Genomic DNA, 144,179 nt, shown 5'->3' with positions numbered 1-144,179 from the left:
AAACCTGTAATAGAGGTTGCCTCGGAAGTGAAGGTCAGGGGTCTGGGGGCAGGTGACTTACTTTTTACTGTAAGCCCTTTGATATTATTCTAATTTCTGTCATGCACTATATGACTTTTTTTTTTTTTAAGGCTGGAAACAAAATAAGACAAAATAGTAATGGCTACTAATTCTGGGTGGTAGGAATATGGGTTTTGTTGTAGCGGTTGTAATTTTCTGTAGTTTTTAAAAATTAAAATTTCTAACACCAAAACTCATCTGTTTAAAGTGATTTCTTCTTGTGGATCTAGAGACCATCCTACTTACTGAAACATTTCATTTATTTGAATGTGTTCGGTGAATGAATGAGAGTTCATCAATTATTACACAAAGAGGGAAATACCCTATCATCGGATACAGGGCCACTGAAATTGGGCCCCCTGCCAGTGACACAAATGTGAAATGTCATGAAGTGCTTGTTAAAGCTGGCTGGATCCTCTCCCTTCTGCTTCCTGTTTGCCGAGCGTGCAGAAGGCAGGGCTTGATGAACTCCTCCACTGATGAGAAGGCCGGACATCAAACCACAGAAGGGGAAGAGCTAGCACAGCTTTGCACTCAGTAGATACTCAGCACACGTTTTTGACTCACTGGTGACTATGTGGACACTATCAATGTATTTGAGTCTCCGGGAAGGGCCTGATGGTTTGCCTCCTGGGACGCATCATGAATTAGTTAAGGTCACAGTGGTGCTGCTTTGCTTGCAGCAGCTCCTGAGGACTAATACATTCCTGAAAACTGGAAAAAGGCCAACTTCATGTCTTTCTGAATGAGGGATGAAAGGGATGACCTTGAAAACTATTAAGCTTGCGGCAATACCCTGAAAAGTAGTGCAATAAATCAGCCAAATATCAATTTAGAAATGCTGAGAAGAGAACAAAGCATAAGGTATGGTTTTATAATAAATGATCCTTGTCTGACTTGTTTAATTTCCTTCTAGGCAGAGGGATAAGCCTGGATGAAGGAAAAGAAACAATAAATTAAACAATTTTTAACCTATCAAAAAATTTCATTTTGTCTTGTATAACAAATTAAAATGAGAAAACTATATTCTAGGCAGATATACTGGTAAGAGGATTAAACTCTAAGAAGAATCATTGTCAACCTTACAACAAATGTGTTCCAAAGGGATTTCAAAGGGATCATGTAGATACTGGCTCTACATTCATTTTAAGGAAGACATATTTTTTGAACACTTACTACTTTCCAGCCTCTGTTCTAGATGCTGGGGACACAATATTGAACAAAGCAGACTAAAATTCTTGCCCCCGTGGAGCTTATATCCTAGGGGGAAATAAAATATATACAGACGCTATGTTAGATAAAATTAAGAGTTAAAAAGTAAAAAAAAAAAAGCAGGGATAGGGGATAGGAAGTGTGGGGTAAAGCCTTACAATTTTAGATAGAATAGCTATTGGAAGGCCTTATGGGAAAATGATGTTTGTATAAAGATTTGAATAAGGTGAGAGAGAGTCATGCAGACATTTGAGAAAGAGCACTTTAGATGTGAAAATAGCATGTACAAATGCCCTGAGGCAGGAGCATACTTGGTGTTTTGCATTGAGGCTACAGCAGAGTGAATAGGGGTTGAGGTCAGATCAGGACAATTTATTGACCCTCAGCCCCAACCTCTGAAGTGGAAAGGACCCTCTCCCCACTTCCTGGTCAATGAGGGAGCAAATAGACTGGGCAACTGATTGTTCTTAGGACTTGGAGCCATAAGAGAAAGAATCAAAGCCTTTGGCACAGACATGGTGGCAGTAAGAGCCCCATGGCAGCCGTGTCCACTGTGCAGTGTGTGCAGTGCCAGCAGCAGTGCCCTGCCCGGAGTGTCATAGTGGAGTCACTGTGGATATGCCTTCCACCCAGTCTTCCTTAGGTTCTGTCCATGTTCTGAGTCTAGTTCGCCAACCTTCCTATCTTCTATGAACTAACTGGTAAACCAACAAAAATTCCCTTCTGCTAAAGCTAGCCAGAATCACTTCCTGTGACCTTGGAACTGAAAATACTGATGAACACTCATGAAACTCAGGATTATAGTTCAAAACCTCCTTTAGAGCTGAGGTACTGATTAGTAAAAAGCAGACAGACACAGAGAGAAAACAAATAAACTAATACTAGATTCATTACTACTGCCCACAACTATGGTTTATAGTGGATTAACAACTAACATAAAACAGGTCTGTACAGTAGTTCATGGTTCCAGAGATTGCTGCAATGATATCACCCCTCCCACATGCTCTTCTACATCGTGGCCTTGCCATTCCCCCAACAAGAAGTGGTGTATGTTTCCTCTGTCTTTGAATCTGTGCTGGCTCTGTGAGCTATTTTGACCAATGAAATGTGACAGAAGTGATATGTAATTCCCAAGGCTGGTCTTCCATCTTGGAAGTCAGCTGCCACGTAAGAAGTTTCCTTGCTCTGCTGGAGACCAGTGGAGAGGGGCCTGAAGACACCTTGAACACTCCAGCACCAACCAAACTCCCAGCTGAACACAGTCCCATGAGTGAGCCCAGCCAAAGTTATATGAAGCAGGACCACCAGCTGAGTCCAGCCCAAATTCCTGATCCACAGACACCTGAGCAAATAAAATGGCTGTTATGTTAAGCCTCTTCATCATGGGGCTGTTTGTTACACAGCAATAGATAACTGAAACATACAAATATGGTCACAGTACAAAATTTTAATTAATCAATTGCATGAGGGTTCAGTCAGGAAGTTTACAAAGACAGGTGTGTGTGTGTGTATTTGTGTGTGTGTGTGTGTGTATGTGTGTGTGTGTGTTGGGGGAAGGTCAAAGAGATGTCTAGGAAAATTGAAGGAGGAGGAAGAAGAAAAGGGAAAGCAGTTAACAGAAGGGCTCACCTTTCAGGACCATATTTTAACTTGAGAAGCACTGGAAACCAGTTTATTAAACTGACTTGCGTTCAACTATTGATCATAAAAAACCATTTATCTACCACCCCACCCTTCCGTGGAGAAATTGGTAGAGACATGATTTCACTGGTTTTGCTCACTGATGCATCCCCAGGTGACTGGAAGGGGAACTCATAAGTGCTCACTGAGGACTTGTGGCAGGAAATAAACACACATGGAAACCATAATATAATTAAAAATTCTTACCTAATAAATATCAGAAATGGAATAGAGTAGTTCATCCAATTTAGGGTTTCCAACCTGATGACTGGTGAGATGGGAAGAGGCGGAATGAGTTACTTGGAGAGAGTTCCAGAAACCTATAAAAGAGATATAATACCATTACCAGAGGCTCAAAAGAGTTAGGAAGGCTCACAGTCAAAATAAAGCCAAGGTTTGTGAAAACTATTCATAAAAAGGCTTTAAATCTATATTTTTCAGCAGTCGTTCTCTCTAATTTAGACCTCTGATTTTACTTTCATCTTTTTCTTTTGTTTCATTTTCTTAAATCAGAAAAAGGCCTTCACTTTGGGAAGTATAAAATATACACGTACAGAGATAAAGGAGGTGGAGCACGTCACTGCTTTAGATGAGCTTAGGTCTCTAGGCCCCAAAGCAAGGTTTGGCAGAGGGTGGTGTGGCCCCACTGAGTGTCCTCAGTTGCTTCTGTCTCAGAGGGCCTGGAGGTCCAGCCTTCTTGAAGGGAGATGCATCTCGTATTGAGGCTGGGTCTAAAGCTCAGACATTGTTTAGGCTGAGTAGCTTCATAAGACCCACTGTCCTTCTCTTTGAGGAAATGAGCTCCTACAAGCCTTTGGTAAGTTCTAGTAATACTCAATTGGCCCTTTCCAGCCCATCACTGCCCTCTAGCAGATGTAGCATGTGCCATGCCTGAGGGCTCGCCTCATTAATCAACCCTGCCAACCAGCCACATAGGAGGGAGCCACTGGATGGAATGCCCTGTGGCCAAGTGGGACACCAGTCTGTACAGGAGCAGGTATGTACAGGATAAACATACAGAATCCCACACATGTCTGTTCTGTACTGGGCAGTAGACAGGGAACCCACAACTGACCTCAGCCTTTGGAATGAGCATGGTTTGACACTCATGCATTATGCCTTCCTACAAAGACTTATGGTGCTCTGGATGGACACACTGAGTCCTTCCTCTTTTTGTAACTTCTGCTGAATACAACACATTAGCATCCCAAGTAATATTAAAATATTACTGATCATCAAAAGTATAAGAATGATTAAGATTTTTCCCAAGGGGAATCCCAGAATGCTCCTTTGTCCAAATGACCTTTGCAGAAACTGCAAAGCTTACACATGCGCTGCCTGCTCCATTAAAATGAACTCATACTCTGCTATGTCGTCCAACATTCTTATGGAGAAATGCCCAGAAATGAACTCATAAAGTTAAATAACTTTTTCAGGTCATTGATTTGTGGTTTAACCTTAATGTATTCTTTAGCAAATGTCATGTATTGATGGGCCCACAGATGGAAAGTTTCTTGAAATAAAGTATAAAGTCAAAATGTTAAAAGAAATATATTGAATAGTATAGCATCATGTCTAGATTAAATGTGCATTGTTATCGTAGAAAACAAACTCATGTTTACCAAAGGGAAAGCAGGGGAGGGATAAATTGGGAGTATGGGATTAACAGGTGCATACGACTATAAATAAAATAGATAAACAAGGATTTACTGTATAGCACAGGGAACTATATTCATTATCTTATAATAAACTATAATGGAAAAAAATGAAAAAGTGTATATATATAGAGAGAGAGAGATATATAGATATATGTGTAACCGAATCACTTTGCTGTACACCTGAAACAAATACAGGATTGTAAATCAACTATACTTCAATACAAAAAAATTAGAAAAAAAAATCCCTAAAAGTGTGTAACAGCAAAACTTGTGTAACTCAGGTCCTACTCAGGGAATCTGCGGTGAGTTGAACATGTTAAAGGCAGGGGTGGTGAGTTTTGTCTTCATTCCATGGGGAGGAGGGAAGTGCAGAGATGCTGGAAGAGAAACAGACGTTTCTCCCAAGACTCCAGCTCTTGTAGCGGATGAGTGGGGAGAGAAGAGGAACATGCCTGTATCTTGGTCCTAGCTTTATCCAGGTCTTCTGCAGGAAGTCCAGTTCACATGCAAGTTTTTAACAAAAGCCTAAAACCATTGGAGACATGCATTCAACAAACATGAAGTACCTACTATGGGCATATAGACATTAATAACAGTCAACTCTAGTCCTTAAAAGAATCATGATCCAGGAGTCAGGGGGCAGGAAAGTAAAGTGGTGTGAGACAGCATGAGAGGCGTATCCTCCAGCCTAGGAAGACATGCACGTGTGCGGATGGGGAGAGGTGTGGGTGTAGGTGTCAGGATTGCCCCAGCAGGAGAGAGGTGAGCTGAGTTCTAAAAGACTACCAGGAGTTAAGTGAAGAGGAAGATGGGAGGGGATTCAGAGAGAGAGCTTGTGAGGTGCAGAATCACAGAGGAACGATTCTCCCAGCTCATGGTATGGGGGCAGGGGGTGAGAGGGAAGGAAATGGCGATGATAATGCTGGAGAGGAGACAGAGACCAGATTTTGAAGGGCTTTGAATGCTGGGCTAAGGTTCAGATTCTGGAGTAAAGGCTAAGGGGACTGACATATTAGGTTTGGGTTGTGGAGAGAGTTCCGCTGCCACTAAAGACGGAGATGGAATACTTTGCCTGGGAATTACTGCTTGTGATGGTTGTTGTCCTAAAAGGTACAATTGCCTTACTAGGTTCTGGTAATATGTACAGTATTTGCTCCTATCATTTTTTGTGGTACACGGGCCTCTCACTGTTGTGGCCTCTCCCGTTGCGGAGCACAGGCTCCGGACGCGCAGGCTCAGCGGCCATGGCTCACGGGCCCAGCCGTTCCGCGGCACGTGGGATCCTCCCGGACCGGGGCACGAACCTGTGTCCCCTGCATCAGCAGGCGAGCTCTCAACCACTGCGCCACCAGGGAAGCCCATGCTACTATCATTTTTGAGAGTTAAAACAAAGCAATATGGTCTCAGTCAGAGTGCTAACAGGAAACAGATGGCACATTCAAAGGATGATTCTAGGAGGGTTTATTTACAGAGGGACAACACACAGGTGTGGGTGTAGGCTAGGTGTGGGCAAGGGATGCCATGCTGACCTGGGTCTCATAGCAGTGTGGCTGACAACACATGCCTAGGCCTGTTATGGACTAAATGTTTGTGACCTCCCTACCCCTCTGCAGCCCTTAACCTCCCAGTGTGATGGCATCAAAGAGGTAATTAGGCCTTTGGGAGGTAATTAGGTTTAGATGAGGTTATGCAGGTGGGGTCCCCATGATGGGATTACTGGTTTTATGAGAAGGGACCAGAGAGTTTCTCTCTCTCTCTCTCTCTCTCTCTCTTTCCTCACCATGTGAGGAGGATAAGGCAAGTAGGCAGGTGTCTGCAAGCCAGGAAGTTGGCTTTCACCAGAAGCTCACCATGCTGGCACCCTGATCTCAGACTTCCCAGCTTCTAGACTATGAGAAATAAATGTCTGTTGTTGAAGCCACCCAGTCTATGGTACTTTGTTGCGGCAGCCGAAGCTGACTAAGCTGGGATGACCAATGCAAAGCCCACGTGGACGCGGGCAGGGAACTGCTACTTGAATCCGGAAGCAGTGAGACAGTCATGTGAAACAGCCAGATTGAGAGGAGTAATGAACTTCGGATAGGACCTCACAGGGAGCAAACCAGGGCCAGAAATATCCTGACCTCCCTACCCTCGCTCCCACTCATCTCCCAGGCACTCAGAGGGCCGAGAGGCCCAGAGATGGAAGTCAGTCTTCAGGGACTGAAAGCAGGGTACGGAAGGATGGAGCATGGGTTTAAAGGGGCAAATGACAGAGGCTCCGCACAAACATTATAATTAAATTTCCCTTAACTTGTCCCTTCTTGTGTGTCTCCTCCCTCCCCCAAAAAAGTAAGAGGGAAGAATTTTGCTAGGCAAGTGTATGACTTAGAAAAGGCTAACTACTGCAACAGACTGACCCTAAAATATATCATGTCTGAAATACCATAGAGTTATTTCTTGTTCACAGAACAGGACTGGGTAAACTGCGTGGGTCAGTGGGGCTCCTCCTTGTGTATCATTTGGGCAGCCGAGCTGATAGAGGCTCTGCTGTCTTTAACGGGTGGCTTCCAAGGTGGTCCTGGGGTCATCTGCCTTCCAGACAGCTGCAAGGGGCAAAGAGCAAGAAGGGTCAGCACGGGTTTTTCGCGGATCAGGCCTGGCAGTGGCACACACCAGTTTAACTCCTCCCACTGACTGGGACTCAGTCACAGGGCTACTCCTGTCGGCAAGAGGGGAGCTGGGCCATGTGGTCTAGCCACGTACCCAAGAAGAAGAGGAGAAGCAGTTAGCTTCTCTGCCATAGAATGGAAATGATGTCCTTTTGCAGAACTGGTTTGTACTAAAATATTTTTTAATTGAAAAAAATTAAAAAAAATTTTCTAATTCTAAAATCAAGACTAAACTTTTGATAGAACCACACTATTCAAAACAGTTTTATAAAGTTTCTGTCTAGCTCCTAACAGTGAGAATTGTAAAGTGTAGTGCAGTGCATGGACCAAATCACTACAGTTCTGAATTAGCCAACAATGTCAAATTTTAATTGCAAAATGTATAGCTCCTTCATTTTATTTTCCTTACAGAGAATTCTCTCTCTGCTTCCAATTTATACCTCTTGTTTGATGGTCATCATCCTCCCATGACGTATGTGATTGAGCCCAGTGAAGTTCTTGAAATTTGCTAAGAGCACATCAGGAATATACACTGCCAAGAATCACAGACATTCAGTGCTCACTTCGGCAGCACATACACCAGAATTGGAACGACACAGAGAAGATTAGCGTGGCCCCTGCGCAAGGATGACACAAAAATTCGTGAAGCGTTTAAAAAAAAAAAAAAAAAAAGAATCACAGACATTCATAATATAAGACAAATAAACAATTCTGTTCAGATGGCCTGGTATTACAATTATAGTAGAGTAATATAGTCCATCCTGGAGCCATTAACAAAATTAATCATCTCTATGACTTTTACTGTCTGAGGTCTCCTCTTTAAGCTCCTCGCGGGTCCCTGGCATGGCAATTCACTCCTTTCATGTGGGCTGCTGTGTGCTATTACTGTACCCATCGTAGTGAATCATGCATACTCAGCTACAAGTCTGTCACCATCTTGAGAGCAGATTCCCTGCCTCATTGCTTTTGTCCTTAGCCTCTAACACATTACAAGGCACATGCAGGCAATACATTTGAATGAAAGAAAGAAGAAATGAATATCAATGACTGCAGTTTTATTTTGGATCTCCCAAAATGCTTACTTATGGACAGACACAATGATCACTATCCTTAAATTTAACGCATAAGCCTGTCTCAGCTCTCTGTATGGAAAAAAAAACCACCCAAAACAAAAAATGGCTGGGGTTACTTTTTTTCTTTTAAGAGAATCCAGTGGTAACAATCATCCAGCGTGCCCTCACTTTTATCTAACCGTATTGTGGAAGGTGTAAACATACCCGAACAGTCCAAAGCTACAACAAAGAAATTAAATAAGTGGAGGAAGACAAATTTGACTTGCCAACAGATTTCAGGCAGCGGCAATGTAACAAAGCACCAAAATCTCACAACTGGTATTAGTAACATCAGTGTCCTTTTAAACAATATTTTTAAATTCAGTATGCTTGATATACAAAGAAAGCTGTACATATTTACCTGGATGAGTTTGAAAGTAAGTATACGGCCATGAATACATGAATACCACAATAAACATTGCCATAAACATAACTATCACCTCTAAACATCTCCTCCTCCCCTCTTTTTTGTGATAAGAACATTTAATACAAGATCTACATTCTTAACAAGTTTTGGAATATGCAGAACAGTATTATTAACTATATGTACTATAGTGTAGAGTGGATTTTCTAGAACTTACTCATCTTGCGTAACTGAAACTATGTACCCTTCGGCCAACACCTCCCGATTCTCCCTCCTCTCCACCGCCCCCCATAACCACCCTGATTCTATCGCTGTTTTTTTTTGTTTGTTTTTTTTTGCGGTACGCGGGCCTCTCGCCGTTGTGGCCTCTCCCGTTGCGGAGCACAGGCTCCGGACGCGCAGGCTCAGCGGCCATGGCTCATGGGCCCAGCCGCTCCGCGGCATGCAGAATCCTCCCGGACTGGGACACGAACCCGCGTCCCCTGCACCGGCAAGCCGACTGTCAACCACTGAGCCACCAGGGAAGCCCTCGATCGCTGTTTTTTATGTAAACAAATGAATAGTTTGATAGTTGTTTGTTTTTGATTAAGCAATTGTTGGCTAAAAGGTACTCTTACATAACTCTGTGAAAACTACATCCTAGTTTATAGAAGCAATAGGAATACTATGCTATTTTTTTCTTAACGGTGCGTTTGTATGTTAGGGAAAGGAAGGTGCAAGATAAAACCTCAAGTAGCACAAAAGGGTATATACTTCAAAATGTCTCCTTCAGTAGAGGCAACAAATGATACCATTTCTTATATATCCCGAAGTTAGAATTCTAAGCATATATAATAAGCGAGTTGTTTTTAAAAAGTTATATATGTAGTTGGCAATATGATTTTAAAGGGTTTTTATTTGGCATGTAAGTTATGAAAAATGATCTGAGTCATACATTTTTATGTAAGTCTTGGAGATGATTCTTCTTAATCACTTATAATCAGAGGCCCAAGGAAGAGGGTCTCAGAGAAGTGCTTAAATCCTGTATTAGTTTCCTAGGGCTGCCCTAACAAATGACCACAAACTGGGTGGCATTAACCAATAGAAATGTATTCTCCCATGGTTGTGGAGGCTCGAGAAGTCTGCAATGAAGGTGTTGGCAGGGCTGCGCTCCCTCTGAAGGACCAAAGGGAAAATCCTGCCTTTCTCCTTCTGGCTTCTGGTGGCTTCGGGCGTTCCTTGGCTTACGGCAGCATAAATACAGTCTCTGCCTCTGTCTTCACTTGGCCTTCTTCTCCCTGTGTCTTTGTGCTTCAGATCTCCCTTTCCTCTTATAAGGACACCAGCCGTTGAATTTAGGGCCCACCCTAACTCCAGGATGATCTCATCTTGAGATCTTTAATGTAATTGCATCTGGAGAGACCTTATTGTCAAATAAGGTCACATTCACAGGTAGTAGGGATTAGTACTCGGACATATCTTTTTTTGTGACATAATTTAACCTATTACAAATTCCCATGGGTAGATAAGCCACTGGTTCCTTTCTGACCTGCCATCCGGCACCTGGGATTCCTCTAGACCCAAGGGGCTGGGTTGGATGGATAGTTGACTCAAGACATGAACCAGGTCTCCATCTGGAAGACATTAAAGACAGGGAACCCTTTTCTGGGATTCCCTTCTCCCCTTTCTCCTCTCTCCCTACAAGTATTTACTGAATGCTTACTATATGCCAGTCATAATTCTAGAGTACTGGGGATTTAACAGCAAGCAAAGCAAAGTTCCTACACTTATCAAGCTAATATTCTAGTGGGAAGACAAATTATAAACAAATAAAACCTAACGTGTCAGATGATGAGGGCTATGAAAAATAAACAGAAGAAGGGAACAGGGAATTATGCTGTTTTAGACAGGAAGGTCATAGGAAGCCTCTATGATGAGCAGAGACCTGAATGAGAGAAGGAGTCAGCATTTCAGTGACACCCCCCCACCCCCCCAGCCACAGCAGATGTAATGGGTGCAAAGTTCTTGTGATGGTTACAAAAAATATGTCCATGAATGCTTGGTGCTCTTTAAGAGGTAGAGCTTGACTCCCCTCTCCTGGAGTGTATGCTGAATTTGAAATAAACAGAATATGGTAAAACTGATGATACGTTACTTCTGAGATTAGGTTTTAAAAAGATTACAGCTTCCACTCTGGGTGCTCATTTTCTCTCAGATCACTCTCCCTGGGGAAGCAAGCTGCCAGGAGAGCTGCCCTCTGCTCTACAGAGAGGCTCACGCAGCAAGAAATTGAGGGCTGTGTCTGGCCAGCAGTCAGGGAGGAAAGGAAGCCCTCAGTCCCCAAATCCACGAGGACCTGAGGCTTGCCAACAACCTCGTGAATGAGCTTAGAAGTAGCCCCTCCCCCAGTTGAGCTTTCAGATGACACTGGAGCCACAGACAAAAGCTTGACAGCAACCTTATCAGAGACCTTGATTCAGAACCCCCCCCCCCACTGGCTTTCTGACCCTCAAAAACTGAGAAATAATAAAGCTTTGTTATTTCAAGATGCTAAGCGTTGGGATAATTTGTTATGCAGAAAAGTATAATTCATTAAGGCCCCAAGGCTGCAGCTTGCTTGCCGAGTTGGAACGTGGCTGGAACAAAGTGAACAGGAGGGAGCATGGTAGGTGATGAGGTCAGAGAGCAAACAGGGAGCCAGCTCCCATGGAGAGCAACAGTAACACTCTGGCTTCTAAGCTGAATGAGGTAAGGATCCAGAGTGCAGAGTTTTGAGTAGCTGAGTGACATGATGAAAGGACAGGCTTGACGGGACAGACTGTACAGGGGAGTGTAGAATGTGGGAGACCAACTGGAAGCCTACTGTCATAGGTGACTGCTTGGATTAGAGGAGAGGACCTGGGATATAGAGGTAGTGGTGACAGTGCTGAGAGGGGACTGGACTCCAGATAGATTCTGATGGTGGAACCAGTCATGGAGGAAAGAATGGCAGAAACATTTCTGAAGAGGCTGCCCTCTTTGCTAGAATTAGGATAATTTTATGAAAGTTTAGGGAAAAAGATGAAGTAATAAAATTGGTTTCCAAAGCATCTGGCAGCCTGTCCTTTTGGCTTCTTGCAGAGCCTCTTGTCCTCACATGTATCTTCATGTTCTTTTTCCTTTCCCCTTTTACCTACTAAAATCTCTCCCAGGGAAAAATCTATGGAACCTGTCCCAAGTAAGGTATAAATAATTGATGAGACAAAAATCAATAGCATTTCTTTACACTAGCAATAATAAACTAGAAAATACATAATAGAAAAATAAGACGTATTTCACAGCAGCAACAGACTATTAGAATATCTAGGAATTAACAAAGAATACACTAGAGCTCTGTAAGAAAAAATTTTAAACTCTATTAAAGGACATAAAAGATCCGAATAAATGAAGAGGTATTCCACACTCATGCACAGAATGGCATAATATGAAAATGCAGATTCTCTCCAAATTAATCTATAAATTAAATTCAATCTCTGTCAAAATGGCAGGGTTGGCTTGTTTTTTGAGAAACACTGAAAATTTATCCTAAAATTTATTTGGAAACACAAGTCCATGATTTAGCTAAGTCTACCTTGAGAAAGAAAGGCAAAGAGTATTTAAGAATACTACTAAGCTATATGATTCAAACGTTATGGTACTGGTTCAAGAACAGACAAAATGGACAACTGGAACAGAATGACAGAACTCAGAGATAGAACTGTGTTTAGATTGGAACTTGGTCCCCACATATAAGTCTGGGAAAGGATGGACTGTTTACTAGATAGGAAAACTGGCTCACTATATTGAGAAAAATTAAACCAAATCCCTATCAATTACATAAACAAATGTTGGCTCCAAAAGGGTTAAAGACATATGTTCAAAGCTATCATGAAGCTAATAGAAAAACATATATATATACTTGTGACCTATGCGTGGGAAAGGACTTCTTAAAATGCACAAACCATGAGTGGAAACAAGATTTTCTTGACATTGTTGAGGTTGCCCTTTCTGCTCACCGTGGCAGCTGTTGAGTGCTGGGCCTCCAGGGTCACCCATTAAGACAATTTTATCTGAGCCAACCTGATAGCTCTTCAGAGTTGTCCACTCTGCTGATGGGTAAACTCACTCCCAGAGACACAGGCAATTTCCTCAATCCCTTACCTGAGACACTGTGCAAATGGAGTCCCATTCCTCTCACTTCCTGGAAACCTGTAAAAGCTACCCTTTCCCAGCTACCCAAGTTTGGGGAAATGCCTAGTTCTTTTTTTTTATAAACTTATCTATTTTTGGCTGCGCTGGGTCTTCTTTGCTGTGCACGGGCTTTCTCTAGTCGCAGTGAGCGGGGGCTACTCTTCGTTGCGGTGCGTGGGCTTCTCATTGCGGTGGCTTCTCTTGTTGTGGAGCACGGGCTCTAGGTGTGCGGGCTTCAGTAGTTGTGGCTCGCGGGCCCAGTAGTTGTGCATGGGCTCAGTAGTTGTGGCTTGCGGGCTCAGTAGTTGTGGCTCGTGGGCCCAGTAGTTGTGCATGGGCTCAGTAGTTGTGGCTCACAGGCTCTAGAGCTCAGGCTCAGTAGTTGTGGTGCCAAGGCTCAGTTGCTCCACAGCACGTGGGATCTTCCTGGACCAGGGCTCAAACCCGTGTCCCCTGCATTGGCAGGTGGATTCTTAACCACTGTGCCACCAGGGAAGCCCCGAAATGCCTAGTTCTAAGCTCAGCCTTATCCCATCCTCCCCCACACTCACTTAGATCAATCCTCCGTGCTGGGCTTGAAGTACAAAAACTCTCTCCTTTTCTCTGGGAGAAGAAGAGTAGTAAGGACCACTCAGACACAATATACAACAAATTTAGCACAAACAACACAATGAGTAATTGAGGAAGAAAAACCCTGATGTAACATTTCCTCCTGCACTCCACCATAGTTACAGGTTCTGAAAATTCAGAGAAGTCTTTACTTATTCAGCACCTCCCCTTATATACTCAGAGTGCTATTCTGATTTCAGTTTTTATACCTGGGGCATCCTACGGGGCTTTTGGAATTACTCTGAGATTTGGAAATGAACATTGGAGTTTTTGTGCCTGGCACTCATTCTTAAGTTGCAGGTCCTATACAAAGACATGGACAAGGAGAACCCAATCTCTGCCTCAAGCACCCCACACCCCCCAGTGCGGGTGACTGGCATATAGAGAGAAAAATACAGTGGGAAGTGGGAAGTCTAAGGAGGCCTGTACACGTGTAATGCTGTGGGATGCCCCCTGCTTCCTTGAGTATGACAATTACTGCAAAGCTGAGCTTCCTTTGCTGCTCTGTGTTTTGAAGCTGATCATACATTTCGATAGTTTAAAATTCTGATTGAACTAGTACAGCTCATGAAGGTAATTGAACTCCAGTTAGTTTTGAACATCCTCAAAAATAAGTGAAAAGGCTAAAACAATAAAAATACAAGATATATGTTTGACCAAACTAGGCAACTTCTTTAATTCTGTACTAATTAGGAAGCTTTTGACTGCAAGTAGCAGAAAGTCTGACTCAGACTGGCTTAAAAAATAGGGAAATTTATTAAGTCATATAACAGGAACTCCAAAGATATGTCAGGCTGGACAATATCATCAGTCACCCAGATTTTTTCTGACTCTTTTTGCTGTTGTCCATAGGATTCATCTGAAGGCTGGTTCCCCTTGTGTTCCTCTTGTGGCTGCCCATAGCAATTTGGGCTACCTGATCTCTTGTTCACATCCTCTAGGTGAGAAAGTCATAAAAGTCCTGATGGGCCAACTTAGTTCACATGCCTGCCTCTGGATCAATAACTGTCACCAAAGGGATTGCCACGTGCTATTTGGCTCAAACCTCGGCCACTGAACCAAACACAGGTGAAGAAGGGGGAAGAATTACTGAAATCGGTTTAGGTCAACCACAGCCCATTTCTTGACTGAGAATCGAGGGATGGAGCCATCTTCACCCCAATCTCCTGGGCTGTGTGTGGGCATGTTGGATGCTTGAAAAAAGTTGGGGTTTTATTAGAAGGAGAGAAAAGGGGAATGGTACTGAATGGGCAACCAAAGTGAAACTACAAGCCCTGATCAAAGAAGAAGTGATGCCAGATGCAGTGAGGATCAGTGAGGGCTGGTGCAGGTGCCAGGCAGAGGCCCTTTAGTGTGGATCCCAGACAGATTCCTCCGTGTGGCGTGCCTACGCCACGAGGGAGAATTCCACACTCCCTTGTCAGAGAGGGATGCAAACAGGCTGGCTTAGGCAGCTGCAGGAGTGCCCAGGTGGCACTGAGGAGTGGCAGGGTTGGGAGGGGTAAAAGAAGAAACACATACCCTTGCTGTATTTGCTGGAAACAGCCTGTCAGTGAAATAAGGTAGGAAAAAAATACCTATAAATTGTGAATAGTCCCGCAGCTGTTGATCGGTACTGACTGGGGATCAGAAAGGGCTAAAGCATCACACACACGCACACACACATGCGCGCACACGTACAACTTTGTGTTACAAGGAACAGGGAAGAATTTTTGCCAGCTGGCAACACCGGTTCAGTTCCTCCTTCACTCAAACCTCCTATAAATTATTCTTCCAGGAATACTCATCTTATGTCTGACTCTGCCACTTACTACCTGCACGCTCTCGGAAAGTTATTTAACCTCTCGGTACTTCATTCTGCTCTTAGGTAAAATAAGGGTAACAATAGTACTCACCCTCATCGGGCTGTTAAATAAGGGTTAAATAAGTTAATATGTGTAAAGCACTTAGAAAAGTACTTGGAATTAGTAAGCACGATGTAAGTGATAATGATGAAGGCGGTGACTAAAAGAGGAGTAATAAAAAATAAACGATATGTATTTATAAAGAAAAGAGCAGGAAAAAACAAATGCACGAAATAGAATATTGCTGTTGAGCTATGGAAATTTTGAACAAACCCAAACCTGTGAGTTGCTATGGACAGTGACTCCTTTGCACACCCCAGTTTTCTCCCTTTCTGAATGGGAGTGGCTCTGGCTGTCATCCTTTGCCATCCCACCTCTGTATGTCGGGTATTTGGGCAGATGACTTGTCTCATTAGTCTCACAGGTTCACAGGCAGAGGAATTGTGCTCTGGGGGCTGGACTTAATGAACCACACCTGAGGTGCTTCAGCCCCACCTGGGACTGATTTAGATGTTGAGATTCTGGACCTCAAAGTGATGCTGTAATGCGATGAGACTTCTAGAGAACTTTAAAAGGTGGGTGCATTTTGCATGTGGGAGGGACACCAATCACTGGGGCCCAGAAGCAGACAGACTCTAGGTTGGCACCCAATGAATCCCTTGTGTAATCCTCTCCCCTTGCATGTGAGTGGGGCCTGTGGCTTTCTTCTAACCAACAGGTTACGGCATGGCTGATGGAATGTGGCTTCTGTATATTGTACGTCCACCTTGCTAGTGGACTCTGCTGACATTGCCCCTTGCTGGCACTGATGAAGATTCCTGCCATAGGAGAGGCCCACGTGGCAAGAAACTTAGAGTGGCCTCCTCCAGCCAGCCAGCAAGAAGCTGAGGCCCTCAATGTGACATCCCCTCAATGAACTGAATCCTGCCAACAGCCACGTGAGCTTGGAAGCAAATCCTTCCTCAGGCCAGCCTCAGATGAGACCCCAGCCCTGGCTGACACTTTGCAGCTTTGTGAGAGACCCTGAAGCAGAAGACCCAGGTAAATGTGTGCCTGGATTTCTGACCCACAGAAACTGTGTGGTAATAAATGTGTGTTATTTTGTTCCTAAATTTCTCGTGATTTTTTATGTAGCAATAAAAACTGCACAAATTTATATGGAAACTTAGTTTCTGATAAAGGTAGCATGGGTGAGGATTGGATTATTCAGTAAATGGTGTTGGAACAACTGGATAGGCACCTGAGGAAGTTATAGATGGAGGCCTACTTATCCTGCCACTACAATAAATCCCAGCTGGATCAGATTAAAATGCTAAATATAGAATAACAAATCTTCAAGGAAATGATATGGGGGGAAATTTTGTCATTTCAGGGGACATACAATCTAAATGCTAAACTTTCTGGATGCCAAGAATAAAAAGATAACTTCAACAACATAAAACTAAAGAGAGTTCAGTATGAAATAAACAATGTAAGTACAAAGGGAAGAGAAAAATCAAGTGGAAAAAAATTGTCCTGTATATACATTGACAAAGGACTATTTTCCTTAACATACAGAGTCCAGTGAATCAGAACAAATGATGCCATAGAGAATGGGCAGAGAACATAGTTCACAGAACAGAAAATGCCAGCAGCTTTCAAACATAGGTAAAGATGCTCAGCCTCATTTGTTAAAGAAGAAACTAAATTAAAATTACAACGAGATACCATTTTTTAACTTATCAATTGGCAAACGTAAAAAAGTTGAATAGGGGAAACTCTCATGGATGTGCATATACATTTGTATAATCTCTATGGAGGGAAATTTGACAAAATATCTATCAAAATGTCAAAATGCGACATCCCACCTCTAGAAATCTGACCTACATGTATACCTGCACATGATATATGTTCAAAGATATTCAATGAAGCACAGTTTGGAATAGGGAAAGATTGAAAATAACCAACATGCGTATTAACAGGCTATTGTTTAAATATCTAGTTAAAAATCAACAAATGAACAGGGGAGTTCTATTTGTACTGATATGAAACAGTTTTCTAAGTTTATTAAAAACAAAGAATGGAACATTGTGTAACATATACTCTTTGTACAAAAACGTACATATACCAGACATGCTTGTACATGCAAAAAACACTTCTCGAAAAATATGCAAAAAACAAATAACAGTGCTTGCTTCCAGGATGGAGAACTAGGTGACTGGGGTGAACACAAGTGAGAGGGGCATTTACTTCTTATTTTACAGTTTTTCAAATATTTTGCATGGATATTACGAATGTATTCTCTATTCATAATTATCAATAAAAACACTTAAAAGAGGGTAGTGTTTTGACACCAAAGGCTCTCTCCAGGACTTAAAAGGGAGGAGTGCTTTCAGGCAGGAAGAAAGAGCCAGTGAATGCCCCCTCTGTTGGCATTAAAGGAGAGCACGCCTACTGCATTTTTAAAGAGCTTCTTAAAATAGAGTACTGCAAAGCTCAGTGGGCTCAGCCCTTTCTGGTTGCTGGTTAGAGAACTGTCAGGATCATTTTCCTCCAGCTAACTTGCAATCCTCTATATTCCAGGTTGTTTTTCCTGTGAAAATGTTTGGGGCTTAGAGGATGTGTCTGTTAAGAGCCCACAGCTCCATGCAGAGCAGGCGAGGAGGCTTCAGAGGAGTGGTCCCTACACAGCTTTTCCCTGGTTGTTTTCTTTCTTCATTTCAGCCAGTGCTGCCGCTCCTCTTTCCCGGTCTAGCCTTTGACACAAGCTCTGCAGTTGCTGCCACCGACCCCTCCTCCCTCGTTCCCTCTCTCAGTCTGGAACAACCCTTGCTGGCACCTCTGCAGCTGTGACTCATTGCAAATGCTTTGCATTCCGGGAGGTTCTGCAGGATTTTGGGTCTCCCCTGCTGCTCGAAGCATTAGGCAAGTTGAAAGGGAGGAGCAAAAGAGGTCCCGCAGCTGCCAAAACATTGCAAGGATGAGGGGAAAAATTGTTAGGGAAACTGCAAACGTTTTGTGAGAGCAGGACCCTGGCCAGCCGCTCCCTGGCGTGGGCCTGCTGGTAATTTGATCAGGGCTGGGGGAAGCCATAGAGGCCGAGTTGTAGGGAGTGGTTGTCGAAGACCCGGTGAGGCCCAATCACACATGCAAAAGCACCACAGGCCATCTGGAGACCACCTCCATCTGCCCAGGAAGGACCTGGGTTGAAGCCACTCTGGAAAGCGGAAGTGTGTGTCTCATCCAGAAATGTTTGCTTCAAATATGTTTACCTTTAATTCACTGGAGTTACTATGTTAGCTTATTTCTCCTACCCACCACCTACAACTGTACACAACTTATGTTTATATTCAGGTTAACTGATAGCTACTTTTAAAACAGTTGTGTTCCTTTGTTTTTCTTCCTTAAAGCTATGGAACCCTGTGTTGAAGTCTTTGTGTAAAAGAAAGAAATTCTAAACTGCCCAGATTAATTAAAAAGACATGGGTGGGGGCTTCCCTGGTGGCGCAGTGGTTGAAAGTCCGCCTGCCGATGCAGGGGACCCGGGTTCGTGCCCCCGTCCGGGAAGATCCCACATGCCGCGGAGTGGCTGGGCCCGTGAGCCATGGCCGCTGAGCCTGTGCGTCCGGAATCTGTGCTCCACAACGGGAGAGGCCACAACAGTGAGAGGCCCACATACCGCAAAAAAAAAAAAAAAAAGACATGGGTGGGAGCTGGGGGAGGGGAAAGCCTTCCCCAGTGACCTTTACCTTCATTTCTTCCCTGCTCCTCTATGCAGGCTCCAATAGGGCATAATTTAAACAAATCTTTTAAATAAACTTCATCAAGGTAAATTTGCATACAATAAAATACACCCATTTTAAGTGTACAGTTTGATAAGTTTTGGCAAATTGTATATACCAGTGTAAGGTATAATTTGAAACCATTGGCTTAGTAGATATGAACACAGTGAAATAAATGTACATTTTTTAAAGGGGAGATAAACTGTATTTAATATTCACCTGTATCGTCCTAACCCCACGGGTGTAACATCATCTCATGTTAAGTCTCCTTTACTATCAAACAAATAATAGTATTTGATTTAGTTTTACTTGTATTTCATAGATGAAAACAACTTGGATTTCTTAGAAAACAAAATTTAAGTGCAAAGAATTGTTGAATTTCCAATAACTTTTTCTTCTTTATAAGAAATATTAGCTCCTAAAAGATCTCTTTAAGATTAAGAAGAGAGGGACTTCCCCGGCAGTCCAGTGGTTGAGACTCCACCTTCCAATGCAGGAGGCATGGGTTCAATCCCTGGTCGGGGAACTAAGATCCCACATGCCACGGGGTGCAGCCAAAAAAAACTTAAAAAAAAAAAAAGATTAAGAAGAGATTTTGGAAGTCACTAAGCGTGTTTGAGTCACGTGTTTCAAATTCATACATTAGTCGACCCCTTCTATGAAAGATGGGGATAACATGGTCCCCCATCTTCACACCCTCTCTCCCCAACTTTTATAGTACTATCTTTATATGTTTGCAACAGTAATGTTCTCTTCAGTGGCAGTGCAACAGTTTGTACTGGTCTATATTTAAATAGATTTGGTGTTCACTGAAAGCCCTTTATATGGTTTCTCTGTTCCTTTTTTTCTTAAATTTGTCTCTTAAATCCTAGGATATCACCAAGTAGTTTTTTTGAGAGGCTCATGGGTGCTGTGTTTCCTGATTTTTTGCATGTTTAGGAAAGTCCATTTTGCCTATGTACTGGAATGACAATTTATTTGGATAAGACACTCTTGGTTAACGTTAATTTAGTCATTGTTCCTGTTTTCTGACATTAAATTCTGAGGTCAGTTCGTCCCCTGCAGATAATTTGATATTGTTTGTCTGAATGCCCAAAGAATTCTTTCTTACTTTTGAGTTTCAGTAGGTAAGTCATGATATGTCTCGGTATTGAATGTTCCATGTTGAAGTTTTCTGAAACACAATGTATTTTTTAATTCTGCAGATTCACTTTCCTTTGTTTCAGGGGTATTCTCTTGAATATTTTTGTTTAATTTGATGGGTTTACTATATGAGGGCCATCATTTGTGATTATATTAGATAATCTTTAGTCTCCATTACCTTCCTTCTTTCTACTTACTTTAGTCTTGGGTTTTTTTAATCTGTATTTACTGTGATTACTTCGAACTTTTGCTCTATGTTAGTAAATCAAGTTTTAGCTATTTCTACTCTGTTCCTTGTTGTTTTACTTTTATTAGTTTTATAATTATGTTGTTTTGTCCTTATTTTCTTTCACCTCATCCTGCTTTTTACTTTTTTCATCACAGGGTATGTGAGCTCTTGTTTTATTTAATGCATGTTCTTAAAATGGTTTGTGGTGGAAAGCATTTGTAGGCAATTCCCTTGTTCCTAGGGCTCTTCTAAATTGTGTCCTTTAGCTACCATGTTTATGTTCTTTTCTTTCTGTGAATTGTTGGAAAAGCAAGTATGTTTATAAAATTGTTTTGCAATTTTTGTTTTCATTTTGTTCACATTCCATCTAGATTTTATACTTTCTATTTGCTTTGAATGAGGATTCTTTTCCCTCTGTAAACTTCTGAAACCAGTTTGCTACACTTTGTTTCCCTCTCTATACCTCTCTATATGGTTTGAGGGCTGGAAAGTTTGTGTCTTCACACTGTGTTGTCTGTGACTTGAGGTGATGGTAGTGGATAGAGGAGATAGACATCAACTGAGGCAATTCTCAGTCTTAGAATATTTGAGCTCTGCTTTTCTGAAATGTTGTTAAGTATCCTGTACCAGCTTTCTTTCACCCAGCTGGAGGTTGCATTCTCTTCTTGGGGGTGTGGGGAGGAATACTTTTGAGTTTAGGTTTGGACAACTATTTCCTGAAGATATACGTGTGGTCCTCAAACCAGAGGGAAGCCTGGTCTCAATGCTTACTTTTGACCCTATCCTGTGCAATCCTTTGACTGAGTCTGGAGAAACACAAAGGATTAGCTTAGAAAATGTGTAGCAGCAGAAACCTGGTAATGAAAACTAATTAACTGCATGATAGCACCATTACTTGAAAGATATTAACTTTAAGTTTGAACCCAAATTAACAAAATGAAAATTTATACCCAGCAAGGCTCTCATTCAGATTTGGGGAAATCAAAAGCTTTACAGAGAAGCAAAAGCTAAAAGAATTCAGCACCACAAGACCAGCATTGCAACAAATGCTAAAGGAACTTCTCTAGGTGGATAAGAAAAGGCCACAACTAGAAACAAGAAAATTACTAATGGAAAAGCTCACTGGTAAAGGCAAACATAGAGTAAAGGTAGGAAATCATCCACACACAAATATGGTATCAAAACCAGCAGTCATGCGAAGAGGAGAGTACAAATGCAGGATATTGGAAATGCATTTGAAATTAAAAGGCCAGCACTTAAAACAATCTTGTTTATATATAGACTGCTATATCAAAACCTCATGGTAACTACAAACCAAAAATCTACAATAGATACACACACACAAAAGAAAAAGGAATCCAAACACAACACTAAAGTGAGTTATCAAATCACAAGAGAAGAGAACAAAACAGGAAGGGGAGAAAAAACACCTACAAAAACAAATCTAAAATGATTAGCAAAATGGCAATACGAACATACATATCAATAATTATATTAAATATAAACAAAATTAAATGTTTCAACCAAAAGACATAGACTGGCTGAATGGATAACAAAAACTCTTAGAGGAAAACATAGGCAAAACACTCTTTGACATAAATTGTATCAGTATCTTTTTCAATCCATAGGGTAATGGAAATAAAACAAAAATAAACAAATGGGACCTAATTAAACTCAAAAGCTCTTGCACTTCAAAGGAAACCATAAACAGAACGAAAAGACAACCCACAGAATGGGAGAAAATATTTGGAAATGATGTGACCAACAAGGGATTAATCTCCAAAATTTACAAACAGCTCATGTAGCTCAATATCAAAAAACAAACAACCCAATCCAAAAATGGGCAGAAGATCTAAATAGACATTTCTCCAAGAAGACATATTGATGCCAAGATGCTCAACATCGCTAATTACTAGAGAAATGTAAATCAAAACTACAATGAGATATCACCTCACACCGGTCAGAATGGCCATCATCAAAAAGTCTACAAACGATAAATGCTGGAGATGGTGTGGAGTAAGGGAACCCTCCTACACTGCTGGTGGGAATGTAAATTGGTACAGGCACTATGGAGAACAGTATGGAAGTTCCTTAAAAAACTAAATATGATCCAGCAATCCCACTCCTGGGCATATATCCAGAGAAAACCATGGTTCAAAAGGATACCTGCACCCCAATGTTCATTGCAGTGCTGTTTACAATAGCCAAGACATGGAAGCAACCTAAATGTCCATCAACAGATGAATGGATAAAGAAGATGTGGTACATATATACAATGGAATATTACTCAGTCATTAAAAAGAATGAAACAATGCCATTTGCAGCAACATGGCTGGACCTGGAGATTATCATACTAAGTGAAGTAAGTCAGACAGAGACAAATATCATATGATATTGCTTATATGTGGACTCTAACAAAAATGATACAAATGAACTTATTTCCAAAACAGAAACAGATTCACAGACCTAGAAAACAAACTTATAGTTACCAAAGGGGAAAGGTGGGGGAAAGGGATAAATTGGGAGTTTGGGACTGACATATACATACTACTATATTTATTTGTTTGTTTATTTATTATTATATTTTTTTTGGTTTGGTATTTTTTTGGTATTATTTTTTTGGTTGTGTCATGTGGCTTTTTTTAGTTCCCCAACCAGGGATTGAACCTGGGCCCACGGCAGTGAAAGCCCATGTCCTAACCACTGGACCGCCAGGGATTCCCCGCACTGCCATATATAAAATAGATAACCAACAAGGATCTACTGCATAGCACAGGAAACTCTACTCAATATTCTGTAATAACCTAAATGGGAAAAGAATTTGATAAAGAATAGTTACATGTATATATATCACTGAATCACTTTGCTATACACCTGAAACTAACACAACATTGTAAATCAACTATACTCCAATATGAAATAAAAATTAAAGAAAAAATGATCATGTATATATAGTAGATATTTACAATATTGGTTGCCCAGTGTCCAAAAGCTTTACCTATCTGGGAGGAACCCTAAGATAATAATAGAGAAGCAGCCCCCCTCCCCTATGGAGGCCAAAAGGGCTCCTATCCCCCTGGGAGTATGAGCAAGGACAAGACCTAAGCACAGCCAATCAAATGCTGCCACCTGGACTTTATATCCTGAGGGGGTGACAACACAGTTCAGGCCAATTAGGGATGCTTCCTGGTGGCTGTGCAGGGAGGAGTGTCTGTAAGGGCAAAGTGCATGTCCAATGACAGTAGAACCCAGCACAAGGATGGTAGGTGTCCAGTGGTGCAGATACCAGTCTTGGGGTACTGAGTGCCCTGTCGGTGAGCGGCACGTCCTGAGCAGCCTGCCACTGTGGCGAGTATCTGATCCATTTCTACTTTTCTATGCTTCTAGGAGCCACCAGATACCCATCCAATACATTCCATTTCTACTTAAGGAACTGTAGTTGGTTTCTGTTATTTACAATCAAGAACCCTGACAAGTATAATATATCTGGGTTCAGGATTCAAAAATCAACTGAGAAGACCTGGATACTTGGCAGTTCATGTGAAACAGACTTCGGAATTTTTGTGCACCATGATATAATGGGTCAATAAAGTGGCGTGGCTGCCAGAGGCTACAGCGGGTAGGACAAAGAAGGTCAGAGGCCTGCTTCCTCATCCTTCTGCTCTTGTTAACTACAACTAGAGTGTATTTTCCTGTTTAAAGCATTTTATTTTAATGCAGACAGGGACAAATTAAAATTTGTCCAGTGGGAGAGTGATTAGGAAGGTGATGAGTCTTTATATGAAGAACCGGAGAAATTTAACTTAGAAAAGCCATACGGAGGACATTCTATGATTCTTTTAAATTATGTTACCACTGAGATAATTTTATAAAAATGTAATGGTACAAAGGCAGATGAAAAATGGCCTTAAAAAACAGCACCCACTCTCTGCACCAAATATCGGATCTGGGTAGATATCACAAAAAGTGAGAGAAAATGAGAGATGAAACTTTCCAGATGGGACTAGGATGAGAAACGAGTGTTGTTTGAACAACTAACTTCCATCACTAGTAGAATGAGCCTGGAGGGACCATTTCCTGGTTCCACCCACTTTCCTCTTGGAGGCCCTTACTCATGGGATGCAGATATCTTCCTCCCATAAAATGTTCATAAAATAACTAAATAACTGGAGTCCAGAGGCTCCAGATGATTCACCTTTTCCATCATAGAAGAAATACAAGATCTAAATTTACTGAAATATTCCAAAGGTATACTATTGTATACTCTCATATTCTCACTTTGCTTTCTGGTTTCTAATGTATTAAAGTGAGTGATAAGCCCCAAATCCTGTTATTTCCTTGCAACTTCATAATAAATCTAAGGCCACTTCCATCATCAGTGTGTCCCTGAGGATAATGGTGATTATTTTGAATTAACTATTTCAAGTAAGAAATGATAAATATATCTCGGAAGTGCATTTATTACTTGCATATCTCTTCTAACTTCTATGTGGAATGTAAGAATTGAAATAATTAAGGTTATTTTGCATTTGCAAGAAATAAAAATCTCTGAAGGTCACTAAACTCTTTTGCTAGCTTGTATGTAAACTGGTTCTACCAGTCTCAGGATCCAATGGCATCAGGAATTGAGAAAAGTTGTGGGGAAACGAAGGCCTCCCCCACCTTCAACTCTCCTTGGCAGAGCACGGAGGACCAAGGCTTCTCCAGGGGAAATACAATCTGGCGATTCAATACCAGCAGGATTTAGAGAGTCAAATAAGAGCTTCATTCAGGCTCATGAGGGCTGCTAAAAGCAATATTGCTGTGAGGATCCTTCTGACTACTGAGCATGCATATTAACCTGCCTAACTTTTGTTCCATGTTTTTACAGTTATGGCAAATGATCTGGGTTAAGCCATCTCTTCTTCTCCCTGTCCTGTCTTGTGACACATATTTCAGTAAAGTCGGAGTGAGGCTTAAAGAACAATCTGCACCAACAGAACAGGCTGTAAGCTCCTTAGGGTGGGGTTGAGAAGGTGTGGAGAGAGGGAGGCTTGGCTTACTGAGTTTTCTCTCTCTTGCACTTAAGAACACTTACAAGCAGGTAGTAAAGGACTGCTGGATTGAATTGAACTAAAAGGACTGGAACTAACCGGCCTATAATATCAAAACCATACACAAACAAGGAATATTTGTTAGGTAGCTAAACAATTAAATTAATAGATAAAGCAACGTTTTGGCAGGGAGAGAAGCTGGGGAAGTAGTTTTCCTTGATCTTCATATTATAGCTTGACCCATTGTAGAATAATTTATTAAGAAATAAGAAAAGAGAGGAAGGCCATTTTAAAGAACGTCAATAAGCATAGCATTTTTTTTTTTTTTACTCCTATTGTCATATTAGATTTGTTACTTAGGAGAAATTGTCAACAATTCCAAAATTAAAAAATTACATGACAGTTAAATTTATAATTATATTTATCTAAAACAAAGGAAAAAATTATAATTATATTTACCTAAAACAAAGGAAAAAATTAAGGACTTTATTCCATTTCTCTTCACTAAAATTTAATTCTCTCTCTTTAAAAAATTCTTCATATGGAGGGCAACAGAAATGACATACTAATTTTTATTTATTTAAACAATTTCCAAAATGCTACATTAGGCATGAACTGGCATTATTGCACCTAGTACAGCAAAAGGAAGGAATGCATAAAGATAAAAGTAGATTTTAAAGAATTAAAAAACAGAAAAATAGTAATACTAATAAATAAATCCAAAACCCAACAAAATTAATAATTAACCCTACTTTCACCAATGGACAGATCATCCAAAATGAAAATAAATAAGGAAACACAAGCTTTAAATGATACATTAAAAAAGATGGACTTAATTGATATTTATAGGACATTCCAACCAAAAACAACAGAATACACATTCTTCTCAAGTGCTCATGGAACATTCTCCAGGATGGATCATATCTTGGGTCACAAATCAAGCCTTGGTAAAATTAAGAAAATTGAAACCATATCAAGTATCTTTTCCGACCACAAAGCTATGAGACTAGATAACAACTACAGGAAAAAATCTGTAAAAAATACAAACACATGAAGGCTAAACAATACACTACTTAATAACCAAGTGATCACTGAAGAAATCAAAGAGGAAATCAAAAAAAACCTAGAAACAAATGACAATGGAGACACGACAACCCAAAACCTACGGGATGCAGCAAAAGCAGTTCTAATAAGGAAGTTCATAGCAATGAAATCCTACCTTAAGAAACAGGAAACATCTCAAATAAACAACCTAACCTTGCACCTAAAGCGATTAGAGAAAGAAGAACAAAAAACCCCCAAAGTTAGCAGAAGGAAATAAATCATAAAGATCAGATCAGAAATAAATAAAAAAGAAATAAAGGAAATGATAGCAAAGATCAATAAAACTAAAAGCTGGTTCTCTGATAAGATAAAATTGATAAACCATTAGCCAGACTCATCAAGAAAAAAAGGGAGAAGACTCAAATCAATAAAATTAGAAATGAAAAAGGAGAAGTAACAACTGACACTGCAGAAATACAAAGGATCATGAGAGATTACTACAAGCAACTCTATGCCAATAAAATGGACAACCTGGAAGAAATGGACAAATTCTTAGAAATGCACAACCTGCCGAGACTGAATCAGGAAGAAATAGAAAATATAAACACACCAATCACAAGCACTGAAATTGAAACTGTGATTAAAAATCTTCCAACAAACAAAAGCCCAGGACTAGATGGCTTCACAGGCGAATTCTATCAAACATTTAGAGAACAGCTAACACCTATCCTTCTCAAACTCTTCCAAAATATAGCAGAGGGAGGAACACTCCCAAACTCACTCTACGAGGTCACCATCACCCTGATACCAAAGCCAGACAAAAATGTCACAAAGAAAGAAAACTACAGGCCAATATCACTGATGAACATAGATACAAAAATCCTCAACAAAATACTAGCAAACAGAATCCAACAGCACATTAAGAGGATCATACACCATGATCAAGTGGGGTTTATTCCAGGAATGCAAGGATTCTTCAATATACGCAAATCATTCAATGCGATACACCATATTAACAAATTGAAGGAGAAAAATCATATGATCATCTCAATAGATGCAGAGAAAGCTTCTGACAAAATTCAACGCCCATTTATGATAAAAACCCTGCAGAAAGTAGGCATAGAGGGAACGTTCCTCAACATAATAAAGGTCATATATGACAAACCCACGGCCAACATTGTCCTCAATGGTGAAAAACTGAAAGGGTTTCCACTAAGATCAGGAACAAGACAAGGTTGCCCAAAGGTTGCCCACTCTCACCACTATTATTCAACATAGCTTTGGAAGTTTTAGCCACAGCAATCAGAGAAGAAAAAGAAATAAAAAGAATCTAAATTGGAAAAGAAGAAGTAAAGCTGTCACTGTGTGCAGATAACATGATACTATACATAGAGAATCATAAAGACGCTACCAGAAAACTACTAGAGCTAATCAATGAATTTGGTAACGTAGCAGGATACAAAATTAATGCACAGAAATCTCTGGCATTCCTATACACTAATGATGAAAAATCTGAAAGTGAAATTAAGAAAACACTCCCATTTACCATTGCAACAAAAAGAATAACATATCTAGGAATAAACCTACCTAAGGAGACAAAAGACCTTTATACAGAAAATTATAAGACAGTGATGAAAGAAATTAAAGATGATACAAATAGATGGAGAGATATACCATGTTCTTGGATTGGAAGAATCAACATTGTGAAAATGACTCTACTACCCAAAGCAATCTACAGATTCAATACAATCCCTATCAAACTACCACTGGCATTTTTCACAGAACTAGAACAAAAAATTTCACAATTTGTATGGGAACACAAAAGACCCCAAATAGCCAAAGCAATCTTGAGAACGAAAAGCAGAGCTTTAGAAATCAGGCTCCGTGACTTCAGACTATACTACAAAGCTACAGTAATCAAGACAGTGTGGTACTGGCACAAAAACAGAAAGATAGATCAATGGAACAGTATAGAAAGCCCAGAGATAAACCCACGCACATGTGGTCACTTTATCTTTGATAAAGGAGGCAAGAATATACAGTGGAGAAAAGACAGCCTCTTCAATAAGTGGTGTTGGGAAAACTGGACAGCTACATGTAAAAGTATGAAATTAGAACACTCCCTAACACCACAGCATACACAAAAATAAACTCAAAATGGATTAAAGACCTAAATGTAAGGCCAGACACTATCAAACTCTTAGAGGAAAACATAGACAGAACACTCTATGACATAAATCACAGCAAGATCCCTTTTGACCCACCTCCTAGAGAAATGGAAATAAAAACAAAAATAAACAAATGGGACCTCACGAAACGTAAAAGCTTTTGCACAGCAAAGGAAACCATAAACAAGACCAAAAGACAACGCTCACAATGGGAGAAAATATTTGCAAATGAAGCAACTGACAAAGGATTAATCTCCAAAATTTACAAGCAGCTCATTCATGCAGCTCAATATCAAAAAAACACACAACCCAATCCAAAAATGGGCAGAAGACCTAAATAGACATTTCTCCAAAGAAGATATACACAAATCATGCCAACAAACACATGAAAGAATGCTCAACATCATTAATCAGTAGAGAAATGCAAATCAAAACTACAATGAGATATCATCTCACACCAGTCAGAATGGCCATCATCAAAAAATCTAGAAAAAATAAATGTTGGAGAGGGTGTGCAGAAAAGGGAACACTCTTGCACTGCTGGTGGGAATGTGAATTGGAACAGCCGCTATGGAGAACAGTATGGAGGTTCCTTAAAAAACTACAAATAGAACTACCATATGACCCAGCAATCCCACTACTGGGCATATACCCTGAGAAAACCATAATTCAAAAAGACTCATATATACGATGGAATATTACTCAGCCATAAAAAGAAACGAAATTGAGTTATTTGTAGTGAGGTGGATGGACCTACAGTCTGTCATACCGAGTGAAGTAAGTCAGAAAGAGAAAAACAAATACTGTATGCTAACATATATATGGAATCTAAAAAAAAAAAAAAAGGTTATGAAGAACCGAGGGCCAGGACAGGAATAAAGACACAGACATAGAGAATGGACTTGAGGACACGGGGAGGGGGAAGGGTAAACTGGAACAAAGTGAGAGAGTGGCATGGACATATATACACTACCACATGTAAAATAGATAGCTCGTGGGAAGCAGCCGCATAACACAGGGAGATCAGCTCGGTGCTTTGTGACCACCTAAAGGGGTGGGATAGGGAGGGTGGGAGGGAGGGAGATGCAAGAGGGAAGCGATATGGGAACATATGTATATGTATAACTGATACACTTTGTTATAAAGCAGAAACTAACACACTATTGTAAAGCAATTATACTCCAATAAAGACGTTAAAAAAATTAATTACTTAAATAAATAAATACATTTATTTATTTCTTTTTATTTATTTCTTTTTGGCTGCATTGCGTCTTTGTTGCTGCACGTGGACTTTCTCTAATTGCAGTGAGTGGGGGCTACTCTCCGTTGCAGTGTGCGGGCTTCTCATTGTGGTGGCTTCTCTTGTCGCGGAGCATGGGCTTTAGGCGCACGGGCTTCAGTAGTTGTGGTATGCCGACTCAGTAGTTGTGGCTTGCAGGCTCTAGAGCACAGGCTCATTAGTTGTGGTGCACGGGCCTATTTGCTCCACGGCATGTAGGATCATCCTGGACCAGGGCTTGAACCCATGTCCCCTGCATTGGCAGGTGGACTCTCAACCACTGTGCCACCAGGGAAGTCCCAATAATTAACCCTACTTTTAAAATGGAGAATGCACACAAACTAAAAATAGGAAATGGAAATAAATTAATAACCACAGACATAATGGAAATGAAAAAGCCTTATAGGGCTTCCTTGCTGGCGCAGTGGTTGAGAGTCTGCCTGCTGATGCAGGGGACACGGGTTCGTGCCCCGGTCCGGGAAGATCCCACATGCTGCAGAGCGGCTGGGCCTGTGAGCCATGGCCGCCGAGCCTGTGGGTCCAGAGTCTGTGTTCCGCAACGGGAGAGGCCACAACAGTGAGAGGCCCGCGTATCGCAAAAAAAATAAATAAATAAAAATAAAAAGGCTTATAAAAGCTGATTTTGCTCAGCTCTATGTAAATAAGTTTTTTAAATGCACAAAATAGATTATTTTCTAGTAAAATATTAATTGCCAATGTTGTCCTCAGAAGAGACAATCAAAACATAGCAATTACTATGAGAGAAGTGTGAAAAGTTGTCAAATTTCCTACCAAAAATAAATAACACCCCAGTCAGAAATGATTTTACTAGTAAATTTTACCAACTTTTAACTAAAAGATGACACCAAATGTTCTAGAGTATGTAGAAAAGACAAAAAACCTCCAGATCCTCCTGACAAAGCCAACCTAAAACTGATAGCAAAACATGACAAAGGAACACAAAACAGAAATCACAGACCAAAAGCACTTATGAGTGTCAATGCAAAGACTCCAAATAGATTCAACATCACATAAAAAGAATAGCATACCGGGCTTCCTTGGTGGTGCAGTGGCTGAGAGTCCGCCTGCCAATGCAGGGGACACGGGTTCGTGCCCCGGTCCGGGAAGATCCCACATGCCGCGGAGTGGATAGGCCCGTGAGCCATGGCCGCTGAGCCTGCGCATCCGGAGCCTGTGCTCCGCAACAGGAGAGGCCACAGCAGTGAGAGGCCCGCGTACCGCGAAACAAAAAAACAAATAAAAAGAATAGCATACCTTCTCCAAAGAAGGCATACATATGGCTAAGAAGCACGTGAAAAGATGGTCAACATCACTAATTATTAGAGAAATGAAAACCAAAACTATAATGAGGTATCACCTCACTCCGGTCAGAATGGCCATCATCAAAAAATCTACAAACAATAAATGCTGGAGAGCGTGTGGAGAAAAGGGAACCCTCCTGCACTGTTGGTGGGAATGTAAATTGATACAGCCACTATGGAGAACAGTATGGGGGTTCCTTAAAAAACTAAAAATAGAGCTACCATATGACCCAGCAATCCCACTCCTAGGCCTATATCCAGAGAAAACCATAATTTGATACAGATGATACATGCACCCCAGTGTTCACTGCAGTACTATTTACAATAGCCAGGACATGGACAAAAACTAAATGTCCATCAATGGAGGAATGGATAAAAAAAATGTGGTACATATATACAATGGGAATGTTACTCAGCCATAAAAAAGAATGAAATAATGCCATTTGCAGCAACATGGATGGACCTAGAGATTATCATACTAGGTGAAGTAAGTCAGACAGAGAAAGACAATTATCATATGATATAGCTTATATGTGGAATCTAAAAAAATGGTACAAATGAACTTATTTACAAAACAGAAATAGGGTCACAGATGTAGAAAACAAACTTATGGTTACCAAGGGGGGGAAGGGGGAGGAGGGATAAACTGGGAGATTGGTATTGATATATACACACTACTATATATAAATAGATAACTAATAAGAACCTACTGTATAGCACAGGGAACTCTACTCAATACTCTGTAATGACCTATATGGAAAAAGAATCTAAAAAAGAGTGGGTATATGTATATGTATAACTGATTCACTTTGCTGTACAGCAGAAACTAACACAACATTGTAAATCAACTATACTCCAATAAAAAATAATAAAAAAAAGAATAGCATACCTTGATGAAATATGATTCGTATAAGAAATGCAAAGATGGTTCCATTTGAGGAAATATGTATCTATATAATTCACCCTATTAGTGTTAAAAAGAGAAAAATCGGGCTTCCCTGGTGGCACAGTGGTTGAGAGTCTGCCTGCCAATGCAGGGGACGTGGGTTCGTGCCCCTTTCTGGGAAGATCCCACATGCCGCAGAGCGGCAAGGCCCGTGAGCCATGGCCGCTGAGCCTGCGAGTCCGGAGCCTGTGCTCCGCAATGGGAGAGGCCACAACAGTGAAAGGCCCGTGTACTGCAAAAAAAAAAAAGAGAGAAATCATATGATCATCTTCATACGTCCTTTTAGAAAGCATTTAAAAAATTTCAACAATTGTTGATTAAAATGCTTAAAACATGATATAATCACATTATATCATTCATATATATATCCCAACCGGAAAGCCTATGCTCTTATGCTCCATAGGGAAATAGAAGGATGTCTACCCTCACAATTATAACCCAACATCATCATTCTGGAGATAATAGCGTACCTAATTAGACAACAGAAATAAATAAGAGGTACAAATATTGGACTGTAAAGATAGAATTAAGATTAACCATTATTAATAGATAATATGATTACACACTCGAAAAACTCAAGAAAGAAAATCATATGAAAAAATATGATAAACAACATGAGTATTCACTAAGGTAATTAGGAACAAAGTAAATGTAAAAAATCATTAGCCTTTCTTTTAGGAAAGCTATATGAAATTGCCAATATTTAACTTTTTTAGACTCACAGAAATGGCAGTCCCATATAGCTTAACCTAATGTATACAAATAACAACCACTGAGAAAACATAACAGGTAAAAGAGGCCATTTATAACAGTCACAAAAAAGACAAAATATTCAATAGTTCAGTACAGGATAAAACTAAGAAATGTTCACAATCCATACAAAGAAAACTAAAAAAAAAGCTCTAAGAGACACAAAATAAAACTTGAGTGGAAAAACACATCCTTTTCTGAGACAGGACGTTTCAACGTCAAGAAGATGCCTGCTTCATCCCAATTAATCTAGAAATATAACGCAATCTCAATGAAAACATCAAAAGAAATTTTTTTTTAGTAGAAAAACTGATTTTAAAGTTCTTACTGGAAAAAAAAAAAAAAGTAATAGCCAAGAACTTTATGTAAAAACAGGAGAACAGTGAAGGAAGACCAGCCTTACAAGATAACATAGCATTATAAAACTGCAGTAGTCTAGTGTGTGTGCTTTGTGAATGAAGTCAACGGAATATATTCCAGAATACAGAAATACACTTATATATGAAGAATTTTAGCATGATAAAAGTGGTATTTTAATTAAGTAGGGAAAGGATTGATTATTAAATTAAAAACTGTTGGACAGTTAGTTAATTGAGGGATGATGTGAAAAGCAATACTTCACCTAAAGACCAAGATAAATTTTGAGATAGATCAACAGATTTAAAAGTAAACAAACTAATAGAAAAAAACACGGAAAGATTTTGTGAGATTCTAAATTCTTAGGAAGTTCTTTGGAGAAAGAATTTTTGGAAGCTCTTTGGAGGAGCAAGTATTTTAAAAATCTCAGGAGAAATTAGAAGTTTTAAGAAGTCTGATCTTCTGACCATCAGTTGAAGAATGGGTTGGTTTAAACTTCTGAAAGTTTCCTCTTAGAGATAGGAGCAGGGAATTCCAAGCACTTCCTTTGTGCCTGTTTAAACTGTTGATAAATAAATGTATTGCCTCTTTCACAATCTCATTGTGCAGGTCTTTAGTGGAGGGAGGTATAACACAGAAGTCAGGTGAATTACCTTCTGCTTTGAAATTCGAAGGGAATTAGTTTGAGCTCTCGAGTGCCTCCTCAGGGAAATCTGGGTAGTCTGTGCATTTTCCAATCACCTCAGTATTTGAAGAATTAATTTCATTTATCCATTGTTCTGCATTGCTTTGTCCCAATGAGGAGCATCAGCCCTTTCCCCCTCATCTCCCCTTAAATTATCATTCACACAAGGCATTTATGTATGGAGTGAGCTTTATAGAAGGTTGCTTGGTTTCCCTTTTCCTTTGAGACCCTTTTCATACCTTCTTACCTTAAACTTACCTGGGCTCTCGGGTTCTCTACTCATCAGCTCAATTCTCTTTATGTGCAGAACTATTTTGATCTTTTCCAGGCCTGCCTTTGCATATCTCCAAACTCATCAGTGTGTTTTGCAAAAACAATGGCTCATCTAAGGGAAGGTGAACCTTGAGCCACAAGGAGAAATACTGGCAAAGACTTTTCTTTTTGGCCTCTATGTGAAGTGGGGAGCAGATATTTTGCCACAGGTAGGAATCACTATTCCACTGTCCTTAGAAGGTAGAAGTGGCTACAGTCAGTTTTGGTCTTACATAATTTGCTTCTTCTCCATCATAAAAAGGACCAGATTTCATAGCCTCTGTGATAGAATTTTCCTCCTTGCCTAACATTATTCACTACATAAAAGAAACATGAAACAATATAAAGGTAAAACAAAACAATAAACTCATTATGGAGCTCCTAGGTCCTGTGAGAAAGTGTTAGATCTAAATCCTGTTATGCATATTTGAATACTATTCCTAAAATGTTTGGACCACTCAGAGGCTAGTATTCATGGGCAAGTGTTATGATTTTAAAAGTTACTTAGGTTATTAGGTTTGACTTGAAGTCATGTCCCTGCCAACACTTCAGTTAGTTCTTTCAGAATACTGGGACAGATCACTCTACTTTTAAAGATTCTGATCCTCTATTCCTTTAAATGTTTGGGTAAGACATTTCTTTCCTGTTTCCAACTTTCTACAATTTCCCAGTATCTTCCTCTGGGATAATAATAATATTTCTATTGCTCAGTACTCTCAAAAAAGAAGAGACATTTGCATTCCATAGTATTTAGACTGTGGTACGTAAATGTATCCCAGATTATTCTTCATATTATTTTATTTCTGCTATCAGTGGTTGTATTGTTGTTGTTGTTTTTTAAACACATACTTTCCAATAGGTAACTCACACATACAGTTAAAAATTCAAAAGGCATAAAAGACTATATACCTAAAAGTGAGTTTCCCTCCCACTCCTATCCCTCATCTATCTAATCCTCTTTTGCAGAGGAAACCACTGGGACTAGTTTCTTACCTTTCCAAGGTATTTTATACCCCCCAACCCCCTTCACAATAGATTACATTCTATACATTCTACATTCTATACACGCTGTTCTGCGTTTTGGTTTTTACTTAACCATATAGCTTGGGGATTGTTTTATATCTGTACATCCAGAACTGCCTTATCTTTAATTTCTTAAATCTTTAAAGTGCACATCATTCCACTTTATGGAGGTACCATCATTTATTTAACCAATCCCAATCAATGGACATTTACATTAGTTCTAATCTTTTGCTGTCACTAACAGTTCTGCAATGAATTACTTTATATGTAGGTCATTTTGCACACGTGAGAACATTTGAAGGATACATTTGTAGAAACAGAATTGCTGAATTGAAGGGTATGGGCATTTACAATTTTGATAGCTATCGCCAAATTGCCTACCAAAGGGCAAACACCTATTCGTGTTTCCGCTGGCAAACAATTGAGAGTATCTGTTTCCTAGACCCTGACCAACAGAGTACATTATCAAGCTTTTTGAACTTTGTCAGCCTTACAGGGGAAAAGGGGTATCTCATACTTTTAATTTAGATTCTTCTCACTGAGTGATTTAAAATATCAACTTTATCACAGACTAAATTTATCTATTTGATGCCTTTCTTGGCTTTCTAGTTTATTCCATTGGTCTCTCTTGTCTCTTCATACACTATAGTGTTTTCATCACAGTAGCTTTACACTACGTTTTACTTGATAGTAGGTCTAATTACCCTTATTACTCTCCTTTCCCCTAAGAAATTTCCTTGCTATTCTTGTTTATTTTTCCAATATAAATTTGAGAAATAGTTTGTCTTCAAATAAAATCCTGCTGTATTTTTATTGAGATTGCATGATATCAATAGATTACTTAGGGATATCACTACTCACTTGTTATTTAAGGCTTACCATTTCTTGTCCATATCTTTTGAATAATGTCTTCCTTGTGCTTATAACACTGTCTTAAATAAAATGTTTTCTTATTCATTCTCCACAGCATCTTTGGAAACAAGCAGGGAAGATAGGAGATACAGGATTAGTCCCAGATTATATCTGATAGAAGATCTTAACCCACTTTTATATCTACTATTTGGTAATGCCTCACCAGTAAGTAGATTTTAAGAAAATTCAAAAACAAAACAAACTTTTCCACCCACAATTAAATTTTCCTATTGCAAAAGCAAGCAATATGGAAGCACAATTCTGCAGTGTATTTTCTGTGTGGTGATCTGTGGCCAAGCAGTGTGGAATGCATTCCAATCATGGAGTAACAATCTCAAGAGAATTTTGAAACCAGAGTTGGCTTGAATGCTGTACAATGACACCCAGGATCTTGGCTTACTTCCCAGATTTTCCCTTTTTGGTTTTCTAGCAAGTTTGGTCATGCCTGGGAATTTGCTGAATATGGTACTTGGATCAGTGACTTCCTGAATGTTACGCTGGGATCAATGGCATTTGTCTGCCCAAGGGGTTTTGGACTATAATTTTTAGATAAACCTCTGTTGTAAATAAGTTCTCAGGAAGCCCTGGCACGAGGGTGCAGACAGGAAGGGCAGTTTGTGAATTGTTAATGGAAGGCAAAGATCTTGTGAGAGTATGTTCTATTGTGAATAGTACTGAGTTGTATACCTGGGCACACTGGTGTTCCAGCTGGAGGATCGTCAAGTTTTTAAGTAAATATCTAATGTATTTATAAGCTATCTTTAATGCCACCCTTGACACTCATTAAAGGTCAGCCAAGACTTGATAAACTTGCTAATCTGCAGTAACCTGGCCACTGCCTACCATCACCCTAGTTCAATTAACGTGGAGAGAGCCGAGAAAGCGCCTACATTAGTTACTGAATTACTTAGGACACAAATATGTGTTGACATATATCTGAGTATATTTTTGGATTACATTTCCAAAACAAGTGCTGTGTGCATCATTTATTTTTAGTCAACACTTTTCTCCTCAATGTCATGTGTAATTAAGACCTGACTTAGGTAAAATATTTTAAAAATGTACAGCAGTGTGACACACATACTTAGGTAACATCTGAGGCTTTTTGGCACCGCATAAATGAGAACTTTCTTTAGCTCGTCCCTCTGCAACAAAAAGACTACTGTGTTCTAAACTAGAATGTTATGCAAGAATCTGAATAGGGTACAGTTTACTGAATGCTCAGCCTGTTCAGTGACATACCAAAAAGTAGGACAAAGGCTAAAAGCAAAAATGTGGGGCAAGTTTTAAGCAGTGAAGTTAAAGGCATATGGATGCTGAAATGTTTAATTATCAAGGCAGACACCAGGTTGTAAAATCTAGCTAATAAAAGTATAAAGATGAGCTGGGAATGGGATAGTTGTTTGATTCAATGATCTCACTTGTTTGTTGAGCATTAAGTGTTGCCAAAATTCTGAAATTAGACCACTGTGAACAAAGAATGGTGATGGTGAGATGGTGTTTTATATCACTTGCCTTTTATTTCCACTATCACGGCAACTCCTTAGATTATAAATATTAACCATTTATACATGAGAAATTAATGAAAGGTGAGGCAAAATGGGGAGCAAAAGTAAAGTGTTACAGTAAATTAGGTAAAGGGTGCATAAAGTTAGGACAGCATTTTCAAGTCTAAGAAAATGACATAAACACAAATTTCATGATTCTACTAAACACAAATTTCATGATTCTCCTCATATTAATAGAATTTGTGTCAAAAAAGTCACACGAGAGTCTGACGAACCTCTTAGAGAAATGTAAAATGTGATTTAAACTAAAGAGGGGACTTCTCTGGCAGTCCAGAGGTTAAGATTCTGTGGTTCTAATGCAGGGGATGCAGGTTGGATCCCTGGTCGGGGAGCTAAGATCCCACATGCTGCGTGGCGAGGCCCAAAGATAAAAAGAAAAACAGAAAACAAAAAAAAACTAAAGGGAATTCTAGTTCCTTTTGATGACAATTTTTCATTTATGGACTCCTTAGGGAGCTCTATATAGCTCAGAACCTGAGTGTCTTCATATATATATATATATATATATATATATATATATATATATATATGTCATTGTAGAGAACTGTCTGAAAGATTTCAGAGTCTGAATTCTGCAATAGACTTCACACCATTAAAAATGTGGTTCCAGGATGATTATGACAGATTACAATACAGGATATTTTTCAGCCTTCCAAAACCTAGGGAATGCGAGTTAACCATTCCCAGGACTGTTTTATTCCTGGGTGATAATATTCAGGTGCTGTATGTACTTAAAGGAGTACGGGTAAGATCATACTCATTGGGCAACTCACTTGTCAAGACATCGGCCATTTCTGCTCCTAGCCCTGAAGGGGGAAAAGCAGGATGTGATCACCTTGGTTTATTCCTCTCGTGAAATATGCTCATTTCTATCCTGCTTGCAAGCACTGTGGCTATTTTTACCAGCATCTGAGACCACAAGCAGGGGAGTAAGCTAGAATTTTGACTGAGTTACAATTCTCAGGCTTTTACCTACAGATAGTGCGGTAGAGTCTGGTCCTGAGGCCCATCTGGACTGTTTTCCCACACATTGCACTGGGAGAGGCAGCACAGTACAGGCTTGAGCGTCACACACCGTGCCTCCATCTTCTTGTAGCTGTGTGACCGGGGTCTGGTTACCTCAATCTTTCTATGTCTTGGTTTCCTTGTTGAAAAATAAGGCCTGACAACAGTGTTTACCTCAGGAGGGCACTGTAAACATTAAATGAAGGAATTCATCTAAAGCATCTAGAACAGTGCCAGGTAGAGAGCAAACAGGTAGATGTTAATAATTTTAACAAAAGCCACATGATTGAGGGTTTAATAAATTTGGCAAGCTAGTAAGCTCTCCCCCGATGCATACAGGTATATCCTTAAATCTTCTTATAGTAGAGAGAGGGAAAAATGAGCAGGGAATCCTTGAGACAGGTGATGTCAGCAAATCTTTACAACCATAGATCTAGTTGAGAAAAATTCCCAGGCTTCAATGTCTCAAGTTGGTTACTATGAGGAGACAGTCAGCCCCGAATAAGATGCCCCAGTTGTTCCCACTTGCTAGGTCACTTTCCACTGTCACCGCCTGCGGGAGCAGTCCTTCCCCTCTGCAGTGCTGCGGTATCCTTTCCCCACACAGGTCCTCTTTAGTACAGCACTATCAGAGGCATCTGATATCAGTCAACCATCAGAGGCAAAAGTTTTGTGTAAGTACTGACACAAAACTTTGTACATTTACGTACAGGTACAAACTGGTGATCCTCACCCTCCACAAAAGTTGTGCTCCCAAAGTTGACAGCTATTCATATGAAACCTGGAAAACATTCCCTTCTTTATAAACAAAACACAACAGAACATTATAACGTCTCTCACAGAAGCAAATTAATTGACCAACTACCATTTCCCATGAACTCCATCTTCTCCTCCTTTGCTTGTTTTCTCTTCCTTTATGTTTCAGTTGCAGAGAGGATAAATCATAAATTACTGTCTGGTATAGACAGAAAATAGTCTGCAGCTGGAAGGAATTGGGAAAGCACTGAGAATTTTCTTTTCCTAATCATGAATGCAGTGATTACTGACTTCAAAATAAGTAAAAGCTCCGTAAATGGGAAATAAGCAGAACACATTCTAGGGTGAGGGGACAGCAAGCGCAAAGGCAGAGATATGTGAACATGCACTGCTACGTTTCGAGAACAGCATATGGCAAGAAGGAAATACTTCTTGGTCACTGTAGGAAACACCACTGAGTTACTATGGGGCACAAGTTGGGGAGTAATTATGAATACCTAATTAGGCATTTTTCTTCCGCACAGGTAAATACAACAGTCAGTATTTTAAATAGTACACCCAAGATCTATTTTCAAGTTCACCCTGGCATATAATACTTCCTACTTCTTTTCTGCCACATCCTAGGAGCTATTAATTTTGCTCTTTGGTTGTGGAAAAAGCAAGATCCCTTCAGTCTGAGCCTCTTGGTTCCATGTAGGGTTTGCCTATTCTCAAGGCTTCTCCCAATTCAGCAATTCCCACGAATTTCGGTCACATAATTTTCATGGTTATTCCTAGCACTTACGCAGTACCAGTCTAGATATAATTCAATAAATTTGAGCCCCTACGATGTAGTGACCTATGGAGAGTCCGACGATGCTCCCTTTTTTTTTTTTTTTTTTTTTTGGTGGAGGTACGCGGGCCTCTCACTGCTGTGGCGTCTCCCGTTGCGGAGCACAGGCTCCGGACGCGCAGGCTCAATGGCCATGGCTCACGGGCACAGCCGCTCCGCGGCATGTGGGATCTTCCCAGACAGGGGCACGAACCCGTGTCCCCTGCATCGGCAGGCGGACTCAACCACTGCGCCACCAGGGAAGCCCAATGCTCCCTACCTTTAAAGAGTCTGTCAGTAAGTGAAAAAGCGACAGGTAATCAAACACCAAATCAAGGCAAAATGAAACCAGTGCAACAAACACATTGTTAATGGGGGGTGCTAAGGACTGAATGTCCCCCCTAAAGTCGTATGTTGGGACCTAGTCCCCAGTGTGATAGTGTTTAGATGTGGGGCCTTTGGGAGGTGATTAGGTCATGAGGGTAGAGCCCTCATGAACGGGATTAGTGTTCTTATAAAGAGGTTGCAGTAGAAGATGCGGTCATTGAGGAAGTGCTCTCTCACCAGACACTGAATCTGCCATTGCCATGAATCTTGGACTTCCCAGTCTCCAGAGCTGAGAGAAATGTTTGCTGTTTATAAGCCACCCAGTTGATGGTATTTTTGCTCCAGCAGCCCAAATGGACTATGATGAGAGCTCACGAGCTGTTATTAATTTCAACCAGAGGATTGAGGAAAGTCTTCAAAAGACATTGTCCTTAAACACAGAAGTTCCATTAGGGATGTGGAGGTTAGTTTTGGTCAAATGATTATTAACTTGAATTCTTCTGGACCCAAGGGACAGAAACCCATCTCAAAATAGCTTAAGCAAATAACAGGAAAGTGGAATTGGGAACGCTGGGGGTGGCATTTGCTTCAGTTCTCCAGGAACTCTTGGCCCTGTTCATCTGTGTGTGCTTCCCTCTCTCCCATAGCAGAGGGACATAACCCATGTTGCAGGAGGAAGGGGTGGAGTTTGACTACAGGTGGCTCCATGTTCACATCACACCATGTGCCACCAGAGTGTTTTGAATAGCCACGGAAGGCTATCTGCACATACGGGCCAGCAACTCAGTCCTATGGAAGTCCTCTTCTTGGTCTAGTTTGGGGCATGTGCCCATCTCTGGGATAATCACTGTGGCTTATGAGATGGGAAATATGGTCTGATCTGAGACATGTACCCATCACCTGGCCACGGTACAGACAGTGCTTTGATCATACTGTTTTAATAATAGGGACTCATGCGAAACAAAATAATTTTAACCAAGGGTGGGAAAGGTTGCAAGAAGACTTTTATGGGATTAGCAACTTAGAACCACACAGAGTGGTCAGAGCAAGGGCAGTACTTCATAAGGAGATGGGAGGAGAGGACCCTAAAGGAGGAGAAACAGGATGTTGGGTAGACAAACACAACAGGTAACCACTACAGTAACTAAAATGCATGCATTCTTAGGCGAATGGTGTGCAGCCTGTGACAGAAATGCTGCTGAAGATAGGCATTGAGAACTCAGGCAGGAGGTGCAGGTTGGGCTAGGGTGTAGGGCCTCCAATGATAAATGGAGCCATCCAAGGGCTTCAGTTCAAGAGATGTTGTGATCAGACCCATGCCGCCCTTTTACCCCCCCTTCTCTGAAAATGAAATGTCTAAGCTGTCAGACTATCATGACCAGGTGCCAAGCTTCTTTCCTTCCCCATGTTTGCCTTTTCTTTCTCCAGTTCATACACTGTCCCGTCTCAATTCTATATGTAGTCCCTACATCCTGGCCATTTATTTCCCAATCTAAAGTCAATACCACTTGAGGGAATTGCTTTTGTCTAGCACTGATATGCCTGGATTCTTACAAAATACACCTAAAACCCTACTTTTCAGTCAGTCTGGCACCAACCAAAGGGTGAGAGAACTGGGAAGTTAAGTGGAACTGTCGTAGTGATTGGTCCCAATCTGTATGGGTTCTTGGACTTAATTTTCTATCAGTGATCACATATTCAGATTAGCCTGAAAGCCTGAGGACTATGGTCATCTTCTGACCCATTCACAATTGAGAAGCTGTGAATGGGTTTTATTCTTCAAGATCAGAATGGGCCAACCTTTTCCTCTCACGTTTGAGGGAGCCAGTGTGCCACAGTGGCCACCGACCCTCCTAGTAGGAGGCAGTGTGGTGGCCATTGCTCGTGAAGAGGTAGATTTTAATATTTTCACTCTTCATGAACTTTCTGGATTATCTAATCAAAGATTAGGAGGACTATGTTCCCAAGAATGCTTAGAACAGCCTACTCTTTGAGGCTGTTTACTAGAGGGCACAATTACTTGCACTTGGTGAATGAGATAATGAATGGATCATTCAGCTAGAGAAACAGTGTAATCCAGGAGAGAACTACATTTATCTCTCACTTCCTTGAAATTATTAAAGGTGCATGCACTAGTTCCAAATGAGAAAAATCAAAGCCGGACAATTCTAAAATGAAAGTTATATATTTTTTGCCCTCTGAACTGATCACTACACAGATCCAACGGGAATAATGCTTCAGTAAAACTGAACATTCTGAGAAAGCTAACCTGCTTTGCTAACTGGAAATGAAAGGCAGCAAAGGAAAGGGAAGGAAAAAGGCCACCTTATGTGAATTGTTACTGCAGTCACTGACAGCACTTAGGGAGGGTAAACGCAAGAAGAGGTCACAGAAGCTGAAAGAAAGGCAACAACATAAGGGTCGCAAGAGAGTCATAGTGTTAGCTGCCTCTGAGAATTGCACCTAAGAGCAAAAAACAAAAAACTTCCCAGACTCTTACTGGCGGAGTTTGGATTTATTATGACAGCCTTAGACCCACAAAATGGTTGTATTTTCCATCACAAAGCTCATGGGGAATCAAATATTTTCAGAGATCAAGCAGAGATGGTAGTGAGTGTGGGTGTCGTCAAGGGAAGGTATGAAGGAGCTCATAGACATTCGATGTCTTCCAGGAGAAAGTACTAAAGGTCAAGTATTAACATACTTGTTTTTCATCTTACTCTCCAACAGAAGACCAGATGTAACCTCCCTAAAGAACAGCTTCCCAACACAGCCTGGCAACTGTACAGTGGGAAGGAAGCGAGATGCACTCTGTGACACATAAATGAAAAGCCAGAAGGTAACAGACAATACTAAGTGCACTCCCACCCCTATTCAAACACAAAGGCCGAGGAAAAGTTCATGCTAACTACCTGCCAAGAGACTGTTTTTGGGGAAAACACGCACACACACCAGAAACTCGTCTCATATTCTCCACATAGTACTTGAATTTTAAAATTTCTATTAGTTAACCTATGTTGGAACAGTTTTAGAAGGGCTCTACTTGTCATGAATTGATAAAAGGTCAACATATAAACAGTATAGAAAGGAAACAAAAGGAATATTAAACATTATTTAACACTGTGCAACTTGTTTCCCTACCAAGTTTGTATTGTCACTAGAATGGAAAACTAATACAATGTATCCTGGGCATTTTGGCTCTTATTTTTTTCATTCTTTTGCTTATTATTATTTTCTTTGATTGTGCCACCCAGCCCTCGGCAGTGAAAGCACAGAGTCCTAACCACTGGACTGCCAGGAAATTTCCTCTTTTGCTTTTCTTTTTTTTTGGGTATTTTGAATCTAAGACACGAAAGGAAGTCTATCCAGACCCGGTAGGGCACTCTTTCAGGAGAGCCTGGGAACAAAGGAGACCAACTGGGGAACTCAAGCCTAGAGCCATTCTTTGAGAGCTCACAGCTCCTAAAGCATCAGGTTACAGCTAGAGGGCTGGGGGAGGGGATGGGGAAGAGACACACACACACACACACACACACACCCCTCCCCCACCCCACCCCCTGCCCCGAGGTAGTTTCTGCCATTTAGGAGCTTGATATGTATTACGGGAAGGAAAAAGGCACTGTGGTGTAAGACAAAGCTGGGAATCAGGGGACTAGGTTCTAATTCTGACTCTGTCATTGGCTGGCCATGTGACCTTATGGGGTGGGAGTGGTCACTTGTCAAACAAAACGATACATCTCTGTAAAATACAGGAATTAAATGTGATGGCATTTCTCTAAGTATATTCATATAAAGTTATGGTTAAATACGTTTGGAAAAACTCCCCCTCCTGCACCCCACAGCACCAGGTAGATTCATACTGCATTTAATGCATCAGAGGCTCCTGAAAGTCCTGCTGTAAAGGAATCTTCTAAATTTGGTATTTCTCATACTTATTTTCTGAACCAACATCTATTGAAGTTCCCAGAACATGCTTTGGAAAACGAGGATTTCTACAGCCCTTCCAGCTTTAGAATTCTACTGTGGTCAGCGACATTTTCCCTTAGAGACACCATCAAATTGCCTCCTCTACTGCTGAGTATTTAGTCTCTCAATGTCTTTGGGCTGAACCTAACATGCCACCCCTCACTTCACTTTTCATGACCTTTATGCTATTTAAGTGCTTACATGAAACTAAAACAGGGTTGGACTAGATGACCTCTAAAATCTGAACAAACCCTGAAATTTTAGGATCCTTTGAATCATTGCAAACATCCAATGAAGACTAAAATAGGACGCATACGACCCAGGCTGTTATCATGCCAGCAGTAACATTTACTAAATGAGACCTTTGAGATGAAATTTTATATCCTGCCATTCTGTACACTGCTCCAAGCTCAATACTACACATATTTCCTTGGCAACTTCCTTTCCCTCTGACTACTGCGAAAGGAGACAGTGTGGTCTGCAGGCTTCCTAGACCATCCTAGAAGTAACAGAGTTCAGAGTTCAGTCGAGGCACTTCCTGCCAAATCTGCTGTAGATACAGCAAAAGTTTTTCTATGTAGGTAAGTTATTATAAAATGTCAGGAAACTATATGCATTGCCCATACCTAACCATAAAAGGATTTAATGTGTGTGTTTCAAATTCAGCCAGAGGACCATCTGACTCCTGGCAGAGGCCTGAGGTGCAGGGATGACAGCAGAATCTGGGTAAAAGACACTTGAGAATAACCACAGAAGTTACCTACCGAACACTCAAGACTGTCTGGTCAAGTTCTAGTTCTTTCTCCAGTCAATGACTGCTACATCCTCTTTTTAGCTCTGCCTTGACTCTTCTTTAATATCGCGTATCTTTTTTAGCCCCATTTCCATGCTAACAAAAGATTATTGAAACAATTGTTAAGACATAACACTCAAATTAGTTTTCTCAATTGTCCAAATGCCTTACTCACTACAGCTGAAAGACAGAAATATTAACTAACCTAATCAGAAAGCAATTCAGCTTTTTTCCCTCTACTGTCGGCCTTACAGTGAACTTTCTAGGTTTGGTCCGATTCCACCTTAAAGGGCTCAAGTGTCATCACTGGAAGGAGTTGTGGAGTTGGCCGTGACACTCCACTGATGGTTTCCTTTCCTCTGTTTACTCTTTGGGGGAAGGATATGACCCGAATGCTTCAGCCCCCAACGAGGAAACAACAGAGAGAAAATGAGAATGAGATGAATGTTTACATGTCACTGTCTGAGGGCTTCTACAGAACGTTCAATGTGAGAATTTCCAAAGGCTGACAGATGCTATTTAATAGAAGTCAAACATAAGATTCCTAAGGCTTGCTATGAGAAACTGAGTACATTTTATAATATGTTCTAATATACTGTAACACTGGATTATAACACAAGCATAATTACTGTTGAAAATAAAGTTATGAACTAACAAAACATTCTCCTTATTCTAAGTTTAAATAATTCTTGGGGACCTAACTGGATTAAAATTGTTTGAACAATCTGACCAGTACTCAGAAGAATCATCATAGCAGGTACACAAAATAGAGAATAAAATTTTAATGGTATCAAAAATTTAGTACTTGTTGGAATCAAGTTGCAAAATATTACTCAGTAACTGACTCAGTTTCTAAGTCAAGCTAGAATTACACATACTCTGTATATTACTTGAGTACATACAAGTACATTCCATGATAACATGCAGAGACATGGAAACAAGAGTACTGTGAAATCAAAATCACCATCTCTATTGATGAAATAATGAATTGAAAACAAAACCCCTATCCAATAATCCAGAATACCTCATTTTGAAAAGGAGGTTTTGAATGTTGTTTTCAAGAACTCAAATAACTTCCATGTGGTTAAATTGGATTTTTTTTCCTCAATATGAATAAAGGGAAGCAGATATATTCCTATAGCTATGGGAATATACTTTTCTTTTTACTCTATATCAAATGAAAAGGTTTGCTAGGTTTTCACTCCTCTCAGGTAAAAGGGGCTCTTCACATTCTAATGGTTAAGAATGAATCCCTTGGGACTTCCCTAGTGGTCCAGTGGTTGAGACTCCATGCTTCCAATGCAGGGTGTCCAGGTCTAATCCATGGTTGGGGAACTAAAATCCCACATACCTCAACTAAGCCTGCAACTAGAGAAGCTGCAAGCCGCACGAAGACCCAGAGCAGCCAAAAAAAAAAAAAAGAGAATGAATCCCTTAAAGCTCTTAGGCATTTGAGTGTCATACCACCCAAATGCTCACATACCTTTAATGATAGAGTCATATGGGATACGAGTTTAATTCTCCTGAGAACTAAACAGACCTACGAAATAAACAGGGTATGAGAATGACCTGAGTTCACAGGAATCTCTAAATTCGAAAGACATTGCTTCAGCTTTGCTAAGATTGCATCAAAAGCCTTTTATAGCAAGAGTTTCTTAGTGAGTCACGTATCTGGGCATGGAGCCTTGGGATCTTTTTAAGCACTAAAAAGAAGTGCTTTATGTTGTGCAAATTCAATGAAAGGCCAAAACAGATAGAGGACTGACAGTGCTGAGTAAAACCTTCAAGTAATCCAAAGATTCTATCATCTTAAAAAGAAAGGAGAAGGTGAGATGTACGACCGACCAACTTTGCTCCCAGTTTGATGATTCCTGGGGAGCTTAAGATAAGCAAAGACAGCACCTTAAGTGGAACCCAGTGGAAGCCTCTCAGAAGTATGGGTTGGTTGTTGCAGAGATGGCTACTGATCCCCTCTAAGTAACTCCTCCTTTGAGTGTGAGAACCCAAGAATGTATATGACAAGTAGGGTAAAGTACTGGCTTCACAGTCATTTCTCCAAATTATGAATTGCAACTTCTGTTATTATTACTGTTTGCAAAACAAGAGGTCACATGTGAATTATCAATGAACAGCACATAAAAGAATATGGTCTGTCTTCAGTCTGAGCTCTGATTTGCTCTGTAATCAAGGCACTTTAAATGTTTTGGTGCCTCAGTGTACTAACATGTAACATGAGAATAACACTCATTTACTTACCTCAAGAAGCTACTACATAGGTTATTAAATCGCAAAGCACTTTGAGCTCCTCAGATGAAAAACACTGTGGAAAAAATTACAGCTGAGGAAACTCTTTCAATGCCTCAGAATCCTGAACTATTGTGTCTATGTCTCAATTACGATTCCTTAAACACTTTAAAAATAAAATTTGTTAGTGGCACTCCATCCCCTTTTTATATGTTAATTGTTTGGCACACAGACGTTTATGTACTTAAAATTTAGTTGTCATACTCCCTACTCCAAAGAAGTTTACTAATTTTCCAGTTAAGTTTATTAAATGTACCCATTATGGAGTATTCCATGTCAAGTTTAGAAAACTTTAGCTTTCTCTGAGGTACACGGGACATAATAAAAAGTTCATTTTTTTCAAAATAATTGAACTAGTGTTATTTGTGTAAAACTACAACTTTTTAATGAAAAAAGTGCTGAAAGTATGCCACAGTGTCTATATATTCATCTGAAGAGTAAAAAGATGGAGTTCTGAGAAAAAAGGGTCTTAACACTATAGAAAATAAATGTGGTTCTTAAATTGTTCAAAGGAAACATTTAAAAAAATGTAATGTTTCATACATTGACATAAAACAATTAGTCAGAGGTAATAAACTATAAATAGTTAAAATGTTGTTTCTATTTTAGCATTAGTTTTTCTAAACAAGTTAAATTCAAAACATTTAAAATCTGTTACACTCATGTTTCAAAGAAATTGTGGAAATGGAAGCTTTCATGGAAATCGAAAACAATGATACCACCTTGTGATCTTTACGTAGAATACCCTGGACCTTGATCATTTTAGATTTATAACATATTTTGATTAATACATTAGATTCAACCCATTAATATGCCTTTATATCTGGGAGAAACTAGATTGTGATCTATAACCTTGCAGTCCACCCAAGTCCTCCTTACTTCCAGGTCTTGCTTGATTCTCTGCAGGGGGTTCTGTCAGACTCATACTTAAAATGATGAAAACTATAAATAACTTCTTTCAGACGGAACATTTGCTTTGTTTGTTAAAGTAAAATAAAGTGCTTCTAAATTCAAATATTTCTTACCCTAAACAAAAGTGAAACATACTTAAACCTGAAACTTCCGTATGTTGACACATATATTTTAACAGAAAAAAATCAGTTTGGGGCCATTAATGTCCTTCAATAGGTCAGACTGGATCAAAGTCGGGTTTTGCACTATTATCGTGCTCATGTTTGTACATGAAGGTTAAAAGAAAGAGGGCGACATCCAAGGACGACCAATAGGCAGTGTGCGATGTGACAGCTGACCAATAGCGGCTCTCCACAAGGCCTTCTCTGAGTTCAAAATCAATTCTGTGATCCAATTCCACTAAAAAGAAAAGAAGTCAAACAAATGAATAAGTATTACAAGATTGGTTCTATACAGACTTACTAGAGTTGAGAATAAAAATTTACCAAATAGAAGTGACTCTCCTAATTATTATTACTATTTTTTAAAAAGTGACTTTCCACTCTAACCTTACAGGAAAAAATACTCAAGAGCCTCAGCAGCTCAGGATTCTATTTGGTGAACCCTCTCCTTTGTGTGCTCAGGTCAATATGGAATAATAAAGCAAGAAAACGAAAATCTCGCTTGGTATCACATAGTATATTTGGAATAAAGAAACTGGGCTCAAATGCTGGCTTTCCCATTTAATCTTTGTGCCTAATCTGTAAAATAAGGCAAACAGCCTTCTTGCAGAATGATGGGCCAGGCTTACACATAACAATGCCTACAGAAGTGCAACAGGGCACTCAAAGGGTCCTTCATTGGGGAGGCCCTCTACATCAACTGGCTCAGGGAGACGTGCTGGAAGATAACATCTATTACAGTCCTACCACGTTTTCCTCTCCACTTGGCTGAATTCCCCAAAGGCAGCCACGACACACCCTAGTCTCTATCCTGTCAGCAGGGCCTAACATGCACCTGGAACATACACTCTCATTAAATGTTTGTTCAATAAAAGAATCCACTAGGTGGCCAGGAAAGTTAAACTGGGAGGAACAATGGTAATTCTTAAGAGGCAGGATTTCATTTTATAACAGTGTTGTCTTCAAACAATTCAGTGAATTCACTCAAGTCTTTTCTAAACACACAGAAAGTCCCTGCAATACGTGTTAGAGAAAAACCACCTTACCAAATCAAGGCGCTAAGATTGTGATCGGTTCATCTAACAAATCCTTAGAGAGAAAACACTTAGAAAACGATAATTTGATCTTCAGAAACTCCTTTAAAACTGTCAATGAGACATACAATATTTTGAAGGGTCTTAAAAATAAAAAGCACCGAAATCACTACTATTCAGACAGTCAAAGTCTGCTCTTTGTTCAGAGTACCAGCAGATGTGAAAAGTAAAAACTGGCAAAAACTAAGGGGGTGGGAGAAAAAGTTGGGTTTTGCTTTACCCTGGAAATTTGGTAATTGCATATAGGAAATCACATCATTTTAGAGAATGATTTCACATAAATGTTTAGCTAATGCTTATTTTAAACAGGTATTTTGTGACAATACCATTTGGTGATTTTAAAATGCATTTACAGTTGTTATTTTCTATTCAATTGTGCTTTTCTGACAAAGAATGTCAGAAAATATCTACCCAGTTAGGTTATAAAACCCCATGAAATATATCAACATAGGCTTTTTACAAAGTTTTTTAAAAAACAAAATACAAAGTATTTTTTTCATTTAAATTATGATAAGCTAATCCATAATAAATAGTTGAAATCCACATGTGGAACTGTGGGATAGTAATGTCTTAATTTTTTACCTTTTGTATTCCATGGGACATTTGTGTTAAATTGGTAGGTACATTCTGGCACAACAGACAGGAAGATGAAAAGAGGAAATGAATTCTCGAGCACCATGAAGAGGAGTCAAGGTGAAGTTAGTTATAAAGAAAAAAAAGGAGAAATAAGAGGAAAAACAGAAGAGATGGGAAACATACACAGTAAAACTGGTGAAGCCCACAGCAAGTTATTTCTAAGAATTCACTTTTAAATGCCACTGTAGAATGTCTTCCTAGTCCAAGTCTTAGGTTGAACTGTTGTTTTAAAGTCAAAGAAAGGGAGATTTTCAACTAGTGTTATTTGGCTCCACTTTGATTTTATGTCCCTGAAATTTATTCTTAATATGCTATTACTGTGCAACACTGCCTTTCATATACTATAAACTCAAATGAAAAATTTATTGTTCCATTATATTATACGCCCTTGTACTTCTCATCACCCAGAGGATCTTCAATAAGTGTCACTAACTAGATTGCCCCTCCCTATCCCTTTCTATTTATCTGTAGGTTGTCCCCATCAAAATGGGAATTAGGTAGCCAGCTTGTACCTGATGAACCTATTTTAGTCTCTCATCTTCCTTAAAAGGTTTACCCCCGGCAGTCTGGCTGCCATTGCAGCTGACCTCACGTTTGTGTTGGTTTTACAGGTGGATGGATGGATGTAAGAGGGCCTATGTCTCATCTTCCCCCTTTCTGTAGATCACAGTATTCCCAAGGGAGTGGGGTTACTACATGGCAGCACTATTCCATCAATATATGTACTATGAGATGTGCTCTTGGCCAAAGTTGGCCCAAATCTACATGGAGTTGCCTTGGACCCACTTTCTCATTGTTACCATATCAAGAAGGGGTGGCACCATACAGGTTAGTAGTTTTTTCCGAGTTTCTCTCACTGAGTTAGGTCAAAAAGAAAGGAGAACATAAAATCATCACTTCGTCCTTCTTTCTCTCTCTTGAGTGCCTAAGTGCTAAAATTCCTCTATCTACAAAAAGAAAAAAGAATGAGATTCCTGAACAATTGAAGAGAGTTAAAAATGAAAAAAAGGTTGTTGGCTTTTAACAATCATCAACAATTAGCACTGTGCTTTCAGCAGAGAATTCTTTTGTGCACAGGGCCTGTCAACATGGATATGGTGTTGAAAAGTAAAATATATGAATAGAAAGTCACCATCTTAGTATTATAATGTGTACTAACTAGACAGGCTTCTTCTGTTTAATGGGAGTGTCTTAACTTCCCTGGAGAGAAATTTTCAAAAACGTAATGAATCTTAAAAGTTATCTTATTTGTAAATAACAATTATGGTCATAACTGCATGATTTTTTGCTTCAGGTAGATACCAAGAAAACCACTTAAAGTACTAGGTAAAGGAAACTGGGTTTCCAAATGACTGGTGAAAGATTCATTGGCAATAAGAAAGACTGTGCTCAGAGTTCTTGATAAATTATGTCTTCTTATTTTTGTGCTGCCTCAGAGCGACTATATATTTCATGTGGTTAGATGTTTGACATCCAAGGAATATTTAAATTTTGTGACTTATCATAGCTTCAAATATATTTAGGAATATTCTCTAACCATCCTTTATTTGAAAAAAATAACAAAAACTCCATAATGAGTTTTATAATCAGTTGTCATTTCTAACCCCCAAATTTCCCGACACTAATATACCCTGAAAGACATTCATATACCTAACATTTGACAACAGATGGGCTATTTGGGTAAATACAGGCTCATGGGTTGAATATAAAGAAACTCCTGGAGATGCCCAGATTTATTGGATCCTCTACCATCTGGTTGGAGAAATGTTCCTGATCATATTATTCAGAACTACTCCCTTCCACTCATCCTTAGTTCTCCTCAAAACTAACTTCTGGTTCTCTACATACTCTGTGCTTCCCACCTCTGTGTTTCTGCTTATGCTGTTTATTCTCTCTGCACTGTCTCTTCATCTCTGCTTGTCCAAATCCTACTTCCACGAAGCTTTTTTTGATTTCTCCAGGTTAAATCATTTTCTCATTCCTTAGAACTGTCAGAGGCCTCTACCTGTTTCTCTGTTATGTGGCTCATCACATTCTATCATATATTATAATTATTCCTGTAGTTATCTACCTTCCCTACTAGAATATATGCCCTCTAAAAAATACTTAACTTCCCCACCAGCATTTAAAATCTTTATGGGCAGCACTGAAATCCGTTTCATCTTGGTATCTTTTCTAGTGACTACCTACTTGGCTCATGGTAAAATTGTTGAATGAATAAAAACAGGAAAAGAGAAAATAGAAGCCATATACATAATACCATCTGAATCAGATCAGGGTGGTGCAATTATGATTAGTGGTCTAATTGCTTGGGTAGCTGGGATGGTTTTAAGGTAGTGAATAAAAAGGACTACTTGAATGTAGGACAAATGTATAAGTGGATTAATTTTCCTTTCTCCAACTAAATATGCAAAAAGCACACATCAATTATTTCTCTATGGAAGTGACCATTACATGAACAGGGACCAGAGAGAGCACTTATATAAGATCATTTCTTGAAGGGATTTCACTGAGTTAGATCAACACAAACTGCTGTTATACAGCCCCAAACCCAAATCAGCTTGTTATGCTGAAACACTGTTTTGGAATCTATATCAAGTAAGATTTTTTTTTTTTAAATAGAAAAAGTGCATGAAAATTAGCAACTATAAATACAGAAATTATAAAATTAGATATGGTTAAAAAATCCAAGGAAACACCTGTAACTTATTTTTTTGTTAAAGGTAAAATTCGATATTTAAAAAAAAGGAAAGAGAAAGAAGCTATAAAAAAAGGAATGAGAAGTTAATGATGAAAATAATTTTAAACTGCTGAGATTAATCTTTACTGATACATTTTGAATCTGCTGAAAATTAAGAGACTAAAAATATCTCTTACATCCAATAATAATTTTTTCAAAGCGAACCTACACCTCTAAAGAACATTAAATATTTGTGTTGAAATCAGTATCAGTTATGGCATACCAACAGCCCTAGGGGAAGTGTTATTAATATCTGAAATAATTAGAAATGATAAAATCCTTTATACTATGAAATCCTTTTAAGTATATTACATGAAAAGAATACTGAATCTCTTTGAAGGCTGTAGGGCAATAGAGGAGAAAGAGAATGGCCTCATGCTTTTCTCCCCTCTCTAAAAGGTTCCTTCTTTGTAGAAGCATATAGGAGTATCATATATTTTAGCACATTAAGGGTCTAATCAATACTCGGGGGTTTCTGGACCACTATATTTAAGATTAGAAAATACAGGAAGAGAATACATATAAAATAGTCTATTAATGGTAACATCCAAGCTGATCTCATAGAACTGATCCAATTTTTCAATGAGCAGGAGAAATCTAAGTAGATCATTTTCATAGTGCTCTGAATGCTATTCCTGACATATACCATACCGAGGGTATTATCTTTATTCTGCATTACATTTTCCGGAAAAAGAAGTTGTGGGAGATTAAAGAACGATTCTTGAAGTCTGAAATCTGTGAAAAAAAAACACAAGATGCTGTAAAGTGTTGGCTGATGGTTACAAATGGCCTTCAGTGATGCAGTGGCCAAAAGTTAGAACAATACTCCCAAATAAGCTGATTAAACCTAGCATACATAAAGAAGTACACACGTTGGTTTTTGTGAAGAGCTCTTTCATGGAAAATGTAAGCATAATTAACTCTGAAATATAATGTCATAATCTGTTAACACCCAAATATCTCCCAAATGTATAGTTCATTTAAGTTCTAACCTAGAGGCAAAACAATGCTAAAAGAAACAGATTCTTTTCATAATATGTTACAAACACAGGGGAGTACAAGAAATGAAACAGTAAAACCACTGGAAATAAGCCTATACTTTTCAAAAGAAATGAAGAGTAGCTATATAAGATGCTTCAAATTGATGTCAATAAGATGGTTTCAACTGACAACACTAAATCTTCAAAGAGAGAAACCTGATTGATCATGAATTCACAGTCTGTGTCCATCTTACCCTCAAAAAGCAAGAGAATCAAAGCCGGTAGCTTCAGAATGAAGGTTATCGAGAAGAACTGAGTCAATCAAATGTGAGCAGAAAGGAAGGAAGGAAGGAAGAAAGGAAGCCAGAATCACCTAATCACAGTGACCAAATTCCAGAAAGAAGAGTTAAGGAAGAAAGGTTTTATGATTTGCAACATATAGCCAAAAGAGCAATTATGACTTAAGAAATTTGTCTAAATCAGGATTACACAGAAGAGTGTATTACTGAAGCAAGTCCAAGAATTAGTAAGGTGAATCTTGAGGATTTGATTTAAAAGGCATAATTCTCCTGTAGTAGTGGTCCAATTTTAAAAGTTGGGCTTTTTAAATCTGTATCTAAAGATGAATACATGTAACTAAGAAATCATGATTAGCTCACAGTTAGTTGAGTCTATAGTTGGCAAGTAATTTACCATTAGGACCAACAAAGAATTTATATGCTAGAATGACAGAAAACATATTCTGTTAAGATATTAAAATATAATAATGCAATACATCTAAGCATCTCTACTCACTTGTACTGGAAGAAGAAATAGGTTTCTTCTTTATTATCACTTTGAAATTTCTAAGTTAAGTAGTAGAAAAACTAAAAGATAGGTTTCTTCTCTCAGACCCTATAGACTTCTCTCTGTATGTCTTCATTACCCCGTCTCTTGGGCTCAAAATACCCTGCTCTTCTTGTTCCCTCGTTCACCCTAATGGTTACTAGCATCATTGCTGTGCATTAACTTTACAAGGAATTGTGACTTTTTACCTGCCATTTTACAAAATTCTTTGAAGTTATTTTTCCTCAGAAGTTTAGTTTTCTTTTGACATCTGCATGTTATAACAGAATTTTGTATTTTCACAATCTCATTTCTGATAGTAAGCAGAAGTGAGAGTTTAAGTCAGCAATAGTATAGGAACTCTTATAAGAAAACTATGAATTTTGTACAAATATCAAAATCTGAAATGAATTTTCTAGGCAGTGTTCAAAAGGCTTGCAACTATAAAATTTTTAGTACTCAGAGTCTGACATAGATAGGATTAAGTTAAAAAAATGGAATTGGCCCAAATAGGAATGTCCAACTCAGAAATGGCTAGGATAATTCATCATGGAGTGGAGGTGACTCTGGAGAAAGATCCAGCCCCTAGGACTGTCGCACAGCAATGAATGCTGGTTGTTTTAAAATTCAGAGTAGCAGACACAGTAGGAAAACAAGGCTCTAAGTATCTGAAATGAAATGCTTAAAGATTTTTAGAGGAAGAAAATAAAATTTTCTTGCTATAGTTACAGAAAGGAAGTAGCTAATTTCAGAGTCAACATTTCCTTATGTAAGTCAATGGAAAACTAGGACTTGACTTATTAGTCTTATTTTACTGGATATTTAAAAATAAGGTTCAAGTTTACATCCCTGGAAGTAAATATATACTAAGTGTATTAGTGTTTCACAACTATTCAAGAGTTTAGACCTTATAAATCCACTGGAAAAAATTAAATAAAGCTCCATTCTAATATAAGTCCAGTATAATTATCCTTTCATTCACTCACTTCTTGAGTATCTATTTTACACAAGGTAGCTGGGACAGGATTGGAAGCGATACAGTGGTTCCAATACAATTAAAGCTCTGAAGGTTTTATAATTCGGTTGGATGAAGGGAACTGAGGGATTAGCACCAGGACAGCTTTGGCATAGCAGTTTTTAAAAGTATCAAGAGTAAATACAGCATAGGTTTGAAGGAATTACATGAATTTTTAAGGCTGAGAAGACCATATTAAAAACAAAAAACCACTTCAGAAAAATCAGGGAGTGCTTACCACAAAGAGATTTGTTTTATGCTTGATGTGTAACACCTCTGTGCCACAAGGCCCTGATTATTAATGCTCTTTACTTAATTCACCAACGCAGAGAGTAAAAATGCATTTACCTAGGGATTATTCCTAAAAATGTAAGTAGAAGAAAAAGCATTGTTTCTTTAAAAGCTAAGGCAGGCGTTAGATTAGATTAAGAGTTGACTGCTAGTGTTAATATCTTAACCCTTTGTGCTCCGCACGTTTTAAAAAGGAACGGTGTAAACCTGTAAAGAACAGTATGAACTAACATGCAGAGTCAAGAAAGCCAGAACTGCTATGTGCAAGGGTCTGCGTTGCCACAGTGGACGTGGGAGGTGAGGCAACCGGCTTCTTCTCGTCTTCCACAGAGTCCCTTGATGCCTCAGATGGCTGTGATGCAGACGAACGTCCGAACCTTGAGAACAACATTCCTCCAAGTCCCTTTCCAATGCTCGCAGCCCCTACATTTCACAAAACAGGGCAGTCATTCTGCTGAATTACACCACACACCAGGCTAAAGAGCACCACCCATATTTACAGCCAGTTGGCAGAGGGACTAAGCCCTAGTCACGTTTTTCCAGGGTGGGTACATAAGAAAATTACAATTTATATTGTAGGTTTCTAAATAAAAATGGTGTTGAATAGAATAAGAGTTGTACAAACTCCAGGAATATAGCTTACAAAGGAGTAAAGATTCTATTTTATTCGTGATCATTGTTTTTTAAAGTATTTCGTAAGATTACAAATGTTAATAATAAAAAGAACCATGCCATTCACATGGGCATATATTCACTATTGATATGCTTACTCCTGAGGTTAAGTGGATATGTTATAAAAAGCTATGAATAAACAATCTTTATGACGAAGTCAAATATCAATGAGTGCAGCAGATAAAGCCTTTTTACAGTGCCATCTTGTGGCATTTTATACTAAGGCAACTTGTAACCAAAAGCAATGGACAAACCAAAGTGGCACAGAATTGAACTCTGGCGCTACACCATTGTGGCTGGTACCGGAGATCATTCAAAGAGAAATTAAATACCCTTGTTGCCCTCAGGAAGGACACATATTTCGAGAGACTTTTAGGACAGGGATCAGAGAACTGGTCGGCAGGGGCACCCTTAGTACTCAAGCACTCCCTCATTTCATGGATGAGGAAGCAGAGCATTAAAAACTACGTGACTTCCCAAGATCTCACAGTAAGCGATGGGGCCAAGATAAAAATGAGGGACTTGATTCCCCGATCTTCTTTTGTGCATCCAGCTGTCTCATATTCTTTAACTACAGGATCTGATCTAATTAAGAGAACTCTAGGGCTTTTGCCCTCAAATATGAACAGTGATAAGGTGGTTAACACTAACCACAAGGATTAACTGTTGGATGTTTTGTAATACACAGGGTATTTCCAAGTACTTACAATTTAATGTCTATATAAAAGTGCTTAAATTCATTGATAAGGAATACTGAAAAGAAATTACCTAATATGCTTGCTTTGCCTATATTTGTTATAGATTCCCCATAGTGTCGGCGGGACAAGACTGGTGAAGTCACAGGGCTTGGTATTGCTGAAATGCCTTCACTGTCTGAAATTGAGGTAGGTTCTTTTGCTGGGTGAAGAAAGCTTGGCTTCATATATTCATAAGGTAGAGGATTGGAAGTATTATACCAGTGGATCTGGACTGGTGAAATGTTGCTGTAGTGTTTCAGTATTAACGGTTCTAATCTATAAGCCTTGATTTAAAAAAAAAATTCAAAGAAACAAAACATTAAGGTACAATGCTTGGATTTTAGTAAACTGTTCATTCTTATTTTATTGCATGCTCAGTAGACCTTAGCAAATGTTTAAAAACCTGATATTCTTAACATGCGTTCTTATTTCTTCACTGTTAATAATATGTAGTTTGTCTAATTATAGATCCTTGATGAGATTATAAAAAAACAATTAGTCTAGGCTAATAGTGCCCACTCATTTGTTTTTCAGAGAAATATTCATTTTTATTGTGTTCTGATATCATCTAGCAATTAGATTTATATTAGTCTCACAAACAAAACTGAAGCAGTAAGCAGTAACCTGGAACAGAGCAAATAAGGTCAATGTTTAATATCTAAGCTCCCAGTAAGCCCTACTTTCAAGTAGATTCATATAGTAACAAACACGAGATGATGGTATAAGACCATTTGTCTAATGTGAAGTAGGGATGATACAGCAGAAAAGCCAATGGACTTGGCATCAGAACTCCCCTAGTTCATATTCTGGCCTCTGTCACTTATTAACTATATGACACTCACCAAGTCACAAGGTCTCAGAGCCTCAGTTTCCTGAGCTATAGAAAGGAGATAACACTTCCTACTACCTCACAAGGATGTTGGGAAGGATAGATAACTTTGGAAAAACTGCCTAGCACAATTCTGACATAAGCTATTTAAAATAAATTTTCACAGAAGAACTATAAAATGAATAATAAAAATAATTTGTAATAATAAGTTTGGAACCCTCCTTTATAATACAGCTGACCCTTGAACAACACAGGTTTGAACTGCGTGGGCCCACTTATTCGTGGATTTTTTCCCCCATAATTACATGTTACAGCACTACGTGATCTGCAGTTGGTTGAATCTGTGGATGCGGAACGGTGGATACAGAGGGCTTCCTGTAAAATTACACCCCAATTCTCGACTGAGCACAGGGTGTACCCCAACCCCTGAGTTGTTCAAGGGCCAACTGAATAACAAAGTTTAAGACTGTACAAAGTATAGGGTATATACTGAAAGTTTAGAGTTCACCTATGATCTCAAGTTCACCTTCAAGTTATAGAAGAGTGAGTTAAATGAATGCATATGAACAAAATACTCAAGGTCTAACTGGGTGTTTTGCACACGTTTTACTTAATCCTAATAACCCTATGAGGTAAAATATTATCATCTGCATCATATAGATAAGAAACAGTCTCAGAAGTGAGTTGGCCAAGATCGTGCAGTCAGTATTTGAATCTAATACTAGATTCCATTTCAGTGAAATTTCTTAGATATAACCGTTTTGATTCTTTAACATATGAGAAATTTTCTAAAATTCTGGTGTTTAGTCAATGTTATATTTATTTGGTACTAGCTAAAGATCTTTTAAAAGACTTTATAGAATTATATAAAGCTATTTTTCAGAGAATAAATGCTATTTAAAATAGTTTGTCTTAAATCTAGTTATATCTAGCCTTGTCCCCAAGAGGATTTAAGGAAGAATTTTTCTCATCCAAAATCATACTTGGCGTTAAACTGGTTACCTGGATGCAGACAGATCCTAGGAGTATTTACATTAAAAAATTTATTTACAGTACAAACATACAGAGAATGTAAAAATCCAAAATGTCATAATTCTACCAAGCTAAAATAAATTCTTCCACTTTTCTATGTTTAATACATAATATTTAAATATTTTCATTTCTAAGAGGATCTACCAATCACATTTCAATGTGCAGCATACTTTAGAGAAAAAAGTATTTAAAGTGAGATTTTAAAAATTTATGGTTGCTACATTATTGGTATTACAACTGGTTAAGGTCTGAAAGTCCAGATGACTCCTGTCTTTTGGATTAATTGTCTAAAGATAACATTTTTACATTATGCTTTCATCCTACATATACAACATAAACAGAACATCTTTAAGGTATTTTATTTCCTGATCCCTAAACTAATCAAAGAACAAACATTTAAAAAATATGAACTCATGCAAATGTAATAGATAAAGGCATATCTTGGAGATACCGCAGGTTTGGTTCCAGATCACTACAATAAAGTAAATCACACAAATTTTTTAGTTTCCCAGTGCATATGAAAGTTAAGTTTACACCATATCTGTTAAATGTGCCACAGCATTATGTCTAAAATAACAACATACATACCTTAATTAAAAACTAATGCTGTTGGAAAAATGGCACCAATAGACTTACTCAATGCAGGGTAGGCACAAACCTTGTTTGTAAAAAAATGCAGTATCTACGAGAGATGTCTGTAAATGAACGCTTTCTCATAAATTCAGCAGTACCTTGAAAGATTTCTTACAGAGTCTCTTAGGAAAAATTTAATATTGAGAGATAAATGTCCATATTTGCAACTCACCACTGGATCTGTTGGATGAAAAATGTTTAGTAATCGGTTACAAATCTCTCTGGGCAAAATATGGTCTTGACTTCCAGTGTTTCCTGGGCGGATGCCACGCAATGCCAAAAAAACTGCCAGTGGGGATCCCATACAGAAGAAATTTTCAACCTACAATGATAAAGTCATCCTAAATTTTAAAAGTAGTGAAGTGTTTTTCAAAGAATTCAGGTACAACATAATATATGGTAAAATACAAATAATAAATTTATCTCCAAATATATATATTTTTAAATGAGCTTTGTCTAGATGGTATCTGCATTACTTATTAACTATATAACAACCATTAATTATTCTAAACAGTCTATCCAGGAGCAACTTCCTTACCTTTAAATCTAATAGAAAATGAAGAATGAGAATAAGGAGAAGGAAGATTTATTAAGCTACTATTTTGTGTAAAGTAATAGTATATTAGGTATTCTAAAACGTATAAAGACCAATAAGGCAGAGCTTCTGTATTCAGAGTTTACAATCCTGCGGGAGAGGCAGAATAAAATAGTGCATAATAGAGGGAAAGCGTGCTACAGTAGAGTAGACAAAGGAATAATTAATCCCAACTTTGAGGGCTTTACAAAGGAGGAAGCATTTGCACTGGCCATAAAAGATGAAAAGGATTTCCAAAGTTGGGGTTGGGATATACGGGGGCTGGAAAGATATTCCATACTAATAGAACCACATGAACTAAAGCAGAGGGAGGAAAGAAACTGGCTTAATTTAGAGAATAAAAATAACCTGATATGGTTGAAAATTGAGTGTGGGGAAAATGTAACTTGGAAAGAGAATGTACAGAACCTTGACTGTCTGACTAAAAGAGTTGGGCTTAATTTATTTTACAGGTAGTGAAAGACAACAGGATTTGACCCATGTTTTAGGAGGTTAGTACATCTGGTAGCAGCTTGTGAGTGAACTGGAAAATTAAGAGGTTAGTGACTTGGAGACAAGTTAGAAAACTATTGAAAGAGTTTAGGCAAAAGATAATCTGCACCCAGGAGGACAAGCTGTTCCATTCAGAAATGGAAATTTGAGAGATTAGGATGGAATCAACATGAATGAATGGAGATGGGGATAAGGAAGGTGTCAGAGGCAATTCACAAGATTTGGGTCTGGCTGACTGGGAAGATATTAATTAATCCATTAATTGTAACAGATACTCTAAGTAAATCATGTTTTTGTTCATAATTAGTTTGAGGTATCTGTAACATACCTAACAGGTAATTGAGAATTTAAGACAAGAAATAAAGAATTGGATATGCCAACTTTTCTTTCTTTGTTTATGATTGGTTTGCAGTTTGGTAGACAAACACACAAAGGAATTATTCTCTCTCAGATAAGAGTAACGATTGCTTTAGTGTTATCTATATTCATCAAATAATTTTAAAGGTGAAGAAGAGCTTTAGACATTTAGTCTAACCGCCTCATCTAGAGATGAATAAACAGATGAATTCAGAGATGTTAACTGATTTTGATTTGGCTAATGTTACACAACTAGTTAGTGGCAAAGCCTCATGAGCACAACCAAAGCTTCCCACTCTCTAGACCAATGTTTGTTGACATTTTTTTCCTCTTTTGAAAGTTCAATGGTAATGTGTGACAAATCTAACACTTTTATTTATGAAAGTAAATCCATCTGCCAGTTAACAGGCATAGAAAGACCTCTGTTTCTTTTAGAACTCGGGAGTACTAAATATTAATTTGCTAATTCATCATATATTCCTTTTTAAATTTCAGATTTCTATATTTTTTCTCTATAAGTAATTAAATTAAAAATTCCTATTATTAGACTACATGACTATGTATTAGAAGGATACACAATTATAGGGTATCAACTCTGGTAATGTGATAACTGAATTTTGAGATAATAATATACTTAGTGGATTGTACTCAACTCTCTAGTACAAAACCCAGGACATGAAATAGAAGAGTTTACTTTTACTATCAGATCAATTCTACATATTTAACATTGATTATATATAATAATGGTGGTAGAGATGGAACTCAAATTCCAGGTGGGGGGGTGACTCCAAAGACCATGCTCTTATGGCTTTTATTTTATTTTTATTATTATATTTTAACATCTTTATTGGAGTATAATTGCTTTACAATGGTTCTGCTTTATAACAAAATGAATCAGCTATACATATACATATATCCGCATATCTCCTCCCTCTTGCGTCTCCCTCCCACCCTTATGGCTTTTAAATGTATCTTATAACTTTACCATATGGCTTTTAAATGTATGTTAAAAAAAAAAAACAAAAACCTTTATAAGTCATACAGATAGATTCAATAAGAATTTTTGCATCATTCCATCACTTAACCTGTATGTTAAGTGCCCATGATAAAAGATATCAAGAAGAAACAATAGTACACTAGACATGGGCATATATTCAACTGGAAATTAGTATTAGGAAACTTACGTATGTTCCATTTAACACTGCAAACAAATTGTTATTCAGGTATAGGCTGTGTCTTCTCCAATGGTCAGGTCAATGTCAATGTCTCTCTGCAACTTTTTATTCTTCTAAACCATTGCTTTCGACAGCTCTATTCCAATGCTCAAAAACCCTGAAAAGCTTTCCACCGTCCGTATCAAACATAAGGTCTCTTTTTCTAGCTCTTCCTGCTTTCCTACAGCCTCCATGCCCTTTATCCTGTATATTCTGGCCAAACTGGTTTGCTCACTTTGCTCCAAACTAACTGCGTGCACCTCATCTTGTGCTTTTATCGTACACTTCTTATTGATTAAAATGTCAGCTTTCCATCCCTGGAATCATCACTGATATAATTCCAGTTATTTTTCTTACTACATACCACTAGTTGCTCACAGAGATTTGTTAAATTCTAAATATTAGATATTTACCAGATCTGTCTCTGTTTTTCTTTTCTCACTATTTAAGATTATTTGGTGTTTCTTGGACATACTATGAAGGTATATCCCTCCATGCCTTTGTTTATGCTGTTTCTTTCAAGAACAGAGCAGCATTTCTCCTTTCCTCTACTTGGCAATATCCAATTTACTGAGATTAAGTAAAAATGTCATTCATTTGTAAACATTTACAGGCAAAATTAAACCTCCTTCTTATGCATACATCATTCTTTATACTGCTAATAGATCCAGTAACACTGCGTTACATATTTTGAGGGCTAGAAAACCATCTTGTCCATTCTTAGTGAAACACAGAAACCAGCAGTGTCCAACACACTGTAACTGTTAAAAAAAAAAAATTCAGGGCTTCCCTGGTGGCGCAGTGGCTGAGAGTCCGCCTACCGATGCAGAGGACACGGGTTCGTGCCCCGGTCTGGGAAGATCCCACATGCCGCAGAGCAGCTGGGCCTGTGAGCCATGGCCGCTGAGCCTGCGTGTCTGGAGCCTGTGCTCTGCAATGGGAGAGGCCACAACAGTGAGAGGCCCGCGTACCAAAAAAAAAAAAAAAAAAATTCATTTGAAAGAATAATTAGGATTTAATTTGAACCCTAACATCATGCTTCAAATGATGTTTGAAAAAAACCCTGAGATCAACAATGAAAATATCACCTGTCTTTCCTTACCTTAAATTTTAAGGCAGGTGTTTGTGTCATAGATGATGCCTTCAGTCCGTGTAGCCGTTCTTCTATGTCTCTCAGCCTAGAAAGGAGTATGAGATTATGTACACATTCATATTTATAATTTCATAAGTATTAGATGTTTACCAGTTCACTAAGCATAAAGAAGAAAATAATGACCCATCATCCAATCCCTCAAATTAATCCTTATTGACAGAATTTAATAAATGTACCTGCTGTAGTACAGAAAGTCTAAAAGTTTATGAAAGGACTTCCCTGGCAGTCCAGTGGTTAAGACTCTGCACTTCCAAAGCAGGGGGCGCGGGTTTGATCTCTGGTTGGGAAATTAAAATCCCATAAGCCATGTGGAGCGGCCAGAAAATAAAAAAAAAGGGGGCTAAAACAAAAAGTTTATGAAATAATTAGTAAAAGTACCCCTATTCTTCCAATACATGCTGTTAATAGCTTTTTGGGGGAAACCTTTAGAAAAATGTGAGGCACATACAAGCATATATACATCTTTAAAAAAAAAACAAAGCAAGTGTTCATACCACATACACTATTCTATATCTTTCCTTCTTCTACAGTTAATAATGAATCTTAGCAATCCTTTCACTTGTCTGCTGACCTACTTCAGTCTTTACAACAACTGTAATTGTCCATCATACAGATAAACCACAGTTTAACCTTCCTCTGCTAGGAACATCTGGGTTATATCAACTTTTTCCTACTACAATGTTCTGTATCTAAGTCTGTTAAATTTGTTTTACTGGATTTTATGTCTAAAATATGGCTCTGAGGCTTGCCAACATGACATTTTCTTTCAAAACTACCAATTATTTCTGACACTAAAAAATTTATGTATTTTTCCTATGGTACTTAATAAAATTCTAAATGAAATCCTTAGACAACTTCTATAAGACAAAAATAAATTCAACTGTTCCTGAGTGAAAATTTAAGTCAGCTAAATTGGTTGTTTTTATATAATGCTAACTATCAAAATGAGTGACTTTTCACTGTTCTATTAGAATCAATCAGATGATCATTAAGAGAACAAAAGAGCATGTAACTAGAGATGAAGATAGGAATGTAGCAAAGAATTAAAAGATAGTATCAGGGGCTTCCCTGGTGGTGCAGTGGTTGAGAATCCACCTGCCAACGCTGGGGACACGGGTTCGAGCCCTGGTCTGGGAGGATCCCACATGCCACAGAGCAACTGGGCCCGTGAGCCACAGCTACTGACCCTGCACGTCTGGAGCATGTGCTCCGCAACAAGAGAGGCAGCAATAGTGAGAGGCCCGTGCACCGCGATGAAGAGTGGCCCCCCCTTGCCGCAACTAGAGAAAGCCCTCGCACAGAAACGAAGACCCAACACAGCAAAAATAAATTAATTAATAAACTCCTACCCCCAACATCTTCTTTAAAAAAAAAAAAAGATAGTATCAGGAAGGCTGCAAATGATAATTATAAAATCTGTCAAAAATATATTTGTCAACAAAAAAAGGGCTTTAAAATTATTTTCAGAATAATAAGAAAGGTAAAGGTCCATCTCTAATATTAGTAAAACTACGAAGGATTACAAGCTAGTAAACATTTTCAGTAAGGATTCTACAAAGTGACTCAGCTTGGAATAAGTTTTAGATTTCACTCCTAATAAACTGTGAAGAAAAGACAGAAGGAAAAAGAGGAAGATGGAAGAATAATTCATTCCATGCTATAGGAAAACACCTAATTAGTATGAAAATTAAGTCTCTAGCTTGATTAGGCATGTTATTCAATAATCTTTGTACCTGAAACAATATATTTTTTTCATTATGAAAATCTTTTCACCTAAGAAGTTCAGTGTTTCCATGAAGACATTTTAAATTCTTTTAAGAGATTAGGATATTTTACCGTTGTTTAGTTATATAGAGCTCATCAAGAAGATGACGTTCTTCATAGCTCATCCATTGTTCATCAGGCAACTCTTCTTCCTTCTGCAACAACTGTTCATAGAGTCGAACTGGATTCCAGCCAGTCATTATGTCATAAGTGATTACACATCCCAAGGAATGTGACACTATTGAGACTTTACCCCCTTTTTCTTCAAAGTCTGGATTCCGAGAACAGAAAAGGGAATATAATCGATTCAGCTCTTGCTGAAGGCCTTTAACTAGCTGTTTGAAATAAGAAAACATCAAATTAGAGTAATCACTGACTACTATAAACTTTATTTCTAAACTCAAATACACTAAGGAAGAAAAACACACATTACTGGCCAAATATATCTAGGTAATTAAAATGAACTCAGAACCCTACAGGAAATGAAGTAAAGGTATATGTAATATTATAATCCATATCAACACTAAAGAATAAAGGCAGATGTTACCCACACAGATCCTTTCATAGTCCTTAAACCAATTACTTAAGCCAGCAGTTCCAGAGATTTAAAAAAAAGTTCCATGCAAATTCTAGTAGATTTCCAAAGAGTCCTGGATATTTCTTCTTCGTTGCAACGGACTCATATGCAATTCTAAAGTCTTGTACCTTGTAGTTTTTAAGCCACAGTAAGTTTTAGGAAAAGAATATCTGAGTTTATGGTAACAGGGTTACTAACATATTGTACATGCAACATATATATACTATTACTTTATGCATTCTTTTAAAGATTTTTTTTGATGTAGACCATTTTTAAAGTCTTTATTGAAATTGTTACAATATTGCTTTTTTTTTTTTTTTTTTTAATGTTTTGGTGTTTTGGCTGAGATGTTAGCTCCCCGACCAGGGATGGAACCTGCACCCCACGCACTGGAAGGCGATGTCTTAACCACTGCACTGCCAGGAAGTCCCACTTTATGCATTTAGATAAGAGTAATGTAACAAAAGCCCATTGTGTGACAAAAGAAAAAGCTTATGTTGATCTACTTGATATTCCAAAATTCCCACTAAGTTGGTAATACAGATAACAGCAAAAAGTTGTTTTTAAAAAGCAGGACTTTTTTAAGGTTTAGAGGTTAATAATGTGGAGAGTATCATAGTCATTTTTCTTTCTAAAACTGCTTTCTTGAAATTTAGCTTTAACAAATATTACTGAAATATTCTATGAAGTAGGAAGAACAAGGTTCTTTTGTTACTCAAATTCATTTATATGGGGCCCTGACCTGACTTTTAAGGCAGTCCTCTCCTCTTCCTATCATTGCTTACTACTATTTAGTTATAAAATTCCTGCCTGATATTCAATTTCTCACTTCAGTCCTTCCTAATATGTCAGCTGTTATTCAGACAAACAAACATTATATACTGCTTCCATTTTCAATCTTTAGCCTCCACTAGGTTTCACTGAACATTCTTTAGCAGATACAAACTGGAAATTATTTGAGCATTCATGCTTGGCTGGGTTAGCAGTGACATGAATGAAGGTGCAATGTTCTTTCTGATTGCTGACATCACAGAGCTCTACACTGCAATACTGAGGTCTGGTTAAAGCTACTGAAACCATGTGTTGGGTCTGGAGGGCTTGTTAAATACAGATTGCTGGGCTCCATCCCAGAGTTTCAGACTCAGCAGTTCTGGGGACCACACTAGTGGCAAATGCATATAAAAATCTCCCAAGACATGGGTTGTAGGTAATTCTAGTCAACAGAATTTAAGAAATAGGCAGTGTGATATCAAATTACATGCTCTTTTCAAAGGGAGCTATAATATAATGCTTTGGACTTGGCTTTGATAAGAATATGAACCAACCCTTAAAATTTTGTTACTTTCCTAATTTATAATCTACATGAAGGGATGTGTAGAAAAAGTTAATGTTCCAATAAAATAAATTCCTTTAAAAGCAACATTTGTTAATAGTTTTTACTTTTGAAAGCCTTGATTTTAAGACTCCTACCATGTAAGAATAGAAGCACTAGATCCCTTTGTGACCAACTATATTCATTTGGGATATCTGAACCAAGATTAATGATATATCCTGTGATCTTGATTTTATTAATTCTACAATATTATCTAATCAGTTCAGCTAACCTCTTACATACGCAGGCACTGGATGGCTCTTCAAAAGTTTAAAAGTTTCTCATTCTCATAACCACTGCCCCCAAATTAAAATTTATGAAGAAAGTCAACCGAAGAGGAAAAAACCCCAGCAGCTTCAAGAGAGAATCCAAACACCCAAAATAGGGCTGAAGAATATAATTAGTCATTTGTCCTTCTCCCTGTTACAGGAAATTTTAATGAGAAAAAGTAATTTAGAGAGTTTTAGTCATATACATCAATTAAACAATTTTCAAATAACAATGGCAAGATAGGGCCATGACAATTCTCTTTATAGTTCTTCATTTTTAAAAGCCATTGAAAAGAGAGTTCAGATGTACAAAAGATATACAGTTCTCTCTGGATTTTTCATGTTACTTTATTTAGGGTTGAAGAAAGAGCCAAAGGCTCTCTGATGATGTCTTGATAGAATGGAGTTAGTTTCTTTTTTAAAAACTGGTCCTCAGAAAGTATGGCCTGAGAAGTACTGATCGATACACAAAACTTTTTCCCTAAGCACACTTTTTTAGTGCACAATCACTAATTAGGGTCCTCCCATGTGCATCTCAGAAACTTGAGTGAAAAGGGGCCTTAGAGATGATCTAACTTAAACTGCTGTGAAGATAAAAGTCCCTTCAGTAACACTCCTCTTAAGGGATAAGGAGCTCAGCATCTACCCCAGTGAGTGTCTTCATCCAGAAGTGGTCACTCCTATTTAAAAAAAAAATTTCCCCCCCCAGTTTTACTGAGATATAATTGAGATAGACTGTTTAATTTTAAGGTGTACAATGTAATGATGTGATACAGGTATATATTGTGAAATGATTATCACGGTAAGTTTGGTTAAAACCCATCACCTTACATTATTTACAAATTTTTTCATTGTAACACTTCTGTATTTTTAAGGCAGTTTTGCTTATAACACAGTTCTTCATTAGTAACCAAACATGTTCCTTTCTGTATTTTCAATTCACGGATCCTTATTTTACTTTCTAGAATTAACAGAGTAAGTCTATCCCTTTTTTTTTTTAAATTGTAGCCCTTGAAATATATAAAGACAGATATATACTTAATTACAACTTGAAACTCTAAGCACAAGGAATTTATATATCATAATATCTTTGATCCTCATGACAATCTTTATCAACTAGGTATTTTATATCCATTATATAAGTGAGGAAGCTGAGAAAGTGAGAAATTTGATCTAAGCTAGTTAAGTGGCAGGTTTTGAATCTGCATCTATTTGACTCCAAAGGTTGAGAGGAAGAGAAAAAAGACTCTTATTTATGCCTATCAAATAAACCTAACAAGGTTAATTCACCAGGCATGACAATCCTACAGAAGCCCTGCTGGCTGTTACTTATCACTACTTCCCTTAGGAAACACATATTGTTGAAAAATAATTTAGTCTAAATATTGCCTAACACCAACCTTGTGTGAAATGGACTTTGATTCGCAAAATCAGCTTTCCTTTTTAAAGAATAAGAACAATTTTTGCCCACTTCTCACTAAGTTTTTCTTTTATTCTTCACAATGCCTTAAGCAATGTTCCCAAACTTCTCTGATGTTATCACCTGGGGAACTGTTAAAAACACAAATTCACAGGTTCTATCTCAGACCCACTGAATCAGGATCTCCAGAGGAGGGACCTGGGAAAGTATTTTTTAGTTTCTTTTTCTTAACTTCTTATTTGGGAGTAATTTCAAATTTATTAAATGTTGCAAAATAAAAATAGTACAAAGATCCTCACATAGGCTTTATCCAAAATTCACCTAATGTTAGCATTTCCTCCTATTTGCCTTATCATTTGTTCTGTTTCTGTAACACACACACAACTTTTTTGTGAACCATTTAAGGATATATTACATGTCATGGTCCTTTACCCCCAAATACTCCAGTGTATATTTCCTAAGACTAGGAATATTCTCTTCCACAATCATAGTGCTGTTATCAATTTCATAATTCACTTTGATATATTTCATCTAATCTAGTCTACCATTCACATTTTAATTTTGCCAGTTGATCTAATATTATCCTTTGTAGCATTTCCCCCGATCTAGTACAGGATACAGTCTAGGATGAGATATTACAATTAGCTATCACATCTCTTTAATCTTCTCTATCTGGAACATTTTCCACAGCCATTCTTTCTCTTTTATTATACCAACATTTTAAAAGAATACAGTCTCATTCCTACTTTTTTATTACAACTTCCTCATTTTATGTTTGTCTGATGCTTCCTCATAATTGGAATACTGCATAAATAATGCTGTGTCCTTCTCTGGGTGCCCCGCAGGAACACCCCATAAAGTTGTTGCTTGATTTCTCCACTGTATACCTTTATTTTTCTAAACTAAAAGCAGTCTGAGAGGATACACTTTAAGACCATGCAAATATTGTTTCTCATCAAAAAATCTGCCCTCATTTTAGCATCCACTGATGATTCTTGCCCAGTCCTCTCCCCTACCTGATCCTACCATGACGGCTGCAAAATCAGACTTTCCAACTCCAGCATTCCTTCCACATTTATTAGTAGGCCCTTGGCATCCTACTGAAGCAAAGGACCTCCCTTCTTCCCAATTTGTTTATTTATCATTGATAAGGACTTACACATTTTTCAATGATTTAGAATTCCTTAGTACATTATCCTTATTATAATTCTACAAAAGTACTATTAGTAATTCCTTACAATAAGTAATAATTACTTAATTATTTTGGTGCTCAAATTGTTCCAGATTTGGTCAGTGGGATACGCTTCTTTAATTTGACTATTATGTCCTTGTGTCTTGCTTCATCATTCTTTGGAGCATTTTTCTACCTTCTGTCAAAACAAATTCTTCCAGCTTTGACTTGGACCTATCCTGCCCCAGCCCTGGAATCAGCCATTTTTCCAAGGAACTCTACTTTTTCTTAGTGGAGAATAACAATGCTAGAGGCAAAGATCTGGGTGCTAGGTATGCTCACTGGACTGGGGTGTCTGCTTCTTGGCCCTTTCAGTGGACAGAGGTAGGAAATATATGCATATATATATATACTTCTGTGCTTAAGCATATACGCTTAAATATATAGATGTTATCTACATACACTGGCTTATTTTCAAAATAATAAATTCACATTAATACCCTCAATTCCAATGCCCCTCATGGGGTTCTTTTTTTGCCCGCATTTTTAATGAGCACCACAAGTGACTGTTCTAATTAGGGATGTTTGGGATACATTGCTGAAGATTGCTGGTGAATCTCAGACACCATTCTCAGTGCTTTTCCATGAAATTCAACTGGATCAAAAAACCAACTAATTTAAAACACTGGGTGTTCTTCCATTTCATTTATCTTAACGATCAGTTCCCTTTTCCTACTGAATATCTGGTTTATTCAATTCCATTCTGAGGAAAATTATCTTTGACTATAAGAGCAAACTAAAAAGTGATCACTTTCTCAGTCATCATTCACCAATGGCCAGAGGTCTGAGTCTGGCACTTTGCTCTTTTTAGTTTTTCTGGATATTAACGCCAACTTAAAGTTTTTAAAAAGCACTTATTACTTTTGGGGGACATGACTCAGCACATTTTAGCCTTGAAGATTCAGGATACCGTTTTAGGAGTACTACCAACCACATGTGCGTGTGCGTGGTGTGTGTGTATGTGTGTATAGTAATATGCTCTCAGCCCTTCTCTTTCCTTTCCCCCCCCTCACTGGTTTACTTGCAATACTATAGTTCAGTGTTCTAACCTTTAGAGCATATCTAATGATGCCCATTGTTCACTATAAAGGAGTATGAACGTGGAAATTATTAAGTGTTCTACTTCACCGACTAGGCCTTCCTTTTTGGTTAGAATTAAGCCCAGAGTAGCAATTCTCCTTGTAGTTTCTTTTACTGTTTGTTCTCAATCAGATCAAGGCAGATCTTGCCCAATACTGGTATATGGCAATGAGGGGATATAGAAAGAGGAATGAAGAAAAATCCTAAGGGGATGGTAGTTGGAAGAGAAGGAATTTTCTGTGGCAACTAACCAAACATATTTCTGTCGATATGTAAAAGATATCCTGGATTAAGTTAGGGAATGACTCTGAATGAACAAAATCAGCAACGGATTGGCTTGGAGTAGCACAGAGCAGCAGAGCCGCTCTATTGGTAATTGCTCCTTGTACTAGTTTCTTTACCTTCAAATGAAGATACTAATCATATCTACTTCATAGGGTAAGGATTAAACAAGTTAATACATGTTAGGTAATTAATGTGGTTATTCCCATGAAACAAAATTCTTTTTCTGTTACCAATAAAGTGACAAATTGCATTGGTAGAGACTCCCTCATCCCTCTGAATAAACTATCTCCCTTCACCTACCCTCCCCATCTGCCCCCCTTTAGGGTTATCTTTGTGATGCATGAGCAAAATTACCATTTGAAAACTACAAAAATCCACTATAGAAATGACACAATAAAAGCAAGTCTTTTATATACAAAAACACTTGAAGGACATTTCTAAGTGTTTACAACTCTTTTGTGGGACTTCCCTGATGGTCCAGTGGTCAAGAATCTGCCTTCCAATGCAGGGGACATGGGTTCGACCCCTGGTCTGGGCAACTAAGCCTGCATGCTCTAGAGCCTGCGTGCCACAACTAGAGAGCCCACACGCCACAACGAAGAGCCCGTGTGACACAATGAAAGATCCTGCATGCCGCAACCAAGACCTGACACAGCCAAATGAATATTTTTTAAAAAGCTCTTTTGTGAGGATAATACTTATAGATATTACTAATCAGACTTATGAAAACTGTTATTTTTCAAAGAGCTATTTTCTAACCAACTTCTCACTTCCAAGGTTACCCATTTTATTAAGTGTCCCAATGTGCAGTTTAAGACTTCAAATGCACTATGAAATACAGGCTATTTATAGATTAATGGATTCCTATAATTTCTCACTTGCTTGCAAAAAAAGAACATAAAATGTTAAAATTCAGGACACATGTTATCACTCAAAAAATACCCAATAGCAATAAGATAATCATGATACTTACTTCATCTCTATAAAGTGGGCTAGTATAATACATTATATCCATTGCACTGCTATTTAACATATCCCTTAAACCTCGTACTTTGTCTGGAGTAATGGAATCAACAGTGTCTACAAGTTAAAAAAAAAATTAAACTTAGAGAAGATTCATTTTAGGGAAAGAATAAACTGTGAAAAAAGTTACATTCCTTGAAATAACTGCTTTAAATTAACATTTATATATTCAAGACTAGCTTTGAATCTAATGAACCTTACCTTCTTGAAATTTTACTGTATGTAAATTTTAAAATAATGATGAAGGGTATTTACCTACCGCAAACATCACTGCACTCATTAGTGCTGAAAGGTTAAAAAACATTTCCTCTAAATCAGGAACAAGCTAAGGATATCTACTTTTTTTTTTATAATTAAAAAAATTTTTATTGAGGTTCAGTTGATATACAATATTATATAAGTTCCAGGTGTACAAACAGTAATTCACAATTTTTAAAGGTTATATTCCATTTTCAGTTATAAAATATTGGCTATAGTCCTAGTGTTGAACAATATATCCTTGTAGCTTTTTTATTTTATATGCAGTAGTTTGTACTTCTCAATCCCCCATTTCCTCTATCTTCTCCCTCCCCCCGGTAACCACTAGTTTGTTCTCTGTGAGTCTGTTTCTTTTCTGTTATATTCGCTAGTTTGCTTTGTTTTTTAGATTCCACATATAAGTGATAACATACAGTGTTTGTCTTTGTATGATTTATTTCACTTAGCATAATACCCTCCAAGTCCATCCATGTCATTGCAAATGGCAAAATTTCATTCTTCTTTTATGGCTGAGTAGTATTCCATTGTGTATGTATATATATGACATCTTCTTTATCCATTCATCTGTTGATGGATACTTAGGTTACTTCCACACCTTCACTATTATAAATACGTAATGCTGCTATCAACATTGGGGTGTGTGTAACTTTTCAAATTACTGTTTTCGTTTTTTTCGGATATATACTCAGGAGTGGAATTGCTGGGTCATATGGTAGCTCTATTTTTAGTTTTTTGAGGAACCTCTGTACTGTTTTCTAGGGCTGCACCAATTTACATTCCCACCATCAGCGTATGAAGGTTCCCTTTTCTCCACATCCTCTCCAACATTTGTTATTTGTGTCCTTTTTGATGATAACCATTCTGACAGGTGTGAGGTAATAGCTCACCGTGGTTTTAATCTGCATTTCTCTAGTTAATAATGTTGAGCATCTTATTTGCCTGTTGGCCATTTGTGCATCTTCTTTGGAAGAACGTCTATTCAGGTCTTCTGCCCATTTTAATTGGGTTGTTTATTTTTCTTGATGTCGAGCTATATGAGGTATTAGATATTAACCCCTTATTGGTCATATCATTTGCAAATATTTTCTCCCATTCCAGAGTGTTCCACCTATGTTTTCTTCTAGTTTTGTGGGTTTACATAGGTCTTTAATCCATTTTGAGTTTATTTTTGTATATTGTATTAGAGAAAATTCTAATTTCACTCTTTTACATGTAACTCTCTGGTTTTCCTGGCACCACTCATTGAAGAAACTGTGTTTTCCCCATTGTATATTCTTGTCTCCTTTGTTGTAGATTAATTGACGATAGTGCATGGGTTTATTTATGTTCCATTGATCTATGTGTTGGTTTTTGTGCCAGTACCCTACTGTTCTGATGACTGCAGCTTCATAGTATAGTCTGAAGTCAGGGAGTGTGATTCCTCTAGCTCTGTTCTTCTTTCTCAAGATTGTTTTGGCTATGCAGGGTCTTCTGTTTCCATACACATTTTAAAATTATTTGTTCTAGTTCTGTGAAAAATGCCCTTGGTATTTTGATAGGGAATTGCACCGAATCTGTAGATTGCCTTGGGTAGTATGGTCATTTTAACAATATTAATTCTTCCAATCCATGAACATAGTATATCTTTCCATCTGTTGGTGTCATCTTCAATTTCTTTCATTGGTCTTATAGTTTTCTGAGAACAGGTCTTTTACCTCCTTAGGTAGGTTTATTCCTAGGTACTTTACTCTTTTTGATGTAATGGTAAATGGGATTGTTTCCTTAATTTCTCTTTTTTGACAGTTTGTTGTTAGTGTATAGAAGTGCAACAGTTTTCTGAATATTATTTTGTAACTTGCAACTTTACTGAATTCATTGATGAGCTCTAGCAGTTTTATGGTGGTGTCCTTAGGATTGTCTAGGTATAGTATCACAACATCTGCAAACAGTGACAGTTTTACTTCTTCCTTTCCAGTGTGGATTCCTTTTATTTCTCTTTCTTATCTGATTGCTGCGGCTAGGACTTCCAATACTCTGCTGAATAAAAGTGGTGAAAGTGAGCATTCTTGTCTTGTTCCTGATCTTAGAGGAAATGCTTTAAGTTTTTCACCACTGAGCATGATGTTAGCTGTGGACTTGTCATATATGGCCATATATGTTGAGGTATGTTCCCTCTATGCCTATTTCCTGGTGAGTTTTTATCATAGGATGTTTACTATTTGAACAAATGTTCTACCTGAAGTCTTAGCCAGTGCAACACGATAAGAAAAAGAAATAATAGTTTTAAGAAATGGAAAAGATCTGTTTTCATTTGCAGGTCATGTGATTGTCTACACAGAATATACAAAAGAATCTACAGAAAAATTACTAGAACTCTCAGTTTTAAGGCATGTATAGTTTTGCATAACTACCACCATGATCAGGACACAAAACTGTTCCATCACCCTAAAAAAACTCCCACATGCTGCCCTTTAGAACTCAACTCCCCACCTCCAAACCTGGCAGCCACTGATCTGTTCTCTATCCCTATAGTTTTGTCTTTTGCAGTACGTCATATAAATGGAAGCATAAATTATATGACCTTTGGGTTTCACCTCTGTGATGTTGTGATATAAGAAATACATATTTCGTCCTTGTCCCTGGTTCTGACACAGGGTTCCAAAAATCCTTTTAAGTTCCTGAGTGATAGGGTGAAAGGAATGTCTTCTGTAATTCATAATGAGCCTCTGCCAATCCTAACTAAGTATATGCTAATGAGCTGACTCTTAAAGAATGCGGGCTGGTTGCCAGAGGAACCAATTTTGAACTTTCTGTCCCATTCACCAACCTCTGGGAAGGGGAGAGGGGCTGGAGGTTAAGTTCAATTGCCAATAGCCAATGATTTAATCAATTATGCCTACATGATGGAACCTCCATAAAAACCCTAAACAACAGGGTTTGAAGGGCTTCTAGGTTGTTGAACAAATGGAAGTACTAGAAGCATTGTGCACTTGAAGAGGACATGAAATCTCTGCATCCCTTCCCCATACATTGCCCTATGTAGCTCTTCATCTGGTTGTTCACCTGTATCCTCTGTAATAGTCTTTAAACGAATAAATGTAATTTAAACCAGTAAATGTAAGTACAGCTGATCCTTGAACAACATGGGTTTGAATTCTGTGGATCCTCTTATATGCAGATTTTTTTCAATAAATACATACTACAGTACTAGACCATCTGTGGTTGGCTGCATCTGCAGATGGGGAACTGTGAATACAGGGTTGGACTATAAGTTTATACTTGGATTTTTGACTGGGGCTGAGGGGGATGTCGGTGCCCTTAATGTCTGTTCAAAGGTCAACTGTAAATGTTTCCCTGAATTTTGTGAGTTGTTCTAGTAAATTACTGAAGCTCAGGAGGGGGTCGTGGGACTCCCCCCCCCCCCCCATTTATAGTCAGTCACAACTACAGGGGACAATCTGGAACTTGTGATTGGCATCTGAAGTGGGCAAAAGTCTCGTGAGACTGAGACCTTAATCTGTCTATACTATCTCTGAGCAGTTAGTGTCAGAAATGAATTAAATTGTAGGACACCCCACTGATGTCCACCAAGAACTAAAGAATTGGCTGGTGTGGGAAAATCCCCAACATATTTGGTGTCAGAAGTGTTGAGAAGAGAGAGAAACAGTGGTGTTCTTCCTTTAGCTTCTTTCACTCAGCATGCCTTCAAGATTCCATTGCAGTAGTTTAAACCTAACAGAAAATTACAGACGTAGGGGTTTTATTAAATGTTAATTCATCCAAGTTATCTATTGATACATTCCTGAGCAGCCTAAAATATTTATCTGGGTGAATGGAAAAAGCTCAAAAGATAATGTTACTACACCAGAACTTTACATATGAGCTGTTGCTGCTGAGAAGTCTTCTTTGTTCACAATCTTTTTTTGCTGTTGTTGTTAAATGCATTACAACTTTGATGTCACTTTGGTTTATAAGCTATAACTGACATTCCTAACTGACTATGAGGCAGAATCACAGACTAGGAAGAAACTTTGGAAATCATCCAGGGAGGCAGTTCAGATGAACAAGGGCTCTGGTATCGTGCAGACCTAGATTTTTGCCTGCCATTCTTCATTAAATTCACATTTTACTGAGTTTCAGTTTCCCTATATATATATATATATATGTATTTTTTTTTTGTGGTACGCGGGCCTCTCACTGTTGTGGCCTCTCCCGTTGCGGAGCACAGGCTCCGGACACGCAGGTCAGAAGCCATGGCTCACGGGCCCAGCCGCTCCGCGGCATGTGGGATCTTCCCGGACCGGGGCACGAACCCGTGTCCCCTGCATCGGCAGGCGGACTCTCAACCACTGAGCCACCAGGGAAGCCCTTCCTATTTTTAAAAGAGAAAATAAAAGTAGGTATTTCATAGATTTGTGAGAAAATTAAATGAGATACTCCAAGTAAAATGAACTACAGAGTGCCAGGCACATAGTAAAAGCTCAACAAACAGCAGCTGCTACAATATTCAGTACAACTCTCTCATCTTTCAGATTATGTAAATAATCAATGTAAACATTCTATTTTTATGGTCTTAATATTCAAAGGACAAAACTTTGTGTAAAGAAAGATGCATATATTATATAATTTCTCTATGTTAGATTATAATTCACCAGCCCAAGGAATGCAGGAACAACAATAAAACAAAAGGCCTGAAGGCTTCCCTGGTGGCGCAGTGGTTGAGAGTCCGCCTGCCAATGCAGGGAACACGGGTTCGTGCCCCGGTCCTGGAGGATCCCACATGCCACGGAGCAGCTGGATCCGTGAGCCATGGCCGCTGAGCCTGCGTGTCCGGAGCCTATGCTCCACAATGGGAGAGGCCACAGCAGTGAGAGGCCCACGTACCACAAAAAAAAAAAAAAAGGCCTGAGATTTTTATCTTCCAAATATAAGGGAAGAAAATTATTAGGAAGAAAATGTAAGCTTATATAAAACTGTGGACAAGAAATGTTTTAAAAGCATTGACGGGTCACTTCTCTGTCAAAAACTTTAGAAAACATTTTGTTCCCTTCACTTGTCTCTCTCCTTCCCCCCATCCACAGAGGGCATGCATAAAAACTGTGTTATCTGTGAAATCTATACAGTGGTCCAAAACGACATAAGTTGATGTAATTATTTTTTTTAAATCAATGGATTTTATTTTCTTAAATAATCTAGAACAAAGAGTATAACTCAAGACAAATAAATTAAAGACACTTCATTCCCAATGAGCAACACTTTGTTGCCTGACTAAATCATTTAATTTTTAAACAAAATGTACCTCCATCCAGAGTAAGTTTTGACCGCCACTCAACAGGCAGAAATTCAACATGTGTTGCATGGTTGGAAAAATGCCTTTCTTCTATTTTTCTTGCAGCCTCTCTCATCCTAAAAAAACCAAACCAAAACAAAACTTTATCAGAGTAACTTCCCCTATGTATTTACATGGTATAAAATGTCTTTAATCATAACACTTCCACTTGCTTATAACTTTGTCCAATTATGTTTCAATTATTGCTACACTGTTCAACAGTTTGTAATACTAGGACACCTTCATTTCAAAACTATTTTCCTAAATTTGCCATCTATGATTTCAAATATTACAAGCTTCAATATTATATTCTAAATAATTATATGTATAAATCTTTAGAAGAGAGAATAGTATAATAAAATACACCAGCTCCAAATATTAGCACATCGTGACCTGTTATTTCATCTATTCCTCCACTTGCTCTCCCCACTCCAGAATTGTTGGCTCTTATGCTAACTTGACATTTAATTTTTCTGAGGAAGTCCCAAACTGTTTTCTAAAGCAGCTGTGCTATTTTACAATCCCATCAGCAACATATGAGGGTCCTAATTTTTCCACATCCTTGCTAATACTTGCTATTTCCCATCTTTTTGATGAGTCATCCTAGTCATCAGCATGAAGTGGTATGTCTCTGGTTTTGAATTGCATTTCCTTAATGACGAATAATACTGAGCATCCTTTTATGTGCTTATGGGCCATCTATATATTTTATTTGGATAACTGTTTATTCAAATCCTTCACTCATTTAAAAAATTGGGTTATTTATTTTATTATTGAATTTGTAGGTGTTCTTTACATATGTTAGATGCTAGACCCTATCAGATTTATGATTTGCAAATGTTTTCTACCATTTTGTGGGTTGTCTTTACTTACTTGATAGTGTTCTTTGAAGAACTAAAGTTTTAAATTCTGACAAAGCCCAATTTATCTTTTTTTTCCTTAGTGGCTTTTACTTTTACTTTTAGTGTTATATATCAGAAACCATTGCCTAACCCAAGGCAATGGTTGTAAATCACAAAGATTTACTCCTATATTTCCTAAGAGTTTTATAGTTTTAGCTTTTATATTTAGGTCTTTGATTCACTCTGAATTAATTTTTGTATGTGGTGTAAGGTAGGGGTTTCACTTCATTCTTTTGCATGGGGATATCCCAGTGTCCTAGCACCATTTGTTAAAAGGCTATTCTTTCCTGATTGCATTATTTTGGCATTCGTGTTGAAAATCAACTGAACTCTCAATTCTATTCCATTGATCTAGGTCTATCTACACACCAGCCAGTACCACAATGTCTTGATTACTATAGCTTTGTAGCAAATTATGAAATTGGGAAGGGTAAGTCATCCATCTTTATTCTTTTTCAAGATTGTTTTGGCTATTCTGGGTCCCCTGCATTTACATGTGAATTTTAGGATCAGCCTGTCAATTTCTGAAAAAATGATAGGTGAAATTTTAATAGGGATTGTGGTGAAATTTGTAGATCCATTTAGGAAGTACTGGCATCTTAACAACACTAAATCTTCAAATCCTCAAATGTGGGTTGCCTTTTCCATTTATTTAAGTCTTCTTTAATTTCTTTCAATGGTGTATTATAGTTTTCAGTGTAGAAATCTTACACTTCTTTTGTTAAACTTATTCCTAGGTATGTTATCCTTTTTGATGCTATAGGAAGTGGAAATGCTTTAATTTTCATTGCTAGTGTAGAAATACAATTGATTTTTTTGGCCACACTGCACGGCTTGTGGGATCTTTTTTTTTTTTAATTTTATTTAAAAAATTTAAATAAAATTAAAAAAAAATTTAAATAAAATTGGCTGCATTTGGTCTTTGTTGCTGCACACAGGCTTTCCCTAGTTGCAGCAAGTGGGGGCTACTCTTCGTTGTGGTGCGCGGGCTTCTCATTGCAGTGGCTTCTCTTGTTGTGGAGCACAGGCTCCAGGTGCACAGGCTTCAGTAGTTGTGGCTCATGGGTTCTAGAGCACAGGCTCAGTAGTTGTGGCACATGGGCTTAGTTCCTCTGTGGCATGTGGGATCTTCCCAGACCAGGGCTCGAACCTGTGTACCCTGCATTGGCAGGCGGATTCTTAACCATGTGCCAGCAGGGAAGCCCTCCTCTATTTTTAGAAGTTCTTTATATTTAGAGATATTAACTGTTTATCTGTGATACAAGATACAAATGGATTTTCTCAGTTTGTCTTATTTCTTTTTTTTTTGCCATATGGCTTTTTTGGGATTATATATTTATCAATATTTTCCCTTAAGGTCTCTGGATCAAGTTATAGTTAGGACAGTTTTCTCTATTACTAAGGTACATAAGAATTCAAACTCCCCTCAATCCTACCTTTTAAATCCATAGTATCTGTAGGGTTTCATTTCTTAGGTTCAAATGTGATCCCACTGAAATTTATCTTAGTGTGAAAAATGGGCCCAATTTAACTTTTTTCCATATGGCTGCCTAGCTATCCCAACACACTATTTGTTAAAAGTCTATCTTTCTCCATTTCTAGTATATTTTTATTTTTAAAATTATTTGTTTATTTATTTATGGCTGTGTTGGGTCTTCATTGCTACACAGGCTTTCTCTAGTTGCAGCGAGCGGGGGTTACTCTTCGTTGTGTTGTGTGGAGCGCACAGGCTTAGCTGCTCTGAGGCATGTGGGATCCTCCCAGACCAGGGATTGAATCCGTGTCCCCTGCATTGGCAGGTGGATTCCTAACCACTGCGCCTCCGGGGAAGTCCTTCTAGTATGTTTTTAAAGCATTATTTACAATATGATTATATTTTATTGATTATCTACCACCAAATTTGCCATTTAAAAAGTCTATATAGATTCTAGGTTGTGAAAAAGAAAATCTGCTTCCATTAACATCACTGAAAATAAAGATGATAGCCAAAACTTCAAACTCTTTTATTACCACATTCTAAAAAGTTTTTTTTTTGCCATCTTTCAAGTATTCAGCTTTAACAAATTTGAACATATACAAGAAGGAATATATTTTAAGATTTCTAATATTATTCTATGCATTTATTCATTTTTGATGGCTATATAGTTCATATATATTTCACTATGATATAATAATCAGGAAGTGGTATGTGTGTTGCTGTCTGAATGTACAAAATAATAAAGAAGTTCATTTAGGCTAGTGGTTCTCAAACATGCATATACTTATTTTTTCCCCCCTCCAGGGGACAATGACAATGTCTGGAGACTTTTTTTTTCTTTGGAGACATTTCTGGTTGTCACAACTAGGGGTTCTATTTGCATCTAGTGGGTAGAGGTCAGGGATGCTGCTAAATATCTTACAATGTATAGGTTAGCCACCCATAGCAAAGAATTACCTGGTCGAAAATGTTAATAGTGATGAGGCTGAAGAACCCTGATTTTGACTTATAAACTCAAACACTACAGTTGTTTAAAATACTGTCCTCTTCTACAGTAAACTGAGACAATCCTCTACTCCACAGGATCACTATCATAGTTCTCAAATGGCCACATATGTAGATACTTTAGGCAAGCAGGTATGTCTACTGAATCACTTGGTTGTAATTAACTGGAGTGACACACACACACACACACACACACACACACACACACACAAAAGAGGGGCAAGGGGAAGGAAAGGAAAGAAAGATGAAAGAAGATAATCAGGGATGGAGGAAAAAAGGGAGGGACAGAGATAGAGATAGACAAATAGATAGGTAGCGAGACAGACAGAGAGAGCGGGAGAGAGAGAGCGCACACGCTATGTCCCTCCTATTGCCTTACTAAAAATAATAAAATCTGTTTCCTAAATATATAGGTCTTGACTACATGAGAAACACTGAGACCAAGGAGGGATGGAGGAAACAAGAAAAAGGAATGATTTAAAAATATTATCCTACAGCTCAGACTTAACCCATTACTGTGCAGCCATGCACAAACTCATGATTTCAGTTCTAAGCTTATTAAACTTCCATGTTCTCCCACTAGGCAGTGAATGTTTAGTTCATATTTTGAAAAAGGAAGGAAGAGATTAATAGCACCTGAGAATTACCGTTTAATTAAGGATCATTAAATAGCTCTGAAAAAAAAAGTCTTTATAATTCTTCTCAATTAGGAAAACAATCAATTGATAAACTAACTGGTTTTAAGAATATATATATTATATATATATTATATATAATATATATATATTATATATATATATGAAAGGAGGGCAATAGAAAATCATGCAAATAATATCCAAGATACATTTTTTTACACAAGAAAGCAATGTCTAGAGTGTATATAGTATGCTGCCTTATGAGTGAAAATAATCTGTATTTTGTCTAAAGAAACTCCAGAAGAATATAAGATAAATAACATTGCTTTGAGACACAAGGATGAGTGGCACTGGGGGAAGATGGAGACAGGAAAGGAGTCAGACGTTTTTCACTCTATACATTTTCCTATTTTGATTTGTGAACCATGTGAATGTATTTCCTATTCAAAAAATAAATCTTGTTGACATTCTTGTTTGCTGTGTCCTCCCAGTTTTTTCTGTACATATGGGTCTACACCAATTTATTTAAAAAATTATTTTGCTATCATTTTCAGTGAGGTTTTAGGAGGTAATAAGCTATGTGTTAAATCTGCCAGGCTTAACTAAGAGTCTCTTTTTACTCTTCTAAAATTGTAGCTTTAAAATTACTAATTTGTAAAGCAATTATAATCCAATAAAGATATTAAAAAATAAAATTACTAATTTATTCTATTAGATATATAAGTTCAGTAAAGATTTCCCTTGTAATAAAATGCCACAAAAAGTAAATCCAATTGTATTTAAAATACATTCATCCCTTTTAGTAAACCAATTCTGATATTCCTAGAAGTTGTCTATAAACTTTCTTTTCAACTCATTTAAATAATAAACATATTTTGCTGGAACAAAATTGATTAAATCCAGTTTGAATTCATTTGTACATTCACTAAAATAAGGTAAGAGGCGAAAATCTCTATTTCCAGGCCTCTGGGACATGATTTCAAGAGTTCCTCAGAGAACAGCAGGTTGCCAAAGAAGTGGAGTGTGGTAACCCCTTATTCTATTTTGCTCATTTCAACAGTAGTCTCACAAATGAAATCATAAGTACAAGCAAGCTTCAGAGTAGCAATGACAAGGATGAAGTTAATTTTACTTTCTTTAAAGTCCTGAACAACTAACTTAGGAATGGTAGAAAGCCAGGGAAGGGTAAGAAATCCTTTGAACTTTCCCATCTATTATTGAGCAGAATTCCTTTCTGTTTGAATATTTTCCATCAATTACTAATTTATGTGAGGAGTTTCCCATCAAATTGACCTGTCTCTGCAGAAATGATGGCCATCTTCTCTGTAGTGAACACTTTTTTTTGAGTCACCTTATATTTACTCATCCTACTTCCAATGGTAGCTCTTGATTTTTATCTGTGGCTCTACCTCTCCCTATGTTATGATGAAGTCAACTTCCATCTGATTCTAGGGTGATGACAAGTTTTGCAGATCAGATCATGGCCATGCATAGATTCAGGCAGTTGGAGGTGACATCACCAGTCACTGAAATGCATAGACTAGCAGGGACTTCTGGAAAAAAAGACTTTTCTTCTTGAACTCGAACACAAGATGATATAAACCACATCTGGAACCACAGGAGACGTCTGAAAATAGCTCAAAAATGAAGGCAAGTAGAACAGATAGCAACTGGATTCTGATGACTTGTTTGGCAAATCTTAGACTTGTCAGTTTTATGGGCTACTGAATCCTCCTTTTGAGTTAAGTTTTCCCTCACTTGCACCCAAAGAAATCAAACTGGTACCTTTCCAATTATCAATAGCTCCAGAGAGAACATGCTATTAAAACTACTTCTCAGGTTCCTTAGATAACCAAGCAAAAAATTAGCACAGAACATAATATAAATGTTGTGGGAAGTAATGTGCAAATCATCAGAAAATAAAATCAGAATCAGAGGGGAGAGATCTCTGTAATACAAGCTATGGAGATTGACAAGGATCAGGATGGCCTAGAAGTATCTGACAAAGATTTTTTTTTCCAAATTAAACTGTATTTTAATCCATGAGCTGGCATTAAGAGGTATTACAATAAAAAGTGAAACAGAACACTGTATTATTATAGAGATACTGCTGAGGACACAGTGCCTGGTATCACACAGTATTTGCTTTATAAGGACTCAAGAAATACACTTACTTGAAGCTTCAGAACCTGATAAACTGTGTTCTCAACAACTGATTTGTTCTCATCGTATTATAAATCTGATAAGATTTTTCTTTATACTGGCTGCTAGCTCAGAGCCAAGTCTGTGGTGGTACCCTTAACTCTAAAATTTCCTTTTTACACAGTCCTAAACATTTTTGAAGCACAAATACAAACATCCCTCCCCCCAACAACATCTTAAAAATTTTTTAGAATAAAGCTGAATATAAATAAACGCGGTAAATAACCGGCCTGGTGTGCCGGCAAAGCACCCACTGTTTCTTCTCCACGTAAAATTTAGAGTTCAATTTCCTCTGGTTGTAATTACTTGGACAAGTTAAGCTGCTGACTGGCAACTTAAACAATTCTTAGCTTTTTCATAATTATACAGTATTCTCAGTTTCTGCAATTCAGAGAGTAACATACAAACTTCAAACCAGACTTTTTTCTTGCTTTCAACCTCAGTTTAATGTAAACTAACAATATATTAAGTTAAAAAGGCTTTCTTAAACCTCTTCTCCATGTTATGGAGGAAAAAGAATCAAATAAATATCATCATCAGCCTCTAGATATAATCACTCTCAAAATCTGGTCCAGAAATTTACTCTACAACTTAAACAGATAGAATAGTTGGTACTGAAGAAGCATGTGGCATAACGATTAAACTCTATTATAGCCTGGACAAAAGTTTGGACTCCGACTAGATGGAGAATGTACTCATCAAAGAACTCACATGGCTGTATTTTTGATAATTCTTCCTTGGTCCATTTTCTGCCCAATGCCATGCACAACAAATACAATATGGGCAGTCTGTGATGGCTTGTCTTCTAATGTGGCTTCTTCTACATAACCTCTATGAAGTCTGGTCCCACTACTTGATGCTGTAGGAAAATTATGATCCTAAGTTTATTGTTTATTATAGAAATAGCATTTTCACAATATATTGAAAAAATAAAGAAAAGGAATACTATGAAAAAATTTCACTGGGTTGGGGGAGATAAAATTTGTAAGGTAAGTATTGATCAGTTCTAATATAAACTGCTGAACTGGACATGACAGCGAAGCCAGAAACCATAAGGCAAAAGGAAAGAAAAATGGATGAACTGAACACATAAAAATTAAAAACTTCTCTATAATGAATGTATCATGAAGCAAAGATAAAAGACGAATGACAAACTGGGTAAGTTTTTGCAAAATATGACACACAGTAATAAGTTAATCACGTAAGCATACAAAAAGAACTTATTCATCAAAAAGTGAAATGAATCAACCAAATAGCAAAATGGGCTAAAGATGCTGATAAAGTAACTCACAAAACAAATACAACTGACTAATGAACATGTAAATATTCAAGCACATCTATTATCAAAGAATTAAAAATGGGACAGTAAAAAAATTATCAGACTTAGAAAAAATTTTTGAAAGATTTTTTGATAATGCATTCACCTCTTCCCCAAGTACCAGTCCCTCTTCTCTTTCTTTTAGTCGAACTTGTTTAAAGAGCTATCTATTCTCACTGCCTCCATTTCTTCAACTTCTACTTAAACTTCAACCCATGCCAATCTGGTTCTGTCCCAGCAATCCATCTAAGTCACCGATGACCTACATCTCACTAAATCCACTGAAAAATTTCCAGTCTTCATCTTTACTGACACTATATTTCAACTGCCATGTTTTATTTCACAGCACTGCCTCAGGTTTGACTGCTTTTGTGCTTTTAGAAGCAAAAAGTGTATTTATTAATCTTGCCAGACCATTCTAAATATATAATTATTCATTAACGAACACATGTTAACTCAGTCACCTTATAAAGAGATTAACAGGGTAGTAACTGGCACTAAATTTAATACATACTTAAAAAATACTAAAAATAAAACCTGGATCATCTATTTTGAACATAAGAGAAAAAGTTAGATTCCCAACATTTTGACAAACTCTAGTAATATTTAACAAATACCTTTAGAAAATCCCAGTTTTTGAGTAACTGTTCTTGCAATTTTAGATGTTGTTGCATCACTATAAAGATACACTTCATCCACACTGTGCCAGTCCACGTGGTTTCGACTCAACTTGAAACTATGAATAGCTGTTGCAAAAGGAAAAACTAATTTGAAGGTCTCCAAGACAAACTTCATTTGTGTGCAAATTGTAATACACAGATTTTTTGAATCAATATTTTAACTCAGTTCAATAAAAAACTACTTCATTGAAACATATATTGATTGAAACAAGTAATGGATAGGGACTTTATAAGTTATTAAGCATGCTACAGGAAAAGGCAACCTGTTGGAACAACATGGAATAAACTGGCTTAACTACCATATTTTTACCTCTATAGGAAATATGCTCTGATTATTAAAGAACTGCTTTCCCAGGTGATGTGGCCGTTCCTTAGGACTAAGGGATATACACCTTCATGAAAGTTCTCAGTACATTTGACATAGAAATTTAAGTTTCATTTCTTCTGTTGATTTTATTTTTTGATCTGTGAAAATTTCACTCAGCACAAGATACAACAAGACTCAGATGAAAAAAAAATTATCTTTAAACTGGGAAGGGAATCATCTAATTTATTAGAATATAAAGTATTTTTGGAACAGACACTAAAGCCAGTCATCACTGGATATTGCCCACCATAACAGAGCTCCAAGGTTGAAAGATCTTTTAACAAGAAATACATTTTTTCCTATTATGATGTTCAAATTAGTATGGTTATTTCATTTCTGTAATCGAGGTATGCTTGGTGAAAATGAGCTCTTAAAAAAAAAAAAAGCAAACCTATATCCTTCAGGAATACGCAAACTCTGTGAGGCAGGACATACCTTGGTCATTTTGTATCACTAGCACCAAACACAGTCATAGCACAGTACTTGCCACATATCACAAATTTAGTAATGTTTGTGGAAGCAACAGTTAAGAAAATTGTCAAAACATGTCCACCAATTCACAGTTTGATGTCTTATTGACTGAAGGACTTTAACTTTTCCTCTTTATCTCTTGTATAGAGTTAAGAAAAACTCACATACCTCCAGAAAACAAGCCACCTTCAAATCACTATGCCTAATTTATTTTCTTAAAATCCTCTTTAGGCAAAAATATTATCTCCCATTATATATAAAGACATACAGGTACCAAGGGTTTAAGTGACTTGCCACAAAGCTAGTTAGTGACAGAGTCCAACTCTCCTGATTTGAAGATGCTAACTATGAAAGGATGGAGTCCTGGTCAAGATCTAAGATCATAAGACATTTTTGTGAAAAGCTATTCCTTACTAGAATACATAGAAAAGCAAATCATTGCCAGGAAAATGTACTTCTGAGTTATGGTACAAATGCCACTTCAAAAATTTACGAAAAACCTATTTATATCTTACTTACCTGCCAGGACACATTACTAATATTGAACACAAGACCAAGATGCAATTAACATAACAAACATGAATAACATCTTCAGTTGCAAATAAAACACAAAACCAGTGTACAAACTCAGGTTTTAAATAAAAGAACTTTTCATAAATTAAAAAAAATCTTTTGCAAGAGTTTAATAATTATTTCCTTTTTACTTCTATGTCTGATCCAAGTCAGTACTTTAAGCCTTTTAATCCAATGTTTCAAAACTGCATTTTGTTAAAATAGTTTTGAGCAACATATGCTTAAAACATTAAAACTATAAGACCAAGTTAAGCCAACAAAATTTTGTTTCTCTCTAAACCTTTGTGTTGTCTTAAAGCATCTTAATATTGGCGAATATCCCATTATTGAACTATACACATTGCTTGCAAATGTTTACACCACTTATAATTAACACTAAGCACAATAATACAATGGATACATTTCTAAAATACTAGTAATTTCTATGCTCTAAATACAACCGTATGCTATAAACACAACTGAAAGCTACAAGCCAGGAATATAACTACATGGAGAAGTAAACTACAATTACTGTACCTTGGGAACGCTTTCGTTTAAGACCTGCCGCATCTGTACTCTCCTTATATCCTCTCCATTTGAACAGAGAAGGGAGGGAGAAGGGAGGGAGGTGGTAGACAACTAAGAAAGCAAAAACACTGAGCTTCAAAGTAAATTTTAAATGAGGTTTGCCTTTTTGTTGTATTAACTTTAAAAAGTGAGTTGTATTTGACAAACATTATTCTAAATGCTTTATTTATATAATTCCTAATTAAAAATCAGTGCAGCAAAATGTTAGTTTAATAATGTTTATCAAATATATGCTCTACTTTCACTGAAAGTAAAAAAGGCAAATGATATCTAAATTTATCAATTAAAGACAACTATGTGATCACCATTTTTAATGTCTTTGTATAGATGGAATAAAAAAATAGAACACGGCATTTTTGTATGCATAAGAGATTTATAAACCACATCTTTACAATACTAAGGTTATTTACTCTCACCAAATTTGTGACTATGACACAGCCAACATCTGATGTGCAAATTGAAAATGCAATAAATAACCATCTAATGAAGCTTTCCTAAGAAGATACCACAGTATACGTTCCACTAGATGCTTTCCCTTACTGAAGTGTAAATAGAACCTTCCCACAGAACAAAATATTCTTTTCACAACTCTGTTCAAGTTGTTAAAATACTTTTAAAAACGAAACTTTTCCCCAAAAAAATTAAGTTGAAAGCTCTACTTTGAACTGACTTATTAGTGACAAAATAATGAAAGATTCGTTAGCAATAGAATGACAAAAAAAAGTCATTATTAAAAATGTATGCTGTGACATCTTTTAAGTGTAAAACAGACAACAGAGTAAAGCAGACAACAGAGTAAAGCCAGACATAGACTTGGTATTTGGTAAATCAGTAGATAACCTTAAAGTCAACTCTTTCCCTGTCAAATATTGCTAGTTATATCTCAATAAATTTCTTTACATTTTAAATAAGCATTTATTTTAAAATCCACTTAGAATTGAATCTTAAAATCATTTTCTTTACCGTTCAGTTAATCACAGAATCTTTATGATTTAGCTTAAATTTATGTTCTAATACATTTGATTTTCATCCTCACTCCCTTCTACATTAATGTGACATTCAAAGGTTAAATACTGCTCAAATACAAAAATACTTAATTCCCGTTGTATAGTACTAGAAGTTAAAAAAGAAACCTGCTGTTATATACAGATAAGGTATATTTAAAGATATATGTGATAAAGGTAATTGAGAAATGCTTATGAGGCACTTAATAACTTTAACTGTATGTAATTAGATGACTATACAAAAGTATAGAAAAGAATTAAAAACTGGGTTGTAAAATCAGGATTATGAAAACATCTCATTGTCATAGGGGGTAGAAAATGACAACTAAAGTAATTTTCTTCACTGAACATGTTTCTTCTTTCATGTGCCTTCTGGTCAGTTACTGAGGAGTAGAGGTATCACTTGCAAGAAACATTTTCACACAAAAAAAATCCTTAGGAAAAAGCTAACATAACCAACTAGATCAAATTTGGCATAAACTTGAGACTGTACTGCTCAAACAAAACCTAGATTTTATAGTTCTACTAGTAAAACTAACATGAAACAATTCCACATTTACTAAAAAAGAACTAGTGGGAAACACATGGACCACCTGATCACACTTAAAATTACATAAACACTTTCTAAAAGTTAGTCAAGATACAAAAATGAAAGGCTTTTTTTCCCCTAAAGGAATACTAATTTAAGGATTAACATAAAGCCAAACACCCCAATATACTAAAATCACAGAAACATATTTTAAAAATTTTCACAAAATTGGATGGACATGCTTCTTTACCTTCTTCTCATATTTCTTATTTTCACTTGAAAATCATTTGCTTTGTTACAACATCCTCTAGCACAGAAAGCTTAACTTTTTTTCAACCCAAAGCAAAGGATAAGTACCACCATAAGTACACTAGAGACAAAAAGGTTTACTATCATTCCAACAAGGATCACTAAAATAAAGTTTTAGTTAAGAATTCTTATATAGTGTTAGCAAAAGCATGCATAAACACAAAATGCAACTAAAATGCTAATTAAATGCTAACATTTAATAAAACTTTTCATTTATGTATTAAAGTCTTACAAAGCAATGAAAAAGATTTTAAGTACTAAAATACAGTCTTTTCAATAAATTTCTGTACTATAATTCATCTCTTAAAGAAATGTTCTTCATTATATAATTCTGAAAGCAGAGTATCAAAAAAGGGGGTTGCTGGGCTTCCCTGGTGGCGCAGTGGTTGAAAGCCCGCCTACCGATGCAGGGGACACGGGTTCGTGCCCCGGTCCAGGAGGATCCCACATGCCTCGGAGCGGCTGGGCCCGTGAGCCATGGCCGCTGAGCCTGCGCGTCTGGAACCTGTGCTCCGCAACGGGAGAGGCCACAACAGTGAGAGGCCCGCGTACCGCAAAAAAAAAAAAGGAAAAAAAAAAAAAGGGGGTTGCTGATGATATACTACTCCCTAGAATAGAATAACTCTATAACTTTTCCCTCTATAAAAGCTGGCAACCTAGATAATCTCAACCGCAAGGGAAGTAGGCTTGCACATCTCAAACCTACCAACTATAATGAGAAAACTTCTGTCAGTCTTCTTGGATCTCAGAGAAATTAAATTAAATACATTTATAAAAATTGATAACTAAAAGCTAGAAGGTGGGAGTCCTCTTAGTCACCAAAGAGAAAGGAAAAGAAAAGCCGATTAGAAAGGGTTAATATTCCTTCCCTCTCTCCACCCCGGCCCTCCCCCTTTTAGACTTTTAAAATGATATATTCACAGTTTGGGATATCCTTATCCAGCAATAGGATAGGCATATACACTACATGCCAAATTGTTAAATGCTGTAAATCCTTAGAGATCCACCAACACTTGTGCTGTCATAGCACCCCAAAATTAGCTTGAACAGTAAAAAGTCCATTTTTTTTTCTTTTACTTTCAGCCTACCTATGATTTTATATTGAATGTGACTCTACTATACAGCATACAGTTGGATCTTGCATTCCTAGCAAATCTGTCGATCTCCGTTTTTTAATTTAAGTGTTAGTTCACTTATATTTACTATAGTTTTGATATGGGTGAATTTAGGTCTACCATTTCCCATATATTTTCTTTGTTCTGTGTTTCTTGTTTCTCCTTTTGTTGTTTCTTTTGGATTAATTAAATATTTTTTACTATTTCAATTTCTCTACTGGCCTTAAGAAAAAACAAAACACCTTTTTATTGTGGAATAATTTTCAACCTACAGAAAAGTTGCAAAAATAGTACAGAGTTACCATAATATCTTTCACCCAGCTTCTCCTAATGTTAGCATAACTATAGTACAATTATCAAAACTAAGAAATTAACATTGGTATAATACTACCAACTAAAATATTGACTTTATTCCGATTTCTCCAGTTTTTCTATTAATGTCCTTTTCTGTCCTAGGATACAATCCAGGGTACCATGTTGTATTTTGTTGTTATGTTTCCTTAGTTTCCCCTAAACTACGACAAATTCCTCAGTCTTTCCTTGTCTTTCATGATCTTGACACTTAAAAATTTTTTTTCAGCTTTACTGAGGTACAATTGACAATATTATAAGACATTGAAAGTGTATACTGTGTTGATTTGACATACATTGTGAAAGGATTCCCCCCATCTAGTTAAATATGACCTTGACACTTCTGAAGAATATTGGTAAAGTTACTTTGTAGAATGTCCCTCAATTTGAGTTTGTATGATGTTTTCTCATAACTGGCTTGAGGTTATGCATTTTTTGACCAGAGCAGGTGCAGAACTACCCATTTAGTTCAACCATTTCTTTTTTACTGATTACTGCTTGCATAGATAAATTATAAAATGAGGGAAATACTACTCCAGTACTTTTAAGTATTTACAAAATTACTTATTTGAAGGCCTGGTTTTATTTGTATGATTCATCCCCAGTGAACTTCTAGCTTTCATTTGTTAGGCTGCTAGATAAACATTTCCTAGCCTAGGAGGTGGGGTGGGAAAAGAATCATTTTTAATTTTAACTCTCAGAGAAAATGAAATCTAAATCACAAAATATGATTATACTTTGGGGGTTTATCTTTCTTTGAATGATAAAAAAGTTATGCTAAACTTCAATCAATCATTCATTCCTTCATTCATTTATGGCTATGTTGGGTCTTCATTGCTGCGCGCGGCTTTCTCTAGTTCCGGTGAGCGGGGGCTACTCTTCATTGCAGCGCGCGGGCTTCTCATTGCGGTGGCTTCTCTTGCTGTGGAGCACGGGCTCTAGGTGTGCAGGCTTCAGTATGTGGCTCACGGGCTCTAGAGCGCAGGCTCAGTAGTTGTGGCACATGGGCTTAGCTGCTCCGCGGCATGTGGGATCATCCAGGACCAGGGCTCGAACCCGTGTCCCCTGCATTGGCAGGCGGATTCCCAACCACTGTGTTACCAAGGAAGCCCCAATAGATCTTTTTAATTCAATGCTTACTTTGAGATTAGTAGGATAATTAATAAGGAGAGAATAATAAATATATTCAGTGTATTTGTGGCAATAACTACCCTAACCAAGACATAGATAAGGGCAGAAGAAAAAGGAATTAGTATTTTATTTCATTAGTATTTTGTTTTATTTCATTAGTATTTTATGTCCTTCAAGGCAAGAACTCTGTTAAGTTTCTTAGGAATTCCCCAGAGCACTTAAAAAGAGTTCTTGAATATAGTACTTTAAAATTATTTTAAATTATTAAATACGGGATTGTACTCTATTGTATACTCTACAATACAATAATTGTATTGTACAATTTGTACAATTTTGTACAACTGTATTGTACAATTTTGTACAATTGTACAAAAATATTGTACAATTTATTGTACAATAAATACTCTATTGTACATCCTTTTTCAGAATGTTTAACATGCACTGTCTACTTTGTTACCTTGTACTTACTCTTTGTAACTTCTCATCTGCAGGCTTTGTCATCCCCAAAGGTTTAAAACTCCCTGAGAGCCAAAACCCTGTCTGTTCCTTTCACAAAAGTAACTGGCACAGTACTATCTGCACAAGGAATATTCAAAATCTTCTAACAATATGAAGAGTCAATGCTTTATCCTATGTACATGAGAAGATTTAGGTGGAAAAGCTATTTTCCCCCCTCAGATTGATAAAATATGAAATTTCAGAAGCTTGGAGGTAAGAAGCGAAATAATCAAAAAATTATAATACTTTTTATCTTTGTATTATAAATTTGAGTTATTTTTCCAACAGTAGCTTTTTGGGCAGCAGATGTTCTTTCATTAAGACCAGTGATAATTTTCAAATGTACTACAGAATGTCCCATAATCTTCAAAGTCAAAAGTCACATTTTAACACATGAATGTATGCTTTACATAATACTAAATACTAAATAAAATGGCTGGAAATTCATGACAACAGTATATATACTGAATTGAATTTATAACCTTCGTTGATAACAAAACATGCTGATGTTTTATGTCACAGTATATTTAAAAAATCAATTTTTCTTCTAATGAACCTCAAAAGATCATCATTTTGGAAGATTACAATACAAAAGTGTTCTAACAGTTTAACAATTTTCTGTTATTACTAATTAGAATTTTACCACTCTTTAAAGCTAGCAAAAAATACTACTATATATAATATCCTAGACTGATACTCAAGAATTGACACAGACTCAAAGATATACTGAAAAATATACTCATACAAACTATGTTCTTTTATCAGACTTATTTAATAAGTGACTGGATCATAAAATTAGGGCACTTTGAAGAAATCTGAAGTATGCTGCTCCATTTAACATTTCAGATTCCAAGTAGATGGGATCTAGAGATGAAACAGAGCTGAGGACTAACTTCCACAGGGAGAATTAGCAAGTGGAAAAGAAATGCTTTGAACACAGTATGAGAAAGGGGACAATATACTTATATTTTTATTTTTCATACTCATCCTTTTCCTCTTCCAAGCTCCTGGGTTTTTTCCATGCATTAATAGTAAAGAATTTGGGTGGATAAACTGGGTTTGTCAAGGTGAACTGCCATTTTTGAGGCAAGACTTAAGGAGAATTAATAGAAAGGAAAAAATCCAGAACTCAGCCTTTCCCAATAGGAATGAAATTTTGAAAAGAGTTCAGTCTTTCAAATACTATGAAGTAGGCTTTTGTGGTTATTTTGATAGTGGTGATGAGAGGTTCCAAAATATTTCAGTCACTAATAAAAGATCAGAGATATACAAAATTTGCTATCTGTGCTTTAACCAGAGTATTGTCTTTATGGCAATCTGCAGGAATATAGATACAGCTCTGCTTTATAGATACTGAACTGTTCTTTATATATTGAATTGTAAGAACCTTGAGCTTGAATTTCACAGTGAAATAAGAACATAGTTGACTCCAGGGATTAGCAAAATGAAATATTTAAAATTCCTAGAATATGGTATCTGGCACATAATAGACATTTCTTAGATCTAATTACCAATTTATTTAGAAGCCACCGTTTTCCTCAATTATGCAGACTTTTAAAGGTACAAAGATATTTTTACTTGGTATAAGCTAAAGTATACAGTTTCCCTGCGTGTGTGTTGTGTGTGTGTGTGTGTGTGTGTGTGTGTGTGTGTGTGTGTGTGTGTGTGTTCAGAGAGAGATAAAAGAGTAAGGAATAGGAGAGAGAAAAGACTTGGAATGTTATTAACAATAAGGAGAAAAAGCCAATTTAAAGCTTATTGTTTTATAATTAATTATGTTATGTAATCAATTGCTCCCAACTACATAATTCATTTTTTCCAAGCTGCATTCTGTGAATTACTTGATCAATATTGAGTTTTTCTGCTTTATAGATGTTTTACAAGGAGAAGGGAAAAAATCACTTAATTCATAGTTTAATTCACTAGATTAAGTAGGGCTTGCCAAGAAACTTCCCAAATAAAGGCAAGCATGGATGAAGAAACACTTTTAGGAAAAAAAAAAAATTAGAGAAATCCACAAATTCTAATCTACCTGTACTGTTATACTCACCAGAATAGCTGATCCCACTGCCTGCAGTAAATGGAACAACAGAAGTATTTTTAACTTTACCACACATTTTGAATTTTACTCAAGATCAGACACATAATGAAACATGGCAATCTTGGCTAGTATATAAGTATTTTAAACTATTGAAAGAAAAACTATCCAAATGCCAAATAAGGAAATATAAGGAGTAGACTGTTTCAGACTAAAAGCTGATACGGTTATCAATACGGAGACACCTAAAAGGGACTTATACAAAAGAAATTAAAGTTTTTTAAACTTCAGGAAAAGAACCAACATTAAAATATTAGCAAAACTGCTCTTTTGATATAATGACAAGGGATTTTTTATAAGTTCAATTTTCTTTGATGACTAAAAAGCTACTCAAAAGAACGAATTCAGAGAGCACATTATAACAATTTGTACATTTATAGTAAATCATGTGTCATGTCCGTGAAAACACATATTAAGTAAAATAAAAATGGAAATAGTTCAGAAATTTATAGCAGTTTTAAATTCTAAAATAATAATCAAATGTTTGAAATTGTATAAATTCTAACACTTCTGAATTACTATTTTAAACTTAGGAACCACTCTAAACTTTATCAACAACTTACTTGGTTTACAAAACACATTAAATATATTAACTGGTCTTACCATCTTTTCCATCTATGGGTTTTGACACTTCAATATCAAAACTTTCCTGCATCTGCTGACCTCTAAAACAGCTAAGATGTTCTTGCTCAATTAAATTACTTTCTTCTTCTTCTAGCGGCTGCCAAGTACCATCAATAAACCACTGTCCACGCATTACTGGTATTTTATCGGACTCTGAAAAGGGAAATCAACAGAATTATACGTTTTAGGATCCAACCTCTCAGGAAGTGAAATAGTAACTACAATTTTATATTTTACTACTGCTGTGGCAAAAACAGACTTTCGTGATCCAATAGAATCATTTAAAGTTTTAAATTTCAGACATCAAGCCACAGTACATAATTTTGCTTACAACATATAATTTTACTTGTATTAAATAGTACACGTAAAAGGTACTTTGGCATTAGAAAGGGAGAGGAGCGTTACCTATGTAACTGAGGCCCCAAGTAACCAAAATTAGTAGGCTAAGGGGTTGACAAACTTCATGCAAGACTCCAGTGATAGTTCCAATGTCTTAGAAAATACTGAGATAAATTTCCACAAGTAGTTTAGAAATAATGTGTATTGTCATAGTGTGGTACATTTTTTAGGGCTGCCTTGGAGGTCAAGGGCTCCCAGCGAGTATACGGGAATAAGTGAAACTTTTAATTACAGTAAATTCCTCATCCATTTCAGAAAAAAATTGAGAAAAAATTTCTTTGAAAAACTGAACATTTCTTTGATTAAACAGTGTCCCATAAACCTAAGACTTTTAGTTGCTATTTATAAACCACAACTGTTAGCTAAGTTATCTTGAATCCTTTAAAATAACTTTTTTAAAAACCCATAAAGCAAAAATAAAATTGAAACAAAACCCTAAAAATAAAAAGCAAAATTAAAAAAAAAATGAACCTTACTATACAGAGTCGGTGGTTTAACCACATATAGAGAAGTTATTTCAAGAGGATTCAAAACACAGTAATTTGTATATACATATTAGGATATACCCTATGTACAAAAAGAACTGCAAACATATCTTAAACCTTTTGCAGTAGCTATGCTGTTATAATTGTAGTAATATTGGTATTGTTAATTTGAAACTGTAGATTAAGATGAATATATTAATTTTATTCATCATTAGAATAAATTAATATCATAAGAAACCAAGATTTTTAGCACAGGTAAAAAGAGATACAAATATAAAAATCAAAGAAATAAATCTGTGTTTTAAATTTCAATTAGAAATGTCAGCATGAAATAAAGATGTATATTTTCTATTAAAAAAAATTATCCTAAGCTCTATGTGCCAAAAAGGCCTAGAAATAAAGACCAACCCCGTATAAGTGAGCACTCCTGATATAAAGATCATGATCTCTAAATATCATTTCCTTAAAAAACGGCCAATTCCTGGTTTGAAACAAAATTTACTAGATGATCCTGAAACATCTTGTACCAGACTTATACTGTGATGTATTCAAAATCTCCTATTATGTGTTTCTAATTCTTGCGTTATCCTTTATTCTGCTATAGCAATTCTGCTATAGTCAGATGTTTGCTGTGTTATTTGGTGGATAGATACTCAAAAATATAAATTCGTTGAGAATTTTGGGTTTTAACATTATAAAGTACACTCTGTTGTGTTTGATGATTTTTTGCGTGTGTGCTAGATTCTACTTTGTCTATCAAGATTACAAACCCCCTGAGCTTCCCTGGTGGGGCAGTGGTTGAGAGTCCACCTGCCGATGCAGGGGACATGGGTTCGTGCCCCGGTCCGGGAAGATCCCACATGCCGCGGAGCGGCTGGGCCCGTGAGCCATGGCCGCTGAGCCTGTGCATCCGGAGCCTGTGCTCCGCAACGGGAGAGGTCTGCATACCGCAAAAAAAAAAAAAAAAAAAAAGATTACAACCCCTGCTTTCTTATTGCCTCCATTTGCCTGTGATGTTTTTGTACATCCCTTTATTTTTAACCCTTTTCTCTGTTTTAGATGTGTCTCTTGTATACAGCACAGAATTGGGTTTTGCTTTATGAAGCCATTTAAAATCTTTTAATAGGTGAGTTAAGCTCATTTATGCTTACTGATATAACTGATATGTTTGAACTCTCTTTTTCTATAATTACTATTTTTTATTATTCTTACTCTCTCTAGTTGATGATTTTGCTTTTCAAAAAAAATTCTTTTGGTATTTAGGAATATTTGCATTTTTGGTTCTAGGGGTTACCTTCACACATGCATGTGTGAGTATGAATGTATTTACAGTGTCCTAAGTCTCTTTTTTGTTTATTTAAACTTTTATTACCTGGTCTGTCCATTTTAAGTGGTATCCAAAATTCCCACTTATTACTTATATAATAATGATCTTATTCTATTTTTCCCTTTCTCTCTCTACCCACTTACATACAACAATTGCAACCATGTCCCCACCACTGTTTTAGTCTTGGATCTACAATATATTAAATTCTCACTAAAGATTTCCTAAATTCTTTCATGTTCAAAGCTGCTTATCTATAGCCTTGATACTTGAAGGACAGGTTGGCTACCTTGAACTTTGTCTCCTTGAGTTTTAAAAAATGCTCTACTGTAGCCTTCCTTTGTATATCATTCTAGAGAAGTCTGATGTAAGCCTAATTTTTTTTTATTAGTAATGTGATTTTTTCCCCCCCACCAGGAGGCCCAGAAAAAAATTTGCCTTTAAAATTACTAACAGTTTTACTAGTCTTTAAATTCTAACAGTTTATGACTCAGAGTTCATTGCTCTGAATCAATTTGCCAAGGTGGGTCCTTTTAATTTGTAGATTTCAGTTTTCCTCTTATTTCTGAAAAGTTTCCTTGGATTAGTTCTGTTCCACTGATTTCTTCTTCAGAGACTCCAATTATAAGTATGTTGGGTCTTCCTTTGCCTGTATTGCATTTCAACCACTTCCTCTCTGAAGGCTTTTTACTTCTTTCTGCATCTCATTTTCATTCTTTTGGTTGTTTTCCTTCCTTTCATCAGTGCCCCTTACATCAACATTCCTTTCATCAGTGCCCCTATTAGTATGCCCCTAAGTTTGTTTGAGAATATTTGGTTGGAGTGTTACAATACAGTTTCTCTTTGTTTTGTGTTTGCTTTTGGGGGAAGAACTATAATCAGTGGCAATGTACTGATCTCACATTTTCTGTATTCCTCTTAGAGTAGCTTTGTATGGCATTTGATTTATTTCTGTAAATGAGCATTTTATGGATGGACTTCTTAGTTCCAGAGTGTCTGCTGCTGCAGATTATTAAGAGCAGCTCCTTTAATGGATGGATGTTATGGTGGTGGCAGTGGTGGTAGTGGTGAGTGAAGACTGGATTGGTGTGCCTTGTTCTTCTTTCATTTCTCCAGGACCCTTCACTTTCTCCTTACTTCTTCTTTCCTCTTATTGCCATGGCTCCAAGGGGCAGTACCTTTTCTCTTTCTCCTCTCCCACCAGCAATGTTTCTCTGATGTTACTACTTCTGGTCCCTCTCACTTTCACACACCCTCCCTACAGTTAGTGCTATGAATTACCAAGTCCCAAGCCCGTGTTCGTATTTTGCCAGTTGTGTGGAGGACATTTTCTTTCTGAGGGTGCTTTTGTGCTTCATTTTAACCTCTAATCTCCTCTCTATTTTCACTGTCTCTTAAGCCTCTCCCTGCCCCAGTCTCCAGATTCAGAGGTTTATAGCAGTAACAAGAACTACTGTAATTTGCTGTTTCTTTATTTACAAGTAATTTAAAATTTGTGGTATTGTCTCTCTCGTAGTAATGCTAAAGGTGTCAGCTATGTATGGTTTATGTGTATGTGGCTTTTGGGGAGAATGTGTGGAGAGATTTAGATTTGGACAGCTGCCATTATCCTCCACATCCAAAAGCTCATCTCATTTAATCTTAACAGTAACCTTAAAGATAGCTATGACTTCCCCAGTTTTACAAATGAGTAAAACGATTCTTAGTGAACCTAAATAATTTGCCTAGAGACAAACAAGTATTATGAGAACCAAGATTCTAACCAATGTTGACTCCAAAGTTCACTCAAACTCTTTCTACCACACAATGCAACCTACATTCTCAAACAGGAAAAGGTCCCTTTTTATCTCTCTCCCCAAGAAATACAGGCTACTTAGTTGTATTCATAATTTTTAAATAAATAATTTGGGAAATTTTACATTGCCAGGCTATTATGAGACTTACAAACCAGAGGCAAGCATGCCTCCCCATAAAAACCATGGAAGTAAAAAGTAGAGTTAAAAAGAGTAAAACAAGTTTTAGCACACATCTACACTCTCAAATCCTTTCCTCTCTTGAGCCTAATATTGGGTTGGCCAAAAAGTTCATTCGGTTTTTTTCATAAGATGGCTCTAGTAGCACTTAGTCTTTCACTTCATTCAAAACAATTTTGTTAGATTGTATGTGACAGTTGTCATATCAGCGTGCATTTAAAAAAACTTATCAAAACTGGTGAATTTTTGTGTAGCTATTTTAATATTGAAGACCGAAGAAAGCAACATTTTCAGCATATTATGCTTTATTATTTCAAGAAAGGTAAAAACGCATCTGAAATGCAAAAAAAGGTTTGTGCAACCTGTGGAGAAGGTGCTGTGACTGAACGTGTCAAAAGTGGTTTGAGAAGTTTTGTGCTGGAGATTTCTCTAAGGACGATGCTTCACGGTCAGGTAGCTCAGTTTAAGTTGATAGTGATCAAATCGAGACATTAATTGAGAACAATCAACGTTATAGCACGCGGGAGATAGCTGACATACTCAAAATATCCAAATCAAGCGCTGAAAATCATTTGCACCAGCTTGGTTATGTTCATCACTTTGATGTTTGGGCTCCACGTAAGTTAAGCAAAAAAAAAAAAACCTTCTTGACTATATTTCTGCATGCAATTCTCTATGTAAACATAATGAAAACGTTCCATTTTATAAACAAATTGTGACAGGCGATGAAAAGTGGATACTATACAATAATGTGGCATGGAAGAGACCATGGGGCAAGCGAAATGAACCACCATCCACCACACCAAAGGCCAGTCTGCATCCAAAGAAGGTGATGTTGTGTATATGGTGGGATTGCAAGGGAGTCCTCTATTATGAGCTCCTTCTGGAAAGCCAAAGGATTAATTCCAACAAGTACTGTCCCAATTAGACCAACTGAAAGCAGCACTTGACGAAAAGCATCCAGAATTAGTCAACAGAAAATGCATAATCTTCCACCAAGATAATGCAAGACCGCATGTTTCTTTGATGACCAGGCAAAAACTGTTACAGCTTGGTTGGGAAGTTCCGATTCATCTGCTGTATTCACCAGATATTGCACCTCCAGATTTCCATTTATTTAGGTCTTTACAAAATTCTCTTGGGCTTCCTTAGTGGTGCAGTAGTTAGGAATCCGCCTGCCAATGCGGGAGAAACAGGGTCGAAACCTGGTCTGGGAGGATCCCACATGCTGTGGAGCGGCTCAGCCCATGTGCCACAACTACTGAGCCCACGTGCCACAACTGCTGAAGCCTGTGCGCCTGGAGTCTGTGCTCTGCAACGGGAGAGGCCACCGCAGTGAGAGGCCTGTGCACCGCAACAAAGAGTGGCCCCCTGCTTGTCGCAACTAGAGGGAGCCCGGGCACAGCAACGAAGACCCAATGCAACCAAAAATAAATAAATTAAAAAGAAAAAATTCTCGGGCTTCCCTGGTGGCGCAGTGGTTGAGAGTCCGCCTGCCGATGCAGGGGACACGGGTTCGTGCCCTGGTCAGGGAAGATCCCACGTGCCGCAGAGTGGCTGGGCCCGTGAGCCATGGCCGCTGAGCCTGCGCATCCGGAGCCTGTGCTCCACAACGGGAGAGGCCACAACAGTGAGAGGCCCGCATACCGCAAAAAACAAACAAACAAACAAAAAAACAAAAAGAAAAAATTCTCTTAATGGAAAAATTTTCAATTACCTGGAAGACTATAAAAGGCACCTTGGAATCGTTTTTTTTCTCAAAAAGATAAAAATTTTGGGAAGATGGATTTATGTAGTTGCCTGAAAAATGGCAGAAGGCAGTGGAAGAAAAGGGTGAATATGTTCTTCAATAAATTTCTTGGTGAAAATTAAAAATGTGTCTTTTATTTTAACTTAAAAACCGAAGGCACTTTTTGGCCAACCAAATAAATCTAAGCATGTATCCTCTGGATAGATGTCTTGGGAGCTTTACACCTAAGCTTTGAATTCCAGCAGTATGCGGTCAAGTACTACATCATTTTGGTTCAGGCCTCTGTCTTGAATTCTACATCCAAACATTCAACTGCCAACTGAACATCTCCTAGTAGAAAGATCAACAGTTACCAGAATCACAAAGAGCCATGGAACACATTAGTTTCCTGGAAGAAACAAAACAGAACACAAACCTGTTACTCCACCTGTATTCCCTATCATGGCAAGTGGTGTGCTGACAGTATTTAGCTGGTCACCCAAGACAGAAATCTGGAAGTCATCCAAGATGTCTCCTCCTTACATGTGTCTTACAACTATAGCTGGACACACACTGAGGACTACACATTTTATCGCCTAAGTCACCCTCAGATTCATCCCTCACTCATCAAGGTTTGGGGTGGTGGTGGTGCTGGCATCTAGGCCAGGGATGTTGCTAAACATCCTACAGTGCACAAGACAGCTCCCCACACCCCACATCACCCCTCCCAGCAACAATGAATTGTCTGGCCCAAAATGTCAACTGTGCAGAGGCTGAGAAACTCTGGCCTAGCAGTACCTTTTAAAACCTAAAAACACTTCTATCTTTTACAGATCAATTCTAGAAATACACTTTATAAGAACTCTTGCAAAAATGCCTAAATATACAGTACAAAGATGTTTATCTCATTTTACAATAGAAAACAAATAAAAACAAACAAATGAAATGACCTACATTTCTACCAATAGATGATTGACTATGTAAATGATGCTTGGCACACAGCAGGTGTTAAAAATATTCATTAAATAAATCAAAATATGAATGAATGGATAATAACCCGTAGTGAGATAATGCTCAGAAGACATGGAATAATGTCTAAAATAGAAATGAAAAAATTAAACCATAATACTACATGTATATATATTTGTGCATGTGCATATATATGTATAAATAGTATAATCCTGTTTTATAAAAGTATACATATGTACTGAAAATAATTGGAGAAAAATACACTAAACTATTATTAACAGATATCTTGGGGACGTGGGACTATAAGGATCTTTCTGTTTCCATATTATAAATATCTATAATGTTTGGCATGTCGGTAATATACATGTTTTAGTTTTATATGCAGAGTGGTTAATCTTATGTATCAACTTGACTGAGCCACAGGGTACCAAGATATTTGGTCAAACATTCTGGGTGTTTCTGTGAGGGTGTTTCTGTTTTTCTGTTTTTATTTATTTATTTTTATTTTATATTGGAGTACATTTGATTAGCAGTGTTATGTTAGTTTCAGGTGTAGAGCAAAGTGATTCAGTTATACATATACATGTATCTATTCTTTCAAATTCTTTTCCCTTTAGGTTATTACAGAATATTCAGCACAGTTCCCTGTGCTATACAGTAGGTCCTTGTTATTTATTTTAAATATAGCAGTGTGTACATGTCAATGTGTAGGTGTTTTTGGATGAGATTAACATTTAAATCCATAGACTGAGGAAAGGAGACTGCCCTCCATAAGGTGGGTGGGCCTCATCCAATCAGTTGAAGGCCTGAATAGAAGAAAAGGCTAACCCTCCCTCAAATAAGAAGGAATTCTGTCAACAGCCTTCAAACTGGAATATTAAGCTTTTCTTGCTTGGTGATTTGAACAGGAACACTGGCGCTTCCTGGCTCTAACAGTAGCCAGCTGGCCTCTGGATTTGAACTGGGACATCTCTGTAAATTTCGGACTCGCCAACCTCCAAACCTGCATGAGCCAATTCCTTATAATCTCTGTTATTCTCAGGAGAATCCTAATACATTCAGCAAAAATAAAGATCACATATTTTGGAAGAAACTGCTAGATGCCCATCCTGTATCTATCCTCCTCCTATTCCTTATAGAAGAATACCAATTTATTCAGGGCAGTAATATGTTCAGTAAAAAGACTAGTTCTGGTCTCCTTGGGCAGCTAGGTTTGGTCATGTGATTGAATCTGGGTAATAGGATACAGCAGAAATTACTGGTGGCACAGCTCTTTGACCTTCCCCTTTTTCTTTTCTGCTACCTATGTCTTGAGCTCCTGAAACTCTCTTAGATCGAGTCACTTACAAAGAATGGAAAGCTGAATAACAGAAGGAGCCTCTGTCCCTGATTACAGTGGAGCTGTCACATAGCCCTGAACTCTAGACATCCATATTTCCTCTAAGTACAGAGAAATAGACCCTTTTGTGTTTAAAGCCACTGTTATTCTGGCTTTAAAAAATCATATGCAACAGAATCTCATGCTGATAGGGGCTTGCACAGATATATATTTAAAATGTCACCTCACTTTGTAGTTATGGAATGGAAAGATCTGGATACATCTGTTATACAACAGAGTATGTAGACAGGGACCAGAGACAAATTTTTCAAAGGGCTAATGGATTAAATTAATATGCTGGAACTAGATTAACAAAGAATTACGTTTCATTTATAAAACACTCATTGAAAGTCAATTTAAACTTAATAAAGACTAGTACTTATCATTACCACCCGCCTGGAAGAAAATAACCAAGTTATTATCCTAATTATAACTCTTAGGCAAATCATAATAAAAGATGGGCCTTTACTGGAATCAAAAGAAAAATGTGGGTTCTCCTTGACTAGAAAACAATTACAAGGTCCATTTTCCACTATGAACACTTCCTTCATTTAAGCAAAAGCCTGAGTGGATCTCTTATGTGTGGGGAGGGGAATTCTGGGAAAAAGAATTTTATGTATTGGGACTTTCCTGGTGGTCCAGTGGCTAAGACTCCACGCTCCCAATGCTGGGGGCCCAGGTTCCATCCCTGGTTGGGGAACCAGATCTCACATGCTGCAACTAAGAGTTCGCATGCCACACTAAAGATCTCGCATGCCACAACTAAAAAAGATCCTGCACGCCACAACAAAGATCCCACATGCTGCAACTAAGACTTGACACAGCCAAAAATAAATACATACATACGTAGTAAAAAAAAATGGATTTTATGTATTAAAAAGCTAGACTTATACCAGAAGGCAGAGGGAACAGTTATAAGATTTCTAAAGGACTGTTTTCAAGAACTATTTCAACCCACATTGTACTTTGCAATGTATGATATGTATAGAGAGAAAGTCTTGACACTTTCCCTCCAGCTTCACTATGCCCTTACAGCTTTACACACCCGGGTACAAAGCATGCCTATAATTCACTGCTCTAGAAACTTACAGAGCACATCTGACCACAGAGGACTTAAAGATGAAGGAAGTCACAGAGTAACGGAAAATAGGAATGGTGGAGTATTGCTATTCAGAGGAAGAAGAAATAAGAAAGGATGAGATATAAGAAAATTAGAAGACATAAGAAAAGGGGAAGGAGATATGAGAGACAAGGAGGATAGAAAACAGGTGGAAGATTAAGAAAAATACTTAATACCTAGTATTTACTATCTAGTACTCTGAATATACTCCTCATAGGATTAATGCTATAAATGGTGGCTAGGGCTCTAGATCAGCCCCACAGAGGCCCACTTAAACCATCATGCGGCTAACATTTTGCTGAATTACTTCTACCAAACTGTCCTTTATAATGGAAGAGGAAGGGGTTTCTCTCTCTGGTTCCAGTGTGCTCACCTTATTGAATTCTTGCAGGGAGTGAATTTTATTTTTTAGTGCCCAGGTGCTAACAGCAGTGGCACCCTCCCATGGGCAGCTTTGCCACATGGGCAGGAACACAGCCCTGCAGGCAGTTTCACTGTGGAATGTCACCTGCCAGGTACCTCCCCTTGAAATACTTCTTCCACATCCGCTCAGGCAGCCTGTGGTGAGTTCCTGTCGAAGTATTCCCCTCAGCACTCCAGAGGGCAGATTTCCAGCAGTCCCAGAGGGGTAGCATCTCAGTGACTACTGTCACACTCTCTGGGTCAGAATCTCAACACTGAGAGGAAATAGCCTCTTCCTTGAGTGCGCTATCTCAGTCCTAGGGATGGTGGCTACTACCTGCATCTGCTGTTTCTGTATGTTTCATTGAGTTCTCCTTGTCCTGTGACTTCATTCCTCTGTTAATAATTCTTCATGTTACACTTTCTCTGTTGAAATTACTGTGTGGTTTCTGTCTCCTGACTGGACTCTGATATAACAAGATTTTCACAGAACAGGAAATCCAAACAGTCAATAAAACTATAACATGAAATATGCTCAGATTCACTGGTAATCAGAGAAACAGTTCCATTCCTAGGTATATACTCTACAGAAATTCTGGCACATTTGTACAAGGAGATGTATAGAAAATTTTTTATTACAGCACTGTTTATAATAGCAAAAAACTGCAAACATCCTAAGTGTCCAAAGAGGAAAACAAACTGTGGTAAATTCATGCAGTGGAATATTATTATATACAGAGAAAACAAGTAGCTGGAGTTACATGTGTCAGCATGGATACATCTCAAAATCCTAAGCTGAACCAGAAAGCAAATTGCAGAAGGCACAGAATGGCAACAGAATGGCACTATAAAGTTATTAAAACAGACCAAAAAATGTCGATGTGAATACTAATCTAATAATCTAAAAAACATATGGGAATAAACAGCAAATCTAAGAGAGTGATTACCTTTGGACTGAAGAAAAGGGAACGGGAGAAGTTGCAGAGGAGATTTTGATTATATCTGTAATGCTTAAAAAGCTAAACAAGGGGGAGTACTGACTGGTGGTTATATAATCTAGACTTTTGTATATACTTGAGATAAGTCATAATAAAAATCAATATTAAAAGTAACAAACTGACTTTCTCAAAATGTGGGTGATAAGAAAAACATTATGCATGAAAATAATAATGTTTAATTGGTAAATGGAATGAAAGGTAGTAAATTAGGAACTAGATAACAAAATGCTACCTTCCATTCTAATACCTGACGACTTGCTCATTCACTAGACAGGAACTATAATCTGGAGGAATACTGTAGGACAAAGGTAACTAAACAGTCATTATCCTAATCATCATTTAGCTTAGCTACAAATGTTATAATTGCAAAATTTCATTAGTTCCTAGCAATCATAAAAAGTTCTATCTTATGAAAGAAATACCTATACCTCAAAACATACCGGGGGATCCCAACTGAAAGTAACAATTACACTAAAAATACTAAATTATGTTTAGGCAAGAGCTACTGTTAATATTTATGACTCACCAATTTAAATCAATTTCATAGGGGTAAGAAACTCTGGGTAATATAATTATACCTTAAATACTTTTTGTTTCTTTTGACTCAAGAAACAAGACCATAAGAGTTTTAAAACCTGCATACATTTATTTCTTCATTAGTGTAACTGTAAAGCTGAATAAGTGGTTTACTGTCCTTCTATTAGTCTGCTAGAGCTACCATAACAAAATACCACATTATTATTATTTTTTTTTAAAGACAGTACTTATTACTGCCTTTGGGAAATACATTGACTTTTTAAAAATGTTACTTTATTTATTTGTTTGTTTATTTATTTATTTTTGGCCACACTGGGTCTTTATTGCTGCACGTGGGCTTTCTCTAGTTGCAGTGAGTGGGAGCTACTGTTCGTTGTGGTGCACGGGCTTCTCATTGTGGTGGCTTCTCTTGCTGCAGAGCAGGGCTCTAGGCACGCAGGCTTCAGTAGTTGTGGCACGTGGGCTCAGCATCTGTGGCTCACGGGCCCTAGAGCTAGCAGGCTCAGTAGTTGTGGCGCACGGGCTTAGTTGCTCCACAGCATGTGGGATCTTCCCGGACCAGCGATAGAACCTGTGCCCCCTGCATTGGCAGGTGGATTCTTAACCACTGCGCCACCAGGGAAGTCCCACAAAATGCCACATGCTTGGTAGTTAAAATAAAAGAAACTTATTTTCTTGCAGTTCTGGAGGGTAGAAGTCCAAGATCAAAATGTCAGCAGGTTTTGTTTCTTCTGAGGCCTCTCTCCTTGGCTTGCAGATGGCCACCTTCTTACTATGGCCTCACATGGTCTTTACTCTGTGCATGTGTATCCCTGGTGTCTTTTTGTGTGTCCAAATTTCCTCCTCTTATGTGGACAGCAGTCAGATTAGATTGGGGCCAACCCTAATGGCATTTAACTTAATCATCTCTTTAAAGGTCCTACCTAGAAATACGATCACATTCTGCGGTGATGGCAGTGAGGACTTTAACATACAAGTTTGTGGGGGGACACAATTCAGCCCATAACAGTCCTCAAAAGTTTTTACTACATGATCCTTCCAGGAATTCACATTACATTTTCATCCTTTTCTCATACCTTCATTCACAGAAGGCAGTTTTTAGATGTTGTTAGCAATCTCTCCATTTCAAAATGGAGAATAGGCTTTAACTGATATACCTTTTTGCCCTTAGCCTTCCAAGGTTAATATTCTGAAGGATCGAAGATCTAAGTAATGCAGAATTTTACACGCTTAAGGTACATATTCTCTCCAGGTACTTGAATGTTTGATATAATTTGCATAGATACGGGAGAGAAACCTGTGCCAAAAATGGAATATATAACATTAAAACAGACTTTTGAATTTTTAATGTTAATTTTAGCTTATTGGAGATAATCAATTCAATACTGACTATGGCCATTCTATCAGATTATTAAAATCAAAAGAATAAGAATTAAAATAGTTGGAGCTTTTAGAATCAGCAAAGTGTCATTTAAACCTATCTTTTCCTTATCTTCTCTTTCTATACTCTACATATTTTCCAGTTTTAATGTGTGATTCTCAAACTTGGCCAATTATCAGAATTACCTGTGGAATTAAATTAAAAGATGAAGTTTTCATATTTCCTGCTACACACTTAATAAATCAGTCTCTGGAGATAAGGTCTAGAAATATGTATTTTTTAAAAAGTCCTCGAGGTTATTATTGTAAAGCAAAATGTTCAGACTGATCACTAGTTCCAACCAGTTTAAATTAGTATCTCCAAAAATATTTTAAGCATATTCTCATACATATGTACTTACTTATAAATCATGCATATGCATTACTGTTCTAAAATGTTTTATACATTACAAAACATACAAAAAGAGAAAACTTGAAAAGATTAAACAGAAAGTAAATATGTATTCAAACATTTTTGTTCTAACACACAATATAGAGTTTGCATACCCCATTTTAGAAACCACCAGTTTAAATTATGAGGATTTTTGCATTTTTAATTGCAGCACTGTTTTCTTCTGAGCTCCAGACCTATTTATCCAAATGCCTAGTGAACGTTTCTACCTGGGTGTACAGTAGGCACCTTAAATGCAATGTCAAAATAAACTGTTATTTAACTTTCCTCTGCCACCCCAAGATGGACCTGGGTGGGAAACCTGTTCTTCCACAACCCACCCAAGTTAAAAACATCAGCAATAACCTGGACCACCCTTCCTTTTACTCATATTGCACTGATAGCGTACATTCTACTTTCTTAATATTTTCCTCTACCCCTTCAATAACCATTCAAAGAGTGGTTGAATAACCATTCAAAGAGTGGACCCCTAAGACCAGGGGTCCCCAACCCCTGGGCCGAGGACCAGTCTGTTAGGAACCGGGCCGCACAGCAGGAGGTGAGTGGCAGGCAAGTGAGCGCAGCTTCATCGGCCGCTCCCCATCACTCACCTTACCGCCTGAACCATCCCCCCTGCATCGCTCACATTACCATCTGAACCACTGATCTCATTACCGCCTGAACCATTCCCTCCCCACCCTTCCACGAAATCGGTCCCTGGTGCCAAAAAGGTTGGGGATGGTTGCCCTAGACCCTCACGGTTTCTCACTTGCAGTACTGCAGTAACTCCTTAACTAGTCTCCCTGATTATGATATATCACTTTTCTGGCTCTCCACTTATTTTTTTTTTTTTTTTACATTTTAAAATTAATTATCTTTTATTGAAGTATAGTTGACTTAAAATGTGTTAGTTTCAGGTGTACAGCAAAGTGATTTACACATACATATATTCATTTTCAGATTCTTTTACCATATAGGTTATTACATAATATTGAGTATAGTTCCCTGTGCTCTACACAGTAGGTCCTTGTTTATCTCTTTTATATGTAGTAGTGTGTCTATGTTACTCCCAAATTCCTAATTTATCCCTTCCCCCCACCTGGCTCTCCACTTATCTTCCACATGGCTGTCAGAATGATAATTTTAAAATGCAAAACTGGAAAACATGTAATTACTCCATTTTATACCTTCCAATGTTTCATTTTCATAGGATAAAGTTTCAGTATGAAATGGCCTGTCCTGATCTAGTCTCTATCTATCTACCCAGTTTCCCTCTTCCACTCTTTTCTACCTTATTTCCAATGCTCCTGCCAAAGAGAGCCTGTGTCCTCTGCATGCATTATCTACCTTCATAACTCCAGGCCTCTAAACATGCTATTTCCTCTGCCAATAACACCCTTCTTTAAGATCCAAATCAAGCATACACTTCTCTGGAAAGCTTTTTATAAACTTGAGGTAGAGGTGATCACTCCCTTCTTTTATCTAGTAGACATTAGATGAGTATTGTGGAATGAAATAAAATGTGACCTGCTGATTTAAAAAAAAAAAGTACTGAAAGAAAACAATTCATATTATAAAAGAGTAGCACAAAATTTAGGAAGCTGGCAAACAAATGTCAGACTGTCAAAACAGTTTCTCTTCAGGCAGGTTAACTAGCCATAAGTGAAACGTGATCATCAGAATTTAAGCTCTAAATTGGGTCAAAATCAAAAGAAAAACTAAAGCTGAGGAAAACATTTGAGAAGTTCCTAAGACTAAAGTCACAAGGAACTTATATGAGGAACATATTCAGAAAATCATCAAATAGAAGGAATAGGTAGCAGTAAAAATGGGCAAGTTACTCTAACATAGGTTACAAAATACTCCAGGATATTAGGTATTGTCGGCATATAATCTTCACATCTGACTTCACATGGCATAAGCTGTGACATCATGGATGCTGTGATACAGCAGAAAGGAACTGGTTAAGGACTCAGAAGGCCTGGGCTCTAATTCCAGTTCCATCCTTAACTTCTCTGAGCCTCAGTTTATTATCTGTAACATGAGGATATTCTATCTCACTGCAGAGTTGTAATAGTGATTAATAAAATAACTTATGTGAAAGCATTCTGTAAACCATAAAATCCCATTCCAAATTATGGCATTATTGTATACACACAATATCTAAAACCACATGCAGCAGTTAAATCTGACTATATCAAGACTAGCTTTCTAGAATCCTCAGCCATTTGATTTACCTAGCCTCCTTTTCCCCCATCATCTCTTCCAAAATGAAAACCTCACACTATGACAACCAGAAAAGCAGGCTCAGAAAACCAAAAACTAGGGACTTCCCTGGTGGCACAGTGGTTAAGAATCCGCCTGCCAATGCAGGGGACACGGGTTCGAGCCCTGGTCTGGGAAGATCTCACATGCCGCAGAGCAACTAAGCCCGTGGGCCACAACTACTGAGCCCACGTGCCACAACTACTGAAGCCCGTGCGCCTAGAGCCATGCTCCACAACAAGAGAAGCCACCACAGTGAGAAGCCCGCATACTGCAACGAAGAGTAGCCCCTGCTCGCCACAACTAGAGAAAGCCCGCAGCAATGAAGACCCAACACAGCCAAAAAATAAATAAATTTATATATATATATATATATATATATATATATATAAAAAGGAAAACCAAAAACTAAGTATAAGCTAAGACTTGCAGATGGGATCACAGACACACGTGACTGGCAGCTTAATCCAGTGCTCCAATTTACTTCCTGGTGATATCAATAAAAGGTGCGTCCTTTGAATGTGAAAACAGATCCTCAAGAGTCTGTTTTTACATTGAGTTAGAAGAAATAAGATGGTAAAAGAAAGGTGGAGACTAGGAAGCATGAGAAATGCAGCAACTGGTCTGTTAGGCTACAGGTGGTATGCCAGCAAAAAGAGGCAACAGCAAAGAGTTCTGATGTACAAATCACGTCTATCCTACAACCCTATATAAAAACAGCTGCAGAAGACATCTCAATTCTAGTCTGTGTGGCAAACAGCCACTTGACCCATATTAGCTTACTAAAGGTATTATCTTTGTCTATTCCAACATTCCTGGGAAGGAAGGCATGCAGGATATGAGTAGTAGGTTGTGCCTAATAAAGGGAGAAATAAAAAAAGATCAAGAAGTGAGAGACTAAATCAGTTTGCTAAACTGGAAGGACAGACTTCTAAATCTAGCCAAAAGTAGACTACTACTTCCAGCAACACATACTGGATTTACTATCCTACCTTAACTAGAAAATCAGACAGAACACCCGGAACAATGAGCTTTCAGATATTGCACAATAGGCAGGGGAGGACAGTGATCATGAGAGAACTCCTACAACTGCCCAAGCTTTGTGCCTGGAGTTTCCAGGCTACAGCACAGGAAGAGGTAACCCACACAGAGTCCAGCGGTCTTGCTCAGTAGTGAAATAGCTCACAGTTCAGGGAGGTCAAGATAGCTAGAATGTGTGAGGCAAAATATTGGAAAGTGGAGGGCTATCCAGAAAGAAAGTGCTGGAATTCTCTAGAGGAGTTCCCTTGAGTCTTTGGTCAAATACTCACCTATGCACGCATGGGAGGAAACTACCTGAGGTCAGGGAAAAGGACCACTGGAAAGGGGTAGGTGGAACAATCTCCGGAGCTCAGATAGAGCTAGGAACAGTTCAAGTTCTAATCAATCAGAGCAAAAAAGACCTATTCCATGGGGAAATGAGTAACGTTCTCAGAAAGGTACTGCTTCAGTAGCAGGAATAAATTATCCCCAAACTAAAGGCTGCTCTCACCACCCTAATAAAGCTCAAAAGAAAGCCTCAATAGGATCAAACTAATCTGAAGTGACAAATGTGTACTAAAACAAAGTCCAACAATGTTAAAGGAATCCTACAAAATCCAGCACACAATATAAAATTTATAACATCTGGCATGAAAGAAAGAAAGAGAGAGAGAGAAAGAAAGAAAGGAAGGAAGAAAGAAAAGAGAAGGGAAGGGAAGAGGTGGGAAGAGAAGAGAAGGGGAGGGAAGGGGAGAGGAGGGGAGGAGAGAAGGGGGGAGGGGAGGGGATGGGATGGGAGGGGAGGGGATGGGATGGGATGGGAGGGGATGGGAGGGGAGGGGAGGGGAGGGGAGGGGAGGGGAGGGGAGGGGAGGAGAAGAAAAGAAAGAACAGGTATTCAAAGCAGCAGGAAAATTCAACCCTTAGGCAGGGAGAAAAGTCAATCAACAGCAACAGATTCAGAAACAGCACAGATGGTAAAGTTATCAGACAAAGATGTTAAAACAGTCACACACTCCCTAGATTCCAGGAGGCAGAGGAAAACAAACCTAATGAGGAATAAAGTGGAAGACAAAAAAATACCTAAAACTGAACTTCTAGACATGGAAAATACATCAGAAATGAAAAATATACCAGACTTCCCGTGCAGTGGTTAAGAATCCACCTGCCAATGCAGGGGACACAGGTTTGAGCCGTGATCCAGGAAGATCCCACATGCCGCAGAGCAACTAAGCCTGTGTACTACAACAACTGAGCCTGCGCTCTAGAGCCTGCAAGCCACAACTACTGAGGCTGCGTGCCACAACTACTGAAGCCCATGTGCCTAGACCCCATGCTCCACAAGAGAAGCCACCACAATGAGAAGCCCGTGTACCACAATGAAGAGTAGCCCCTGCTCGCCGCACCTGGAGAAAGCCTGTGCACAGCAACAAAGACCCAATGCAGGAAAAAAAAAAAAACAAACCACACCAAGACACATCATAATCAAACTGCAGAAAATCGTCAATAAAGTGGGAAATGGTGGAGTGGGGGAAGCTGTCAGAAGAAGAAAATGACATCTAGAAGAAAGATAAAAGTAGCAGCATACTTCTCAAATACCACACAAGTGAAAGGTAGTGGAGTGACATGTTTAAAGTTCTAAAGGAAAAAGGTCAACCTAGGATTCTATATCCAGCAAAATTATCTTTCAAAAATGAGGGAGAAATAAAGACCTTTTAGATAAAAGCTAAAAGAATTTATCACCAGCAGATTCACAGTATGAGAAACAAAAAAAAAAGTTCTTTAAGCAGAAGAACTAGATGAAAATTTGAAGCTACATAAAGGAATGAAAAATAATAGAAATGATAAGTTTTGGTAAATATAAGATTTTTCCTTTCGTTTAAAGAAATCTCTTTTAAAAATTGCTTAAAGCAAAAATATTTTATAACATATGTAGTAGTAAAATGTATAAAACAATAGCAAAAAGGCTATGAGGGAATAAATGGAAGAACAATAATATGGTTTTTCTTGTACTCTACATGAAATGAAATAGAACTTTTGAAGTTAGACTGTGACAAATTAAAGATGTTCAGTGAAAATCCTAGAGCAACCACATATACAAAGAAGTACAACTGAATTTCAGCCTTTGTTTAGGATGTAGAAAGCTGAAAGACTGTTGCTCCTACCCTGAAAACAAAACAAAAAAAACACATTTAATTTGTAAAATTATGTCTTCTTACACCCTTCAGAGACCTAAGGACACAGGGCAACTAACTAATACAATATGTAAGGAAAAATAGGGAGAAACAAAATGTGAGCACTTACTTACTGAGGGTAGACACCAGATGCCATATAAGCCAGTAAAAAAATTTCAGCTAAAATATTTAACAAATTGCAAAAGTTCAAGTGTGGGTTACATCAGGAAAACAGAACCCCTGGAAGACACAAAAGGAAACTGTATCTGAAGGGACACAAAGGGAAACTGCACCCTTTGCACCCACCCCCTTCTCCAAAAATTTCATGAGGAGCTCATTAAGAAAGACTGGGGGAGGGGTGAGAAACCTGAAAAAGTATCCTTTCATGGTGCAAGCCTAGGGGAGAGGGATACCAGTACCTGTGGGAAAGATATGAAGCCTTGCCTAGAGCCTTCCTATCTCACCTATAGAGCAAAAATGTTAAGCTGCTGCTAGAAGGGCAGCAAATTCTGTTGTGTTTAGGGTACAGATGAAGACTCATATCAGTTGGGAAAAGGCAACAGAAACGAACAAACAAAACAAAAACAAAAACAAACTACCCCTGGTGTAGGGGCAGGATGCTGTCCTGGGTCTAGATCCTACAGCTGGGGCAGGGGTAAAACCACTGAGAAGACCTCACTCTTAAGACTCAAACATATTGCCCCTAAGAATGAAAATGCATCAGAACAACAGAGAATGTCCTTTTCTCCACTCCCACCATTATCACCAATACAGCAAACATTCAATCTACTCCTGGGGAAGGGTAAGCGCAAGGAAAAAAAGCGCATGGTAAACCAGCCACCAATCTAAACACAAGGTAAAGAAGGCAATTTTATGCCTGTAGTGCACTGATTTTAACTATTGTAGTAATAAGATCCAAACCCAGTTCAATCCCCAATTAGATTGATCAACCTCCCCAACTAAAGCCTAACAAAAGACCAGGTGTGCCTAATTCTAGGCATAAATACTCTACTGTCCAACATGAAATGTCCAGCTTTCAGCAAATAATTGAGACATACAAAGAGGAAGAAAAAAGAAAAACAGAAGACCATCAACAGACAATCAACAGAACTAGACCAGAGATGTCCCAGATGTTGGAAATATTAGAGAATTTAAAATAACTATGATTAATATGCTAAAGGCTCTAGTGGAAAAGGTGGGCAACATGTATGATCAAATGGATAATTTCAGCAGAGATGGAAACTACAAAAATAAAAAATGTTAGAAATTTAAAAACACAGTGAGATAAAGAATACTTTTGATGGGTTCATCAGTAAACTCAACACAGCACAGGAAAGAATCAGTTAACTTAAAGTAAATCAAAAGAAGTTACCCAAACTGAAACACACACACACACACACACACACACACACACAGTGGTGGAAAAATTAAAAAACAGGATAGAGCATCCAGGAGCTGGGGAGCAGTATCATAAGATCTAATATATGTGAAATTAGGACACAAATAGCTCAGAAAACACAAACCAGGATAACTATGAAAATGGTATCCCCAGAAGTTAATAATGAAGATAAAAAAGAATCATAACTCAATCCAAAAGAAGGCAGCAAAAGAGAAGAAAAAGGAACAAAGAGAAATGGGACAAATAGAAAACTAGGAAGATGGTAAATTTACACTCAAACGTGGCATTAATCACATTCAATACAAAAGGCCTAAAACACCAAATAAAAGGCAGGGATTGTCAGAATGGATTTTAAAAAGCAACATCCAATAGGTATATTAAGACACCTGCAAATTTAAAAGTAAAAGGACAGGAATAGATATAACATGCAAATACTAATCAAAAGAAAGTTAGGAGAGACAAAGTAAGTATCAAAGTAGACTACACTACAAAAAATAAACCAGAGATAAAAGGACATGCTTCAAAATGATAAAGGCATTATTCCATCAAAAGGATGTAACAATCCTAAATGTGTATGCACCTAATAACAGAGCTTCAAAATACATGAAACAAGGTAGTTCCCAAAACTACGGAGTAGGAATACCCCGAGTTCAACTCCTCTCATGGCAAACAAAAATCACAACTATTAATAGAGAAACTATTGATGAGAAGGACCAGAATCTACTAGAAAAGGCTTTCTACAACTAAAGATATAAAAAAGGAACCACCATGAGATGGGTAGGAGGGTAGAGTTGCAGTACAGTCAAGGCTCATACAAACTACAACTGCAGAGGTTCTCCCCGAGGAGCAAGATGTCTGAGCCCCACATTGGGCTTCCCAGCATGGGGATCTAGTGCCAGGAAGATAAGCCCCCAGAACATTTAGCTTTGAAGGACAGTGAAGCTTACTTTCAGGAGATCCAGAAAGCTGTGGGAAATAGAAACTTCACTCTTAAAGGGTGCACACAAAGTCTCACACACACTGGGACCCAGGGCCCCCCTGGGTTTGTTCCACAGCCAGCTGTGCTGTGACCTTGCCCCACCAACCAGCAGCTTGCAGCCTCTGCACAAGGCAGGGGCCAGCCATGCATATCAGACTGCTCACAATAGTCAGCCCATCACACACAAAAAGGACCCACACAGCCCACATAGGGGGCACCGCTAGAACATACAGCTCTGGTAACCAGAAGGGAGTAAGCTGCTGAGATACATAGGACGTCTCCTACAAAAGGCCTCTTCTCCAAGGTCAGGAAACATAACCAACCTACCAGATACATAAAAACACATAAAGGAAATCAAGCAAAGTGAGGTGACATAGGATCATGTTCCAAAGAAAGGAACAAGATAAAAACTGAGAAGAAAAACTGAGTAACGTAGAGATAGGCAATCTACGCAAGAAACAGTTCAAGGTAATGATTGTAAAAATGATCAAAGAACTCAGAAGAAGAATGGATGAACAGAGGAAGAAGTTAAAAATTTTTAACAAAGATTTAGAAAATACAAAGAAGAGCCAAACAGAGATGAAAAATACAAAAACTGAAAAGAAAAATACACCAGACGGAATCAGCAGTAGATTAAACGATACAGGGGAAAGGATTAGCAAGCTGGAAGACAGAGTAGTGGAAATCACTGATGCTAAACAGAAAAAATAAGAAGAAATAAACACAGTTTAAGAGACATGTGGGACAACATCAAGTGTACTGACATTTGCATTATAGAAGTCCCAGAAGGAGAAGAGACAGAGAAAGGGGCAGAGAACATATTTGAAGACATAATAGTTGAAAACCTTCCTAACCTGGAAAGCAAACAGATCCAAGACTAGGAGACACAGGAAGTTCCAAACAGGATCAAACCAAAGATGACCACACCAAAATACGTTGTAATTAAAATGCCAAAAATTAAAGATAAAGAGAGAATATTAAAAGCAGCAAGAGAAAAGCAATAAGTTATGTACAAGGGAACTCTCATAAGGCCATCAACTGATTTCCCAAAAGAAATTCTGCAGGCCAGAAGGGAGTACATAGAGTTATGAAAAGCAAAAGCTTACAACAAAGAATACTCTACCCAGCAAGGCTTTCATTCAAATTTGGAGATATCAAAAATATAATAGACAAGCAAAAGCTAAAAGAGTTCAACACGACCAAACCAGCTTTGCAAAAAATGTTAAAGGGACTTCTCTAGCTGAAAAAGAAAAGGCCACAAATAGAAACATGAAAATTGTGAATGGAAAAAGCTCATCTATAAAGGCCAATATAAAGTTAGTAAACCAATCAAATTCAAAGTTAGCAGGAAGATTACAAGACAAAGGTAGTAAAACACCTATACTCACAATCAGCAGTTAAGTGGTACACAAAACAAATAGATGAAAATATGTCAAAAACAGTAACTGTGAGGGGAGGGGAGTAAAAATGGAGGGTTGTTAAAATGCATTTGAAATCGAGAGATCAGCAACTTAAAATAATCACACACACACACACTCTCTCTATATAGCTATATATAAACCTCATGGTAATCACAAACCAAAAATCTATAATACATACACATACAAAAAAGGGAAAGAAATACAAACATAAAGATAAAGATAGTCATTGAATCACAAGAGAACAAAAGAAGGAACAACAAAAAAAAACTACAAAAACAGCCCCAAAACAATTAACAAAACAGCAGTAAGTACATGCCTTTAATAATTATTTTAAATCTAAATGAACTAAATGTTCCAAACAAAAGACATAAAGTGGCTGAATGGATTCTATATATATGTTACCTATAAGTGACTTGCTTCAGATCTAAAGACACACACAGACTGAAAGTGAGGGGATGAAAAAAGGTATTCTATGCAAATAGAAATCAAAAGAAAGCTGGGATAGCAATACTTACACCAGAAAAAATAGATTTTAAAACAAAGACTTTTACAAGAGACAAAGGACATTACATAATGATCAAAGGATCAAGCCAACAAGAAGATTTAGCAATTGTAAATATATATGCACCCAATCAAAACAGTATGGTACTGGCACAAAAACAGAAATACAGATCAACGGAACAGGATAGAAAGCCCAGAGATAAACCCATGCACCCATGGTCTCCCAATCTATGACAAAGGCAGCAAGAATATACAATGCAGAAAAGATAGTCTCTTCAATAAGTGGTGCTGGGAATACTGGACAGCTACATGTAAAAGATTAAATTAGAACTTTCTCTAACACCATACACAAAAATAAACTCAAAATGGATTAAAGACCTAAATGTAAGACTGGATTCCTCTAAAGCTCTTAAAGGAAAACATAGGCAGAACACTCTCTGACATAAATGGCAGCAATATCTTCTTTGATCCACCTGCTAGAGTAATGAAAATAAAAACAAAAATAAACAAATGGGACCTAATTAAAGTTTCTGCACAGCAAAGGAAACAATAAACAAAAAGACAACAAACAGAATGCGAGAAAATGTTTGCAAATGAAGTGACTGACAAACAATCTCCAAAATATACAAACAGCTGATGCAGCTCTGTATCAAAAAAACAAAAAACCCAATCAAAAAATGGGCAGAAGATCCAAATAGACATTTTTCAAAAGAAGACATACAGATGACCAAGAGGCACATGAACACATGCTCAACGTCACTAATGATTAGAGAAATGCAAACAAAACTACAATGAGGTATCACCTCACACTGGTCAGAATGGCCATCATCAAAACAATCTTCAAACAATAAATGCTGGAGACGGTGTGGATTAGAGGGAACCCTCCTACACTGTTGGTGAGAATATAAATTGGTACAGCCACTATGGAGAACATTATGGAGATTACCTAAAAAAAAAAAAAAGAGCTACCATATGATCCAGCAATCCCACTCCTGGGCATATATCTGGAGAGAACCATAATTTTTTTTAACATCTTTATTACAGTATAATTGCTTTACAATGTTGTGTTAGTTTCTGATGTATAACAAAGTGAATCAGCTATATGGATACATATATCCCCATATCCCCTCCCTCTTGCGTCTCCCTATCCCACCCCTTTAGGTGGTCACAAAGCACCCAGCTGATCTCCCTGTGCTATGCAGCTGTTTCCCACTAGCTATCTATTTTACATTTGGCAGTGTATATATGTCAGTGCTACTCTCTCACTTCGTCCCAGCTTACCCTTCCCCCTCCCCGTGTCCTCAAGTCCATTCTCTACACCTGTGTCTTTATTTCTGTCCTGCCCTTAGGTTCGCCAGAACCATTTTTCTTTCTTTTTTTTAGATTCCATATATATGTGTTCGCACATGGTATTTGTTTTTCTCTTTCTGACTTACTTCACTCAGTGTGACAGACTCTAGATCTATCCACCTCACTACAAAAAACTCAATTTCATTTCTTTTTATGGCTGAATAATATTCCATTGTATATATGTGCCACATCTTCTTTATCCATTCATCTGTCAATGGACACTTAGGTTGCTTCCATGTCCTGGCTATTGTAAGTGGTGCTGTAATGAACACTGTGATACATGACTCTTTTTGAATTATGGTTTTCTTAGCGTATATGCCTAGTAGTGGGATTGCTGGGTCATTTGTTAGTTCTATTTTTAGTTTTTTAAGGAACCTCCATACTGTTCTCCATAGTGGTTGTATCAATTTACATTCCTACCAACAGTGCAAGAGGGTTCCCTTTTCTCCACACCCTCTTCAGCATTTATTGTTTGTAGATTTTTTGATGATGGCCATTCTGACCAGTGTAAGGTGATACACCTCATTGTAGTTTTGGTTTGCATTTCTTGAATGATTAGTGATGTTGAACATCTTTTCACATGTTTGTTGGCAATCTGTATATCTTCTTTGGAGAAATTTCTGTTTAGGCCTTCTGCCCATTTTTGGATTGGGTTATTTGTTTTTTTGATATTGAGCTGCATGAGCTGCTTGTGTAGTTTGGAGATTAACCCTTTGTCTTATGCTTTGTTTGCAAATATTTTCTCCCATTCTGAGGGCTGTCTTTTCATCTTGTTTTTGGTTTCCTTTGCTGTGCAAAAACTTTTAAATTTCATTAGGTCCCATTTGTTTATTTTTGTTTTTATTTCCATTACTCTAGGAGGTGGGTCAAAAAGGATCTTGCTGTGATTTATGTCATAGAGTGTCCTGCCTATGGAAAACCATAATTTGAAAGGATACATGCACCCCAATGCTTACTGCAGCACTATTTACACTAGCCAGGACATGGAAGTAACCTAAATGTCCATCAATGGAGAAATGGATAAAGAAGATGTGGTACATATATACAACAGAATATTACTCAGCCATAAAAAGAACAAAATAATGCCATTTGCATTGAAATGGATGGACCTAGAGAGTGTCATACTGACTGAAGTCACGGAGAAAGACAAATATCATATGGTATCACTTTATATGTGGAATCTAAAAAAATGGTACAAATGAACATATTTACAAAACAGAAACAGGCTTAGAAAACAAACTTATGGTTACCAGTGGGGAAAGGTTGAGGGGGAGGGATAAATTAGGAAGTTGGAATTAACATATACACACTACTATACATAAAACAGATAATTAGCAAGGACCTGCTGTATAGCACAGGCAACTCTACTCAATGCTCTGTAATAACCTATATGGGAAAAGAATCTGAAAAACAGATATATGTATAACTAAATCACTTTGCTGTACACCTGAAACTAATACAACATTGTAAATCACCTATACTCCAATACAGGGACATCCCTGGTGGTCCGTGGTTAAGACTCCACACTTTCACTGCAGAGGGAACGGGTTCGACCCCTGGTCGGGGAACTAAGATCCCACATGCCACACAGTGCAGCCAAACAAATAGACAAAAAAAAAAAAAAAAAAAAAAGAAAGAAAACCAAAAAACTATACTCCAATATAAAATAAAAATTTAAAAAATAATCACCAAAAAGAAGCCTTGAAAATTAGATCAGGTGAATTGAGACTTATAAAGGTCTACATAAAACAGAAACAAACAAAAAATTGCCGAGCAATGGACACTTCCAAACGCCTTCTATTAGGTCACCATCACTCTGATAACAAAACCAGACAAAGATATCACACAAAAAAAGAAAATAACAGGCCAGCATCACTGATGAACATAGAAAAATTCTTAACAAAATATTAACAAACTGAATTGAACAATACATGACTAAGTGGAATTTCCCCAGGAATGCAAGGATGGTTCAACACTGGCAAATCAATCAATATGATACACCACATTAACAAACTGAAGAATAAAAACCATATGATCATCTCAATAGATGCAGAAAACGTTTCTGACAAAATTCAACACTTATTTACGATAAAAATGCTCCAGAAAGTGGGTACAGAGGTAACGTACCTAAACATAGTAAAGGCCATATATGACAAGCCCCTAGCTAATGTCATACTCAATGGTGAAAAACTGAAAGCATTTCCTCTAAGATCAGGAAGAAGACAAGATGTCCACTCTCATCACTTTTATTCAACATAGTATTGGAAATCCTAGCCACAGCAATTAGACAAGAAAAGAAATAAAAGGAATCCACATTGGAAAGGAAGAAGTAAAACTGTCACTGTTTGCATATGACATACTACACATAGAAAATCCTAGAGATGCCATCAGAAAACTATTAGAGCTCATCAATGAATTTGGTAAAGTTGCAAGATACAAAATTAATACACAGAAATCTGCTGCATTTCTATATACTAACAATGAAAGATCAGAAGTTAAAGAGACAATTCCATTTACCATTGCATCAACAAGAAAAAAATACCTAGGAATAAACCTATCTAAGGAGGTAAAAGACCTGTACTCCAAAAACCATAAGACGGTGATGAAAGAAAAAGATGATGACACAAACAGATGGAAAGATATACCATGTTCTTAGATTGGAAGAGTCAATATTGTCAAAATGACTATACTATCCAAGGCAATCTACAGATTCAATGCAATCACCTATTCAAATACCAAAGGCATTTTTCACAGAACTAGAACAAATAATTTTGAAATGTGTATGCGGGCTTCCCTGGTGGCGCAGTGGTTGAGAGTCCACCTGCCGATGCAGGGGACACAGGTTCGTGACCCGGTCCGGGAAGATCCCCCATGCCGTGGAGCGGCTGGGCCTGTGAGCCATGGCCATTGAGCCTGCACATCCGGAGCCTATGCTCCGCAATGGGAGAGGCCACAACAGTGAGAGGCCCGCGTACCGCAAAAAAAAAAAAAAAAAAAAAAAAAAAATTTGTATGGAAACACAACAGACTCCAAATAGCTGAAAGAAGAACAGAGCTGGAGGAATCATGCTCCCTGACTTCAGGCTATAGTACAAAGCTATGGTCATCAAAACAGTATGTTACTGGCACAAAACCCAACACATACATCAATGGAACAGAAAAGAGTGCCCAGATGTAAGCCCATGCACACAAGGTCAATTAATCTACAACAAAGGAGGCAAGACTATACAATGGAGAAAAGAGAGTCTCTCCAATAAGTGGTGCTGGGAAAAATGGAAAGCTACGTGTAAAAGAATGAAATCAGGATGTTTTCTCACATCATGTACAAATAAACTCAAAATGGATTAAAGACCTAAGTGTAAGACCTGAAACCATAAAACTCCTAGAAGAGAACATAGGGAGAACACTCTGACATAAACTGTAGCAATATTTTTTTAGATCTGTCTCCTAAGACAAAAATAAACAAATGAGAGCTAATCAAATTTAAACACTTTTGCACAGGAAAGAAAGCCATCAACAAATGAAAAATGGCCTACTGAACAGGAGAAAATATTTGTAAACGATATGCTCAATAAAGGGTTAATATCCAAAATATATAAACAGCTCATACAACTCAATGTCAAAAAAAAAAAAGACCCAATTAAAAAATGGGCATAAGACCTCAACAGACATTTTTGCACACAAGACACCGAGATGGCCAACAGGCACATGAAAAGATGCTCAACACTGCTAATCAACAGGGAAATGCAAATCAAAACCAATGAGATAGCACCTCATGCCTGTCAGAGTGGCAATCATCAAAAAGATCATAAATAGGGGCTTCCCTGGTGGCGCAGTGGTTGAGAGTTCGCCTGCCGATGCAGGGGACACGGGTTCATGCCCCTGTCCGGGAAGATCCCACATGCCGCGGAGCAGCTGGGCCCATGAGCCATGGCCGCTGAGCCTGCGCGTCTGGAGCCTGTGCTCCGCAACGGGAGAGGCCACAACAGTGAGAGGACCACGTACCGCAAAAAACAAAACAAAAAAAAAGATCATAAATAACAAACTTTACTGCAAATGTGAGAAAAGGAAGCCGTTTTGTGGGAATGTAAATTGTTGCAGCCATTGTGGAAAACAGTATGGAGGTTCCTAAAAAACTAAAAATAGAACTACCATATGATCCAGCAACTCCCCTCCTGGGTATATAGCCAAAGGAAATAAAAACACTAATTTGAAAAGTACATGCACCCCAATGTTCACAGCAGCATTATTTACAATAGCCAAGACATACACAGAAGCAACCTAAATGTCCATCAACAGATGAATGGATAAAGAAGATGTAGTAATAACATGCACACACATATACATGATGGAATACTACTCAGCCATAAAAAACAATGAAGTGTTGCCATTTGCAACAACATCGATGGACCTTGAGAGTATTATGTTTACTGAAGTAAGTCAGACAGAGAAAGGTAAATACTGTTATCACTTACATGGGGAATCTAAAAATCAAACATATATAACAGAACAGAAACAGATTCCCAGATATAGAGAGCAAACTAGTGGTTACCAGTGGGGAGAGGGCAGTGGGAAGGGGCAAGATAGGGGTAGGGGATTAAGATGTACAAACTACTACTTATAAAATAAATAAGGTACAGGGATATATTGTACAGTGCAAGGAATACAGCCATTATTTTATAGTACCTTTAAATGGAGTATAATCTAGAGAAATGTTGAATCACTATGTTGTACACCTGAAACATAATATTGTAAATCAACTACACCTCAACAAAAATAAATATTTTTTAAACCTACAGAATACATGAAACAAAAACCAATATAACTAAAATGAATAAATAAATCGACAATTACAGGTGGGGACTTCATCCTCTGTCTCAATAATTTATAGAATGAGTAGATAGAAAAATCAGTGAGGACACAGAAGTTTTAAATTGGAAGGACAGCAAAAATAAGTAGGTAAAAGAAAAACAGAGGTGAAATAAAATATAAAATGTGGGTTGAAGGCTACTTCCTCTAGAACCCTTTCAAATGCAACTTTGGATTGGCTGAACTGGTAATTTTCTGAGTGTATGTGAAGACAACTCTAATTTCCAAGGATGAGATCTGAGAGTCTACATTTTTAACAATTCTCCCAGTGACTGTTAGGCTCAATGAAATCTGCAAACTACTAGTCTAAGACAGAATGCCGTTCCACCGGCAAGGGAATCCAGCAGAGCTGATTCAGAGGCTGAAGAGTATTCCTCTGTCCTTAGATCACCTGGAAAGGTATTCATTTTGTTCAACCTCAGAGTCTACAGAAGGAATTAAGGTTTCTGCAGTGTGATACTTCATTGTGATTCCCTGAACTCTCAGGGGTGATAAAGCTGGTTTAAGATGAGCACACAGATGTATACATAGAGGGGGGTGGGGGGCTGGGGGGAGTGGGAGGGGGAGGAATATGTGTGTATGTACGTGTCATGTGCGTATATGGTCATCGAATTTAGGCTGAAGTAATTCTGGTAGAACCGTAGCCTCCTACTCTTGTTTTTAAAAAATACAACAGGTCAACCACACACTTTTTAATTTCCAGAAGCTAGGCTTGGCTTCTAGTTCAAGAGCCAGTATACCAGCCTGACTTAAATACAACAGTTAACACGTATTAAAACCAGGTTCTGTGCTAGGCGCTCTACATGTGTATTTCAACAGAATCTTCAAATATCCCTGTGAAGCAGGAATTATTATCCCCGTTTACAAAGAAGCTGGGCCACACAGCAATTATAACTTGCCCAAAGTCATACAGTTATGGTAAATCAAAGATTCATACTAAGGGAATTTGACAACCAAGATCTTTTCTCTGAGCCCACTTGGCTTTTACTGTTAATGCTGGATAAGGAATGGCCACTTCAGACCCCTGGAGTAAGGGTAGGTTCATATTTGAAGCTAGACCTTGTACTAGATGCCAGAATCTAGCTGCCATCCCTACCACTGCTGGTTCAACTGCAGGTCAATTAAGAGAAATTCCTCAAAGTTTTCAAGCTGAGGTCTGCACTGTAAGGAATTATGGGCCACTTCTTTTATGTCAATGTGGCATAAAATCCAGAACACTACTAGCTCTGCCTTGACTGAAAACTGAGCTGTCTTTAAGAAAGCTGTAAAGTTCTCTAGTGTATCAAAAATCCTGATAGCTGGTAGATGCTTTAAATGAGCTTTTGGGGTGGACTCAGCACTCCCTACATCTGGTGATAAGATCTGCACACTGAAAAATAGTAGATGCTTAAGAATTTAGAATGCTTTTATGGGAAAGAATTCTTCCTTTTCCACAGTCAGTAGCTTTCTAAGAGGATGACTGGTGCACTTCTCTGGGGTCCAAGCCAGGAAGACTCAAGATAGTACAGCTCTTTCAGGGGTCTGAAAGACTAGGCAAAAATCAGTCACAGTTTCTCACAAGAGAAGGCAACAGTTATAGAAGTTCTAGGGCTGTACCTCAGAGTTGATTATCAAGATAGCAGGCCAAGAAATTGCTACGTCAGGAAAGAGACTACCAACTGGAACAGGAGAGTTGAAAGCCAAGAATGTCAAGTGAGTTGTAAATTTGAAAGGATAGAAGAGGCAGGAAAACGAAGAAATAAAAACAGCTGTTATATATAACTTACTATTTGTCACGGATGTTTCAAGATCTTCAAATATTTTAACTTATTACAACAATTCTAAAAGATAGGTACTCTTTTTTTTTTTGCGGTACACGGGCGTCTCATTGTTGTGGCCTCTCCCGTTGAGGAGCACAGGCTCTGGACGCGCAGGCTCAGCGGCCATGGCTCACGGGCCTAGCCGCTCCGCGGCATATGGGATCTTCCCGGACCGGGGCACAAACCCATGTCCCCTGCATCGGCAGGCGGACTCTCAACCACTGCGCCACCAGGGAAGCCCAAAAAGGGTAGGTACTCTTATCCACATTTTACAGAAGAAGAAACATGGAACATTTAAGTTGCCCAAAGTGACACAGATAGTACATAGAAAAGCTGCGATTTGGACCTAGTTTGCCTCCAGTGGTTATTTACATTCATAATCACTATACAACACTGCCTCTCTAGAAAAACTGGTATGAACTGAAACAGAGGTGGCAGAGATGAAACTGATGAGCTGAGGTAGGATAAGAGTTGATCTGAAAACAAATGTTGTGAATCAGGTCCACCCTTTATGTTGTGATCTACCATACACTTTGATGGGTTCTAGGTCTGTCCATAAAAGACAGAATCCTGGCAGGCTAGCATAATTCTAAAAAATTCAATACAGTATTCTAGGATTAGGGACATTCACTATGTATGAGAAACAGTTACACCCTTCTCCCCCACCAAAAAAGTGTAACAGATAATGTAGTTTACACAAAATAATATGAGGCCAAATAGTAAGCAGCTTAAAGAATAAACTGCAACTATATTCAAAGATATTCTAAAATATAAAGGTCCCAATTTTTTTCTAGTGAAAGGCAAAGAGCAGAACCATGGCTAGTGGTGCTAGTCTTAAACAAGAAGAGTAAGCACAGTGGCTACACAATGAAAATGTCGAGCAAAGGCAGGAATCTATTCATAAACATTACAGACACGTACACCTGTCCCATTTAGTGCCAGACATATATACGGGTTCATTTCAGTAGTGGGGAGCCAGCATGGAAGAGGGAATGCCATTGAAAGTGCTTGAGCAGTGTACTGTGCTTTCTTCAGGCTGAGTGGTCCTCGACAGTCTCTTTGAAGTAGACTCTCCTTGCAATATCTTTGGATTCACAGCAAAGATTTCATTTTCCAAACCATAAACAAACGTGGGGGGTACTTAACATTAACACTTATATCAGCTGTTAAAATACAAGTTTTCCTGAAGATCTACGTGGGTGAATCAGGTAGAAACGGGATACCCTGGGCCTACTTATAAGCGATTCTATAGAATGAGAAGCAAATAATGTATTCAGTCGATAAACTATTAACTGAAAGTTGATTATCTGTAGTAAGGAGTAAAATACAAGGTGGGATTGCATTTAACTATGTATATCAAGGCTCAGAAGTAATTCCAACTCTGCTCCTTGTACTTCACCTAAAGTTATTTTTGCAGCTCCTTCCACAGCATGTGATTTAGTCTTATGTTTTAGCATAGTTCATCCAGTTCTTTGTCCTATATCATGTGTCCCAAGAACTATCTGCATCAATGTTCAGAATGAGGGTTCACTGAGAAGTAGCCAAAGGGAGAATAGTAATATTAGAGAGTTTTCCATTCATATAGTTAAAATTCTACAATAGCAAATAAAAGCTTAACTCTCAACTATTTGGAAAAGCCATCCATTCAGATGGAATTTATATTTCTCAAAGATTCCAGATATCTGAGGTCCTTGGGTACAGAAATATTAATAACATTTCCAAAGACTGGCCTTGCCCCCAACAGTCAGTGAAGAGAGTTTATTTGAACACACAAGTGTAATGATTATAAAGATTATGTAGATATAGTTAAATGTAACAAGATATTAGAACAAGTATTAATGATTGTATAGTTTATTCTTATTGTATGGTAATCTGGCAAAATTAGAACATAGAATTACTTTTATATGATCATATCAATATTTCTACCATTTTCCCTTAGTTCTCTAGCACAGGCGATTTCTATTTTTCACCACTTTGAATTCCACGTGTCTCCTAATCCAGGGATATCAAAAAAGTATCTGTATTACGCTTTTCATCCCATTAATCCACTCTTGTGTCAGTGGTTCAACATCTCCTTTTTTTTTTTTTTTTTTTTTTTTTTTGCGGTACGTGAGTCTCTCACTATTGTGGCCTCTCCCGTTGCGAAGCACTCCGGACGCGCAGGCTTAGCAGCCATGGCTCACGGGCCCAGCCGCTCCGTGGCACGTGGGATCTTCCTGGACCGGGGCACGAACCCGTGTCCCCTGCATCGGCAGGTGGGCTCTCAACCACTGCGCCACCAGGGAAGCCGTCAACATCTTTTATAGGCACAATTTCCCTTCACCAAGGCAAGCTCAAAACAGTAGAATTGTAGGTTAAATATAGTGGCTATAAAAATGTTTTTCCTTGTTTTACTTTTTAACTGAGCTTCTAGGAATGTACTGTGACAAAAAAAAAAGAAGAGACTATATCTATAACCTTCATCAGTGTTGAAGTTCTTGATAAAGTACACAGTTTAAATTTCATCAGACTCATGAAAAGATAAAGGTCTTGGATCAGACTGCCCAACAATCAGGGATTCTAGGACTCCCTGCCTCCCCACCTCTTCTGCCAGGAATCTTCATCTTAGGCTTCCTGTGAACACATTCCATACTTCCCTCTCTCCTTTTTATCCCCCTACTCTCCTCACCCAGTGAGAATAATTCTCAGAGGATTCCATGACCAGCACAGCATATCCAGCTTTTCCTTGCTCTCTACAGAAAAGAATCAGCCGTAGGGTTTCAGACATCAAAGATCTTAGCAAAGCAGAAATTACAGGGTGTAATGTGAAGATAAAAGACCCAGGAAATAAAATTTGGAAGAGGGAAGCGTAGCAAAAGTCTTTTTTTACAGCAAAATAGTAAAGGAGGAAACAAGAGGGTGATGACAGACGGAGGAAAGAAAAGCGTACTAATTAGTCTGAACATTTATATAAGGTAACTTGCACAACAGGCATTATCACATTTGAGCCATACACAAACAAGGTGGATCAATAACTGATATTAAATCAGTTTTTAAACTAATGGTACAATGCAAAGGGAAAGAAAAGTCCTGAATGCTTTGGTCAGGTAGTGCCAAGTCCTACCCTCCATACAAGTCACCCACTAGTCATTCATATCTTTGTGCTATTTCAGTAGGTCTCTGAAACAAAGTCTAAAGCAGGCTTGATCTGGAACGGAGCTCTCAGAAGATTTCCGCCAGGGTTCTAAAACCTGAACAGTCAGAATTCCAGTGCAGCCCAAGGCTGCTTTCCAGGCTGAGCTAGTGGGAGATAATGCAGTTAAAAACAGTAAAAGATAAAAGTCTCCCAAATTTTTTAGAGTCAGGCATCTCTAGTCCCTATAGCTCTGCTTTACTGAAGGCAGAAACTGATCAAGAAAGAGTACCTTCTACCAGCTTGGACTCTATTACTTTCCTCTGATGCCTTGTGCTTCATAAAGGATTATTACTTATTAAGGTTATTAACCCTTGAATGAAAAAGACCTAAGAGATGGTTACAGCTACGCCAAGTTAATAAAAATCATATAATTTGGGTACTTGCAGAAAAAGGCCTAATTTTTCTGCCTTTTTATTGGGATAACACTTTCCAATATTTTATTGGGATAATAATATTTTCTCTTCAACATATCATGAAGACTGATTAATTTCTGAAGTGTTTGAAACTGCAAATGGCTTAGAATTATAATAATGTACATAGGCCTGATAGTACACAAAATGGGGGAAGGGCAGGGGTGAGGGAAGCTGTGGCTTATAGTTAATGACTGCTTCTGGAAACTACACATTCATATAAATATTTGGTCAATTAAATAACTAATTTAGGACTTCCCTGGTGGTGCAGTGGTTAAGAATCTGGCTGCCAATGCAGGGGACACGGCTTCGATCCCTGGTCTGGGAAGATCCCACATGCCGCAAAGCAACTAAGCCCGTGTGCCACAACTACTGATGCCACATGCCATGGCTACTGAAGCCCGTGTGACTACAGCCCGTGCTCTGCAACAAGAGAAGCCACTGCAATGAGAAGCCTGCGCACCGCAACAAAGAGCAGTCCCCGCTCACCGCAACTAGGGAAAGCTTGCATGCAGCAATGAAGACCCATCACGGCCAAAATAAAAATAAAATAAAGTTAAAAAAATAACTAATTTAGTCAATGAATGGATATTACATATTGCCTAGTGCACACTGCACACATCACTGCTATCAGAATTGCTTTAAAACTATTCTTTTTTTTGTTTTGTTTGTTTTTGTTTTTTTTTAATTTTTGGCTTCATTGGGTCTTCGTGCTCCATGGCATGTGCGATCTTCCCGGACCAGGGTTCGAACCCGTGTTCCCTGCATTGGCAGGCGGATTCTTAACCATTGCGCCACCTGGGAAGTCCTAAAACTATTCTTAACTCATCAAATATCTCTATAATGTTCCAAATGCCTTCCCATAGCCTACTACTAAATGCTTCGGCCATTTCTTGTTATTATTCTTGACAAACATTTCACCTGTGATGAGGTAAAGGCCAGTGACAACAAACCCTGGGTACTCAACAGTTTGAATACCCAGTCTTATTAACCTTCATGTGAGTTTCTACAAGTAAGGTATAAAGTTTTCTGAGATCCACACAGATATAGTTAACACCTAGTACTTTGTGTCTACTATTGTTCTAAGCATGTTATAATAATAATTCTCAAAACAAGCCTATAAGGTGGCTACAAGCAGCTTCGTTAAAACACAGGGAGCAAGGGAGTTCACTTAGCCATTATCAGCAATGATCAGTTTTTATCTGAAATGTCCACATGCATTGAGAAAAATATCTGAACAGTCAATAAACAAAAATAAGTTTCCTATAATTAAAGTTTTCACATGTAATAATATTGGCTTCCTAGCTATGGTAGACAAAACTTTTGTTCCCCTTCCAATTCATGTACCCCAAATTGGTTCAAATTTTATCTGTCAGTAAGAATTCAAAAGGAAAAGTAAATATAAATTAAATTAACACCTTTCTTTTAGACTAGGCATAGATAGCTAACGTATTGGCTTCGATACCCAGATAAAGTGTACTTAGGTCACAAAAGTCACTAGAATCCTACCACCATTATATGTAGGAACATATTGGACTCTTTTTTAACCTTTCATTACCACTATTTGGAAAATTTCCAGAAAGGTTTAAAAAGAAAAGTAAAAAGGAGGAAGGTGAAAAGCTGCAAAGTTCATAAGAGTCCTTCCACTTGAAGAAAGGCTGAAGAGTCCATACTGGGACTGAACCCTCCTGAGACGGTGTGAAAACTTACATAATACACAAAGACCTGAAGAGCCAATTAGAACAAAGTTACATGGGATTTTGTGAGAAGTAGTAAATTATGGACAAAAAGCACTATTTTCCTTTCAACTCATATGGAGGCCTGGGACACCCACAGGATTGTATCTTGCAGAAAACTATCTAGAAAATGCTAAAATGGAGTCAAAATAGGTGTTGCTGTTATGCCAGTAAACAAAAATTAATTTATAAGCTATAGTTGGTCTATTGGTGATCTGATTTAGGAAAGAAGATTTGAGAAGACTAAGCTTTTCCTTTCCGGTTAACTTTTATAGGCCCTAACTGTTCCTCGATTTATGACACTAGCATTCTAATGATATTCTCCAACTGTCCAATTCAACCTTTGTGTTGTCACTAATCATCTAAGTAATAGAGAACCTTCAAGTGTTTGGTTCCTTGATACAGGGTAAAGTCCAAACTCCTTAGCACTGCATGCTACCCTCTTCCTTTTCTAGCTATTCTCCCAAATGCACCATTCACAGGCAGATGCTTCCTTCACAATCACCTCATGTCCCTAATCAAACACGTCTGTCTCTGTGGTGGTCAAATCTCAAACCTAAGCTGTGTGGTTTGACCCCTGCAGGTATAGCCCTAATTTCCTCAAAGTGCCATGAGGTAATGCTTCTGTATCCTTGCATATGTTACTCCATCTGGCTGGTATGCCTTTCTCTCCATCTCCCTGGTTCTTCTGTCTGATTAAATTCATCCCTGAAGACTCAGTCTCACATAATCTGAGAAGCTTTTCTGACATCCTCATCCCTAGGTGGGTCAGATGCTCTTTGGACACTGGGCTGTATTCCCCCGCTAGACTATGAACTGTTTTACCACTTTCTAGGTGAGTGACCTTGGACAAGTTCATTAATTTCACTGAGCCCGCTTCTTCATATAAAGAACATTAGCATTCATTTGCTGCTATCACTATGAAATAATGAATGTGAAAAAATCACTTTGTAGACAGTCAAGCACTGTGTAAGCATTAACAATCTTATCATAAACCAAAAGAACACACAGTATTCTAGGTGAATATACTTCAGTTGATCTAAAGGTAAGATTCATCTCTTGGTTTCCAGGCCTCTCCAAGGATGCCCTGCATTTTATCCAACTTTATGACTCCAATTAAGTCCTTGTGCTTCTATCTTCAAAGGAAAAAAAAAATCTATCATGATGTCTAGGTCATCTGAAGAAAAGACTTAGTGGGAAGCTCCTCAAGGGTAAGGATTGTCCTTTTTTTTTTTCACCTTTCCTATTGCCTTCACAAGAGTACTGCGTGATGTACAAATACTGGTAAAAAGGAAAAAGATGAATGAGTGAGTGAATACAAGCATATCCTGTCCTTAGTGAGCTTACAATCAAAAGGAGTGAATGATGTGACAAGTCCCATATGAATCTGGCCTTGTGAAAGTGGTAACAAATGCCTTCAATGTCATCTTAAAGTGTAGGAAGAAACTGAATTTCCTGCTATGCTTATTTTGTTTGGTGATTTGATACATCTTGTAATTGCTATCTTAGTGACTCATGCTTAACGTGAATGTTTTAACATTATAGAATCGCTTATGCAATTCAATACCTATTTTAAAAAATATTTTCTGCACTAGGCCCTATGAGAATATGAAGACAAAGGTGATGGACTTTGCCCAGAAGATGCTAAACATACAGAAAGGAAGCTAAGTCATCAATACATATAATTAATACAAGGCAGAATGTTGTAAGATGTACGGAAGACATCTGAGCTAGGCCACTGGGACCATAAAAATTATAGCTATATATCACAAATTACTGGGAGCCAACAGCTTCTGCTATTATAGAATATTATATACATGTATATATATAAAACATTTGCTACATGCAATGGTGGATGTTTCTGACGGCCTTCCTCCTTAACCTAATTACAAACCTAACTGTGTTGTTGTGTAATGAATAAGGACTTACTGTTAACACCTACATCACACGTGTGTACCAAGCACAGTTCCAAGGCCCTTAGGTATATTGCCTCATTTAATCTCCACAAAAACCCTACGAAGTAGATACAGTAATCCCTATTTTACAGAGGAGAAAACCAAGGCATAAACCTTGTACCTTTTCAAGGTTAACAGGCAAAAATGAAAAGATGTAAACAAGGACCTGAGAGAGAAAAACGAGTATTCCACATAGAGAGAGTGAGCGGACTCCATCTGCCACAAATGCTTCGACCAGTGCTTTCCACCTCTCCCAAACGCACCACTGGGAACAACCTCTCTCTCTTCCCTTCCCGCCAGGGATTAATTTTCTTTTCCCAAGTCCATAACTGATTCAGATTCTTTTCCCAAGTCCATAACTGATTCAGATTCTCTCAAACGTTTCCAATCCAGAGGGCAGACTGGTATTTAAATCATAGGCAGTTCAGGGTAAATGAGACCGAATCAGATCCCGGGGTGGACGAAGCTCAGGTAGGATCACGAAACTAAAGCTTTGGCGCTGGCCATCCGTTCCTGGATCACCTCCAGGGGATGGCAGCAAAACCCGGCTGACCCAGGGGGCGCTACCCCGGCAGTATCCCCCAGGCGGCTGGGGTTTTGCCATCTGCTCGCTTCACCCTTCACCTGCCGGCGCTGCCTGCACGGTCTCCACCCTACTCGGACCAAACGCCAGGCCTCACGCGCCTCGCTCTCCCCGCGGTCAAGTTCCAAAGCCACCCGGGTGCGTGTCGGCCCCCGTAGAGGCAGCCCGTTCCGCTCCCTCCCCCGGCCGGCTACTCACGGTTCCAATACACCGGGTAGCATTCTCCTTGGGTCACATCCACCTCGTAGAGGCCGCCCCGCACACACACCCGCTCGATGTTCACCAGCTCCTCCATCTCGCGCCCGTGCCCGGCAATGCGCGGGCAGAAGCCGCAGACGCGGTCCTCGGCGTCGTCCTCCGCGGAGCTGGAGGCCGGCCCCGCGGGGGAGGCCGGGCCGCCCACATGGTCGCCGTCCGGGTCCTGCGCCCGGGCCCGGGCCCCGGTGGCCTGCGGCAGGGCTCGGAAGGCGAGCTCGATGCGGAACGAGTCGTAGCCGATGAAGGGCTTCCAGGTCTTCTTGTCCTCCTTGTAGAACCAGCGCACCTCCTCCGGGCCCAGCTCCGTCACCACCTCGTAACGGTGCCGGGCGGCCGCACCGCCGAGCCGGGTACGCTTCCTCTCCCCGGGCCCCCCTCCGGCCGTCCCGCCGCCCCCCGAGTTCGTCGGGACCAGCGGCGGCTGCTGCGGCGGGTGCAACGACGAGGAGTTGCCGCCGCCACCACTCTCGCCCTCGCTGTAGTAGCGCAGCGAGGAGCCCGAGTTGGCCGAGCTGAAGTCATAGTTCTTGTCACTGAGGCAGGGGTCCAGCGCCAGGTGGTGGTTGTGGTCCTCCGCTCCCGACGCCAAATGCAGTCCGGGCTCCCCGCGCAGCAGGGCCAGGGGCACCTCGTCGTCGCCCGGGTCCCCGGCGGGCAGGTGGTCGAAGCAGCAGACGCTGCCGCCGAACGCCGGCTGCGCATCCGCGCCCAGTTCCCAAGCAGTGGCACCGCCGCCGCCGCCCCGGCCGTTATGCTCGGGGTTTCGGGGAGGCCCGTGGCCCGGGTAATTCATGCTGTGGAGATGCCGCCGGCTGCCCGGCCCGGCGCCGAGCCGTGGCCCACAGCGCTTCCGCCACACATTCAACGCCGCCGCCCTCTCCACCAGGAGTTTTTAATCTTTCAAATCCTGACCGGGGCTGCGGCGGCAGCGGCGGCGGCTCCGCCCCCACCGAGGCCCCCGGCCGCCGCAGTCGTGTTCCGCCGCCCGCCCCATTGTCACGCAGCTCGACGTAGGTGGCGCTTGGCCCGGAGCCCCGCCCCGCCGGCCGCGTGTGCAGTCCCGGAAGTCCCTTCTCAGCCCAAGCAGTGCGGCATCCGTGCCTCTTGCCCTTCCCGCCGCGGGAGAGGGGTCAGCTCATGATTCCTCAATTCCCTTCACCTCCTCTTCCTTCTCCCTGCCGTGCTGCTGCTTCGGACCCCGCCCTTCTGAGGGTCAGAGTTCAGGTGTGGAGAAGCTTTAGCCGACTCATCCTTGCAATGCGAGTCTCGAGCCCAAAGGCTTAAGCTACCCGTCGAGAGGGCTCTGGGAAATTGGATTCTCCTGACACTGGTTTTGTGACCTTAGGCCTGCCTGCAGCCCCAGCTGGACCTTATCAATCACCTGGTTCTGGTCCCTCCAGAATTGTCGGCCTACGCGAGGGCATTCCACCACTTAACCACTGATTGCTTACGTTGCGCCAGCACTCCTACTCAAACCCAAGTCTAAATCTCCCTTCATATGCCATCTCATATTACTGCTAGTCTTACAATACTTATTTTCTGTTTTCTCAACCTCATTGTAATGCCCCTGTTGGAGACCAAGTCTATATGTCTCAATCTCTCCCACACAGTGGATGCACCGTCAATGTTGATTATAATGGTGTCAAGCACAGCCAGTTGTGATAGATTACTGGATTGAAAACCAGAAAACCAGGTTCTAGACTTAGTTTTGATAACTAACCACAGGCTGGTCACTTAATCTCCATCTGTTTGGTTTCCTCATCTGTAAAATTAAATGATTGTTGGACTAGATGCTCTCTTAAAGTCTCATAGCAATGGAATTCTGTAACCTTTTTGTAAAAAATTAATATTTATTTATTTATTTGGCTGTGCCAGGTCTTAGTTGCAGCACATGGGACCTTTTTAGTTGCGGCATGCGGGATCTAGTTCCCTAACCAAGGATAGAACCCTGGCCCCCTGCAGAACTGGAACCTGTTCTCCATGCATCTCTGATTCTGTAGCTTATTTCCTGGGATCAGGTTGAATGCGGAGGCTCCCCTATGCGGTTCTTTTATATTACAAAAAAAGTTTTATAAGCCAATCACCCTTTGTTAAAAATCCAGAGAAAAACAATCTCCAATGTCAGTATTCTCAATTCAAGATCAGACAATATTCAGTTTCTTTTTCCACCATTTGTGATGGAATCAGATTGATAGAGCATTTTTTTTCTTGCTGCTGGGATCTAACCTGTCAGAGATTGCCATTATTTAAAACAGGACAGTCTGGGACTTCCCTGGTGGTGCAGTGGTTAAGAATCTGCCTGTCAATGCAGGGGACACGGGTTCGATCCCTGGTCTGGGAAGATCCCACATGCCGCAGAGTAACTAAGTCCACATGCCACAACTACTGAAGCCCTCGCACTCTAGGACCCCCGAGCCACAACTACTGAGCCTGTGTGCTGCAACTACTGAAGTCCATGTGTCTAGAGCCGGTGCTCCGCAACAAAGAGAAGCCACAGCAGTGAGAAGCCTGCGCACAGCAACGAAGAGTAGTCGCCATTTGCCGCAACTAGAGTAAGCCCACGTGCAGCAACGAAGACCCAACACAGCCAAAAATAAAAAACAAAACAAAAAAAGGACAATCTCTAGCTTGTATGTGTTTGAAAAAAGGCATTGCTTCCCATGGGCAGATATAAAACACTGTTGGCAGTCATGGCTTGGTAAGTAGAGCATAGGCTGGATTTCTGCTCCAATTTGTGCCCTTGGCTGGATAATCTTACACAGTGAACAACCCGCCCAACTAGACACTGCAGCCCTGACTCAAAGCACATAAGATCAGAGCCCTTGTTTCTGTGTATATTGCTTTCTGAGTACCTGCATGTCAATTTCTTCTCCAGTCTTTCTATGGACAACTTTCAGAATCTGAAATTAGCTCTGAGCTTTGATCTATTTGCTACCCATAACAGCATTCATTCTACAGTGTTTTGATGGTCACCTATGTGCCAGGTATCTCTGTGCTAGGTTCCAATACAAAAGAGAATGGGAGAGACTCAGTTCCTTCTTCAAGGACATTATTGCCTAGTGGGGGATACATACAAGTAAACAGATACATTATAGTACAGTGTGCAAAGTACTATAAAGGTTATTTAATATACAGGATATCACAACATTTAAAATATCTCTATCCCTTTAGGTTTCTTGATGGACTACCTGTACAGCTACCTGGTCAGAGTATTTTCCTCTGTAAAAAAAAAAAAAAAAAAAGAAAAAAACTTATTCCCTTCCCTGTACTGAATGAATGTTCCTATTGTTTAAATGTTGTGCTTATTAGGTTACGCTGAGAAGATTATCCTCTTGGGGACCACTGCATAAGGCCACAATTTTTTAGGTAGCATGATCTGTCTTGAAGAAAATGTTGATCCTCAGAGATGATGAACAAAATCACTATCCATTTGGCAGGAGCAGGGAACCTCAGGTTCTCTCCTGACCTCACTATCTTGATTTAGACCTTAGTGAGGGCAGATATCAATCAGTATTTGTGGGAGTTAGTTGAGATTGCCTCTGTCTCTTGGAAATGAGCTGGGACCAGAAGGACAGAGCCATGTAGCCAACCTCAGGCTGACAGTGAATAAAAGATATTTGAAAGTATAATACCTAATTTCACATAACTGTATGTGTTTATTTCATTGTTATTCCTTAGCCATATCAAGGCAAAAGCCACAAAGCTGCTCTATTCAATGTCTTCTGCTTTAAGAAGTCATCTTTTATCTGATACTTCCTGCTACCACTATCCTACCTTTGCTTTCTAGAGCATCTTTTCAGATCACATGATCCTGACAAGAGGGGGAAGGGTTCCTCTATTCCAGTCCCAACCTGTTGGAACAGATGTCAGGTGGGTCCTCACCACTCTACATTATTAGTGTATGCGATTCACACAGCAGTATCTGAACTTCCATGGTTGTATGCAAAGCATTCTATTTTTTTTTAAAAATAATTACCCAAGACCAAGCCTTCTTCACATAAGCCAAATAAGTATGATCGATTCAGACTTTTGGCATTTGTGGACCCATGCTGCTGCAATAACCAGGTGGATGTGGAGCCAAGCCTGGAAAGTTCTCATTGGTTGGGAGAGAAAAAGAGGCAAAGCCAGCTGGTTTGTAGTATAAGAGACTGAAGCATCTCATGGGCACATCTTGCCATGCTCCGTTTACTATTGGGCACATGGCAGGGGCTATCTAGCAATAGCAGCCATCTTCCCCTTGCCACCTCTCAAAACTTACATGGTGCAATTTTGTGCTACCCTTCCCTTTTCTTCTCTCTCTCTCTCTTTTTTTTTTTTTTTGCGGTACGTGGGCCTCTCACTGTTGTGGCCTCTCCCGTTGCGGAGCACAGGCTCCGGACACGCAGGCTCAGCGGTCATGGCTCACGGGCCCAGCCGCTCCGCGGCATGTGGGATCCTCCTGGACTGGGGCACGAACCCATGTCCCCTGCATCGGCAGGCAGACTCTCAACCACTGCGCCACCAGGGAAGCCCCCTTTTCTTCTCTCTTAAAGGTTGTCCCTGTTGTCCATTTTAATCCATTTTCACCTGTGTAAAAATATTAGGGTTAACCTTATGCCATGTAATTTATTATGAGCCAATAACTCACACCTGCACTTGAAATGGCTTTGTCCAAAGTATATGGCAGAATATTTAGAGTGAAGAAAGTCATATAACAATACCCTCCGTCTGCTGTATTTCCTATTTGATAAGCCATCTGCTACATTTAAATTTTTTATTTTAGGATTTCTACTTACTTAGTTTCTTAAAATGTGAGTGTCTTAGTCTCAGGCTGCTATAACAAAATATAACAAACTGGGTGGCTTATAAGCAACATTTATTTCTTATAGTTCAGGAGGCTAGTAAGTTCAAGGTCATGGTGCTGGCAGATACCGTGTCTGGTGAGAGCTTCCTGGTTCATAGATGTTATCTTTTCACTGGGTCTTCACTTATTGGGAGGGGCTAAGGAGCTCTGTGAGGCTTCTTTATAAGGGCCTTCATGACATAATCACCCTCCAAAGATCTTCACAGATGAAGATCTACCCTCCTAATGCCATCACCTTGGGGATTAGGATTTCAACATATGAATTTTGGAGAGACACAAACATTCAGACCATAGCAGAGAGTGTCTTTGGTCACAGACTAAATGGAATGATAACCTAGCCTGAAGGAGGAAACATTCATTGAACCTGTATAAGATGTCTACAGAGTTTCAGGCATTATCCTAGGTCCTGCAGTGAAGCATTCAACTATCTAGAGGTATCTTTAAATAAACCCAGAATGCCAACTTTTTAGTTCCTGTGAGGAAAATATTGATAACTGTAACGCCAGAATGACCACAGGAGTCATTCTTTCCCTAAAGGCAAATCAAAAGAGGAAGCCAAGTTACAATCAAAAGGTAGCTGGGCAAGCAGAAATAACGTAGGAATACATAATGAATAAAGTCATTCATCCTTTTGTTTATTCTTTCAACAAATATTTATTGTCTAGTGCTATTTTGCTGATGGTTTGTTGTTTTTATGTTTAACAGAAGTCACACTTAAGATGTAGAATTATTAAGTGCATTTACTTAAAGATTTGCAAGAAGTCTGCCCACAAAACTGTACTTATCAAAACCTCATAAAATTATTTTTTATATTCCTTCTGGAAATAAAGGTCAATGGTATTGAAGGTTTATATTCAAATGAAAGAAAATGTAAATCAATACAATATTGATGCTCAGTGGAGGCAGCCGCAAAATCCTCAGCTTGTTTGTATCAGAAAGAGCAGAGTTAGCTATTTCCCTGACCTTTCATTATAGAAAAGTGAATTGGACCATAATCATAGGCTGCTGTGAGGTCTGCAGTATGCATGCATTATAGATGCATTTGATGACGTTTGTGCTTCAGGGTTCTTTCCTATCTCACCCTGGGGCTAAACTGAAAATTTAGTATATAAACTGGAAATACAGCAGTTATATAGTATATAACTCATATGGGCCTTCAACACAAAGTAATTGATAAGCATAATATTAGGCTGAGAAAGGCTTAAAAGCAGCATCATGTGTGTGTATAGTTTATTCTGGTTTTCATATAACAAGAGAAAAAGGAGAGAAGAAAGAAGTCATGTTTCAGTAGGGATTTCCATTAGAGCAACTCTGGGTAATTTGCAGAGTGTTTCAAGGACTGAGTGGCAGAATCGATTCACTGTTTTTGCAACTGCTGCTTAAGAGTGTTTATCCAGGCTTCCCTGGTGGCGCAGTGGTTGAGAGTCCGCCTGCCGATGCAGGGACGCGGGTTCGTGCCCCGGTCCGGGAAGATCCCACATGCCGCGGAACGGCTGGGTCCGTGAGCCATGGCCGCTGAGCCTGCGCGTCCGGAGCCTGTGCTCCGCAACGGGAGAGGCCACAACAGTGAGAGGTCCACGTATCGCAAAAAAAAAAAAAAAAAAAAAAAAGAGTGTTTATCCTTACACCATAAAGTCAGCATTTCAAATATAAGGTTTCAGTTTGAATAATATATAATTCTAGACTCACAAATAAAACCTCTTTCACAACTTTCCCACTGGCTTTTTGGCCCACACTAAACAGCTGTTAGGGTAAAGTCATTGATGAATTAAAATAGGATGGTAGGAAAGCAAAGTTCTTCAGGAATACAGTCTTCTTCAAGATTTAACAACTTGCATTTTGAATACAAGAAACGAGTAACAACGGCCTTGCCTTTACACTATGGATATTCTTTCCCGGAATTTCTCAGAGAAGTCATGCGTTTTCTACAGAACGTTTTGGGGGTTGGGCAATGGGAGAGAGTATCTTTCCTAAACACTTACAGAGACATAGTACTAGAAAATACAATTCAAACTGTATTATCTCTGTTTTGAAAACAACACAATAAGAACAAACAAAACAAAAAAGTAACCCAGAGTAGGAAGTATCTTGGCATTGGAATAAAAATAGCAGAATGGTTAAATAATCTATTGTACATCTGTGAAGCTATGGAACATTAGGCAAAGAGCAATTAAAAAGAATGTACTGGCACAGAAAGATCTCCAAGTTGTATTACTAAGTGAAAACAACAAGTTACAGAAGAATTATCTGTGGTTTGATTGCATTTTTACATTAAAAACACAAACCCACACTCTATATGTTTATATAGACACATGTTTGTATATATTCACCTACATCTGTGTAAATAATTGGTAAAAGTTTGAAAGGATAAGCTGCAAATTACCCACATAGTTACTTCCGGAAAGAAAATGAAGTTGACCTTAAGTTCTATATTAATTGAACTTTATATAAGCATACATTTGTATGTTACTTGTATAATTAAAAAATTACTGTACTGATATTATCATCTTTCTCATATGGTCCCACCAGGGGCTTATCCTGTGTAAGTCTTTGCTCAGTTTTGATGGGAAGGACATTGCAAAGCTCAACCTGCTTCAAAATATCGATATTTCTTCAACAGCCTGCCATGGTGAGTCCTTCCTTCCTACCTGGTCTGATATACACCCATAATTTGAGACACTTTCTTGAGTTATATAATAAAGGTAGGTGTATTGTTCTTGTATATGTACCCTTAAAGTGTGTATAACTGGTATGGCCAGGCTTTTCACTAAGTATAAATGAGGTCATATTAAGTTTTTAATGCACGAATTATGACTTGAGCTCCCACTGACTGGATTGCTAGTCAAACATTTCCCAAATATTTTCTGTTGTCCCCAAAAGGATGGCTTACATCTTCTCACAATCTGTTCTGTCCACTACAGTAATCATCCTCGCCCACCACATTCCATTTCTACTGCTCTGGTAGCACTGTGTCTACCCACGTGTTCTTACTGGCCTCCAAGTATCTTGAAGGAACCTCACTGTCACCTTACTAATGGCGCCATCCTCTCCTGATATTGGCAGTAGCTTTGCCAAGTTGCTGTCTTCAGATTCTCCCCGAGCCTCCACCATCCAGGTGCCAGAGTAGTGCCAGGCTGAGCTGGGAGGAGAAGAGATCAGCCCTCTTCTGGGCTCTGAGAAACACCTTTCACCTGAAACTTAGAGACTCTGCCTAGAGTCACAAAGCTTCCCCTTCAACCTCTCCCTTCAATTTCCAGTTCCTAGGGCCAACTCTCAGTTCCCTTCTTCTTCCTGTCTTTCCCCTTCCCAACATAAAAGATGAAGATAAAGCCTGGGGTCAACTAGCACAGAACAGTATGTGCTCAGATCGGAACATGTAGCATCTGTGGTCAAGTTAATACACGAAAAAGGTCAAGCACCTTAATAGCTTCTCCCAAGAACAAAGGAATAGTCTCCGCCAAAGGCAAAGAAAGAAGTCTCTGCTTCTGGGTACAAAAGAAACTACAACTCTTATATGACAACATTCTCACTTATACTCACTGTATAGGAAAACCCTCAACTTTTCCCCTTCCTCCTGTTCGGCGAAAACCCAGTTCTTCCCTACTGCCTTTTTCTCCTGTGTGTCTTCTTTACCTT

General features: G+C 38.4%; 1 protein-coding gene and 1 non-coding gene across 4 annotated transcripts; one reads left to right on the top strand and one right to left on the bottom strand.

Moving 5' to 3' along the window:
• Positions 1-7,816: 7,816 nt before the first annotated feature.
• On the top strand, positions 7,817-7,923 carry LOC136119486 (U6 spliceosomal RNA). Its single transcript, XR_010655487.1, has one exon. It is a non-coding gene; the product is annotated as a U6 spliceosomal RNA (small nuclear RNA).
• Positions 7,924-49,001: 41,078 nt separating this feature from the next.
• Positions 49,002-136,493, bottom strand: DDHD1 (DDHD domain containing 1). Of its 3 annotated transcripts, none has more exons than XM_065871879.1 (13): positions 135,641-136,493; positions 96,663-96,836; positions 96,012-96,032; positions 86,984-87,112; positions 85,760-85,907; positions 78,798-78,904; positions 73,212-73,318; positions 66,077-66,339; positions 64,190-64,265; positions 60,602-60,751; positions 57,967-58,219; positions 56,758-56,949; positions 49,002-49,183 (listed from the first exon to the last, which is right to left on the bottom strand). In XM_065871879.1, exons 1-13 carry the CDS (start codon positions 136,491-136,493, stop codon positions 49,002-49,004), a joined length of 2,655 nt encoding a protein of 884 aa, XP_065727951.1. The 3 variants fall into 3 exon arrangements, with proteins under 3 accessions (XP_065727951.1, XP_065727950.1, XP_065727952.1); XM_065871878.1 differs by lacking the exon at positions 96,012-96,032 and adding an exon at positions 54,067-54,150; XM_065871880.1 differs by lacking the exon at positions 96,012-96,032.
• Between the last annotated feature and the right edge of the window lie 7,686 nt (positions 136,494-144,179).

This window comes from Phocoena phocoena, chromosome 2, assembly GCF_963924675.1.
Source record: "Phocoena phocoena chromosome 2, mPhoPho1.1, whole genome shotgun sequence".
NCBI classification, from domain to species: Eukaryota; Metazoa; Chordata; class Mammalia; order Artiodactyla; family Phocoenidae; genus Phocoena; species Phocoena phocoena.
Note: the sequence above shows the minus strand (reverse complement) of the source record. Positions and strands in the feature narration are given on the sequence as shown.

Bases quoted from the DNA above. Each gene is read 5' to 3' on its own strand.
- DDHD1 (XM_065871878.1), bottom strand. From the start codon at position 136,493: ATGAATTACCCGGGCCACGGGCCTCCCCGAAACCCCGAGCATAACGGC. The intron at 96,837-135,640 runs GTGAGTAGCCGG...TTCCCTTTTCAG, and splicing joins CTACCCGGTGTATTGGAACC to AGTCCGATAAAATACCAGTA. The intron at 87,113-96,662 runs GTAAGACCAGTT...CTTTTGCAACAG, and splicing joins ACCCATAGATGGAAAAGATG to CTATTCATAGTTTCAAGTTG.